Raw genomic sequence first — 143,885 nt, 5'->3', positions numbered from 1 at the left:
CAAATCCAGATTAAAATCCATTCAATCATGTGATAATTCTCTCGCAAGGGTCTTTTCCTGCATGACTTGGTAACGAAGACCAATTTTTAAGAGTCCTCGGGATTCAGAAGGAGGGGTGCAGCCGCAAAGACGAAGAAGAGGGGTGGAGGCCCTGATATGTAGGAAGGTTAGCCAGGGACAGACAGATTCACTGGAAACAAAGGGGGGGGGGGGATACGGGAAGGCTTCCTTGTGGGTCTCATATTTAAAACAGACCTTCGACGAACTGACAGAAGAAAGAATATTCTAGAACCTGAGAACTGCAAACGATAGAACACCCATGTGTAAACTGGTAGATAGAGGAGCAGTGGGGTCCCCTGCTCCTCAGATGACATCAGAATGATTGAGAAATTGGAAATGAGCTGGCCACGGAACAGTACTGGGGCAGCCAGTCCTTGACCCTGGGTTGGCGTGACCCGAGGGCAATCCACTGTAATACCACCTTGTCTGGTACCCTGACACTCGGCTGCCAGACAACAGCCTGACGATCACTCTGACCTACTTCAACCACCTATGACTTTAAGCTCCTTGAATATAGGGCAAAAAGAACGAGGAGGTGACTGGAACAAATCCAATCAATGACCGAAGCGCTGGCCCAGCCTGCTAATGGCTAACTGAAGGCATTTCCAAACACCCGGAGGAACGTGCCAGGGCCTCGGGTTTTCTTCCCGTTCTTAGAAATTACCCCCCACGCCCGTGGCATTTCGGTTTCCAAACCCCCAGGTCTGCCGCGGGGCTCGGTGGCCGGACCCCTGGCCGCGCCCGGAGCGGCGAGGAGCGGGTTAAGGGCGCCAAGATGGCCGGCTTGTTTTGCTCGCCCAGGCATCACGCGGAGGCTGCCCTTTGCCTCCCGGGGCCGCGGTCAAGGTTCCTCCGCCCTCGCTGGCACCCGGCCCGGCGGAGCCTCCTCCCCTGCGCCCCGGAGCCTCGCGAACCTTCCAGACCCGGGCATGGCGGGGCAGCAGCACGGCCTGCCCGGAGGTTCGGGGTCGCTGCTGGCCCTTCGGCTTCTCGGAGCGTCTGCGGCCCCGGCTGGTGACAAGGCTGAGTCCGTCCGTCTGTCCGTCCGTCCACCCGTCCCTCCGTCCCTCCCGCCGCTCTCCTTCCCCAGCAGGCCTCTCCCAGGGCCTTTCCCGCCGCGCAGCCGGTCGAGCCCGTGCGATGGGCGGAGCAACACTGTCCTCTAGTGGCCAACATGCCGAACAGCAAGGCGGGATCATCCGCATTGCCTTTGACCACCAGTGTTTGAGCATTGGGCTCAAACCGCTAGGAAGTGCTTTCTAGATGGGATCCCTGTGAGTTCGAGGCCAGCCTGGTCTACAAGAGCCAGGACGGACACCAAAAACTACAGAGAAACCCTGTCTCGAAAAAAAAAAAAGAGTGTGTGATACACTTCTCTAGGCAGTGCATCCAAACCCAGCTGTTGGTCTGGCCCCAAATCGGAGTTTGTAAGTTTATGGAGTTCCAGGGTGAATATAGCTGCTGCTGGTGGCTGATTCCAAACCGCCAGCTCTGCTCCCTTACCCAGGCTGGGATTCTTCTGTCCAGTCCAGTATACAACATGCCCTGCAGACAGAGCACACAGGATAAACTGTGATTCTAACCAAGTTCCCACCCATATGGCACTTAGCAGAGGGTATAGACTTGTTTAAACAATCAATCTAAGATTGCACTTGGAAACTTTAAATTTTAATGTGCATGTATTTCTGCATACCATATGTGTCCAGTGCACTCTGAGGCCAAGAGGACTTCGGATTCCCTGGAATTGGTGTTACAGATGGTTTTAAGCTACCATGTGGGTGCTGGGAAGAGAACCTTGGTCCTCTGGAAGAGCGGCCAGTGCTCTTCATTTCTGAGCCATATCTCCAGCCCCTTGAAAAAGTTTTAATACATTTATAAAAATATGGGGCTGGAGAGATGGCTCAGAGGTTAAGAGCACTGGCTGCTCTTCCAGAGGTCCTGAGTTCAATTCCCAGCAACCACATGGTGGCTCACAATCATCTGTACTGAGATTTGGTGCCCTCCTCTGGCGTGCGGGCATACATCGAGGCAGAATGTTGTATACATAATAAATAAGTAAATCTTTATAAAAATAAATATAAAGTGTTGCTATTTGTGACTACACACACACACACACACACACACAGAGAGAGAGAGAGAGAGAGAGAGAGAGAGAGAGAGAGAGAGAGAGAGAGAGAGAGAGAGAGAGAGAGAGAGAGAGAGAGAGAGAGAGAGAGAGAGTGCTTGCTTTAATCAGGACGGTTTTCAGGACTGGGCACCTTCCTCCTAACATGCTGATTCTGGGGACCAAACTCGGTTCAATCAAGCTTGTTAATCACATTCACCAGCTGAACCAGCCCCAGTTTTGAGATAGTTTCCAAATTCTTCTGAAGGGAAATATGAAGGCCTTCAAAGAAGACATATAAGTAGGGACCTGCAGATAGTCCCCAATTTATGATGATCCCACCTTTGAGGTGGTACAAAATATAACAAGCATTCAGTAGAAACGGCAGCTGAATTTTTAGTTCCGGGTTTCCCCCCCTGGACTAGCAATAAACACAATGCTCTTGCAGGACCTTCCTACAATCAATGGGAAGCAACCTGTGGTCTGTAGTGTGTTGGGTTGCTAAGTGGCCTGGCTCAAGGAAGCAAGTGCACTTTTTACACTCGCTGGCGCTCTCAGTTTATCGGGAATGGACTGGAGGTGAGGATGCTGTCACAACAGGGCTTTCTGAGGGAATCCTGAAGTGGAGTCCAGAAGGAGGGAGTACCAAAGCCCTGGGGAGAACCTAAGACAGTACTGGGAGTGGTAAGCAGAGCAAAGAGAGGACAAGAGCATCGCCACCCATGCAAAGGCTGAGGATGGGCAAGGTCCAGCCATCTGGTACCCAGGGACCTTCCTCTTCAGAAGGGGTCCTGGTTTCTGAGATCTTAGCCATGCCCAGGATGATACCTTGCCTTTAGGAACCCCAGCCAAGTGCTCATGGACCATGAACTTCTCATTCACCGAATCAGATTGGCTTAGGCCCCTCCTTGAAGCCTGAAAGAGAATCACATTTGGTAGAACGAGTTGTGTTGGGCAGCAGTAAGAGGGTCAATCTTGTACTCCATGCTTTGTCTGTGGCCGCTTCTCCAGTGAAGGTTGCAAAGCACCTGTTGTATGCTTGGTACTCATGTCACAGTGTGTGAGGAGGGCCACAAAGGATGAGCCCACCCTGTCCTTGTTCCAAGCACTTTAGAGGGCAGATAGGTGGGCTCATGTCCCACCCCTCCTGTTTATTCACCTCCCTAATGACCCTGGGGTTGGCCAGGTTGGCACATGACAACCATGGATGCTGTTGTAAGGATGCTTGTTGCTGGGCACCCATACCAACTTGGCAAAGAGGATGGGATAAGCACCAACCACTGCCTCTTTGTTGTTCACGCTTTGACAAAGAGGCTCTTCCCATTGGTCCTGTTACCCAGCACAGTCTCTTTCTTCATCAGCTCAGCCCACCAGCACACTGTTGTGGAGAGAGGAGAGTTCCTGTCTAGGGCCCCTACCACTCTCCAGTGTTGTGCAAAGTAAGGTCTTGGGGGGGAGGGGGTCAGTGGACTCCAGGCCAATTGAGATGGGGAGAACACATTAAAAAAAAATCCCTTTCCAATTCAAACGAGTTCAACTCAGCTCCTGATTCTGTGCTATATCCAGCAAGTAGCTTAAATCTCTCTGAGCCTCAGTTGCCCTATCTGGGAAGTGGGGAAGTGCAGCCCTCTGCCTCGTCGGAAGATTCTGAAGATTAGTAATAATAGCCATCACTTCTCTGGTACTGACACCATGCCAGGCACTCGGGGCTTCTCATGAGGTCATGTGTGGAAGTCCTGGCCTATGGCCAGCCAGCAGTCAAGCCCATCATGGGAGCCATGGGTGCAGTTTCACAATAGCACTGGTGCTCAGCACTCGTGGTTAACGTTTAATGGGTGGAAGTTTAGCAAGCCCTAGGCACACAGTAAGCGCTCAATAAATGACCTTCATTATAAGCCAGAGAATGGGGACCTGTGTGCGGAAGTCCCGTGACAAAGAATGTAGAGAGGTAGGCGGCCCGAGGTGATGCTTCACCCTTTTCTTTCTCCCCAGGAGGGCCCATGTGTGTTAGCCAGCTCCCCAGGCTGGGATGTCAGCTCTGACTCACTCTCCCCAGGGAGAAGCTTAATTAGCCTCCCAGCAGCCAGAAGCACCCCAGATGAAAGGTGCTGAATGTGAGTATAAGGTGTGACCCCATATTTATAACCAAGGCTCCCTAAGGTGAGGAAGCCCGGGGGCGGAGAGGCAGACCAGATCAGGGCCTTACCTTGTTTACGACAGAGGTTCTCAGGAAAGGGAGCTGGCTGGCTGCGGTGGCTGTGAGTCTGAGAAGTCTCCAGGGCTTGGGGGTGGGGCAGCAGAGGGCCTGAGGGTAGAAGGGGTTGGGGGGCTGAAAGGGATCAGGAGGCTGAGCTATGTTCCAGGTGTTGCCTCCTGTATAGGAGCTCCAAGACCAGGAGGCAGACTTGGGTAGGGTGGGCCAGGGTGGGTAAGGGCTCTGATTCGGGGCTGCCAGGTTTAAATCCCAGCTCCACCATGGCATTCTGTGTCCTGGAACCTGGATTCCCTCATTGACTGACAGTGCTTTATGGGGAGGCTCTGGTACCCACTATGCCCATAAGGAACATGTGTGCCATCCTAACCGAGTGCCTGTCCTATGCCATGCTGGGAATCCAACTCAACAGACAGGAGGGTCTGCTTGGCTGCACGGCAGACTCCAGGCACAAGAACGAGAGATAAAAAACCAATTGCCTAGCCATCTCTGCTCACCATGCTAGGGACAACGGTCACGTGTCATGTGTCAGATGCAGAGGTCACAAGCACGTGGCTTCTCCACATGATGCCCTGGACAAAAAAAAAAGACCAGCTGCTGAGGCAGGTAGAGCTGATGTGGGCAGATTCAGAGCCAGGGTTGAGGGGCTGGGTCTGCAGCACAGGAATCCTGATCCACATCTGGCAAAACAGATGCCGCCGTCCCCCCTCTGCCTCTGCTAAGGGATGCACCTATAGTAAGAACCGTCCTTGTCACCTAGGTCCTGCTGGGACTCCTGCAGCCCGGCCCAGTGAGACCAAGAATGACTTAACTACCATGTCCCTGCCTAGGGTCTGGGAATTCATTCGTTCATTCCTTGTCAGTCACTCTACTGGGCAACAAGGATGTAAAGATTGAACATAACAACACGTTCGTGGTCCCTGTGCTCTGGAGGACCTAACATAGAGCAAAGCTGAGGACATGATTCTGGGAGAGCATTTGCACAGCGTGTAAGAAAGCTGGGTTTGACCCTCGGGACTATAAAAAAGAAACAGCTAAGCATTAAAGTGTCAGAAGGACCAGAGCGGCACTGGCCGAAAGTCATCAGCAAGGCCATGGGAAGTACCCAAGCTGTGGGCAGCGGTAGCTAGAGCGTAGGGACAGGAGACTCAGATACATCCCACAACCCCACCCCCACCCTCCATTTATCTCAGCCTACCAAAGCAGGCTTCCTGCTAAGGCAGGTCAGTAACAAGAGTCTGGTACCTAGTCCTGCACCTGAATCTGGGAGGCGGGCAGCATCGCACAACCAAGGAATCAGAGAAGGGAAGAAGGTCCCCCCTTCTGCATCACCAGAGCCCCCCATGGCATCAATCCAGGAGACAGTATGGGGTACTGGGCTGAGACTTTCAGGAGACGTTCCTCAGGACAAAACACCGCCACCACCATTGTGCCATCCCCTGTCACAGAGAGCGTCCTAGATTCCAGGCATGTATTTCTTAAACCACTAAGATTTTGCCAAAGATGTTCCCAGGGCCACGGGGCTAGTGTGCAGAGGATTTGCACTGCGGTCTGACTGCCCCAGAATTTACCCACACTGTTCAGCACATCCCCCAATCAAGCCACCATTTGTTCTCCTAGAGAAGCCCACAACGGTCCCCTGTGTGCTGTGCAGGCTCCTAGGCAGGCTGCCCGCCAAGGAGTGAGGGATGGAGAGTCCCCACCCCAGTCGTGCTCCAGCCTCTTCCCCTCCCCTGCCTGGTCTCAGCCAGTACATCCACAGGAAATCCTCCCTGCCTCCAGGAAACTTAGGAGCTGAAGGGAGCTGTCTCCACCAGGTCCAAGTGGGTAGACGGGGCCTGGAGAAGGAAGGGAACTGGATGACAGTCCTAGGTCCTGGTGGTCCCTGGGTCTCAACTGGGAGCGAAATGATCCCTTCAAGCCCCATCACACCTCCGGCAGCTGTCCTGAGGAGCTGCCTTGGCAGAGAGCCAAGGGAGCAAGCTAGGTCTTGCTCCAGGTACCTTGACTGACCTGAGGAAGCCCCAGGTGCCCTTTAAGGAATCAGGCAGAGGGAAGGGGGTGCGTGGGAAGGTGGATGATTACCATCTTCCATTTCAGGGGTGGGGCGCGGCCACCTACCTGGGGAATATAGCCTTGTTGTCTGTCAGTGATGAGCCCCTGCCTGTCTCAGGCTCACCAAGGGTCAGACAGGGTAACAGCTAGGCCAAATAAAGCCAGGACGTGGTCTCTGAGAGCCCACTGACCTGAGCTCCGGGTTTCAGCCGAAACACTTCGCATGCATCAGCTCTGAAGCCAGTCTTGAAATTCACTCTGAGATGGGGAAACTGAGGGCCAGAGAGATTGGAGAAATGTGCCCACGGCTGTGTGGTCAGTCAGATGCCTTTGGTGCCTGATGCCAAAAGTTTTGTCTTTGATGCCCACTTAAAGCTTTTTCTGTTGAGCATGCCCAGCGTCAGAATCAGCAAGGGAGACACTGTGTGAAGGAGGGGGTGGATGCATGGACTTTTCCCCAGTACCCAGGCTGAGGAGTGTGAACGGCTGAGTGGACGGGCCAGTCACTGGATCGGTGGGTCACTGAGTGGATAAGCTGCTTCAGTGAGTGGGTGAGTGGACCAGTCCCTGGGTGAGGGAGTGCATCAGCGAATGCATGGGTGCATCCGGGAGAGGGCAAGTGAGTAATGGGCAAATGGACAGAGTATGGACCATGATAGGGTAAGTGACAAGTTGGAGCCGGGGACAAGTGGCAGGTGGCTAAATGGCCCAGCTGGAGACAGAAACAATGGCTGCTGTGTCCAAGGGCCTTCTGGAGAGATGCAGGAAGGAATGTGGCTTCTGAGAAACAGGGTGGCTCTTGGGGATGCTGGCTCATCAGGAAGAGCACCCCGAGATCTCCCTCCCTAGACAGAAGCCACCTTGATCTCCCTCCCTAGAAAGAAGCCTAAGAAGCCTTTGGAAAACCAGACTGGGGAGGCCCCAGGACACTGGCCACTCAGTGACTGCCTGGGCCAATCATTAATGGGTCTTTGAGAAATACATTGCTTAAGGGGGACCCTGAGATTGACCTCCTGACCCCAGGCAGGGAGGAAAAGAGGAAAGAGAGAGCCACTGGCTCTGCTGGAGGCAGAGGTGGGAACAGGATTGTCAATATGCTCTAATTCTGACCTTGGAAGGCAGGTGGGTGGACAGTTACTGCCCCAGCCCTGTTTACCTAAGAGAGGACATAGGTGGCATGGAAGTAGCCCAAGACGGAGGGGTCATTGTTACGAATAATCTTAACCTTCTGGGTTAAGATCCCACCTGGGATCTAGACCAGGGGGTGAGGTAGACTGGAGTGGCCCCAGGTGTGGTGCTATCCTGGCAAATATGGGTAAGGTGGAGGCTCTTGGTTAAATGTAGTTCTATGTATCAGAAACCTGGAGGGAAGAGATGATTAGGAGACTATGGGTTAACCCCAACAACTGCAGCAACAACAAAGGGAAAGTCACCTGGCTAACTCAAGGTTGACTGTGGAGTTAAAGAGCACACAGAGAAACCCCTCCATTCCCAGGTCTAGATCCAGGCAGCTCTCTGGAGGAAACCTAGGCAAGCAAGGGGCAGGTACTAGCCGGTGGGTCTCTGAAGACCACGTTCCTAATTCCTTTCCACCGTGAGACAAAGAACGGCAAGAGAATCCTAGAGAGGAGTGAAATTGCCTTCCGCCGACCCTTCTAGATGACCATCCTGCCCTGGGACAGAGGCTCATTAGCTTCTGTTCTTGAACGAAGACTTTCTGGTGTCTCGCCTTCTTTCTGGAAAAAACGCCACAGAGGACGGTTTAGGCTTGAGGCAAGGCAATCCTGCAGAGACTTCTGTAGGGCAGGATGCCTTAGGGCGTAGCAGGGCCCCTGGGAGGTGGCGTGCACCCTCTAGTGGCCACTTTCCACACAGGCGGAAGAGAATTCCTGTACCCACATTCCAGGTAAGGTGGTGGAGTAGAGGATCTGCCTCTGTGTGAGGAGGTGAGTCAGGCAAAGAATAGACTCTATTGAACAGTATAAAGAGCAGGGCACCCGGCACTACGGGAGTGTTAGAATAGCCAAGGCACAGGACCGCCGAAGGCATCTCTAACCATGCAGCTCGTCAGCAGGGAAAGATGAAGAAGCCTCACCAACAAGGTAAGTAAAGCCAGGCAGCCCTAATGGGAAAGAGACTCTCAGCCCTATGCACAGAACAAGCCCACGGTTCTCAGGAGTCTCACGCCAGTTGTGGTTTTTGGTGAGACCGCGGATCCTCAGGCATAATGGGTTAGCAGCGCGAAAATCTGTTTTGTCAGTCCCCATATCTTAAAGGGCCGTGGCTAGACACAATCTTGAAAGGGAACCTATTATTTAAAATTGGGCTACACTAGTTGCTAGGAGCTGATCACATCACCTGGAAATAACCGTGGAGTCTGTCAGTCCCAAGCCCGAGATCAGAGGCGGCTCAAACTCCAGAGCCATGAGTCTGCAGCCACGTTCACTGCCACAGCATTGGAGACCTCACGGTCCGGCAGACCCCTCAACATCCTCAGCCCCATCCTTCTCGCGGGTTGTTTATTATCAGTCTTCGAAGTTAGGGGCGCAAGTCTGCCTGTACCCTACTCAGAGCTGTGTCTGCTCCTCCTTTTGCAGAGCGCTCCGGTGACAGCCCTGATGGGCACTGTCGCCAGTCCTGGAGGTGCAAACTAGTCAGTCCCGGGAGAGTGGGAGAGCCCGCCCAACTCACAGTCTGCGAAGCTACGTGTGGCCTGCAAAGACTCCTGGTTCACAACCAAGGCAAAGTACTGAAGTGACTACGACTCTAGAGGACACCCAGCGTTTGTCAGACGCCTGCACATGGGCATAAATCACAGGAAGACAGGAGTCTTCAAGTACAGCTGGACCCGGGCACTGGCAGTCTCCAGTTATAGAGACTCCAGAACAAAGCTGCTCAACTACTTCCTTTGAATTGCTTCCATTCTCCATGGTTTATCTTTCTTCTTTTTACTATACTTCCAGCAGTATTTTGACTTTTATTCTTTTTCAATTTTTTTCTTTTATGTTTAGTATGTGTGTGTATGCACACATGTCATGGCAGAGGTCACAGGGCAACTCATGGTTTTTTTAAACCATGTGTGTTCTAGGGATCAGATTCAGGCTGTGAAGTTTAATGAGCACCTTTGCCTACTGAGCCATCTCAACAGCTGATTTTATCTTATTTTTTAAGCTTTTATTTTTTTTATTGTCCTTCTTATATTTATCTAGTTTTGTTTACATACTTTATCAATGAGTAGTTCTTATTTTATTGTTAAATTATATGTATTTATTTAGTGAGTATGAGTACTTTGCCTGTATATTACATCTGTGTGCCTGTGTGGTACCTACAGAGGTCAGAAGAGGGTATCAGACCCCTGGGACTAGAGCTAGAGGGTTGTGAGCTGTAGACGGGGGCTGCTTGTTCATTTCCTGACTGCCCAGACCTGAATAGTCACACAAAAACTATATTAATTACAGCACTGCTTGGTCAATAGCTTAGGCGTCTTTCTAGCTAGCTCTTACATCTTAAATTAACCCATTCCTATTAGTCTGTGTATTGCCACTAGGCCGTGGCTTACTGATGCTGGCATATTATTCCTTTGGCAGCTACATGGCATCTCTCTGACTCGATCTACTCTCTCTCTCTATTTCTTCCAGCCTGGCTATATTCTACCCTGCTATAGGCCGAAGGAACTTCTTTAATAACCAATGGTAATAAAACATCATAAGATACAGAGGGGAACCCCACGTCAGCGAGCCACCATATGGGATCTAGGAATCAAGCCCTGGTCCTCAGCAAGAGCAGGTGGTGCTCTTTACTACCGACCCATTGCTCCGGCCCCCTTGGAAGGTCTTTTTTTAATCTCTTGCTTTTTCCGCTCTCTCTTCATAACATTCTTCTCCACTCTTCCTCTTCCTTGCTTTTATTAACCCCTCTCTCTATCCCTGTCCTTTGTTACATTCATGGGATATTCCTCTTTAGCTTGATAGTGCACTCTCCATTATTTTGGCAGTCTGTGTGGTCATGGGTTGTATATTATTGGACTGCAATGGCTTTTAAATGTATTTCTTTATCTTGGTTTGGTGTCATTGTCATAGTTTAATCATCTCTGGGTGGTCCTGACCAAGGGTTCATGAATAGAGAGCTCTCTAAGGACATTCCTGAATACAACTGGAAGAAATACCCAAACCAACAGATGAACAAATCACAGCACAGAAAGCCAGGAGGTGGTGGAACATACCTTTAATCCCAGCACCCAGCACCCAGGAGGCAGAGGCAGGGGGATCTCTGGGTTTGAGGGCAGCCTGGTCTATAGAGTGAGTTCAAGGACAACCAGAGCGACACAGAGAAACCTTGCCTTGAAAAACCAAAGTAAACAAACAAATAAAATCACAACACAGAAACACGATAAACATGACAAAGCGACGTGAATTCCTCTCTAAAAAGGTCGTAACTCCTCAATTACTGAATACAAAGATACTAAAATGAGTGAACTTCTTGGTAGAGACTTACAATATCTAAAAAAATGATTAGTGATTCAAAGAGGACAACACAACCAAGCAGATGAATGAAGTAAAAAAATCTATTGCATCTGTGTGTACATGATTACACTTATACATCATACATGCACACAATAATAATAAATAAAATTTTAAAAATGAAAAGCTATACAGTTAAAATGACAACTCACTTACAAAAGTAAATGAAAGAATAGCATCAGGAAGGAGAGAGGCCCTAGCTGAGGGGATGTTCGTGTCAATGGCTCAGGGAGGGAGTCATCTCTCCTAAGGATGTGGTCCAAGAAGGTTAACCACACTCTGCTGGACAGCTCCACACCTCTTAGTATATGGGCAGCACAAACTGGCCTTGGTAGGTTTTATTTTTTAAGTTGGGAGAGTATGAAGAAGGAGATGCAGATCTTGGAGAAATTAAGGAGAGGAATAGAGAGTGAATATCATCAAAATACAGTATATGCATGTATTAAATTATCAAAGAATTAGAAAAAAAAATAACATTAGACTTCTCAGCAGAAACCCTCAGCCAGGAAAGCATGCAGTGGGATATTTCAAGACCTAAAAGTAAACAACAACCCACCAAGATTGTTGTTTCTAGTAAAGTTATGTTTAAAACTGACAGAGAAATAAGAACATTTCAAGACAAGCCCAAACAGAAATGAGTCATGAGTTTTAAGCCAACATGGCGGAATATATGTCAAGGAACCTTAAACACAGAGAAGGAATAAAGACAGCCTTGATTATGAAACACAAGAAAAAACAAATTCTGTGAGAGGAATACAGAGCTATAAAAGAACCCATCATGCCCAACACAGCAACAGGCAAAGCCCTGATATGGATAGGAGAGAAGGAAAAATGAGCCAACGATCCAGCCAATCAGAACACAGTTGACAAAATTCAAGCAATGCGCTAACCCCTGTCTATAGTAAACCTAAATGTAAATGACTTTAACTCTCCAGCTAAGAGATATGCAAATGATATTAGAGGTTTAAAAACAATAACAATTATAACAATATATAATATATATAACAATTATAGCAATAACAGATAACAATTCTGTTATCGCTAAGGAATACACTTCCCTGGCAGATGAAACAGTTGAAAGGATAGAAGTCAGTTTACCTAGTAAATGGAAGGCAAAAATGATGGCGGAGCCCTTCTGTTGCCTGACAGAGTTCCAGCAAACCTAATTAGTCTAAGAAGATAAAGAAGGCCACTACCTAGCAAGAAGAACTATCAACATCGGGGCTCCAAGTTTCACAAAAACAAACACTAGGTGGCATAAAAGTGCCGATAGAGCTTAATAACGTCAGGTGACCTTAATTCTTCATTCCCGCCAATAGTCATTCAGCCTAAAAGTTGATGAAGAAAATTCAGAATGAATCTGTGCCATTCATCAAATGGGCTTAGTGGACATTTATAGAACATCACATCTAATAGAGCATTTCTTTCAACAGACCATGGAACTGTCTCCAAAATGGAGCACATCTTATCTGCAAAGCCAGACTTTAGTAAATCCACAAGCATTGAAATGATTCCCAGAATAAGCCAATCTTTTCTTTAATAATGTATTTAATTTTATCTTATGTGCATTGGTGTGAAGGTGTCAGATCCCCTGGAACTGGAGTTACAGACAGTTGTAAGCTGCCGTTGGATTTGATGCCCACTTTTCAGGAGGGAATTCATATCTGGTGCTGTAAACCTAGTCAAAAGCTCTTGGCAGGGGAGATGCCCTGTATGGGTAGACAATGTTTCCACCAGAAGACATGGTTATTAAATGAAATTTTCAGCGCTAGGTGTGGGATTTTTCCGTACAAGTCATTGGTCAGTATATTGGTGGTGTTTGTGGTAAAATATCACGATGAAAGGCAACTTAAGGAAGAGTTTATTTTGGCTTCCAGTTCTGGAGGCTTGCTATCCATAATGGCAGGGAGGGTGTGGCAGCAGCAACAGAAAGCTAAGAGATCATATCTCACCGTACACTGGAAGCAGACAGAGCACATTGAAAACAGGACAAGGCTATAAACTCTCAAAGTTCCAGCCTCAATGACACACTTCCTCCAACAAGGCCCCTGTCCTAAAAGTTACACACACACACACACACACACACACACACACACACACCGAAATAGCACTAACGACAGAGGACCAAGTGTTTAAGTACATGAGCTTATGGGGACATTCTTCATTGAAACTACCAGTCAGGTAGGCTCCAGTGGACCTGAAAACAACACAGGTTATTGTGGTTGCTTTGGATTCTCACCAGAACTAGATTGCAAGACCATATTGCTGAAGCTGTAATACCTTTTGGTTGCAGGACACAGAGACATTAACCTGAAATTGACCTGTCCTGAAAACTTCCTGCTAGGTAACTTTGATAGTGCCAGGAATGCTATGCAGGCCACTGGGAAAGAAAAACCATCAGTGTCATTACCCGCACTGAACTCTGAGTGCTACCATACTCAACTGCCAGGCAAGATGTGCCCACTGGTACAATAATGGCATGAAAGCTATCAGGGTAGCCAACTGCTTTTGGATTGGACTTGAATCCTGCTCTACAAGGTGGGAATTCTGTGCCTGGTATTACAAGGCTGGTCAAAAGCTCATAGCTTAGATGCCGTAGACCTAAGGGAGGAACCTACTATTATTGTCTTGCTAAACAGACATATCAAATTACCTTCTAAATATTTATGTTTATATACACAGACCAGTTCCAGTGTCAACCTCGGTTAGAGAATCTTCTCTCGGCAGTGGTCAGTAGTTGGCACAAACTCGTTAATGGTCAAAGTCCTAAGACTAAGTGACTGTTGAGTGCTCAACCCTAAATGGGACATCTGTATCACACACACACACACACACACACACACACACACACATGCACATGCACATGTGTGCAACTTGGGACACGTCTTAGAAAAGGCAGTAGAAATAATGTAGAAAAGGCAGTAGAAAGAGTGAGAACATGAGGAAGTGTACCATGAAATTCTGTGTTCTGGACATGTCATGGCCATCAAACTCTTGAACTCACTGTAGTGTGCTAATCTGCACAAGACTTACACAAGCACAAGCCAGCAAAATCAGTCAACACTCCAACAGGCACACAAAGTGAAATCCATGGGGTGGGGGCGGAAAACCCTACAAGTGGTCATGGAAAGGAGAGAGGGGCTATATTGGAGATTCCCCAGGAGAAGTGCTAGCAGGGGGTAGAGTGGATAGGGACAAGATGTATTATCTACACATATGCAATTGTCACAGAGCAAATAAAAGATACCTTATTAAAATAATTAAGAAGGAGGGGAGGAAGGAAAGGAGAGACACAGAACTTACATCAAAAGGTGATCATGGCCGTGGTAGAACTCTGGACTTTTTAAAGCTTTCTTCTAATAATATAATCATGTAATCAGCCAAACAGTGGTGGTGCATGCTTCTAATCCCCATGCTCAAGAGGCAGAGGCAGGAAGATATCTAAGTTTGAGGCCAGCCTGGTCTACAGAGTGAGTTCCAGGACAGCCAGGGGTACACAGAGAAACCCTGTCTCAAAAAAAACTAAAACAACAACAAAATAATAATCATCATCAACAGGAGTTGGTTATGTCCTCACAGTGCTATTATTTCTGCAAACGAAAGGCAAGCTTGCTTCAGAGCAGGCAGAAATGCACAGAATTTGGGTTTTAACTCAGCTGTTATCTGAATTTCAGATGGCTTTCTAGGCACCCTGCTTCTGCCACTCTGAGTCTACAAGAGAAGCTCCCTCCAGCCACAGGGGAATCTTCCTCTCCTGTCACCTGTTCCCATGGTTACATATTATTGGAAATGAGGCAGGAAAATGGATCTCCTCTTTATGGCTAATGGGTCAAATATACAACTTTCTTTATTTGCCTGAATTGTCTCATTTACACATCAAACCAGCCCTGGATGGAAGGAGGCATCAATCTTTGCAATGACTTGTCCCAAAGTTAGCTGTCACTCACTTCCAGCCCTGTGCCTACCTAAGCTCCAACTAGGTCAAACCTAGATTAAGGCTCAGCAAATTTAAAACTATAACTATTTTATAAATGTATCTTGGGACTAGAGAGACGGCTCAGTGGTTAAGAGCACTGGCTGCTTTTCCAGAGGACCCAGGTTCAATTCCCAGCACCCACATGGCAGCTCATTGCTGCCTGTGACTCCAGTATCAGGGAATCCAACACCTTCACACAGGCATATGTTCAGGTGAAACACAAATGCACATGAAATAAAAATAAACAAATTTTTAAAATGTACTTCATACAAAAGATAAGAGATGTCTTCAAACAAATGTATTTTTTTGTGGGTTTTGTTCCTTGTTTGCTTGCTGGAGAAAGGGTCTCACTGTATATTCCTAGCTTGCCTGGAACTCACTATGTAAACAAGGCTGGCCTTGAACCCAGAGATTTCTCTACCTCAGTCTGAAGAATGCTGGAATTAAAGGCCTAGGAAATGTATTTTTAATAAGAACTAAAACTGGAAAATTCACAAATAAATGGAAATTTAAAAAATAACTTCCTCGCTAGGTGGTGGCAGTGCACACCTTTAATCCCAGCACTCAGGAGGCAGAGGTAGAGAGATCTCTGAGTTTGAGGCCAGCCTGATCTACAGAGTGCATTCCAGGCTAGCCAGGATACACAGAGAAACTTTGTCTCAAAAAGCCAAAACCAAAGCAAATTTAAAAAGCAAACAAAAAATTTTTTTAAAAAAACCAATGGATTCAAGAGGATTCAGAAGAAAAATTAGAAAATACTAGAGATGGAAGAAGAGAGACTATAAAAGAGAAAAAAATTATAAGATAGCAAGAGACTCACTGTTATAAATATAGCCACCAACACTAAAAATATATTCCCCCTTTGTCTCTAAAGATGCACTGGGATCAAAAGATAGTGAATAAAATAAAAGGCAAATTTATTACATGTATGGAGGCAGTTACATGATGCGATTCCCTACACCCCCAATGTGGTTCTGAAGCTTGTTATACCCCACTTCTATAGGGGAGGACAAGAATGGGGACATAGACAATCTTATAAATGACTTTAGGGGAATTCAAAGGCCTGGGACAAAGTCTGTTTGCCTAACAAAATGAGGATCATTTATAAGTGATTGTCTTTGGGATGGGACTAAACGGAAGACAAATGTGTGTGACAAGGGTCTGTGGAGGTATTGAGTCTGTCCTTTTGCAACTGGCATAGTTAATGGAAAACTAGAGAAAGGCTTTCGGGTAACTGTTTTCTCCCTTGGCGGTCTAGCACCCATCAGACAGGAGACAATGGGGGAAAGCCCTTCGGGCACCCGCTGCACCCAGAGCCCCTTCAGTTTACAAGAGTGAGCACACTGGGGTGCCACATTTTGAGGCGACAATCCCTGGACTCCCTCACTACATTAAAAACAAGAACAATCTCAACTCAAGAGCCCAGCTTTATAACCTAAGGGACTAGAAAGGAAACACTAAATACAGCCCCAGCCCAAAGCAGAAGGAAGGGAATGATGAAGACTGGTGCAGAGGGGAATTAGATGGAGAGAAGAAAGAAGAGGAGAGAGAGGAGGTAGGAGAGGGAGAAGGAAAAGAGGAAGAGGAAGAGAGACAGGGAGGGGAGAGAGGGGACAAGAGTGGAAGGGAGGGAAGAAGAAAGAGGAGGGGCTAGAGAGACTGAGCCACAGTTAAGAGCACTCGCTACTCTTGCAGAGGACCCAGGTTCAGTTTGCAGCACCCATATGGAGGCTCACAACCATCTATAACTCCAGTTGCAAGGGATCCAAAGCCCTTTCTGGCCTCTAGGGACACCAGAAACATAGGTGGTACATTTAAATACATGCAGACAAAATGACCAGACACAAAATAAATCTCTTTTTTAAAAAGAATGCTGAGCTACAGATGGCTCCCTGTCACATGCTTCCAGAGTTCAGAAGCTGGCAGGATAGCCTTCGTGGGACGATCAGAACAGTTGTTGCCTCGAGGAGATGGGGGAAAGAAATTGCTTGTGGGGAGGTAAGGAGAACTTCTGGGATAGGAGGTGTTGCTGGTGTCTTATACCTTGACTGAAGTCCAAATTATATTGGTAGACACATTTGTTAAAACTCAAAAAGGCATAGCTGAGGGGATGGCTCAGCAGGAAAGAACACTTGCTAAACAGGAATGAGGACCTGATTCTGAGTCCCCAGCCGTCACGTGAAAGCTGGCTGTCAGCATTCGCACCTGTGACCCTAACGCTGGGAAAATGGAGATGGGAGGATTGCTGGAGTTTGCTAGTCAGCCAGCAGAGTTGAAAAATGGAAAGCCGTGAGTTCTAGGTTCAGTGACACTCTGTCTCAAGGAAATAAAGCCAAGAGCAACGGAAGAAGACACCCAATGTCACCCTCTGGCTGCCACAAGGGCATCTGCACATGCATGCACACACTCATGCATAACATGCACACACACAGAGAGCATACAACCGGTATGTATATTCATTGCCTGTAAGTTTTACTTCAAAGAGCAATACCGAACACTGATAAGCCATCTGCACAAGGAGACCTTCTGGGGCTAGTACTGACGGGTCCGACCCCTCCCAGTATTTTCTCGCTGTATCTCGCTGTACCAGCGTGGTTCATGACCTTGGGTTCTGGCTGAGAGCTGCTCTTCCCATACTCTCCTTTGCCAGCTGGTCAGCCGGACAGTGACAAGGCCCAGAATCTGTGTCTGAGCCTGAGACATTGTCCCGGTGTGGCTTAGAATCTTACCCGCTCACCTCTTCACCTTATACCCACTGTTTCTCCCCTCTCCAGTTGGGGTTGCCTCCTCCGAACATACACACCACTCTTTCAGCTCTATCCAGGGCTACCCTAGCCCATGCTTCCTCTGGTACCTCTTTCTTCCCTTGCCCTCCCAGAACTTTAGGCAGTCGGGACTGCTTCTCCCGAACAGTAGACACCACGGGGCCTGACTCCCCGCCTGGTGTGTAACTGGAGAATAAGGATCGACTTTCCCTCACACTGGGCTCTAGCTGGGTTCCCCTTAGTGACCCTAAAAGTGGGCACTCTCCCCAACTCTGCACATCGCAAGCCTCCTATCTGGCTTACCCCTCTCCCGAATCCTTTCTGCCAGCCTGTCTCCCGTTCCAGGAGTCCTGGGATCCCAAGCTGAAGGAGAACCCATTAAAGGCTCCATTTCCCACCTCTAAGCCCCTCAGCTCCGCCCATGGCAGTTTTCACCCACAGGCTTGAAGACAAGCATGGGAGAGGGGAGCTGTTGTCAAAGCTCTGTCTCAGCAGGTGGATGGGGTTGGGGCTCCCTTGCCTGGCCCACCCCAACTGATCTTGTAACCCATTCTGACTTAGCAAACTGTGTCCTAAACTCAGAGTTCTGCAGGTAGAGACTTGACCTCTTCAGCCCCGAGGCTTGTCACAGTCCAAGCCTAAACCCTTCTCTGAAGTTCCCAGACCTTCCCTGGCAGCCCCAAACCCCTTCCTCCCACAAGCTCCATAGTGGTTTCTCCCCACCCTCCTTAAGATGGCTCTTGGGAGGATATTTTATTTTCCCAGACAAGCTCAGCAAGGCAACTTCTCCTCCTAAGAGGTTAACCTAATTGCTTTTCCCAGAAGAAAACCCTCAGAGGTTTCCCTTGTGGTGGAATAGGTGGTTTGAAAATTATATGTTCAGGGCACCATCCTGGTTACTATATTCAGTTCATGTTCCCAGACGGTGGCACTGGAGAGCCCAAGCGCCACCTGCTGGCCTGCAGTGGGATTCCCGAGGACAGGGTCCATCCGTGTCATTAAGAGCCAGGAGCACAGAACGCTCATCACGTACAGGCCTCTGTTGCCCCAGAAGCAAGGCCACACAGGTCAAGGGTTCCGCCTGCTGCTCATTTTTAACGTTTCTCACTTTCAAAGTCCCGTGACAACTGTGGCAGTCAATGTGCTGGAAGTCTCGAACTTAAAATGTTTGATTTCCAGGGCTGGAGAGTAAGCGAGACAAGGCTCACAAACAGGGAAGAATGATGTATAGCGTTTGAATACACAAGTCCAGGATCATGTAATACCCCGGAGTGCCTCCTATTGGCCTACTTGAACTGCAGGAGTCCTACACGAGCCCAGAAACATGGCATCTTCTCATCCAGTCTGTTATGCCCAAATCTGTGGGGTCCCCACAAAAGCCAACAAAGGAGACCGAGTCCCATATGTAAAAGCAAAGAGCCTTTATTTTAATCAAGTTTGCAAACTCTGTCTCTCTGCATCTCCAATGTATTGGAATAATCCTTATTGTGGGTGAAAAGAGATATTCTGTCTCTGTCTCTCTCTCTGTCTCTCTCTGTCTCTGTCTCTCTCTCTGTCTCTCTCTCTCTCTGTCTCTCTATCTCTCTCTCTTTCTCTCGGTCTTTCTCTCTCATACACACACACCACAGAGAAACAGACAGACAGACACACAGAAGCTTGTTCGAGAGAAAATACAGTCCAAGCCTGGCCTGATGACTCGCCAGCGCTCTCAGGGGCAGTGATGCTATTGGATCCCTTTGTCCAGTCAACCTGAGTCCTCACTCATAACATGGCTACCCTGCTCCCCTCCCAGGCCCCAGGGGACAGAGTTCACTCCACAGCCCCACACGCTGTATAACAGGGCCTATAGCAGGATGAAGGACAGCTAAGCTGGTGTGTAAGGATCAGCCCTAAGAACAGAGGGCCTGTGGGGGATGCTGCGGGTTCTACTGTAGCTCAGTTCCGCCCTTCAGAGGACTCAGAGCAGGATAGAGTGACTGCCCTGGCCGGGAAGGCTGGACTATTCCCACGTGCTCTAGCATGCCTGAGGGGAGCTGGCACAGCCACACCAGACACTAGAGCAAGTGCAAGGACAGCTGTCACTGTAAAGGACCAGAGGCAAGCACAGGCTCGGACAGGTAGAGAAAGACAGGAAGGCTGCCGCGGGCCTAGCACAGCTAGTCCTAGCCACTGGAAAACCTAAGGTTACTTGATCTCTGGGGTTTCAGGCCAGCCTGGGCGACACAGTAAGACCTTTCTTGTCTCGAAACTAAAGTGAAGGCTGGGCACGTAGCTCAGTTGGCAGAGTGCTTGCTTACCATGTTTGGAGCTCTGGGTTCAATCCCCAGCACCACAGAAACTAGGCATGTTGTGTAGTGAGGAGGCAAGCAGGCCTGCTTTTCATCACACCCGGATCCCACATGGCTAGCTTTACACCCGAAATAACAACACACAAATTGTATACATTTAAACACTGCCTGGCCCATTAGTTTCAGCCTCTTGTTGGCTAATTCTCATATTTTGCTTTAACCCATATTTAGTAATCTGTGTAGCACCATGAGGTGGTGTCTTACTGGGAAGGATTCAGCATGTCTGACCTGGTGGCTGGCTTCATGGCGGCTGACCCAGAGAGGAGAGGCATGGCCACTGCCTATGGCGACTGCCTGAAGCATCTGCCTGACTCTGCTTTCTTTCTCCCACAATTCTGTTCTGTCTACTCCACCCACCTATGTTCTGACCTATCAGGCCAAGCAGTTTTCTTTATTAATTAACCAATGAGAGTAACAAATAGACAGATGACACTCCTCCATCAATGTTGGCACATGCTTAGAATTCCAGCACTCGGGAGGTGGATATAGGACGATCAGAAATTCAAAGTCATCCTTGGCTACTCAGTGTGTTTGAGAATAGCATGAGCTACATGAGATTCTGTCTCAAAACATAAAATAAGCTCCTGAAAATCCCACTGTTCCTTTTAGCTGACGAGAACACAGAGAGAAGGCATCGCCAGTGAATCTACAAGCTGGCCTCTCCATTCGAGTTCTAACTACTGCGATAAGACGTCATCATAACCAAAAGACACCTGGGAGGAAAGGGTCTATGTCATCTCTCAACTCTCAGGTTACACTATCACCAAGTGGAGTCAGGGCAGGAACTCGAGGCAGGAACCTGGAGGCAGGAACTGAAGCAGAGAGGAGTACTGCTTACTGGCTTGCGTACCATGACCTGCTCAGCCTCCTTTCTACACCATCCGGGACAACATGTCTGGAGGTGGCACAACTCACAATGGGCCTCCCACATCAATCATTAATTAAGATGATACCCCCCCCCAGACTTGCCTACAGAGCCACCTTACAGAGGCAGTGTTCTCAGTTAAGATTTCCTCTCCCCAGCCGGGCAGTGGTGGCCTTTAATCCCAGCACTGGGGAAGCAGAGGCAGGTGGATCTCTGTGAGCTCGAGACCAGCCTGGTCTACAAGAGCTAGTTCCAGGACAGGCTCCAAAGCCAGAGAAACCCTGTCTCGGAAAAAAAAAAAAAAAAAAAAAAGATTTCCTCTCCCCAAAGAGATCTAGAGTTATATCAAGTTGAAAGACCAGCCAACACTGGGTTTTCCCCAAACATTGAACTAGACTTGATCTTGGACATCAGCCTCTAGAATCATGGCCAATATATACCTATTGTTTGTAAGCCATCCGGGGGAGGGTGCTTTGTTAAAGCAGCAGGAATTACCATCTTACCATCCAACCACATGCTCAGAAGTTTCCAGGAAGCCCAGGTTCTTGGCTGTAGCCTACCTGGCCTTGGAGATGCTCAGTAACTTGGCCTCAGGGACCTGGTTCTACCTCCCACCCTTCCCAAATCTGGATATGGTTTTCTGTTCTCTTTGCAGACCCATGGGGTCTTAACTGGTTAGCCTGCAACTCCTAGGCCCTTTTGTAAAGAGTCCTGAGCAAGTTCCTCCCCAAGGTGGCAGTTTGGGGAAAGGAACTAATTACAAGTTCTCTGTCAGACTGGAATTGGCTAGCACCATACCCAAACCTGGGCTCCCATTTTCAAAACAGCAATGACATAGTAACGCACTTGGAAGATCTGTCTAGGTGCCAGCCCAGTCCACAGCAGACCAAACCAGAGTCACTGTCCCCCAACGAAGCAGCGGGGGGCTTCTTTTTCTTCCACTGGGTCCAGCAGCCTGTCCACTAAGGACCTGATTATTCTCTATACAGCATCCTCCACCCTCCAGACATTGGCTCATGCTTCGGCATGTCCTAATGTCCCTTGCCAGGTGAACTCATGATTGAGTCTGGAGTCTTGGCTAGGAGGCTTCCTCCAAGTATTAATTGCCCAACATACCCTATTCAGGGTCTTTGCTGGGGCCCCATGTCTTTGGAGTATTGGATAGTAATGAGGGCGACCTTCCTGCTTCTGTGGTTTTTTCTCAGTTTCTAAGCTTTAAATGCTCAGCATGTCAAGTCTGTATTTTGGACCATGGTGCCAGCTACAGCATGGATGGCAAGCAGAGCATGGCCCTGAGCAATAGGATGCCCCTTACTCTTTGGTTGGCATCAACTCTAGCTTTTCTAGCAGGCTCTGTGCTGTGGTTCAGTTTGCTCTAACTGCAGAGAAAAACTGTGCACCAAAGAATCTATTACCACAGCCTTCCTCAAATGGAGTGCAGTGTCAGGGAGACCTGGGGTACACAAGTGTTCATCACAGAGAGCCCTCCCAGACTGGAGGCTTAGTCTCTAGCCAGTAAATTCCCCAAGGGCATGGGTTGTAGGAGGAGGCTTGCTCGTTTCTCAGCCACCCAGAATCTTGAAATAATCACATAGAAACTGTATTAATTAAATCACTGCTTGGCCTACTAGCTCTAGCTTCTTATTGACTATCTCTTACATCTTAATTCAACCCATTTCTACTAATCTGTGTATTGCCACGTGGCTGTGCCTTATTGGCAAGGTTCCATCCAGGGTCTGTCTCTGGCCAGGCTACATGGTGTCTTCCTGACTACACTTTCTTTCTCCCAGCATTCAGTTTAGTTTTCCCCACCTAGCTCTACTCTGCCCTATCCCAGGCCAATGCAGATTCTTTATTCATTAACCAATAAAATCAACACATATGCAGAAGGACTTGCTACATCAGGCATACTGTTCCTGTGCTCACTGGGTCCTGGAGACCCTTAAAGAAATGTACTCAGGCCAGGTGGTGGTGGTGCATGCCTTCAATTCCAGCACTTAGGAGGCAGAGGCAGGCGGAGCTCTGTGAGTTGGCAGCCAGTCTGGTCTACAGAGCAAGTTAAAGGACAGGTTCCAAAGCTACAGAGAAACCCTGTCTCAAGAAAAAAAAAAAAAAAACAAAACAAAAAGAAATGTACTCAGAAACACTACCCTAGAATATGGCACCTTGGCATTTGACAAACAGCAAAACCTGGAAAGACCATTTCTGACTTTCTCCCTGACTTACCTCTAGAGACACCAAGAAGCCTAGCAAGCAGGTCTTTCTAAGCCCCGCCTCCAGTGTATAGCCTGTCAATCATTCACCCTTCTGACCTTTGGTCATGGTCCTGTAACTGTCCACAGAGTCGCGCAGCTTTCCCGGTCTCTCTGACTCTTCATCTTGCAAGGGCTCACCTGAAGTCACCAGGGTCACCTGAAGTCACCAGGGTCACCTGAAAACAAGGTCAACACTCTGATGTTTTAGTCGCCCATTCTCTAAGTGCTCAATGAGATTTTCAGAGGCTACATGACATATAGCAGCACAGTAGACTGAATGCAAGAAGAAATACAAAAATCCAACGTTTATGTTCTAGGAAGCTCAATCGTAAGAGATTTGCTGAAAATTAAAGAGCACAGAGTGTGGCTCAGTGGTAGAACACTCGGCTAGCCTGTGCTATGCTCTGAGTTCTGTCTCAGCACTGGGGAACACAGCTGTGATGTTTTCGTTTGTTTTGGAAGACACGATTTCAAAAATATTGAAAATATTAAAATATTTACACTTGACCTTTTTCTTCTTTTTGGAGACAGTCTCACTACGTAGCCCTGGCTGGATGAAGACTTGCCGTATAGACTAGGCTGGCCTTGAGGTTGCTGTGATTCTTCTGCCTCGGCTTCTCACATGCTGGAGTTACAGATGCAGGACACCATACCAGACACATGGGTTTGTTCGCAAGGAAGGAGAGGATGTTTAACTTGTAATATTGCTTTTAAATTTTCTTAATTTTTATTTCTAGAATGATTTCCTATTGAGTTCCCTTAATATATTTTTTTAAATATTTATTTATTTATTTATTTATTTATTATGTATACAATATTCTGTCTGTGTGTATGCCTGCACGCCAGAAGAGGGCACCAGACCCCATTACAGATGGTTGTGAGCCACCATGTGGTTGCTGGGAATTGAACTCAGGACCCTTGGAAGAGCAGGCAATGCTCTTAACCTCTGAGCCATCTCTCCAGCCCAATATATTTTTAATGACTTATTTATGTATATGGGTATTTTGTATGCATGTGTGCATGCGTGCCACACTTGTGCCTGGTACCCAGGGAGGCGAGAAGAGGGTGTCAGACACCCTTGGAACTAGTGTTATAGACAATTGTGAGTTGCTAACTGGATGCTTGGAGTTGAATCCAGGTCCTCTAAAAGGATGCCCAGTGTTCTTAACCACAGGTCCATTTCTCTAGGCCCATCTCAATACTTTTGGGGGGGGGGTATAAAGAAATCTTTAAAAGGTTTCTATGTACGGTTCTGCTTACATAGATACATACATGTGCATGTAGTACCCAAGCAGTCCAGAAGAGGGTGCCAGATTCTCTGGAACTGGAATTAAAGATAATTGTGAGTTACCATGCAGATGCTAAGAATCAAACCTGGGTTTCCTCTAGGAAGAGCAGCCACTGGTGTTAACGACTGTACTGCCCTGTCTCTCCGGACTCCTCTAAAGGAGTCTTAAGACCAACACATTTGGGAGGCAGGAATTTATGTGGCAGGGTGTAGCGCAGGCCTGTACTACTACGTGACAGTACAGTACGGTACTCCTGTATTGCGGCGTCTGCACTATAGGACCATTCCCGAGCCAGGCAAAGGCCTGGAGATTTAAACACATAAAGACACACAGACAGAGACACAGGTCATCCTTGAAACAGTCATCCCCCAAGAATGCCCACTTTATTGTGTTCAGGGGCAGCTTATATAGGGATAGCCACACCCCCAGTCAAACCCACCAGAAACCACTCTCCTGCCATCAGGAACTCCCAAGGGTCTTGTGCTCAGAGCAGCTGCAGGCTGTCTCAGAGCAAAGGAAAACAAGTTGTTTACAAGAAATTCAGGATCTGGGGGTTCACTGCTCCCAACAGCAGGGGTGGACAAGCTCTGGGGGATGCTGTTGTAGGATATTTATACACGGTGTGAAGATGCATTGTTGTGACTTGTGTAAGAAAGAACTGAATGGCCAGCAGCTAGGCTGGAGGTATAGGCAGGACTTCCAGGGACAGAGGGGACTCTGGGAAGAAGAAAGGGGAGATGCCAGGAGGTGCAGAGCAAGTGAGATGTATAAGAGGAGAGGTAACGTGCCTTAAGTCATGTGGCAGAACTAGATTAATAGAAATTGGTTAATTGAAGTTGTAAGAGCTAGTTAGGAGCAAGCCTGAGCTACAGGCTGAGCTTTCCTAGTTAACAAGAAGTCTCTGTGTCATAATTTGCAAGGTGGCAGACAGAGGAAGACTTGTTACGGGATGCTTCTGAGAGCTGCACAAGATGAAGGAACTAAAACACCACATTGGAACGACTGCATTTGTTGGTACATATGCTAGGCATATTTAACCACAAAGGAAAAGGAAGATTACAGAAATGACAAGATTTAAAACTGATGCAGCTGGGAGCACAGCTCAGTGGTTGTGTGCTCGCCCAGCTTGTGTGAGTACCCAAGCTTAGTTCCCAGGGTTAGGGAGTGGGGGTCTCCTGCAGATACTTGCTCAAGAGGCTTAGAGAAGGCACTTTGTGGGGAGTGAGGCCTGGGAGAGAGAAATTCAGAGACAGTGGCCCAGTACGGATTTAAGCCAAGCCATACTCTGAACCCTTATTTGTTGAGTGGCTATAGAGAGAAATTCTTATTTGGATGCCCACCTCTACAAGTCTGCATTTATTTCTGTGGGGAAAATGAGATTTACATTTTTTTTATCTTTGCAGTGTTGAAAATTGGACCCATAGGCTCATACATGCTATAGAAATGCTCCACAACTAGACCATATGCATACAAGGAACTTCTGCAAAATAAGAAAACGGCCATTAAAAGAAAAATAACAGTGGGCGGTGGTGGCGCACGCCTTTAATCCCAGCACTCAGGAGGCAGAGGCAGGGGGATTCTCTGTGAGTTCGAGGCCAGCAAGTTGGTCTACTGAGCAAGTTCCAGAACAATCAGGGATACACAGTGAAACCCTATCTCGAAAGACAAAATAAAGGGGGGTGGGAGGCTGGGGATGTAGCTTGGTGTTTAAGCCTTTGTGTGGCAAGCACAAGAACCTGAATTCAACCCCTCACAAAGAAAAGGCAGTTAAGAATAGAAAAAGTCAGCCGGGCAGTGGTGGCGCACGCCTTTAATCCCAGCACTCGGGAGGCAGAGGCAGGCCAATCACTGTGAGTTCAAGGCCAGCCTGGTCTACAAGAGCTAGTTCCAGGACACACTCCCAAAAAACTACAGAGAAACCCTGTCTTGAAAAATCAAAAAAAAAAAAAAAAAGTTAGGGTGGGTGTGGGGTTGGAGAGATGGCTCAGCAGAGCACACACTACTCCTGCAAAAGATCTAGGTTTAGTTCCCAGCACCCATTGTGGCTTATAACCAACTGGAATGCCAGTTCCAGGGCATCTGGCACCTTCTTCTGGTGTCTATATGGCCTCTGACCTCCATATACGCGCTGTGGCATGCGTACTGCGGTGGTTTGGAAGAAAATGGCCCCCAAAGGGAGTGGCACTATTAGGAGGTGTGGCTTTGTTGGAAGAAGTGTGTCCCTGTATGGGTGTGCTCAAGCTCCACACACTGTGGCACTCAGTTCACTTCCTGTTGCCTGTAGGTCAAGATGTAGGACTTTCAGCTCCTTCTCCAGCACCATGTCTGCCTGTATGCCACCTGCCATGAAGAACAGTAAGCCACCCCAACTAAAAGTTTTCCTTTGTAAGAGTTATTGTGATTATGGTGCCTCTATATAGCAATAGAGACCCCAACTTAGACATATATGTACGCATGCATACACACACACACACACACAAATACATTCCTTGGAAAACTAAAATCAAATGACTGCAACCCCCAGAAGGAAACACTGAACATGTAGGGTGTGTCTCTTATGTTTATTCACCGATTTGTAAGCATGATATTGATATCAGATATATTTACTTCTACAGTACCCTTAGCAAGCTGAGTACACTGAACTGAAGATGGGACAGACCTCAAGAGCAAGAAGTGTCTCAAATGTATCCCATAGCCGGGCGGTAGTGGCACACACCTTTAATCCCAGCACTCGGGAGGCAGAGGCAGGCGGATTCTGTGAGTTCAAGGCCAGCCTGGTCTACAAAAGCAGAGAGACCTGTCTTGAAAAATCCCCCTTCCCCCCCCAAAAAAAAACAAAAAAATAACATATCCCATCTTCTTCTCTCCTTCTATCTCTCCCTCAAGGCATGGAAAACTGGAAGTCCTCTCCCCCAGAGCAAGTCGTAAATCCCAGGAAGGCCTACCCTCTGCCCTGTCTCTTCTGACACTAGACTATCAGATTCTTATTCCAAAGAAACCTTGTTTGATGCCTGTGGTAGAGCAGCGTGGACAAGAAGAAGAAACCACAGAGAGAGGCCTTTCTAACCCTCCCCCATTTATTATCAGTATGGTTTGAAACTTGAATGTCTCCAAAAGGGCTTAGACATTGAAGGCTTGATCACTAACCTGTCATGCTATTGGGAGGTGATAGGCCCTTTTGGATGTAGGGACTTGGGGAAGGAAATTAGGTCGTTAGGGCTGTGCCCTTGAAGAGAACATTGGGATTCTGACCCATTCTGCTCTTTCTCTGTTATCCGACCCTAAGGCAAGCCAGCACCATGCTGCTGCAGGCCCGAATACACCAAGACCTCTGGAGCCCACACAACCCTTCCTCATATTAAGTTGTGTATCTCAGGTGTCAGGTGGCTTGTCACTGGGACAGAAAGCTAACTGTGGCCCTTCTTATCCAACCATTTCCCCTACAATTTCCCTGAGCCTTCAAGTTTTTCTTCCTGAAGGCTCCCATGTCACATAAAAGTTTCACTAAGCCAGTCTGCTGTGCATTTTCTCTTGTTAAGTCTGCTGTGCATTCTCTCTTGTTAGCCTGCCTGTTGCGGTGGCATGTACTCTGTGATGCTGGGTTGTGAGAAAAGGCTTCACTCCTTTGTGTCCCAATAGAAGACACTTGGTTCTTGGAACTTGCTCCATAGATCAGGCTGGCCTTGAAGTCACAGAGATCCGCCTGCCTCTGCCTCCTGAGTGCTGGGATTATAGGCACCTGGATTAAACAAATCTTTAAAGAACGGGGGGGGGGGGGAGCCGGGCGGTGGTGGCGCACGCCTTTAATCCCAGCACTCGGGAGGCAGAGGCAGGCGGATCTCTGAGTTCAAGGCCAGCCTGGTCTACAAGAGCTAGTTCCAGGACAGGCTCTAGAAACTACAGGGAAACCTTGTCTCGAAAAACCAAAAAAAAAAAAAAAAAAAAAAAGTGGGGGGAGAATTTGGGAGAGGGCAGAGCAGAAAAAAAAGAACATGCTTGGGCAAAGGGGTCAGAGATGGCCTTACGGTCAGTCATAGAGTGGGGGATGAAGAGTCCTTGCTGATCCTAGAAAGAGTGAAGTTCTCGGGGTGTTTTGGAGCAAGGGGATGGTCATCTTGCTAGCCAGCCTTCTTCTGTGGAGACCTGACTGCCAATCAGGGACAGCTAGAGGGGCCTCTGAGCCCAGACCCACTAATGTCCAAATGGCCCCAGAATTCACCCTCTCTTCTCAGTGTTGAGTTTCTATATGAAACTTGCAGCTTAACAACCGTTAAAGACCACACATACACACATGCAACCACACACATACACAAACACAGACACATACACATATATGCAATCATACAAACACACATACATGCAACATGTAAAGAACTGCGAACACATTGCTGGTACATCTGCTCGCTCTCACACACAGGCTTCCTCCCTAGGCAGTCATAGGACCTGACCTACTTCCCCTTCCACACACACACACACCTCACAGAAACCATACCATTCTTGCTCAGGCCCTTCTTTAAGTCGCTGGCCTTTAGGCCAGAGACCCCAGATTCCTGAGTTGAAGAGCATTCTCCTCTCAGCCCTGGAGGACCAACCACAGGGCCAATCCCTTCCACACCCAGCTGAAACGGCTTAGTCCTTGATCCTCAAAGTTTGAGTCTGTCTTCCTCCAGTTCCTAAAGATCCAGACAGAAGCCTCAAAGCCCCTCAAAGCCCCGAGCCTGGGAGACCATCAGACCTTTGGCCACTGCCCTGGGGACTTCCTACCCTTGCCTTTGTGCCTTGCTCAGCTGAAAGTTCCCCAAATGTGCCCTGGCAGGAGCAAGAAGTGGCTGACTTCCCAGCTGCCACCCTTCCCTTCCCCCAAAGTCAGCACGATGCTGCTCTGGCTCCCAAAGTCCCAAGAGAACCTGGGTTTACATTCGTGGGCTTTTTTCTCTGTGATGGTATCCTAAATTACAGCACCCTGGGGGCAACTCAGAAAAGCAGCCCCACGGCCACCAGGACTTAGCTCTTAGCCAGCCAACCACAGCCTTTTACCTGCTCCCTGGACTTTCCCTGGGAACCAGCCGCTTGGTTTCCCAGAATTGATGCCAGTCTAGCGGCTCTGCTCACCCACCAGTCCCTCCTACTGGAGTCTATTCATGGCCGATGACGTGCTGTGCTCTGATGGTGACCCTGGTTAGAGAGCACGAAGCCCCCCCCCATATCATTAATGTGCTTAATTCCCACGAGGAGCCCCTCACAGACACATGATAGAATGATGGGTAGAAGCAGGCACAGGACCCCAAGAGGGGAACTAATTCTCTTATGGAGACACTTGATCCTGGAATTCACACCTTCAAACTAGAGGCACCCAAATCAAAGGGATCAAGGAAATGAGATGACGTGGAAATATCAAGAATGTCTGCATGTCGACTTCACTTCAATCAGAATCTACGTCCCCTTGAAGCTGGATGCATGGGTTTATGCCTGTAGCCAGCACCCAGGAGACTGAGGTAGAGGAATCTGTGAGCGGAAGGCCAGTCTAGGCTACAGAGCAACACCTCACCTGTACCAGACTTTCTTTGGGGCCACCAACCAGCCCCCAAATCAGGACACAGAGACTTATTATGAATGCTTGGCCTTATCTTAGCTCTTATTTTAATCTGTTTCTCTATCTATGTTTTGCCCCCGAGCTTTTTACCTTTCTTTTTTCTGTATATCTTACTTTCCTGCTGTCTCCATGTCGCTGGCTGGTGGCTGTCTGGCTTCTGTCCCTGGGTGTGTCCCTCATTCTCTCCCTTGTTCTCTTCTCCTTCTCTCTTCTCTTTTGCCTAGAGTCTAGATTTCTCCTCCTATTTATTCTTTCTCCCTGCCAGTCCTGTCTGTCCTTCTCCTGCCTAGCTATTGGCCGTTCAGCTTTTTATTAGACCAATCAGGTGCCTTAGGCAGGCAAGGTCAAACGAATGTAACACATCTTTATGTAATTAAACAAAGGCAGCATAAAAAGGTAACATACCTTTACACCGTTAAAGTGATATTCTGCAGCATAAACAAATGTAACACACCTTTGGCCAGTTAAAATAATATTCCACAACACCCATCTTTTTTTGTTTGTTTTTTAAGACAGGGTTTCTCTGTGTAGTCCTGGCTGTCTTGGAACTTGCTCTCTAGACCAGGCTGGCCTCAAACTCAGAGATCCAACTGCCTTTGCCTCTTTGGTGCTGGGATTAAAGGTGTGCGCCACCACTGCCTGGCTAACATCCTCTTTTAAAATAGAGATTATAAAATGAGCATATATGGCCATGTGTAAATAAGTGTAAAAACTTAAATTTAAAAAAAACCAACAAAGCCGGGCACTGGTGGTGCACGCCTTTAATCCCAGCACTCAGGAGGCAGAGGCAGGTGGATCTCTGTGAGTTCAAAGCCAGCCTTGTCTACATAGCGAATTCCAGGATAGTCAAGACTACCTAGAGAGAGCCTGTCTCAAAAGCACCAAAAATAAAACAAAAATAAAAATAATATTGATAAGCGTAAAGACAAAATGAGTGTAAAATGCTTAAGTCTTAGACCAACATAAAGTAAGCACTTACCAAATGCTAGTCACTCTTCTACTAATGTGCCTAGTTGCTTCTGCTGTCACTCTGTGGGATGGATATAACTCGCTCACAATCCTGTAACTCCATCAAGGAGTTAAGGTCGTCAAAGGAGGTAGAATGACCACTGGGCTTTCCCAGTCCTTCTATGAAATGATGTAATTTTCTATTTTGCCACTAGAGGACAGCATCTACCTATCTCTTATTTATTTGCCTCTTTCTTCCTTCCTTTCTTCATTTCTTCCTTCATTTTTGTTTGTTTCTTTGTATTTTTAGACAGGGTTTCACTATATAGCCCTGTTGGACCTGGAATTCACTAGGTAGCTCAGGCTGGCCTTGAACTTAAAAGAGATCCACCTCCCTCTGTCTTCCGAGCGCTGGAATTAAGGATGTGTACCACCATGCCCAGTTCTCTTTCTCATTTCAGAAAACTCTTCTAAAACAGCATTTCCTTCCCCAGTTCTGTGGAAGGTGAAGGGAAGCTGGCTGGCACTTAGCAGACTTGAATTTCTTGCTTTGCCTCAACATTTCTCTTATATGCACCCTCCCTCAAGAAATCTTTTGTGACTAGCTGTAACTTAAGATAAATTATAGCCTGTACAATTTTATATACAGCTTACTAAAATGCAGTCTATAAATACATCTCTTAAAAACTCAGTTTCCCCACTGCCTTGAATTATAAAGTTACAATTTTGTTTCTAAGTGTAGGGTCTCCCACGTGTGCCTGGTGAGTTTTCTGGTCCCTGAAGTGCCCACACACTGTGCACCGAGACATCCCCACATATCCCCAAATGCCTTTTCTACCCTTCCTGCTGGGATATCCATGGAGAAACATATGGAAGTTGAGGGGAGAGGGTGAGGGGGGTTCTTTTAGACCATCAGTGTTCCCATCTTAATGGGGCTATAGGAATGGCTTTCCAGCCTGTGCGACCAAACTGTTCCAGCACTTGGAAAGGACTCCTGGGCTAGAGAGGGGTTTCCAATGATAGTCGCTCCCCTAGTAGGACCCTGAGAATGGCCAGTGTATTCATTTGGGCGTCCACGTGGCATCCATCCCATCCCGTCTCGCTGACATGGAAAGAGACAGAGGGATGGGCAAGGAGCAAGCAAGAGTGAGCCACAAGCTTGTCCACCACAGCAGACAGCTGGACTGGACTGTGAATGGTATATATGGTGAGAAGCCAGCTGATCTCATATGTAGGTACACTGAGGCTCTCATATCCATCCCTGAAGTCTGCTGGTCCTCAGGCTGGGTGGGCTTCTGGGATACAAGAGAAGGCCCTGGACAGAGTTTGTGTACGGCAGGTGGAATTTTGCTAGAGCAAACAAGATGTGAAAGGTACAGGCAAGGTGGTGATGATGGCAGCTGGAGGCTGCCTAGCTAACTGTCCACCCTGTCCCAGAGCAGGAGTCCCTCATCCCCCATCCTCATGTGAGTGTGTGGTGTTTATTGGCCAGCATCCGTATCTGGAGATGCCCAGTGCTTGGGTGAGTATCAGAAAAAACAGACTGTTTCAGTTGCTTGCTGTTGTGGAATATTATTTTAAGATGTGTAACCTTTGTTTATGCTGTGGAACATTGTTTAATGATGCAAATCTGTGTTGCACTCTCTTATGTCGTGTTTGCTTAACTCTGTGAAGCTGTGTTACTTTGTCTGCCTGAAACACCTGATTGGTCTAATAGAGAGCTGAGCAGCCAGTAGGTAGGCAGGAGGAAGGATAGGCGGGAGTGGAAGGGAGAGAGAATTAATAGGAGAAAGCTAGAGAAGAGTAGAGGAGTAAGAGAAGGGGAGAAGGACTTTAGGGGCCAGCCACTCAGCTGGCCACGGAACAAGAAGTAAAGGAAGATATATAGAAAGGTAAAAGACCAGAGGCAAAAGATAGACAGGATAATTTAAGAAAAGCTGGCTAAAACCAAGTCAAGCTAAGGACAGGCATTCATAAGGAAGAATAAGCCTTAAGCCTCCTTGTGTTTATTTGGGAGCTGGGTGGCAGACCTCCCAAGAGCCAAAAGAGAAAAAAAAAAAAACAAAACAAAATGAAAGGAACAAACAAAAGACCAACTACAGTTTGCAGAGTGCTGACGTGTCCTACTGAACCATGTGGCCGGGATGGGGCTGCACACTTTAGGATTAGCACGGGGCTAAGTCTACAAGCAAGTCTTTCTGTTTGGGGGTGCCATATTACATACCCACAGTGGATGCCACCCTTCCCCAAACGTGTCTCTTTGTTAGCCATGGAACATTGGGGAAGCTGGTAGGCCACCATCTTGCCACCTTAGAGGGAAAGGCATTTGAGAATGGGGTCACACCAGAGACGTTAGATCCTGCCCAGTCGCTTGACTCCTTCCTGAGCGTTATGGGAAACTGACATTGCCCCTGGATGGTCAGCTATTTGAGCCAATAAATGATCCTGGCTTGGCCAGCTCGGGCTGCATTTTATGTCTCCTGCACTAAGGATCCTAACCAACAGTTATAGATACTGGGTTGGGCCATTAATGAGCTACTTTATCATTTTATATTGATCTTCTGTGAATCCAAAGACTCTAGCTAGCTCCCCCATCATCTCACCTGCTTTGGCTTCAAACTTTGTCACTGTGTAGCATGTGCTGGGCTTTCCAGGAGTCCTGGGCACTAGCTCTGCTACAGGCTACCTGTGGCCTAGAAACACAGTCCAGTTCTGTCAACAGAAAGGCCCAGGCTATGCCCTCAGGCCTTCCCACACAGGGATATCCCTTCCCTTCATGTTCATATCTGGCCAGTCACCAAGGCCAATGAAGCCTCTAATTCTCAACATGTGGGCTGGGAACCCTTTGAGGGTCAAACGACCCCTCCACAGGATGCACCAAAGACCATCGGAAAACACAGGTGTATACATTATAATTTGTAACAGTAGCAAAATTACAGTTATGAAGTAGCAATGAAAATAATTTTATGGCTGGGGGTCACCACAACATGGAGAACTGTATTGCAGGGTCACGGCATCAGGAAGGTTGAGAACCACTTTGCTAACCCGTCCTTCTGTATTCCTAGGTCATTCTTTCTGTAGCCATGGTTGGGCCCCTTCCTTTATCAAGTGAAAACTAACCTTCAGTAGTTTTCACCTGGCAGGTGTTCTCCTAGACCACCTAGAACATTCTGGGTGGGCAACAAGAGACCTCCGTTCTAATTCCCAAACGAGGTTCTAAATGAAGCACAAGCCCTGGATTTTTGCGTCCATGGACGTGTCCCACTTCCTTCTCCCATCTCCTGTGACATCGGGTAGGCCTTTGGGGTATGAGTTTTCGACATCCACCTAAGCTAGCCTGAGTTAGGAAGGGGCCTGTGCAGGCATGGTAAGGTGCAGAACAGGTGACCCCCATAACTTCCAGGCCAGGCCCGTCTAAACTGCGTCAAGACACCGTGAACTCGTTAAACTTAGAAGCTTGTTGGACAGTTTTCCACGTGGTTCTTCCAATCCCACTTTGCAGGGCTTGTTTTGATTTGTCGTTGTTTTACCAAGTTCCTGGGCTTAACGTTTTATGAAATATGTAATTTTACAAGATTTCTGCCATCACTGCTGCCCAAGTGCTTTTTAGACTCTGATTCTCTCATTTGTCACACTGGCTTTGTCACGACTGTGGGTGTCATGAGTTCCAATCACCAGGGAGTGTGTTGACCAAGGCAGCACTACCCGGGTAAGTTGTAACCAGTTGAGCACTGTCACAGTCAGTGCTCTAGAGGGGTGAGCCACCGACTGCTCTGCCCCACCATTCCCTCTGGGATCTCAAACATGGATGGTCTGAATTTTGGCAAGAATTGAGACATCTTTGCACTGTTCCTTCCATAGAAGCTGGTACCCAGGGACTGGAGAGAGAGTTCAGTTAAGGACACTGACTGCTCTTCCAGAGGATCAGGGATCAATCTCCAGCACCCATATGGCAGCTCACAACTGTTACTCCAGGATCCAGCACAGACATACAGACAGGCAAAACACCAATATAAACAAACAAACAAACAAACAAATAAATAAATAAATAAGAAAGAGGCTGGCATCCAAGCCTTTGCTCTCTTCAGAACTAAGCTGAGCCTGGAGGTTTATCTGCACCTGTCTCCTGAGCTGGGACTCTGCCAGTGTCCCTGTTTGTCATTTGTCTTGACCTCATGCTCTTCCCATTCCAGCCTCTGAGTACCTGGGACACTGGTATGTGCCGCTTTACTGGCTTCCTACATAAGCCATATATAGGAATATACATTCTAGTTATAAAGTCTCCCCAAGCCTTGGGGGTGCAGGTTGGGAATTGGGCTTTTGAAAGGATCTCTTGCTATGTAGCCCAGGCTGGCCTCAAATTGGCAAGCCTCCTGCTTCTGCCTCCTGAGCTGCAGAATTACAAGTGTGTGCTACCACATCTATCGCAAACCGTCTTTTAAAAATTACTTTCAGAAGTCAGCATCCCATGTATTAGTTTGAAAATCTCTCATGTTGGAAAAGTAGAACCCAAGGGGACTTCTAATTAGGACAGCATGAGTGGAAATGAAAGTTGCCAGAAAGCCATGAGAATGTGTGTGTTAAGCCTGGTTGGCAGCATATGCTGTAACCCCAGCATTTGGGAAACAGAGGCAGGAGTATCAGGAGATGTAGGCCATCCTCATAGTAAATTGAGGATAGCCTGTGCTGCATGAGATTCTATCTCAAAAAAAACAAAGTGCATAGTAAATTGTTGAAAGTAATTTGTAGCTTAAAAAATGCTCTAGGGGCTGGAGAGATGGCTCAGCAGCTAAGGATATTTGCTGGTCTTGCAGAAGATGAGTTCCCAGCACCCACATGGTGGCTCACAACTACTTGTAACTCCAGGTCCAAGGCCCTCTTCTGGCACACACACACACACACACACACACACACACACACACACACACGCGCGCGCGCTCGCGCGCACACACACACACACGTAAAACACTCATACATATAAAAGAAAATAATTTTTTTGTTAAAAAGAATGTTCTATACCAGTGGTTCTCAACCTGAGTCACAACCCCATGGGTTTGAATGACACTGTCACAGGGTCACTCAACAGATATCCTGCCTAGTAGATACTTACAACTCGTAACAGTAGCAAAATTACAACATTAGGGAGGTTGGGAACCACTGTATACTGTCACTGTGGATATAGTTAGTTTGTTGTTGTTGTTATTGTTGTTTATAAACACAGGTCTCAGTATGCACCTCTGGGTAGCCTGGAACTGGCTATGTAGACCAGGCTAGTCTTGAAAACCAGGCTGCCTCTGTCTCCTGAGATTTTAGACAGATCTTTCATAAAAATTGATATTAATTTTTAAAATTTCATTTCTTATTTAGGAGGGAGACCTCCTGTAGAGGTCAGGGTCCACTCCCCCCAAGCTGTTAGCAAATTCTGATCTGGTCTCAGAAGGCAAAAAGAAAGTGTAGTTGGTTCAACTACAACACAAGGCCTTCATATTTATTTTAATTATGTATTCACCTATGTATGATGGATGCTTATCAACAGGCCTCATTCGACATATTTCAGTATTTTTCTGAGTTAACTATGTTAACCTTTCATCAGGCTCAGAGCCCAACCCTGTCAGACTTGAAGCGCTTGTTCACGCACCTTCTTCTCGAGAGCCCTGTGTGTGACAGTAGCAGGTTGTCTGGGACCCTATTCTTTCTGGGTGGCCATGCTGTAAGCTCTGCCAGCGCTGTGTGGACGTACTGAAGGCATTTGGTGAGACTCAGTTTCAGGGCTGCCAAGATGGGAGACTGACACTTTCTGTCCCAAAGGCCATGTACTGAGGCCCTGTTACAGCCTGGGGCACTGTGAGGAATGAGGGGACCCTTAGGAAGTGGGGCCCTGTAGAAGGACGTCTGCTCCCTGGCTGTGGCGAGCACAGACATCCTTCAGAGTGGGCTCCCACCTTAACGTGATACTTAGCTACAGGCCCGGAGGTAATGGGATCACAAGTTCCACACTGAAAGCCTTGTAAATCATGAGTCAAACATTTCTCTTCTTCTAAAGTGATTGCTCTGTGTATCTCATCCCAACAGAAAGCTGGCTAACACACGCCATACTTACTAGCCAAGTGACCGATTCTTTGGGTGCTGGGTTTCTGCGCAGAGCAAAGCTTAGAGATGACCTAGCAAGGGAAACAGCACTGAGCCGGGTTAGGTGCTCAGAACAGACATTTGGGTTTGCTAAGGTGTGGAGAGTCAAGAGAGGTGCTGTTTTCACGGACTGGCCTCATGGGGCTGTCAACAGTCTCCAGAGAGGTAGGGTACAGGATGGATAAAGAGGCAAAGTTACAATGTGCCATCGAGACAGGCAGGAGAGAGAAGATACGAATGCTTCTCTCAGAGAGAGAACGAGCTGCCAGCTGGGTCACGGCAGGGAATTCCATCTACCAGGCATTTAGAGTAAGCTGGAATAGTGACCAAAAATGGGCAAGGATAAAATGCAAAAGATGCCCATGGGCAAGTGATGTAGGCCGGATGAAGTCAGGGCTGGACCATCTGGTACCAAAGCAGACAGCGTCTATTAAGAAATGGAGTTCAGGGCTGGAGAGATGGCTCAGTGGTTAAGAGCACTGACTGCTCTTCCAGAGGTCCTGAGTTCAATTCCCAGCAACCACATGGTGGCTCACAGCCATCTATAATGAGATCTGGCGCCCACTTCTGGCTTGCGGGTACACATGGAAGGAATGCTGTACACATAATAAATAAATAAATATTAAAAAAAAAAGAAATGGAGTTCACCGGGCAGTGGTGGCACACGCCTGTAATCCTAGTACTTGGGAGGCAGACACAGGCGGATCTCTGTGAGTTCCAGACCAGCCTGGTCTACAGAGCAAGTTCCAGGACAGCCAAAGCTGTTGCAGAGAACTGCCTCAGAAAACCAAAACAAAACAAAAAGAGTTCACCTTGAATGATTTGGAGCGCAATTGCCCCGAAGAGGGTTATCATGTGCCAGTTTACAAAGTCCAGAGTCATGTGATATTTAACAAACTCAAAATCGGAAACAAGCATACAGGACTTTGAATCTTTATTTATTGATTAACTGATGTATTGATTGTTTTTCAAGACACAGTTTCTCTGTGCAGCGGCCCTAGCTGTCCTGGAACTAGCTCTGGTCTCAAACTTACAGAGATGTGCCTGCCTCAAAAGCCTACTTCTATGGCGTTCTCTACAGAGACACACTCGTTGAGTATTTACTGAGCTTGTTACCATTCCGTGACAAACCAAAGCCGAGTGCACCAGAATGGCCTCCTGAACCAATCCCTACAATAGAGTTCTCTAGCTCAGCCTAGGAATTTTGACTTAGCTTTGGTCTCTTTAATTGAGGGGACACACCATGTTAAGGACTGTCATATTTAAAGATAGACAAAAACTTATATTTATTTACTTAGCACATGCAAGTGCATGTACCCACATCCATGTGTCACGAGAACAATTTTGGAGAGTTGGTTCTCTCCACCATGCGGGTCCAGGGACCAAACTCGGGTCTTCAGACCTTGGAGCAGGGGCGTTTACCCACTGAGCCAACTCACTGCCCCCACTGGCTCACTTTTAAGCAATTCTTCCAACTCAATGGACTCCTTAGAATGAAAATTAGATCCACACAGCCAACATGCACGCATACTAGTCTTCTTGGCTCTCCATTTGCCACAGTTGTGAGAGCGTCACTTAGTAGGTGAGGGAATGGCGGAGTGCCGGTTCACCATTTTTAAGAGGCACAGCTGTGGATTTTAAACCTGACTCCAGGCCCAATTCCCAAACACATCTACACAACTTTACCTGCTGAATTATCTTAACCATGGTCATTTTCACTGCTCTGTACTTTGAGTAGAAGCCTAAGGGAAGAGACAGGTAAGGAGAAAGGGGTAAGGCCTTCTAACAACACAGACAACTTAGATAATAAGTTGGAGCCTAGCATCATGTATTCTTACATACAGGTATGCGTACGCATGAGGGTGCGTGTACATCATCTGCGTTGTCAGTGAGTTCCTGTGATGCTCAAAAGAAATAAAATAGAACATACCAGGCTCAAAATCTAGAGGTGAGCGGGCAGAGGTATCCCACACCATTCTTGACCCCACCCTCACTTTTGGACGTCAGCAAAAGGAGCAAACGGAGTGGTGTCATGGGAGTGTTGTTTTAATAAGAGTCTGTGCCAAGCAACATCATAATCTCCAAGTCTGCCCTATCTTTAATAGGCAATATTCAAATAAAAAAAAAAAAAGTCTGCATTCATAAAACAGGCCAGCCATACTTTTGAGGAGACTTTTAAAAATGAGAAGCCATGAGTTATCTTCTTTGAAAAGCAGCCATTTCAAAAGATTTTCTTTAATATCATAAAATACTCTCACGGACAAGTGAGCTAGCAACACATGCACCAATGTGGCTTTGACAAGAGCCCACCTCCCCCCCCTACCCTCACCCCCCACCCCTGGACAAGAGAGAAATGAATACAGCAGACGGAACAGGTAGAAGGAAAAAAAATTCAGTAAAAAGAATGGAATATAACTTTGTGCTTGGTTATTTTCCTATGTCACAACAAAAACATTTCGGTGCAAATAGTTAATTTTTCCTCTTTTCCATTTAAGACTGGTGGAGAAAAAAATACTTTTTTTTCTATAATAAAATATGTAGTTTTTGGTTTTTTTTTAACTTTTTTTTTTAATGTAACTCTTTTTTTTCCTTTTTTGCAGAAAATAATTTTGTAAACTGTCTCACTTCGCCGGCAGGGAGGCTCCGTGCCGCCCGGGTTGCAGCTAGTCCCCCTGGTGGCTGAGCTGAAACCAAACCCGGACAGCCGGACTGGGCAGAGGAGGAGCAGGGTGGGGCGCACGCGCAGAGGGCCAAAGTGGGCGGGGCGGGGGGCAGGTTAGAGGTCACTCTCGCCGTACAGTGCGGTGGAGAAGGACATGTAGTCTAGAGCACCAGGCACAGAGTCTGGGCCTGCGTAGGGGGCCATTCTCGCGATGCAGTATTCGGCTTGGTCCGGTGGCAGCTCGCGGCGCAGCTCGTCCTCCGTGATGTAATTCTGTAGAGAAAGCACAGTCAGGGTCGCAAAGCTGGAAAGGAACACTGCACTGCCGCTATGACTAGGTAGTAAATTTGCCAATAATGTCAGGGACTTTCTCCTAGATCTCCCTGATCCGTACAAAACATGCATGCATACATATAACACAGACATCTATGTGCATGTACATAAATATGAGTATACGTGTGTGTGTGTGTGTGTGTGTGTGTGTGTGTGTGTGGTGTGTGTTTAAAACGTCATGTTTTTAGTATCCACTTCAACTTCCTTCCAAACCAATTCCACAGAGATTCTTCTCATTCATCCTACGGGTTTATAGTAACCACGTGCTGGCTTGGTATCAAAGGTTTTCTGGCTGAACACATGCATTCCTAAGAGCCCTCCACATCCTCTGCCAGTGTCTAACAAGGGGTGTCCAGCAGTTTAGGAAGCACAGCTACCGGCCGCTTTCGTAACTGGTCTCCAAGAGTGGGCCTTGTCACACAGCTCAGCCAGCTCCTAGCCTGGGCCTCTGAATCTCCTTTCCTTCCCCACTAGGTCAATCAACCTGGACGCTGCTGTTTATAGGAGTTGAGGGTTCTGGGATAACATTTCTCAACCCATGGGTTGCGACCCCTTTGGGGTCGAATGACCCTTTCACAGGGGTCGAATATTAGATATCATGTACATCAGATATTTACATCACGATAACAGAACAGTAGCAAAATTACAGTTATGAAGTAGCAACAAAAATATTTTTATAGTTGGGTGGGTCACCACAACATGGAGACCTGTATTATTAATGGGTTGCAGCATTAGGAAGATTGAGAACCACTGCTCTAATATTTACCAAAGACTTCATAAATCCAAGTTCTACAGCTGTGAGTCCCTTGGGACCCGATGTGAGGAAGAGTGGGGTCACTCTCTGTCCACTCCAGAAGTCAGGTGACCACTACCCCTTTCTGGACTGTTCTCTTCCTCTCCAAAATTAGGCATTTCGACTAGATGGTTTCTGGATCCTACAAGGTGGTATGGCTCACCCAACTACACACTCCAAAGCATTTACCTCCTTCGTTCAACATAAGTGGTTTTTGCGGACTTGCAGGGTTCCTTGCAAAGGTTTTCCTTAAGCCGATACCATTTCCTAACACCCTAGCTGAGCCCAAGGCGTTACAGAATGGGCAGAGATACACAGCAGTGAGGCCCCATGGGACCCTGGAAGGAATGACTGAGGTGCTCATATCGCATCCGTGTGCCTGACCAAAACAATGCCTGAGCCACAAGAGACCCACCTTATCTCCAGCCAGGATCTTGAAGGACGCCATGACCTGATCTGCTGTATCCGTGTCAGCTGTCTCTCGCGACATGAAGTCGATGAAGGCCTGGAACGTCACTACCCCCAAGCGGTTGGGGTCTACAATGCTCATGATGCGGGCAAATTCTGCCTCTCCCTGGAGGAAACAGCCAACCCACACCTGTCACCTAATGGCCTCCTGGAGCATCTCAGGTCGACCTCAAGCCCTGTGTAGCCTGTGGAGTACACAAAAGCCCTCTGATCTGGCTTGGGCTGCCCCAAGGGTGTGACAGAGACTCAGGACTTCCCACCCCCTACAGATCCTTGAGTTCCCTTTACAGAAGATAGTGGTGGTACTGATTATAGTGACAATAACATCAGCACAGGCTAATACCTATACAGCATGTACTACATGCCAGCTACTACCCTAAATGTTTTATAATTCATTTTATCATTACCACAACTAAATAAAATCATAGTATTTCCATCGTACAGAAATCTGAGACCAAGATAGGCTAGGTGATTTGCCCAAGGTCACAGGACTAAGAAGCAGGAAGCTAGGATTAGAACTCAGGCTGTTTCCCAATCACTCTGTATTTCCCAAGCACCAGTCATGTGCTCAGCACTCATGACCGTGTTATTTAACTCTTAGAACTACTAAGGGGGCTTCCCTCACTTCATCTGAGACTACAGATGTTGATAGCAAAGTGGGACTTACTGAGTACACATCTGGCCCAGCCCTTAACCTTGCCGGGCACCACATGCGTTCTGTATTTGGCCCAATAGACAGGAATTACCTGTCTATCCAGACAAGTGTCCTTGTCCTCCTCAGAAAGCTGGATGAAGTGGGGATACCCCAAGGTTAGAGAGAGGCCTGGGCCAACGACTGAGTGGTGGCAGGCCTGGATGGGGCTGTTACGGGGCAGAAATATATACCTCCGTGTCTCAAGTAGGGCAAAGTAGAACTATCATCCCTATAACGCCTTGGGGTCGGCCATCCAGGTGGTGTCCATCATGGGAATAAAAGAGTCCTTTCTCCAAAGTACCCTAAGATGTTGCAGATGAGAAGGCCAAGCCTCTCAGCCACACCCTGACCCCATGGGTCGTCTGGTTTTCAGGTGCCATCTTCCCCAAGGATGGGGACAAAGGGGGCTCCCCTGGGGAGGGCAGTGCTAACCTAAGGGCCTCAAGTCTACCATTACTAAGACTTAGCTTCTCCAGTTAGGTGACTGCCTCCCAGCCAGGGCCACAGAAAGCCTGGCAGGTAGAGGATGGGGTTTACGTTACCATGTTGTAACCCATGGAGATAAGGCAGGCGCGGAAATCATCTGTGTCCATCATGCCCGTCTTCTTCTGTGGGGCAGTGGCACCAAGACACAGGAGGGACAGACAGGCGGGAGGAAGAAGACAGCAGAAGGGAAGGGTGGAGTGTATGGTGGAGGTCAGGGAGAGCCACAGAGTATAGGAGGAACACGTCGAAGGAAGACAGAGCAAAGAAATGCAGAAGTCCAGTCCATGATGAGACGTGATGAGGGAGAAGAGGCGGATACCCAAGCAGGTTCCCAGGAAAGATACCGAGGACAGAAGTCAGAAGTCAGAGGAACCCAACAGGGGGCAGGCAGGGAGAGCAGAAGAGGATGAGCCCCATGGCCCACGGGAAGGGGGACAGGGAGATTCAGACAGAGAGAGAAGAAAAAAAGGAGAAATGCGTTATTTCTCGCCCCAGAGGCCACCCTTGAGTGTGCTCCATGCAGGAGGCAAGTACCTGGGGGTCGTTGCCAATATCATAACCCAAGCTGATGAGGCAGGCTTTGAACTCTTCAGGACCCAGCGTGCCGGAGTGATCCTGGGGCCGTGGTGCGCCAGGCAGCGAGCCATGCGGTGTCAGGGAAGAGGAGGCCGTGAGGGGGTGGGGTGGGGGTAGGGTGGGCCATGCCCCAGGGAGGAAGGTGGTGTGTGTAGGGAGACACGGGACAAAGGCATGCGGATGGAGAGGGTGGAGGGTAAAGGGTGGGGGAGAGGGGAAATAAAAGTGCACACAGTTAGACACACGGACAAGGTTCCAGAGGGGGCCCTGTCCCTGGCACACACAGTCCTGCTTGGGAAAGCAGGGCCAGAGGGGAACATGATGAGCCACAAGGGTGAGAAGCTCCCGGAAGTGCCCCAGGTTACCTGATGTCTCCCAGAACCCTACCCCCCCACCTCGCCAGGTTCCTGGAGGGCAGTGAAGCAGGCAGGGTGGTGGACAGCACCTGGCCTCATATCCCACCTCCCTGTGGATGTTCCCAAGCTCAGGGTACTGGGAATGTGCAGCCCATCCTGAAGCTGACATGAGGAGTCACGACAGCGTACTCTAATGTCCCCAATAGTAGGGCCCAAATGCAGCCTCGGTATGGGCAGTCTCTTTTTGCTCCTTTGTCCCAAGGCAGAGATAAGGGACAGGCCCCACAGCCGTAGGCACAGGGCTTTATTTGTGACTCTGGCAGCCTCATTCCTGAGGGTTGATTTCGCACAGGAGAGGAAGTCAAGGATGAAAGACCCTCTCACCCGCAGTAGCATTCACTCTAGGAATGCCGTGAAAGCGTGCACGGCAAGACAGGCCTTCCAAGGCCAGCTCGGAAAGCCTGTCTCTATGGGGTAGACTGAGTCAGGGCAGGCTGTTGTTAGTTCCTTGCTCTCTCTCCTCCTCACCTACTCAAGGACCAGGCTCATCCCCTGGGCAGTGCCCTCCAGGGCCCTGGGTTGGGGGATGGGGGCCACTCTAGGTGAGCAAGGAGTAGGGCTCTCACCCGGTCAAAGTGGTTGAAGGAGGCCCGGAACTCGTTCATCTGCTCCTGGCTGATGCCTTTGGCATCCCGGGTCAAGATCTGGTTCTCCACTTCATTGATGGTCCTGGCAATGGTGGTGAGCAGCTGCTCCCAGCCCACGCGGATATGCTAGGAGCAAGGGATGAACTTGTCAGGCCCAGGCTCCGGGCTGTCCAACTATTCCTCCTTCCAACTCAAAAAGTACGGGCTGGAGAGATGGCTCAGGGGTTAAGAACACTTGTTGCTGTTCCAGAAGATGTAGGTTTGATTGCCAGCTCCCAGAAGGCAGCTCACCACCATCTATAACTCTAGCTCCAGAAAATATATCCCCTTCTGGCCTCCTTGGGTACTGGGCACACACGTGGTGCACAGACATACACTCAGGCAAAATACACTTATTCATAATATTATCTGTGAAGGCCAAACAGTTAGCTTGACCATCTTTCTGGAGTCACAGTGTTACCAGTAGGAGGGACATCACATTCTACCAGGACAGAGGGCCTGAAGGGGCAGGAAGGGCAATAAGGTCTGGATTTGCCAAAAACTAATGAACAACAACAACAAAAATATAGAGCGATCCCCTCCCAACAGCTATCTCACAACTACACACAAGGGCACATACATCTATAAACAAACCTTTGATCTAAACCAATACAGCTGGCACCACAATGGCCTTCTGGTCAAAGCCAAGCCAAATACACCATGGTGGTCTCAGTGATCACACAGTAAAACTGCAGCCTGTGTAAGCACACCCTATAGCATGTGAACAATGAGGAAACGGCTGAACAGGGCAAGCTTCGTAACATATCCTACATGAAGGGATGAACAGCTAACATCATAGAGGAAGCGGGTACCTAAGTCAGTGATGTTTTGAGCCCACTAGCATCAAAATCACTGCAAGGTGCTTGGTAAAAACTGAGATTCATTAAGTGCTTCCTTAGAACAAATGAATTCTGGAACCAGGGACCAGATATGTACACTTGCCACAAGTTCTCTGGGGCATCAAGAAGGTGCTGAGGATTGAAGGTACAGAGTTTCAGGGATAGAAAGAGTGAGGATACTTCCTCCTCTACCCAGATTCCTTGGGAGATGCTGCCCCAAGTGGAGGACAGCAAGGGCCCCCAGCTTCTTCTCGGAGAAGCAGGACCCGGCCTGTTTACCTCCATGGTGTAGTTGGTGTGCTTATTATCGAAGATAAGTGCCTCCTGGATAAGCTGGTGGTCACACTCCAGCATGTCAATCTTTGGCTTATAGTTGACAATGCTCTTTTCGTACTGCCGCAGGTGGCTGAGCTGGTCCTCCAGGGTACCGTGCATCTCAATGGAGATCCTTCCAATCTCCTGTCCATCAGGAAGAAATAACATCAGACCCACTCAGAGGGCAGGGACAAGCCTCCCACGGCCACTTCTACTAGCATCCTAGCCCTAGAGAAGTTAGAACTAGCAACATTGAACATGAAAAGATATTTAGCATGGACGGTTCTCGGAAAGGAAGCTGCACCTTACGGTACTATATTAAGCCTTGGCACTAGGTGGAATATCTTCCATCAATCATGTACCTCTTAGTGCAAGGAAAGGGTTGGATCGCAGAGTCAATAGCTGACCTGGGCACTCATTTTGCTTGCTATTTAAACGCCTTCCAGAGAGCATTGCTCCCAGCCAGCTCCCTCCCAACCATCTCATGTTGAGCCAGAACCCCTCATATTTCTCAGTTCACCTGGCGTACCTCCTCTGCAGCTATTTTTGTTCCTGCTCTTTTGTCCCCTAGGATGGTTATGCAAGCCCTGCTGAGCCACCCAACCCCATGAGCGAGGTCTAATGTACACTTCTGCCAGCCACTGACTCATGCAAGTGGTTCTTGGCAAAAGAAGGTTTTATTCATTCAGTTCAGTCCCTTGTTAATATTTATCGAGTATTTAAAAGTAGAGTCTTAGGGGTTCAGGTACGTGTGTGTGTGTGTGTGTTTGTGTGTGTGTATGTGTGTGTATGCACATGTACACACTCACATAAACTTGACAAGGACTCTACACCCAAGATGTTCAGTGATCACTCATCACACACATCCCACAAAATGTTCTATACTTGTGCTAAGAGGCTTGCTTAGCTCTCTTACGAAGAAGAATCAGGCCCACTGCCTGGGGAGCACTAATGGAGACAAGGCAACCCAGAGGGGCTGAGTTGACCCAGGCATCTACTTGCTCTTCCTGAGGAACTTTCATAGGAGTTCCTTAGTAGTGTCCTACTTTGCCCCAATCAAACCATCAGCAACCCCTGCAATTGAACAATCATGTGCTCAGACCTCAGTCCTCCAGGGTCCTTCTCAGTAACCAGGTGACTTGACTGGCTGGAATGGTAACAGGAAAGGGTAAGACAGTCCCAGCTTGCTTCCCATGACAAGACTCACCTCCATCTTGGTCTGGATCCAGGGCCCAATGACATTGGCTTGGGCCCCAAACTGCTTGCGTAGCCTCTCATTGTGCTGCTGGCGGGCATGCTCCTCTGTTAGTGCCTGGTCCCTCCGGGGCACCAGCTGCCGTACCTGGGGTGGGCACAACCATAGGACTCTGTAGGTATGCCAGCCACATGTCCCATACTCCCAGGTGAGGAAATGAGGGCCCCATGAGGAAAAGGGGCAAGTCAGAATGCAGTAAGATCAAAGATGTCAACTTAGACCAGAAATTCATCCACTAACAAATGAAAACCAATGAGATACAGATAAAAATCCTGCCCTTAAGAAATGTACAATTGTTTACAGCCACTTTGGAAATCAGTATGGTGATTTCTCAGAAAATTAGGAAGCAATCTACCTTAAGACTCAGCAATACTGCTGTTGGGTATATACCCAAAAGATACCAAATCACACCACAAGGACATGTGCTCAACGATGTTCATAGCAGCATTATTTGTCACAGCCAGAACCTGGAAATAATCTAGATGCCCCTCAACCAAAGAATGGATAAGGAAAATGTGGTACATTTACACAATGGAGTATTACACAGCGGTAAAAAATAATGATATCTTAAAATTTGCAGGCAAATGGGTGGAACTAGAAAAAAACATATTGAGTGAGGTGACCCAGACCCAGAAAGACAAATATATGTACTCACTCATAAGTAGCTTTAAGACATAAAGCAAAGAAAAATCAGCCTACAAACAAGCCCCAGAGAAACCAGACAACAAAGAGGACCCTAAGAGAGACATACATGGATCTACATAGGAAGGTGAAAAAGACAAGATCTCCTGAGTAAATTGGGAGCATGGGGGTTACAGGAGAGAGTAGAAGGGAAAAGGGGAGGAAGGGGGGGGAGTGGAGAAAAATGTAGAAGGAAATAAAGAAGAAATATACAATGGCTCGGCCTATGCCCATTAGCCCTTCAACTCACATGGTCCCATTTGCCATTGATCTCCTGAGGCGTGATGGTTGTATAGGGGTTGGTGCCTGCCATGTTGACATGATAGGTCTGGACAATCTTGGACACTTCATTGTGGATGCCCAGGATGGCCAGGCGCTCTTTGTCAGCATCCGGGAGGGTGGCCTTGAACTGCTCATGGGCTGTGGTCAGTCCCTGGACAGACAATGGCGGGAGTCAGTCAGTGCTCTCCTCAGACAAGATAAGCAAAGGGAGCCCAAGAGGTCCCAAATAAAAGACTGAAGGCCCCAAAAGGCCAAGTCCTACACCTATTGAAGACATGGGAACACCAAACCAAGTTCCGATGGCAGATTTGGGATATGGTATATAATAAAGTCTACATTTTTGTGTGCACAAAAGAAAAGGTCAAAAGAACACATAAATAAATACATTTGTCTGCTGGGCAATAGTGGCGCATGACTTTAATCCTAGCACTTGGGAGGCAGAGGCAGGCAGATCTCTGCGTTTGAGGCTATCTTGGTCATCAGTACATGGTGAGACCCTACCTTTAAAAGGGAGTGGGTGGCTAGAGAGATGACTCAGCAGTTAAGAGCACTTGCTATTCTTACAGAGGACCAGGGTTCAGTTCCCAGCATACACACGACTGCCAGCAACCATCTGCAACTCCAGTTCCAGGGGAATCTGGGCACTGTATCCAAGTGGTACACATACACACATGCAGACAAAACACCCATATGTTGTTTCTAACATAAAAATAAAACAATCTTAAAAACGAAACAACTCAACCTTACATGCTAACTCTTCTCAATCTATGGAATCCTTGGGATACTGGTTCTCGGTTTATCCTAAAGAGGATCAGCCTCTCCGGGATGCCCACCTGGATCTCCTCAATGGTATGTACAATGAAGGTGTCCTGCAGGTCCTCCATGGCTCCCTCCATCCAGTTGTTGAAGGGTGCAGCCCGCTTGGCATATTCCAAGTACAGCTGGTCGATGGTCTCCAGCAGCTTTTCTGTTCTCTGGGAGTATCAAGTGGGGTGGACTGGTTAGCAGAGTGATATTCGAAAGCCAACCCCCCAGGCATCTTGGTCTACAAGCACCAGACTGGATGAGGCAGGAAGAACCAGTTCTTCAGTGGCTCTGGGTCTTGGCTGTCAATTGACAGATCATCACACATCACATTGGAATCATTTGTCCTGGTCCCAAGAGGGTCTGGGTTACAGAACAGGACAACTCTCACAAGGCTAGAGCTGGGCTCACAAGTTCACGGGGACAGGAGGAGGATCTCCATCAACGCAAAGTCCACACATTCTCAGTCAAAGTGAGTCTTCCTATTTAGGCCAGAGATGGGGATGGTCCAGGGAATCATGGGAACTTAAAAAGAGGAGAACGGAGGAGGAGGAGGAGGAGGAAGAGGAGGAAGAGGAGGAGGAGGAGGAGAAAGAGAAGGAGGAGGAGGAGGAGGAAGAGGAGGAGCAGGAAGTGACACACGGCACTGCAGGGTCCTCACCTCTAACGCTTCCCTCCGCTTCTGAGTGAGGGCCCCAAGATTGTCCCACTGGTCACAGATCTTTTGGCAACGGGCATTGACACTGGGTGAGTCATAGTAGTCCAGCTCACTGTAGAGTGGGGAGAGACAGACAGGGGTCAAGGGATGAGGGACACACAGGTTGAGGGGAGCAGGTATGGAGCCTGTCATTCCTGTTCCCGGGGATGTCAGGAGCACTAGCTGCGCTGAGGGTGCTCTCCTCCGCACACTTCCGACACCCTGCCCCATTCCCGCCTCCTTGGCTTTCAGGAAATCAGAGGCAGGAGACTAAAGGAGGCTGCTCCTCTCTGACAGCCCTTGTAGCAAATAAAGTTGGGGGTGAATCTAATGACCAATCACTGGAAGCTGCTGAGGCCCAAGAAAAAAAGCTCAGAGTCAAGGACTAAGGTTTGGGAGCCTGGCAAGGTTGCTCATGCCTATAATCTCAGCATTTTCCTAGGAGGCTGAGACAGGAGGATTGCCAAGTTTGAGGCTAACCTGAGCTACCCATTGAGTTCTAGGCTGGCAAGGTCAAGATGGTCCAGTGGGTGAAGCACTTGCTGTGTAAGCTTGAAGACCTGAGTTCAATTCCTGGAGCTCACAGTAAAAGAAGAGGGAGGACCAACTCCTTCCCGCTGTCCCCTGATCAGCATGTATGCACCACGGCATGCATATGCCTGTTCTCTCTCTCTCTCTCTCTCTCTCTCTCTCTCTCTCTCTCTCACACACACACACACACACACACACACACAATTAAAAACCAAACAGCACAAATCCCATTACTTTTACACTAATCTAAAAGGCTTGAGCACCACCCTCATCCTATCCTTGTAATAGGTGATGACCGAACATCTGCATGAGAACGGAATGGTTCTGGCTCTCCCACCAGGAAGAGTCCTTGCCTTCTGCATTGCCTGCCTCCTTGACCACGTGGGCACAACACTTTCCCCGTGCTCAAGCGTCATCTGTGTGTCCCCTTACTTCCTCATCTACCACAGCTGAGAAAGCGGACCCCGGCCTCACACTGAGACCCCAAAGGGAGGGAGACGGAAGCGGCCCCTACTTGAGTTCCTGGGCAATGGCCGCGATCTGCTCCACGCGGTCCTGGTGGGCAGCCAGGTCGCTCTCGAAAGCCTCGTGTTTCTTGAGCAGGGCCTTGATCTCCGACAAGGTGGCTGTCTCATAATCCTTCTGCCGCAGCATGGCTTCTTTGCCTTGGGTTGGGTGGTGGGGGGGGTAGGGGTGGGGGTGAGATGGGGACAGGACACGGATGAGCAAGAGCCAGGCAAGCGTGTTTGTTCTAGTCATCCAACTCTCAAGCCCCAGAAAGCTGCTTGTCGGGGTATTTCCCATGGAGAGGCTCACTGTACACCAATTTACAGTGTAAGGGAGTAGATGTATACTGGTGATCTGAAGGAATAATTGATTTTTGTGAGTTATTGTTTTTCTTTTTTTTTTAAAAAAACTATATGAGTGTTGATTCTTGTATATTGATATATTGAACATTGTATGAGAGTATGATACTACCTCTGTTTGAAACAATTGTTATATTGACATTGTTTACTATATTGCAATGTACATCTCTACCTCTGATATTATTTATGTAATGACATTGTTTACCATATTGCACTGTACATTTCTACCTCAGATATTATTTATGTAAGGACCCTGTTTACATTTGGAAATCATTGTCTTCATTTTTTTGCACAGTTGTCTATTCTATTAGTCATACAGTTACATAAGTGTTGAGAATTATATGTTGGTCATATTTATATTTAGGACAATCAGGTTTTTTAGACACATAGAGGTTGTATTTAGTATAGATAGCATAATCTTCAACCTCTTTGAAGAGCTGTAGAACATGGCCTTTAATCTAACCTACAGTTTTGTATTTATGAGACACAATCACTCCTGGCAACAATGCTCTACTCCCGAGAGAACGTTGAGCACCAAAGACACTCCACTGGGAGTTTGTCTTCTACTTGGCAGAACTGGCCTTGGGGCAAAGAAAAGCCCATACCTCCATTACTGACTAAAGTACGAAATATCCATAAGTGGATAAAACAGAATTGTCTTATCTTGCCAAGACAGGATAGGATAGTTCTACTAAAGGTTCCTTGCCATTGTATAATGGTATGTCAGGTTTTTTCAGGCCTCAGCCAAAGTTGGTTGCCTCAACATTGCTATCAAGACTTCGTGTGGTTGCCCAGGTAGTCAATTGTCTCTGTCTTCTGTTGCACATTTTGGAAGTTTCTCGTTTGTGCTTCCTGGTTGCTTTGGTAATTTTACTCTCCTTCTCAGATCTTTGATGGGGTTGAAGATTAGATAATGGTAGCTACCTTCTAGATTATTTAGACTTCCCAAAGTAGAGTGATTAGAAAAATTCTTCGTTATATACTTCTTGCCTGATATTGTTTACTTTTTGTAATTTTATATGATCTGTTCCCATTGTATATAGTTGTATTTGGTTTCTGAATCTGTCTTATTTAGACAAAAGGGGGAGATGTTGGGGCAGCTGGCCCAATCCCTGCGTTCAGGGGCATGGCTGCTCCAGCGGGGTAGCATTCCCCTTAAATAGGATCGGGGGGCCGGAAGGAGGCCCGTTTTGATTCTTCCCTGCGTACCTTCTGCTCCACTGGACCCTTGGATCTGTAAGTTCCCTTATTCTCCCCTTGTATTAAAGCTAATTAATTATAAAAGGACTATCGTGGTTATTTCCTAACCTCTCCGACTGCTGGCAGCTGCCACAATGTATAGCAAAGAATATCCAGCTATGGTGGGAGACTGGGAGGACCACTGCCCTTCGGGGAGCACTTCCAGGACATTTAAACTGGTTGTCTATGAAGGTTATGCAGGAATATGTAGAAATACATGAGGCCAGGCATTCACTTTCAAACAGTAGGAAACAGCAATACATGCTCTATGGAGTAACGGGGGGTGGGAGAGAGTAGAGGCAGAGGAGTACCTCACAGGAACTTTAGAATCTTAGATCGCTCTAGTTACGATGTAAAGTCTGAAAGCCCTGCCAGGGATCCCTTCCCAGCTATTCTCAGTGCAGTCGGTGCACCTGTGGCCTCTGCTGCTCACATTCACTGGTGCCTAGAGCCTTCTCTGCCATCAGTAATGTCCTCACCCCAGGGCAAGGGCAGTGCTAGTATTTTTGGCCCTACTCTCAGAGGAGGAAGGCAAGGATGAGAAACGACCTCCCTAAAAAGCTTCCAAGTTGCCTGAGGAAGGACCGTCGGGGTAGGGGAAGCTGAGCCTTGCTTACATGCACATCCTCTGTAACTAGGCCATCATAGGATGATCCCACCTTTGCGGTCCATAAAGGCTAGACTGTGAGGCTAAGAGCTATGGCCAATAGTAGAGCATTTCTTTCTTTTGGTATTGGGTTAGTTTTTTTGTTTTTTGTTGTTGTTTGTTTTCCCTTTAAAATAGTAACACAGTTAAGTTTAGATTTAATTTACAAATAAATGCATTTATCTATTCCCACATAAATATATTTCCTGCTCTAAAAATATTTAGTAGCACACACTTATTTAGTAGCACACACTATCAGAATTTCTATTTTGGCTTCATGGTCTTCCTAGGTATAGTGATCCTTCAAGATCTATAGGGGACTCATTTCAGGACCCTCTAAGAATACCTAAATCCCAAGATGCTCAAATTCCTTATATAAGATGGTACAGTATGTATATGTATGTGTATATATACACACACACATATACATGTAATCTCCATATATTCTCCCATATACTTTAAATCACTTCCGTTGCTTACAGTATAAATGCTACACAGCTAGTGTTTGTCCATAGCCTTCAAGGGAATATGACAGGAAAACAGTCTGTATGAGCTCAGCACAGACATAATCCCTTTCTGCTCTTAATATTTTGCTTCGAAGTTTGGTTTAACCCAGAGACACAGAACTCGTGGATATGAATAATTTCTTGGCCAGATTTTTCCAACAGAGCTTCTCATTGCTGTGTGGGACCCCAGCTCCTACCCACCCCAGCTTGCACTGTGGCAGATTTCCCACAGATAACCCTGTGCAAACAATGTCCATGTTTAGGGTTAATTCCTTAGAATGAAATTCCGGTTGGATGTAGTGACACACGCCTTTACTCCCAGCATTAGGGAGGCAGAGGCAGGTGGATCTCTGGGTTCAAAGCCAGCCTGGTCTACACTGAGAGTTCTAGGTCAGTCAAGGCTACATGATGAAACCCCTATTTCAAAACAAAACAAAAATAAAATAAATTAAGAAAAAAGTGAGCGAACCAGAGCCCTCCTCACCAATTCTCTTCACTCTGTACCTGCAAGTGCACTGACATCCCAAATCCACCCGCTTATCTGGTGTTTTCCTACCAAGCCAGGCCACTCCCAGATAGCTATAGACTGTGGTCTTCCCTGCTGCCAGTAATTCTCCTCCGCATCCTGTGCCCTCAGCACGTGATTCTCACAAACCTAGGAGCTGGTACTACTGTTCCCACTTTTTGTGAACATGGAAACTGTCTGGTGCCAGAGGACTATTAAACAAGATGACACAAACCAAAGCAAAAGAACCGAGTTATTGCTGGAGGCTGGGTGGGAGTCAGAAAGCAGAAACCAGGGAGGCGGGAGCCAGCTCACCATCTGTCCAGGCCTCGTGGATGGAGGCCTTCTGCCGGAACTTCTCTGCCAGGTGGTCCAACCTCTCTAGCCTCCGGATCTCATTCAGCAGCCACTCCTCGTAGCCCTTCTCTGCCTGCTCCAGGCAACCCCAGGCATTGTTGATATCCTGCAGAGATGGAGACACCGGCTCAGAGAACCTGGAGGGGCTGTAGCTTTCCAGGCAGAGATGTTTCCGATCTTAGGCCCCCCAGACATCACAGTCAAACATCCATCTCACTCTTCCAGCTCCTATTCGTATTAATTACCCTGCTTCTTAGATAGGGAATGGAGTCTGAGTTCACATGCAGTTATGGAGCCCTCCCGTTCGCTGACTAGCTTCCAGATGAATCCTAGCCAGCCTTAGAGGCCCAGGAATAAGTCAGGGAACCAAACTAAGAATAGAGCAAAAACAAAAACAAAAACAAAAAACAAACAAACAAACAAAAAAGCCCGTGGTGCATGCCTTTAATCCCAGCACTTGGGAGGTAGAGACTGTGAAAAATCTGGTCAAAGTCAATCTGGTCTACAGAGCAAGTTCCAGGACCAGCACCAAAGCTACAAAGAGAAACCCTCATCTCAAAATCAAAAATAAATTAAAGAAGGAGGAAGAGGAGGAGGAGGAGGAGGAGGAGGAGGAGGAGGAGGAGGAGGAGGAGGAGGAGGAGGAGGAGGATGATTTTGGCCTTTGGGCTCTGGAGAATAGCTTGGATGAGGGAATCAGCCATGATCATGAGAAGAAAGAAATGCACAATGCCCTTTGTATAAGGCATCCTACAGTTAGCACAGGGCACCCAGTTGGAATACCAAGAGCAGAACCAGTCTGAAAGCCAGCCTCCTGCCCCACATCAGGGGCACTTCCTTTACTTCTCAAGAGTATCTGTTAGCTAAGCAGTGACTCTAACAACCCAAAACCATCTGATTAAATCCTGAACTCTGAAGAACTGGTCTCCATATGTTTACATAACACCACAGGCCTTTGTCTTCCTTCGAGATCACCTTGTTCCTGCCTCCTCCCACTTGGCTTGTCCTCTCTGGTCCTGCCCAATATGCCTGGGTTTTTGTGTGTTTTGTTTGTTTTTGTTTTGTTACCCTTTGTTGGAAAGGATAAAAAGCGGTGCCTGATGAGTTTGCCCTGTATTCTCCTGGCTCATAAAGTCCTGGAGACGGAACGAGTGACAAGACAAAAAGGGACGTATCGGGAGAGCACCCAGAACACAGAAATTAATTGCATATTAGGGTTTTGTCCCTATTTTCTGGATAGGGCTTAGCGATACTTGCTGTGCGATCCACCTGCCTCGGTTTCCCAAGAGCTGGGATTATAGACTTGATTCACACCCAACTTGTTATAGGTATTTCTGTTTGAAAGAATCTTATATAAAACATGCTTTAAGAGTCCACTTAAAATTATATTTATACAGAAAGATTAGATTGGGCTTGGCAGCATAGGACTGTAATCCCAGCTACTTAGAATGTCAAGGCAGAATCTCAAGTTCAAGGCCTGCATGGCTGGAGTCCTAGATGAGCTGATCTCCAGGATGAGTTAGTTACCTCACAGAAAGAAATGAAAAGGGGGCTAGGGGTGTGGTCCTGTATCAGAGCACTTGTCTAGCATGCATGAGGACCTGGATTCAATAAAAGAATAAAAGCATCTTTCCAAATTAAAACAAAATTGATAGTTAGTAGTAAGAGTATAAATAACGTCTACTTTTTAATATTTATTTATATATTAAAAATACACTACAAAATTAATTTGTTATTTAAGATAACAAAAGTGGGTCTGTTTTGTTTGTTTTTCCTTAAGGTCATATAAAAGTGAAAACTAACATTATTGCTTGGTTCAGCATGACCAAACATTCTGTTTAAAACATTATTTTTTTAAGGGGCACGGGGAGTTTGAAATGCTGGGATGAGCAAGCCTGACCCAGAACAGTCAGGGGAGAAGGTGGCTATCCCTCTGTGCCTGTGCTTGAGTCTGGGTGACAAAGTGAAAGAAATGTGGGACATGGCATGTAGGTAGAAGAAAACCCACCTCCTCCAAGCAGCTTGGGGATGGAGGTGACCAGGCGGGCCCCAGACTTGCCCCTGGCACTCACCGAAACCATCCTGCCCTCGGAAGGCATGAAGGCGGGCCGGTTGCTGAGGCGCAGTTTGGTCTGCAGCGTGTTGAAGTTGATCTCCAGCTGGCACTTCTCCTGCACCTTAGGCGGCTTGTGCAGGCGCCGGTAGTCTCGGAAGTCCTCCAGCTTCTGCTGCATAGCATGCATGGTGTTCTCGGGTACACGATTCTCCAGCCATGGGATGGTGCGGCGGATCCACTCCAACAGCTATGGTGAAAGGGCAGAGGCAAGGCATGGACCAAGGATGCTGGAGGAAGGTATGCACAAAGGCCCTTCCCTCACAGGAAGAGGGCTGGCACACTCCCTTCCCAACTACCCACCGGGGCCTCACCATGCCACGTAGCAAGGTTTCCAGGTGCTCCCTCCAAGTTGACCAGGATATGGTCAACTCAGAGCCCACACCCCTCATCTTTTTAGCCCTGATAGGGACAAACCAAAGAACCACAGGCTGCTCTAAAAGCAAAGACACCTGAGCTCAAGTCTAGCTGGGCCTCGGTTTCTTCACCTATACAAAGCCGGGGTATAATAGAACAGGGACCTCTGGCCTCAGAAGAGGCTAGAATCTGGGACAGCCGAGATGTCTCTCCTGGAGCCGTGGTGAGATTAGGAAGATGGAGGGCTGCAAAGACGGATGACAGGAAGCACACGGAACACCTGCACATTGCCAGGCATGACCCACAGAGTGACTCACAGCAATAATCATAGAAAGACTACATGGTCGAGTGTTACCAGCACCCCCACGCTATGGAGGAGGCACCCAGGGCTCTGCTCTGCCAGGTCACGCAGCTTGCTATGGTGATTGGCTAGAACGATGACACAGGGATTAAAGCCTGGGCATCTGGCTCTCACTAAACTAGAAGGCAGAGCCACCAAGGGGCTAAGGGAACAGTTTAAAAGGCTGAATTCCTTCAGGGAAGAAACAAGCAGCAGCACCTTAACCCAAAGGACAGCGGGTCAGCTGGGTAACTTCGTGTCATCCTGTCCCCTGCTGGCCTCACTGTTAAGCCAGCCTGAGCCAGCTCTGAATCCTTCCCGGCACATGTCTTCTCCGAACCTGATACAGCCCTGTACTATCGAGTTCAGGCAAAACTAACAGAGCGGCAGTACACCAGGCTGCAAATGCCTCTGAGATCCCGGGCTCAACTCCCACTCAGTAAGTGAAAGAAAAAACAAGAGCCAGAGAGGTGGAGACACTTTCCCAGGCTCACAGTAATCCAAACACCACCTTCCCTGTCTTCACTGCCGCTCTCCCAGAGACCCAGAGCCAAGCTGCTCCGTGTTAACTGTGCCTGGAGCATATACTGCACCAGCCTGGGGCTGTGTCTACACAATGACTCTGTAGGTAGATAGATCCCGAGAGCTTTCTTCTCTCAGGGTGCAATGCAGGGCCTTGCTCGGGCCAATCTAGAAGAACACAGGGGTACCCACATCACTGGCCAGCTTCTCGTAGTCTTCCATAAGCTGTTCATTCTCTTGATTGACGGCCAAAACTTTGCAGATGCGGTTGGCTGCTGTTTCCGCCTGGCAACAAGATGGAAAAGTCATGACTAGCCCGCCCCAGCAACGTGGGCCCCTGGACACACCTGTGTCAACAAGCCCCTTCCACCTTGCTGCTCCATGTGGTTGGAAAGGGGCTCCTGGGGCTCTCTCTGAGTCACACTTCCCTGTCTTCTGCATCACACTCTTGGCCAGCCCTGGACAAGGGTTGATTCCCATCATGCATGCTGGGAAGAAATTAACCAAGTAACCAAGGCATTCAAAATCTCAGGTCCGGCGGAGAAAGGAAGAAATTCATGCCCATCCTGGAATTCCAGGGATCACAAGGCTTGGCCCCTCGAGCCGGATTTGATGGGATGGTGAAGATGCAAGACTTCGAGTCTGAAGGTGTGAGGAGGTGGGGCCTCTCAGGTTCCCTGAAGAAATCTCTCAAGGCTCCTAGTTTAAAGCCCTTTAGAGAAAAGCTAAGGACATGGGCGCGCGTGGAGGATAAGATCACACCGTGCACCAAGCACTGGGCCAGGATAGGCCAGAGAGAGTTCTCAGCAGTGAGAAGAATGAAGAGGGATGGAATGGTAACCAGCCACAAGGCCTAGCACCCCAAAGAGACCCAGCCTCTGGTGGCTAGTAAGGGTACTGTGTACCCAACATCAGCAGGGACCCTGTGTTCCCAAATCCACTTCACTTAGGTGACTTTGTTGTTAGGATCTCATTAGGTAGCCCTGGCTATCCGGAAACTCACTCCTGTTGTACTCCATGTTAAACTCATAGCGCCTCCCATGTGCTGGGTGTAGAGGTGTTCGCTCTCACACCTGGCCCACTTGAATGGTTCTGAAGCTGAGTTGTGTCCTTGGACACATGCCAACCCTACACCAAGGCGAAGGGAGTGTGAAGCTCTTTGGGGACCACAGGATAGAGAGGGGACAGTTTAGGGCAGAGAAGACGATGCCCATGAAGACAGATATGAACCCTGAGACCCTGGATACAGGTGACCTACAGATAATGAAGGATACCTGGTTTAAGGAAGAAGGCGGCACAACGTAAATCTGGTTGATGAACAAAGAGTTTCTGCTACCACAAAATGAGACAGACTGAGTGTAAAGAACTCCCCAAGAACTGGAAGGGATGACCATGATGTATGTGATTCTTCCAAGAATTTTTCAAAGAGGAAATGCCAACCAAACTGCATGCCTTGTGGAGGAGTGTGCTGGGATACGTAGGGAACGGGACAGAACAAAACTGTCCTAAAGGTCTCTCAAGTGAACAGCCAAGAGACTGTATCTACAGTGAGTACTGAACAGCCAGGACTCCAAGAGGAGAATGCGGGAATGGCCAGAGGGGGACCCAAGCACCCTCTGGATAGGGACTCTGGGTCCCAGCTCTCAGTTACCATCCCTGTCCTCAAACTCAACCTTGTCCTGGAGACGACATGGCCCCTTCTCAAACAGAAGTCCTGCTTGACTGCCACCTCGAGAACCACTGAGTAACTGTGGCGAATCCCCTGAGGCCCTGAAGAAATGGGTCACTTCCCATCTCTAAGAGGCAGGGTCCAAAAAGAACGCAGACTTACGAGGACCAACTCAGTATGCTTCATGAAGCTGACTGGGGTGATGATCACTTGCCATGGTATTACCAAAACTACTTTCACCGAAATTAAGGCAGAGGACCACAGACAACCAGGAGGTGGCGCGACTACAGACAAACAAGTCATTGCTAATAAACAATTTTTTTTTTTTATTAGCTGTAGGCTGTAGCTGGCTGTAGGCCAGCACCAGGAACGTAACCATTCTCCTGCCTCAGACCCCAGTGGTGCTGGGAGGACAGGTGTGCACCACTACACTCGCTTGCACTAACATTTCTAATGTAAACAAATCCCAACTTATACCCACTGTCATCCAGATGTGCCTAAAATCCCGGGCTCAGCAGCCATAAACTACTTGCTGGCCAAGTTGGTGGGCTGGGTGGGATATGAGTTCATACAATTTCAAGAGCTGTGTTTGCAAAGCTTTGAAGCCTTGCCACGGGCTGTAGATGGTTCCACAATCAAAGAAGAATCCTTTGGATGAAATCTGGGAAGAGTTCTCCATGGGACTCTCAAGGGCTTTTTGCAAGGATCGAAGGCCTGATCTTTTCAGGAGAGAGGACTCTATCAGCATGCCCAAAGGACCTGCCTTTGAGGACAGCAGACCCAAAGAGTACAAGAGTGCTTTCTTTATACAGGACCCACCTGTGAACACTTGTGGGTCACCTTGAGGGACAACAGTCCTTTGACCTTTGAGAAGAAGCTTCTTGAAAGACAGAGCCCTCTCCTCCCACAGGCTGCAACCCTGAATAAGCCCACTAGGGGCCTAGGGCAAACTCTCAAGTCTCAGTCACTACCAACCTAAGCCAGAGGTGAGACAAGCCAGCTTGGCTGGCCTTGCAGTCCCCACCCACAGAGTGAAGGGAATCAGTCGGGCTGCAGATGGCTAGAGCAGCCCTGCGGCAGCCATCCCAAGCACCTAGCTTCTCGGCTTCCCCTCCCCACAACTGCAGGGTGGGAGTTGAGGGGAAAAGCAACAGCAGCATAGAACATAAGCAATGCCCGCAAGGTGGCCGGAGTGTAGAAGCACCGGGGAGGGACTTGGACTAGGAGAGGAAAAAAAGTGGCCCTGAGAAAAAGAAAAAGGCAGAGATGGAAGCCACTCAGAAGAAAGCCCAGGCTGGGTTCTAGTTTGGGGTTTTCTGTGATGGGATGGGCTATTCTAAAACCCACACAAGAAGCAGGCTGCCCAAGTCTTTCTGAATGACAGACTGCATGAGCTAACACAAGCAAGCAGAGACACCAACAGGCCAAGAATACACTCCAGAGAAGGCCAGATGTGTATTCTTATGTTCTTTGTGACCACTTTCAACTGTACTGTTAGCATAACTAACACACATTTTTGTTTTTTATGCAGGATTTCTCTATGTAACCCTGGCTGTCCTGGAATTTTCTATGTAGACCAGGCTGCCCTTAAACCTGCCTCTCTGCTTCCTGAATGCTGGGATTAAATGCATGTATCACCACACCCGGCCACACAACATTTACATATACATATATATATATATATGTATATATATATAGCCATGAGTTATTATTCTTAGAGATTTAGCTATCTTGTGCCAAACTTCCACCCCGACAATCGAGTGCCAAGTCACCAGAGACAGGTCCATCTATAGAGAGGTTGTCATCATTTAGAATGTCAATAAATATCCAAACCAGGCAAAGGGCTCCACCACCCATAACCCATTGTTCATATGAATGCTACAAAGATCTCATTGTTGGTATTTTTAGTAAAAATTGCCTGAACCTAGTTAAAATTACCTTTCTTTACTCTCAGTGACTGCCACCTAGCTTACCCCCTACTCCCCTCAAGCCAGGCTTGCTAAGTCCAGCAGATCATGGCTTCTAGCCTCCAGAATACAGCTTCCCCAAGACAAGCAGACTGGGGTAGGTTTGGGGACACATGCCTGTCCCTCCACCTGTGCCTCGATTTCCCCATAGTGATCTGGCAATGCTGGCTTCCTCTGCTCTCACATCTCAAAGCTTCTGCCTTATTGATGATGACCTTCTTTGTCCCCACTGCTAGCAGTAACTTCCTAGTGACGGTTTCTTCACCCTTCCCTAATGGCACCAGAGCCTCTCCTGGGGGCCTGTTACCCCACCCTAAACCTCCAAGCTCCAAACTGCGGCTCAAAAGCAGCCTGCAGCTCCACAGCTGCCTCCTCTGGACAGAGCTGCAGCAGAGCTAGCCCCGCTGACTGCTGCCTCCTTGTCAGTTTGCCTTTCCAGACAGGCCCAGCCTCTGTGGATGGGAACACACTTTCTGTCATAAGGTTTGCACGAGTGGAACGAGAGACTGATGGGCAGGTAGGGTGGGTGCAGACAGCTCCACCTGCCCCTAAACATCCAGAAACATCTGCACCAGATCAAGTTGACCCCCTTAGGAGGCCGACTCCTAGAAATAGCTCCCAAGAGGTCTCCGAAGCACCAGCTGCATAAACAAAGGCTTGATGGTCTCCACCCATTCTAAACCCGGGCAGAGGAGAGCAAGGAAATCAGAACCCAAACTAGCCTGCCAAACAGAAGTTGGTGCTCACCCAATGCAGACAGTCCCTTGACAGTTGTGCCCACCATATCCCTGCATGTCCCCACAGGCACTCACACGTGCCTATTAGCTGGGACCTTTCCATTTCTATCATGTATGACTGGCCAGAGAAAGGTGTAGAGACAGGGTGGGCCATGGATATGGCTGGGCTCTAGAACATGTTTGTCGTGGGTACTGCCCACAGAGGCAGTCAAGAGTGTGAGATGCAGAAAGACTCCTTCATCTCCTTGCCCCCCGAACCAGAGGCACACATCTAGGGCCGATCACTCTAGGTGGATGCCGTGGAAGTGGCTGGGGACAGCGCTGGATCAAGCAGGACACCCCACACTGTCAACGCTCCTATCCTGGGATGTGGACACAAGCATGAAATGGTTGCAACAGGGGTGAGAAACAGGGAAGAGGGCACAGGGGAGGGAGGATTTCAGAGGGAGAGCCACACAAATCCCACACTCTCCCTACTACACACAGGATACGTACACCACATCATATCTCTTCCACGCCATGCACGTGTGCATGCACATGCGTGTATGTGTCTAAGTAACGCACGCACACACACACACCTCCCGAGCATTATCAGCCAGGTCACAGAGAAGGAACCAAAGACAGGCAAGGCCAGTGTCAGTAGGCATGAAGCCCAGGGCAGAATCCCTAAAGGCAAAGGGCATGAAAAAGAGGAAAAATCAGTCAGATAGAGGGGAGAGGCCACCTCAGACAGCCTGTCCAGTGCTCTCTATGTTGTTAGTAGGCTGAGCACAAATGCCCAACCAAGGCAAGCAGAGGAGCTGCCAATACCCTGGCTAAGAGGTCAGGGACAGGGTTCAGGAGAGGTCGGCAGGAGAGCAGCAGAGGTGGGGGGGGTCAGAGGAAGGGGAGGAGTCAGAGACCAGCAGGAGAGCTGGGAAGCTGGAGGCTGGTCACCATGGAGAAAGGCAGGGGTGAAGCACCCACTTTATGGGTGCCAGGGTTGCTGCCAGCCCATCTAGTTGTCTTTGGGCATTTTTTTTTAAAGGTGCTTTTTCTTGAAGGTATTTATAAAAAAAAAAAAAAAAAAAGACTAGTTTGGCTAGAAGACATTTTTACTGCTGGACATGAAGCTCGGCAGTAAAATGCTTCCCTAGCAAGCATGAGGCCTTGGGTGTAATCCCCAGCACCACCACAAAACAAAAAGAGAGAGATAGAAAAGAAAAAGACACCTTTGCTGCTATCTGCACGGTAATTTTTATATAGTTTACATCTATCTACGAAAGGCCTGGCTGGCATATGGCATGCAGGACCCTGGCCTGAACATCAGGGAGAAAGCAGAAGACTTCTCCTGGCCCTGGTTCCTGCCTGAATTTGAGAAGATGGCCTGGTTCAGGCAGGAAGAAGGGAGGGTCAGAGGTGAAAGGGATTCTGGGTACTTAAGGGAATGGCTAAGGATCCAGGCTCTGACAGCTTGGCTGCCTTCCCCTTGGTGGGGTCCACTATGCCCAGTGTGCACAGAGACACAAAGGAAGGCCACCCAGAGGCTGGGCGTCTCTGGCATCTGCAAGTGTGCCTGCCAGGGTTCTGAGAATGTCCTGTCCCCCGTGGAGATGGGTGCATTAACTAACCCTCTCTCCTTCAGGGACTGCTGCTGGTGTCCAGCGGAGAGGACAAGATGGGCCAAAGGGCAGCAGGGAGAGCGGGCGAGGCCAAGGGCGAGCTCACCTTCTGCGCACCGAGAAGGCGTGGCAGTGACATGAAACATTAGGTCACATGGCCTTCCCCTCCGGCCTTAGCGTGCCTACACATCTGCACAGAGAAGGAGAAGAGGTTGAGAGGAGAAAGTAGAACAGCACGGAGCAAACCCGAACAGAAGCAGTGGACAGAGAACATGAGACAGAGGGGGGGTGGGCAGGAGTGGGGGGACAAGAGCAGAAGGGGACATGAGCAAGGGAGGGAGGGGCAGGGACAGAGCTTCTACCATGCACTTCAGATAGGTCACTCAGAGGCCATGAGGAACATGTGGCAGGCCTACGGACCAAAGGCGTGAAGGTTTCTGTGGGCACAGCCTTGTGCTTCTGGGAGAGACCTCCACTGCCCCAGCTAAGCCTGTGGTGAGCGACAGTTCCCAGTCTTCCAGTGCCCACAGTATGAACTGGGTCCTGGTGCATTATAGAGCATTCAACCTGGCTTTACCCTCTGCCTCCCAGAGCGATCTGGGTCAGGACAGCAGAAGGGGCTCACTGCCACTGACGTCCTCTCCCCTCCTCCTACAGGTCACACTCATGTCTAAGAACACAGTGTGCGGTGTCCACATGGGGGTCCCAGGCAGGACAGGGTTCAAGGGCTGAAGACGGACTTTTTAAATACTGCCTGAGAGTAGAAGCGGGCGTGGGGTGGGGGGCCGTGACAAGACCTTTGCAAAATGGGTAAGCGAAGAGAGGAAGTGCAGCACAGCCCGACGGAGGCCCTGGGGCTGTCAAGCCTGGAGCTCCTGCAGCTGGGACCCACTGGTCTCCCACACCCAGCCCTTCTGCCTGGGCCACGCAGCTGGTTCCAGAGGACCAGCACTTGCTAAATGTTCTTGGCCCTAAGACACGGTGAGCGACAGCAGGGTGGGGTGAGATAGGAGGCAAACAAGACCTCTTCATAAATGCAGCTAACTGTCCACAAGACCAGAACCAGGCCTTCCAGACACCTGCACCGGGACAGGGAGGGACGGAAGGAGGGAAGGGCAGGAGGGCGTGGCCGGGATCTGGCATGAGGTGTGCTGGGCATAGAAGGAGCAAGGGTCCCGGGTACCTTCTGGGCTCCAGAGAAGGCATGGTAGAAGCTAGACACATAAGTCATAATGGCTTTCTCATCCGGCCGGGCAGTCCCGACGATATCTGGAGAGAGAAAGAGAGAGCTGCAGTTTAAGGTACTGGACACACGGCACATCTCACATGGGGATGCAGAAACCTGCGGACTATAATGGACCAAAAGGCCCATCCTGAATCTAGTCAGCCTCCAGAGTCAATGTCCACTAACAGGAACACGGGACTCAGAGGAAGGAAAATGATACCCCAGGAGGCAAGCGAAGACCACAGGGAATGCCTACTGGTAGCTCTCCTCCAGCCACAAGATCAATGGCATCGATAAAAGGGGTTGAAGGAAGGAGGAAAGGGCTAAAGATGGAAATAACATAGAACTCACCAACCAAATGTATGCAAGGATACAGTCAACCTATGGACTAAAGCCAACCCACTCTCAGTGGCAATTTCAAACCAGAGGACTCTGGCTATGAGCACAAGACGAGATAAATTGGGAAGTCCTGTCATGTCATGTTTGCTAGATGTCAAACTGGTTTTTTGTTTTGTTTTGTTTGGTATGTGTGCGTGTGTGTGTGTGTGTGTGTGTGCGTGTGCGTGTGCGTTTGAGAGAGTCTCGCTTATGTAGTCTAGATTGGCCTCAGATTCATGATCGTGTTTCAATCTCCCCAGTGCTGAGATTATAGGCATGTGTTGCACATCTGGCCTGTGGAAATTATTTTGATTACATGCAAGAATACCCATCTTCTTTTCTTCCCTCCTCTGAGTTTTCAAGACATGGTTTCTCTGTGTAGCCTTGGCTGCCTTGGAACTCTCTCTGTAGACAAGGCTGGCCTCAAACTCAAGAGGATCGGCCTGCCTCTGCCTCCTGAGGGCTGGGACTGAAGGTGTGCACCACCACCACCCAGTTAATACCCATATCTTTAAGGCATGTACTTGGAAGAAGGTAGTGGTGACTGAGATTTGATTTTATGCAGTCCAACAAAGACAGCAAAGGGACAAAGAAGAGAAATGAGATGAATTATCAATAACCCTTCTGGAATGGAGGGCATTTATACCATCTCATACTTCTGTGCATGTTTGGAATGTTCCTGGTAACATTTTCTAATATAAAATGCCTGCTGGTAGGGTTGCCAGGAGCACAGGGCTGGGGGCAATCTTGCACATCTTCAGCTCCTCAACATGGAGCTGAGATACTGTAACACGGCACATGGGCATCAGGGTTGAGGAGAGCCCAAGGGACAGTAGCCATGGTTCCTGATTCTTTTAAGGGCAAGGGCGGAGGAGGAAGGCCTACCCTTCCTTCTCCAAAAGCTCACTCCATGCTGCCTGTATGCTACCAGCTAGTGCCTCTTCCTCCAAACCACACAGAATCCCTGGCAAGCAAGTGAGGCCCAAGTTGTTCAAGCTGAGGCCCAAGCAAACAGCCCCACCCCTTCCCGTCTCAGCTGCTGGGGGGCAGTGGGGAAGGACCTCACCTTCGGCATCCAGCATCTTAGGGATGTCCAAGAACTTCTCTGCCACATCAAAGGCCGTGTTCAGGTTTGTGAGTGGATCGTCCTAAAGGAGAAAAGGACGGAGTGATCACACAGAGAATCATGACACAGCCTATCCCAGCTGGGAGCGGGTAGGGGAGGGATGCCTTCCTACAGCTCTCCCCAGATTCTGGGTAACCAAGGCTGGCCTCAAGGCCAGGTAGGGGCCACTAGCTGGAGGTTTAAAACATTCTCTTCCCACCTCAAGCTTCAGTATATCGGGGAAATGGGGTGGAAAATTTGGGCCTCATGCCAGAGTTGGGGTAGAAAAAAACTGCTAAGAAATAATGCTGGAATCAGGGAACCATCAGTCCTAGCAGGACGCATGGGTAAAGAACGCAGACATGGTTTTCCCCATCCAAACTCAACAGCTGGCCTGTGTGCTCTTAACTCTGAAAAAGTAGTTAGAAGTTGAAGCTGAACCCTTCTGCTCATGGGAATGTGTTGAGTTCTTCTATGTAGCCATGGCTTTTTGATAATTCACATTTCTGCTATCCTCTCCAGAGAACTAAACGGGGAGAGGGGTGTGCAAGGCTGTGGGGGACCTGGCGTCCCTGCACCCTGGAGTGTACTTCAAACCCAAGGTCAGTGTAAAATGGTGCAGCTGAGTGCACAGTCCAGCAGGCAGCATGCCAGTCTCAAAAACGATATAGTTGCCATGGAGGAGGGCACAGAGGGTCCTCAAAAAATTAAACTCCCACCAGGCAGTGGTGGTGCACGCCTTTAATCCCAGCACTCCAGAGGCAGAGGCAGGCGAATCTCTGTGAGTTGAAGGTCAGCCTGGTCTACAGAGGGAGTTCCAGGACAGCCAAGGCTACACAGAGAAACCTTGTCTTGAAACAAAGCAAAGCAAAGCAAAAAAAAAAAAAAAAATTAAACTGCCATACCTAAGGCGTGGAGTTTCCCATGAAAGAGGGGGCAGAAGGATCATAAGGAGCCAGAGAGCTTGCTGTGCTACTGTCTCCTACAAAAGCCAGAAGTTCTCTCAAGAAGTCTTGCCACAGTGGCTGCCTGAACGTGACCTGAACAAAGGTGACATCGATAGACACGCTAAGGTGGAAAGGAGAAAAAGCCTCAACCTAGACAAAGGACCGCAGGCAACTATGGGATGCTGAGAGCTGGAGAAAGTCTTCCCCTGGGAAGAGCAAGCCAAGTGGTTATCTAATACCATGTGGTCAGCCCTGAAGACATATACACATAGCATAGCATTATATGGACTGGGCAGTTTATATTTATGTATTTAGGGTCTCTCTCTCTCTCTCTCTCTCTCTCTCTCTCTCACACACACACACACACACACACACACACACACACACACACACACAAAACCACCACCACCAACAATGACAACAACAATAAAGAAAAAGAGACCACTATTTAGGCTGGGACTCTCTTCTCCCTTAGAGCTTAGCTTGAGAATGGCAGCTCTAGCTCCAGACATGGGGCCAGGCCTCAGGCTCCTCCCTGTTAGCTGACGGGCTCTTGCGGGTGAGCAGAGAGTGGGAAAACTATCTGCTCTTTTCCTCCTTGCAAATCTTGGTCTTTTTTTTTTTTTTCCTTCTGGTAGCTTGCTCATCCATCTACACCCTAAAAGAGGCTGCCAGGGCAAGAACATCAGGGCTTTCTTGGTTCCTGGTTAGCAAGACGCTCTGGGACACAGGTGTCTGTGGAGAGTAGGAGGCTAGATTGAACACTGCCCTCAGGTATCCTGGGGGAAGGGGAGGAACAGGCGGAGGCCTATACACCGGCAGGTGGGCCGGTTCCCTTTCCATTCCATTCCAGACCAGTGTGTGGCTGAGAAGAGCTCACAACAATGGCTTCATGGCAGGTAGGAATGGTTCAGGACAGGCCTCAACCAAAGTCTAGGCCAGGGTCCTCTGAGCAGTTTGGACACCTACAGTCACCATGAGCCCAACCTCCTCACCCCCTCCACATACACTTCTCATTCAGGAAGATCACCAGGTCAACTAATACCCAAATATAAATGAAGGTGACGTAGCAGTAGACAACTTCAGCCCCAGGCTGAGGAAAGAGGATCACCGGAGACCAGGAGATGGAGACCAGAATGAGCAATAGAGTGAAACCCATTACCACCTCAAAAGCATAAATAAAACAGAGTGGCAACACAGGAAACCAAGCCTACAGTGCCTACCTACGAATATACAGCAGGTCAGGGACACTGGGACAAAATGTCTCTCAGGATACGAGATGTTCTACATCACCAGTAATTACTGTCACCATATAAAACCAGAAATAATGTAAAGGAGAACGGTCGCTCAGCATACCATTGCTCAAACACTACGGCCTCAGATCTGCTAGTTTTCTCGGTGGGCTGAGTACGTGCGCAGGAACCTGCGATATGCACACTGGGCAATGAACAGAAAAGGCATCTTTCTGCTCACTTCCAGACAGGGCTCAGCCTGGCTGGCCCAGGTCAACACCTTTCATGCTGGGCACTGGGCTCTGAGCAGTGGTCCTGTCCTGTCCTCCCTCAGCTTGTCTCCACCTGGTAGGAACCAGCCATCGGTCAGGAGGAGATGGTATGACATCAGGGGAGCATACGTACCTTCCGCAGCTTCCCATAGTCGATCAACTCAGGCCGGTGTCGGTGGATCAAGGCACAGAAACCAAGGCCGTCCTTCCAACTGTCCAGAGAGAAAGAGAGAGAGATGGGCAAGCTGATGACTTCTGATGTTCACTATGCAATCCTCTGGAGCACGATTTCAAAGAGAGATTTCTGCCTGCCACATTCCCAGGTATTGGGGTCATGCTTCTCGGCGTGGCTGGAAGTTGAAATGAACCTGACACATCTACTCTCCCCTTGCTAAGACCCAGGGCCATAGCCCATTGGTCCGGAAACCTGGGCTGGGCTTCCTCACATGATCTTTGAGAGGGCCTTACCAGTATCATAAATACGAGCAAGGGTGTACCAGGTAGTGGTCAAGCCCAATATGCTACAGGAGGGATGGCAGACTCAAAGAGACGGCACCTTTCCCCAGATTTTTTTTTCCCCTGACTCTTCCAACCAAAGGGTGCGGGGAGGTCCTGAGGAGGTCAGATGACCTCTGTGGGAGTCTCTGGCTCCAGCACTCACCTGATGTGGAAGTTCTGGATGTTGACATTTTTATATGGGGCTGTCTTCCTCTGACACCACAGGAGTAACCCTTCTTTAGCTGATGTCTCTGTGAAGGAGGAGGAGGGGAAGGGGGGAGTCAGTGGGCTGACCCAGGGGAGTGAGGACACTGCTCCTATGAGGGCCTCCAGGGCCTAAAGACCCCAAGTCTGTCGATAGAAGGAAGAAAGAAGTCCAGGCCATCACGTCTATTTGTTTGGCAAAGTTGGAAAGGTTATTTGAGAAATGGAGAAGCGGGGCTGGAGAGATGGCTCAGCAGTGAAGAGGTCCTGAGTTCAATTCCCAGTGGGGTGAACACGGAGGAACAGGAAGGAAGCATCCTGTCACCCAGGTTCACCCGAAGCCAGGCTTCTTCCTATCGACTGCACCGATTTCGCACTTGTGCCATCACTCTCTACGGAGCAGGTGGTTTAAACTAAGCCAGGCATCTGAGGGGATGCGGAATTCCCAACTCCAAGGTTGCTGACTGCACTGCCTCCTGGTGTTCAGATCTGGGAACTGCAGGTAGTGGCATTTAATAAAGAACCCGAGAGACCTCACGTATTTCTAACTCATACTATGGACTTTAAAATAAGGTTCAAGGGTCTCTACAAAGACTATAATTTTTCAAGTGCAATCAATTGGCTTGGGGAGCCAGGTATAGTAGTGTTTCCTTTAGTCCCAGCACTCTGGAGGCTGAGGCAGGTCAATCTCTGGGGGTTCAACGCCAGCCCAATCTACAAAGCGGGTTCCAGGCCAACCAGAGAGGCACATGGTGAAATCCCATCTCAAAATATTAAGTAAACAAATTATATATATACATATATATACATATATACATACACACACACACACACACACACACATTGGCATGGGGCTGGAGAGATGGCTCAGCAATTGAGAACATTTAGTGCTCTCACAGAGGCTCCTGGTTGGGTTCTTCACACCCATTTCAGAATAGCTCACAATCACCTGTAACACCAGCTCCAGGAGCCTATGTCTCTGGCATCTGAGGACACCAGCACTCACCTGGACATAACCACATACAGATATACATGCAAATACACAGTTAAAAATAAAATAAATCTTAATGGGACAGGAGCAATGGCTCAGTGGTTAAAGGTGCTTGTTGTTCTTCCAGGACTCGGGTTCAGCTCCTAGAACTCACACTGAGAAGCTCACAACTCTAATTCCAGTCTCAGGAGATCCAATGCCCTATTCTGGACTTGAGACATGAGGCACACACACAGTACACAGATATACATGCAGGTAAAAACACCCAGATACATAAAAGAAAAAATTTAAATATGCATACTTAAAAGCATTTTATCCCAATCTCATTGTTTAAGAACGCTGTTTTTGCATGCATGTATTATGTACACAGCAAATCACAAATAGTAACTGATAAGAGCACCATTATCAGACACAAAGCTCAAAAATGGCTGGAGTAAGCAATCAAGTACAGAGGAATTAGTCATGTATCAGGACGTCATGGGCCGATCTGAAAAATGGCCACCAGGGGGTGCTATGAGAACAGGGGTGGATATGGGTCAGCTCACTTGCCTATGATGAATCCTCTCCCACTGAGGACCCAGTGAGGCTTTAAGATACTCAACCACAGCAGCCTCGACCTTCTGGAAGTGAGGGATGCTGCTGGGTTAACATATTCTGGGGGAGTTCTAGATGAGCCTAGAGAGGAAGGCTAGGCGGGGAAGGAAAGGGAGAGGAACCGAACGCAGCGGAAACCCACCTTCCACAGAGATGTCCTGGATGGCAAAACGGAGGATGATGGTCCAGATCATGCCCAGGGTCATCTTCACATTCCCATCCACAATCTCTATAGAAACAGAGGCAGGACAGGTTAGGGGGACTGGAGCAACAGACACACGTTCTCGGCATCCCCATGCCGCCCCCCGTACCGCTTAGAAATCAAACATCACAAATCCCCCCGTTTCCAGAAGGGGGGGTTATTTATTTGTTTGTTTGTTTGTTTGTGCAGGAGACTGAACCCACTCACCTCAAACAGAGTTCACCATGTCTACACAGCTCTACGATCAGAAGCTGGTGAAAGTTAGCGGGACAGACCAGGACAGCCGCCAGAAGAGAAGCCTGTCTGAGCATGGCTCTCTTGGAGGGGTAGGTTCATCAGAAAGGATGCTCTACCTGAACCAGAGTCCTCCGGTCTGGCAGACAGGAGGGGACAGATCTCTAGGCTCTCACAGAGGTCCTAAGCAGAGGCGACCAATGACCTGGGGGTCTGTGGCCAATCACAGCTCTTAAAACAGTCACTCCTGTAGAGAGCCAGGGTGAAGGACAGGTCGTACAGTCCATTTTAAGAGCTGCCATCTTAACCAACCCTCTGATTGGTCAAATCTCAAAGTGTCCTAAGTTTTAAAAATAGATTTTTTTGTTTTTAAAACCCACTCAAGAAGACAGCTCAGACAACCTGCTAAATTTAGTCCTCGCACTTTCCAGACCTTATATGCTGCAATTCCATTACACTGTCCTCCCCTTTTATATAAAAATATAAATCAGGGCTGGAGAGATGGCTCAGGAGTTAGAGCAGTGGCCGCTCTTCTAGAGGGCCCAGATTCGATGCCCAGCACCCACGGCGGCTCACAGCCATCTGTAATTCAAGTTCCAGGGGCTCCAACACACTCTTCTGGCCTCCACAGGCCCCAGGCGAGCACGTGATGCAGACACACGTGTAGACGAGCACATACAAAATAAAAGCAAGTAGAAGTCCATCCCAGTCATCAGGCTCTGGCGCGGAATAGTTGGTTATTAATTAATTACTGGGAAGGACAGAAAAAGAGCAACTTCCCTTGAGGACTCAGTCCCGAGGAGTGGATAAAATATGCACGTAAGCAAGTGAATAGCTGTACGACATACATCAGTCTAAGCCACAGAGCTCTCTTGGTCTTGTGTGGGCGGAGAGGTGAGGTTCAGCCCCAGCTCTTTAATCTTCCCCAGTGCACAGCAGAGGGCAGTAAGCCGGCCCATGGCAAGATGCTCTCAGTGAAGAGCAAGGTACCCAAGCGATATCTTAGCACTCCCTTCTGCAATACTGCTGTGTTGGGTCTGCACTGGTGTGCTGGGCAAAAGAATGCCAGTGTTCACTTGGGACATGAGACACAATGTAACTGTTCCTGCTGAGAGCCGCAGACAGCAATGGGCCACGGGTCCATGTTAAGAGTCTTAGCAGCGGCAGACAGCTGTTTCCATGATCAGCACCCTCAGCCAGAGCTTCGCAGGAAATATTGCAGGTGAGGCATGAGGGTATGGAAAGCTGAGGTAGGGGAGGGTCCTGTACTCGGGCTCATGCTGGGACTACAGGAGTGCATTACCAAGCCCCATCTCATAATGGTTTACATTTTTAAAAATTTATTTATTATGTATACAGCATTCTGCCTCCATGTATGCCTGCAGACCAGAAGAGGGCGCCAGACCTCATTACAGATGGCTGTGAGCCACCATGTGGTTGCTGGGAATTGAACTCAGGACCTTTGGAAGAGCAGCCAGTGCTCTTAACCTCTGAGCCATCTCCCCAGCCCCATGGTTTACATTTTTAAAAGATGTTTTCATCTACAACCTCCAGGGCGTTGTTAACATCCATCCACACTGAAAAAGTTTAAATCGACAGGCACCGAACTCTAAGCTCTCACAGGTAAACAGGCGAGAAACGTGAACAAATTCAGAACATGCAATCCAGTATATCATTCTTCCAGATGTTAAATTAGTAAACTTTAAAAACAAATTCAAACAGATACACATTATTATTACACTGCCTCTAGAAGCAGAAACCGGCTTTTAAAAGGAAAAAAAACAAATCTTGCTGAGAAAGCTGGCAATGGGCACAGCGGTTCAGGTCTGGCAATGAAATTCTATCTCCGTGCCTGGCCAAAGACCTGCAGTGCAGAGTAAGGTTTCTGTCTAAATACCCCAGTTATTCAGTTATTGATCATGGAAACGATGTTCAAAGGACAAAGAGTGACTTAAGTCCCCCGAACCCCACCGCCCTTCTGCTCTAAGTCATATCTTCCCACCCCACCCAGGCCCGGGGCCAACAAGGCCCTCTTAGGCTGACAGCCTCATTGTTCCTTCTCCCAGAATATCCACATGGCTTGCGGGTCCCCTCCCCCAGGTCGGGTCACTGGAGCGTTCCTTAACCACCCTCTTGACTCTGCTCTCTACCTGACATCTGTAGGTATTTCTCGTTGTCTTCTGATAAACAAGGGTCAGGACTATTCCTGTCTTGCAACACTGCTCAGAGCCCACAGGCCTGGCACTGAGTAAGATATCTACGAATGAATGAATGCATGCATACATGAACGAACGAATGAGGCAGGCATGAATCACAGTGAGTGAGCAGAGGCACACAGGCCTGTCACAGGCCCTGGAGGACCTATCTGGGCCTGGCCACTCCCAAGGCAGGCCCAGGTAACAGCTCAGCCAGGCTCAGTGGGATGTTAACAGAGCCATTCAACACTGCATTCCTGAGGATTTAATGACTCAGGGGGAAACGATCCTTACCCTGAAATTTTATGGGCAGCATTTTGACTCTGAGGGGAAATTTTTTTAAGCTTATAAAAGTGATGACAGCGAGGTTCAGCCTTCCAGAACGAAGGCTCTCCTCCCTCTGCCCGACTCCGTGAGGACCAAACACTCTGCCTCCTTCTGGAACGAAGGCTCTCCTCCCTCTGCCCGACTCCATGAGGACCAAACACTCTGCCTCCTTCTGCCCGACTCCATGAGGACCAAACACTCTGCCTCCCCTGGGGACCTTTCAAAAACTAGTGAGACAGGTTTTTTTTTTTTGGGGGGGGGGGGTCCTCTCCCCTTTCCCCAGAACTTAGTGAATTCTAAGACACAGCGAAGAGACAAAACTAACCCTAGAGAAAAGGAAGGGGAGTGGGGTGTTCTCAGGTGAGGAAGGACAGCGGGGTGTGCTCAGGTGAGGTGAGGAAGGGCAGCGGGGTGTGCTCAGGTGAGGTGAGGAAGGGCAGCGGGGTGTGCTCAGGTGAGGAAGGACAGCGGGGTGTGCTCAGGTGAGGAAGGGCAGCAGGGTGTGCTCAGGTGAGGTGAGGAAGGGCAGCGGGGTATGCTCAGGTAAAGAATCCCTCACTCTCCTCTGTTATTCTCAGTCCTAGGTGCCAGGGGACACATCCCATGGGGTGGATGAGGGTGAGCCCTGATCGGGGCTCTGCTATGGAGGTGCAGTCTGGTTCCGAGTAACCTGACATTTCACCTCTCTGGCAGTTTTTCTGAGTCTCAGCAGCACCCTCACCCTAGAAGACAGCCTGTCAACCCCACTTCACCAGCCTGTCCAGAGGAGGTAATCCGTGACTGGCTGCTTCCTGGTGGGTTAGGTTCAGGCTAGCACAAGACATCCTCTTCCACCTCTCCCTTTGTAAAATGCTGCTTTTCCTGACTTCTTTTTTTTTTAAACCAGCCACAATGGCCCTGCATTCCCACTCAGGAACAGCAGCTAGTCGAATATAGGTGAGCCCATCTTTTTTTTTTTTTTTTTGGAAAAGCTCTTTCCAATTCTCTGCAGTCCCCACCCATCCCTATTGTTCACCCAAGTCCATTTCCCACACTCTCTCCTTCCCCACCCCAGTGCAGACTGAACAGGTGCCAGATCATCGAGCAGCGTTTTTCTTGGCTTTCCCTGCCTGAGAAAATTCTGCCAGGCTTCAGCCTTCCTTAGTAGAACAAGATGTCCTTTTCTTTTTATTAAGAGGCCAAGAATGTTTTTCCAGCCACAAAGTGAGTACCTGCCACAAACATGCGTGCTTTGAACACACCCCCCGGCATCAGCAGCCAGAAGCTGTGGCCACAGGCTGAAGAGAACGTAGCCTCCGCCCTTGAGATGCTCAAAACTGTGGAGTTGCCAGGATCCAGAGGTGTGGTTGCCACCTGAGCACCAACCCAAATAGGCAAGACAAGGGTCAGCCGACTTTCTCAATTCAGGGCCCGCCAAGTTTTGCCTTCACTGGCCACATGGTCTCTGCGGCAACCACTGAACTTCACTCATGATACCAAAAGCGGCACCGGATGACGGGCAAACAGACATGGTTTTGTGTTCAGCAGTTCACCAAAACCTTTGTCAACCAGACTCAACCTGACACATTACAGTTTGCCGCCCCTGTTAAAGCCGACAGATGAGCATAAAACCCTTCTATGTCTTAAAAAAAAAAAAAAGGGGGACTTTTCTCATTGCCTACAGATGGGTTCTTACAGATTTAGAGGGAGCAATAGTGCCCCACCCCGGTGCATTTCTCTGGTGTCACACAGAATTGGATTTGTACCGTGGAACGATCTTTGCACACTGCACATATGTAATTACTCTCGTTAGTTAATAAAGAAGCTAACTGGCCAGTAGCTGAACAGGATAAGGTTAGGTGGGACAGACAAACTGAGAATGCTGGGAGGAAGAAGGGCGGGGTCAGAGGACTTGCCAGACAGACACAAGAGGAAGCAGGACGTGTACAAAATGAGGTAACGAGCTATGAGCCACACGGTAAACTTAGGTAAGAAATATGGGTTAATTTAAGTCATAAGAGCTAGTTAGTAATAAGCCTGAGCTTTAGGCCAAGCATTTATATTGAGTCTCCGTGTTGGTTATTTGGGAACTGGCAGGCGGGAAAGAAAGGTCCGCCTACAGATTTGGGTTCTAGTTTGGCTACTCACAGAAGATGGGATCAGAGCAAGCAGCATGGTCATCTGGATGCATGTTTTTCTACGGTGGGGGTGAGCGTTAGAGATACTCCATCCTATGAGGTCACAGGTTAAAGCATTTCATCATGGCTTTCCCCATGACAAAAGAGCCCTCAAATACATAACTGTGGCTGTGTCTTGGCCAAGTGAGTAAGATGGTGTCTTTCAATTCCTGGAACCCTGCAGCAGGTGCCCAGTGAACATGTGCTGTGTTCATAGGTTATGTCATCAGAGGGCCCAGTTAGAATATTCCAGCTGCTCCTACGAGCCAGCACAACATACACCAGAAGACCTGCTCCATTCTAACTGTGAAGGGTACGCAAACAATAGATTCAGCTGCATTTTAAAAAAAGGCTTAGAGTGCTGGGAAAAGAACGAAAGAACCGGGGGGATGCTACTAAAAATGCTGCTTTTTTGAGCAGCAGGGTCTACCCAGGGCCCTGCCAGCCATGGGTCTGTCTGCACTGTACCACCCACAGAGCACCCCTGCAGGACACGGAGGGCAGTGAGGTGCTCAGCACTCTGGGTGCAACTGCACATCATAAGGACTGTAGTGAAAGAACGGGGAAGGGAAAGGGGCTAGCCCTGGTGTAGCCCTAGGAGGACAGTGCTGTCATTACAGCAGTCAGAGCAGAAGGAATCAAGGAAGCACTGGTCCCAGGGTATCAAGCCTCACCTTCAGCCCCGATGGACACCAGCTTGACTCCTTTGCTGGCTATGAAATCCAGGGCCTTGTTGACGTTGGAGATCTTGTGCACCCGCATCTTGCCTCTCTCTGGCTTGGCCAAGCGTTCGCCTGATCAAGAGGGAGGAAAATGAAAATGAGATACAATTGTCCAGGAGTCAGGGCCATCCTCACGCTTCCTCATCCAAAACGCTTCGTAAATGGGCACATGCATGATTCGCCTCTCAGATGTTCGGAGTTATCACCCAGGAATCAAAGATTAGTTAAGTCTACCTTGATTCTCAGAGAGAAACCTGCGTGCATTCACTCAAAAGTTATAGCTTTATTTTAAAAATATTTTTTAAAGTGTGTGTGTGTGTGTGTCTGTCTGTCTGTCTGTCTACATCATATATGTGCAGGTACCCAAAGAAACCAGAAGAGGGCACTAGATCCCCTGGAGCTGGAGTTACAAGGGCAACTGTGAGCCTCCCACTGTGGGTATTTGGTACCAAACCCAGGTCCTCTGGAAAAGCAGCAAGCCTCTGTCTCTCTAGCCCAACAATTATTTATTATGTTCCTAACAGATGCCAGAGATTGAGATGCTGGGCATATGAGAGCAAAGTTTCTTGCCTTTTATGTAATTGCAGTCTAGGTCTTAAACTGAAAGGCAGAAAAATAAACATATACAATGAGCAAATACCATCCTATGTGCTTACACCTTCTGAGCGACATCTGAAACAGGTGTATAGAAGCAGAAAGGAAAAAAAAATCAGTAGATGCGGACCAGAGGAACCCAAGAATGTTATACATGAAGCTTAATGAGCAAGTCTGGGAGTTCAGCAGACCAGAATTCCAAGGGAAACAAAGTCAAGACTGTAGTCAGGAGGCTCCACACAGGAGCAAGGCACATGAGTGGACTAGAGACATTCGTGTAACATTCTGGCCAAGACTGGTCTAGATGCTGCTGGTGGCTGGGAACTCTGTGGGAAGCTGGGCTTAAAGGGAACAGACTAATTAACTGGGTAAAGAAATCTCAAGACAACACCACATTCAAGCTGTGGCACAATTACGGACAGGTGCTCTTAGCAAGTTGACAATAGGAATTGAGGGCAAAGAGCAGAATGGAAAGATCTAGAAAACCTGAATTCTCACCCCCCAAAGAGCAAACTAAAAGTTGTGGACAGACAGGGTGTGGCTGCTAGAGATCACTAACATTAAAAAGAAGCCAAGGCAGCTTTGATCCAATCCAGCAGTTTCTTTCTCAATGGCCCTACCCAGCTACTCCTCTCTCCTCCGTGTCGGAACTAACAGCCTGTGACTAATAGAAATGTTTTGGGTTCTATTGACTTAGCAGAATACTAGTTTCCATCAATCCAAAGGCTTAGGATGTCATCAGGGAGCATCTTGGGCCTATAGAAAAAGGCTCCCCCGTCTTGTAAGTTTCTCTCTGACGTACCCACCAACGTGTTTTAAACTCGCCTTGATTTATGATTACCTTTGTTCTGTAAAATCTACAAAAACTTCATGGAACTGCTTCCACACCAGAACACTGGATTTGAGAGAAACCAAATCTGTGTTTCTGGGCCATGACCACTCCAAACAGCCTCAGAACAAACTATCCCTTAATTTCTTTAAAAAAAAAAAAAATCAAAAACTTTACATGGGATCAAGAGGAAAACACCTTGACAAGAAGGATGTCTTTGACATGTCAGGAACTGGCCAGACCCCATAATATAAAACTATAAATTCTTTCGAAAGAGTTTCCCTTCAGGGGAAGGCAGTGAGGAAGGAGGATGAATTAGAATAAAGCAAGGCATATGCATATATAATTATATATAATATGTGCATATATAATGAAACCTATTACGTTGTACAGTAACTTGAAATTAATAGTAATATAAAAGTAAGTCATAAGGGGAAAAAAAGTTTTCCTTTCAGAAGAGAGCTGCTCGGGTTCCCCACCCAAGAAGGCATTTTCCTAGGTTCAGCTTCCCAAGGCCCAGGGGCCACTGCAGTGTGGGACGTTGGGGGCTTCATCCATATGACACTGGCTTTGCAGCCGTGCAGAATTCAATAGTAACAGATCTCTGGTGGCTTCTACCCAGATTTCAAAGGAAGGCCTGTGAGGCTAGGAAACGGCTAACACGGTTGAATTACCTACAAAGAGCTCGGTGGGGGTGAAGCCGGAATGTGGAATGTCCAATCATGATAGCCTCAGGCAGTGGATGCAGCAACACAAGAGAAAAGCCATGTAGAAGGAAGGGCTACCCAGCCCACCACATCCACCATGCCTCCTCTCAGGACTGGACATGGCTGTGCGGGTTGTAATCCTTACTCTTCTGAGTTCTGGTCTTATTTTGGTACTATTCTCCCTTTCTATACCCTCTCATTTGTGCCACAATATGTTAGAGGCATGCAAATTTGATTTATTTATTTACTTCCTTATTACAGGGGTTCAGCACTAAGAGACTGCCTTGAATTTCAGTAGGGACTTCTGAACAACGCTGGAGTTGTTAAGATCATATGGACTCATGGAGACAGAGTGAATGTAGCCTTTTGGGGCCCAGGGGTGGAATGTGAGGGTTTAACGAGACGTATTTGGTGTCAAGTTGACAAGAGGTAGTTCGCCAAGTCTTGAGTGTTGACTGGAATGGATTAAGAGATACCAAGATTAGTCAAGTACACGCCTGGGTGTTCTCAGAGATCATTAGGGATCTGACCTGATCAACAGATCAATGCCCTGACAAATCCAGAAGACAATGGCATGATAGCAGAAGGTGGGGCTTTTGGAGGAAGTCCATCATTAGAAAAATGTTCTGGCCTCTTTGTGTACCCCCTTCTCTCGGCTGCTTGCTGCCAAGATGCCCACTGATCTGTTCCACCACGGCCTCCCTGCCACTGTGGGCTGAAACCTGTGAATTCAAGAGCCCAAATAAGTAATTCCTACCCCCTCCCCCAGGAGAAAATGGTTAAGGTTCCCACTGTGTACATTTTGCCCTACCCAGGTTTCATTTTAAAGGAAATGTGAAAAGCTGTTCTTAAAGAAGCGAGACTGTCGGAAGTCATGAAGTCATGCAAGGCACGAGAAACGGGACATGGGAACGAACGGGACGCGTCGTTGTCTGGGGAGATGTGGGAGCCTCCCAGTGTGGCAGAGGGCCTGAGGTCTGCTACCTTTTTGGGAATAGTTAGTTGGAGACAAAGCAGGTGCCAGCTCCCAAACGATCCGAAGGGCTTGGCAAAGGAATGTGGACTCAGGCTGGAAGCCCCGGGGAGGCACAAAGCCTCTGAGCAGGGAACAACGTGACCATATTTGGGCTGTCAGAGTGCTGGGTGTCAGAGGGGAGGGGAAGGGGCGGAGCCCAAACCTAAGGCCTGGGCGGTTTCCTCTAGGTGGGCGTCACCAGAGGCCCACAATACAAAACGTTAAAGGGGGGCACAAAGAATGGGGATGTCAAGGTGGAAAGAAGGGCAGAGGCAGAGAATCTGTGGTCCTAGGTTAGGCTTTAGGATGGCCAGATGTAGTCCCAGATACGGCTTTGGAACACCCAAGTGGACATGCACAACACTATGGTTTGTCTCCTAGTGGCTCAGGTCCTGGGAGTTTGACTCCAGCATGGTGATATTCCAAGTGGTAAGACTTTTAAAAAGACAGGGCTTAATAAGGTTATCAGAGTGATCCCTCCACAGAAATAGAGTAAGGGATGTGACATTTTGATTGATGCTTTTTCTGTATTTTATATACTATACAAAATTTTATATTTGTATAATTTTTGTCTTATATATTACATAATATGAGTGCTTTCATATGTATGTATGTATGTATGTGTGTGTGTGTATGTGCTTTGCCTGCATACATGTAAATGCATCATCATGTGCTTGCCTGGTGCCCACGGAGGCCAACTATGAACACGACAGAAGGCGACCAAATGTCAGGCTAGAACCCAGAGGGGGCCGCCCTGTCCCGGGCCAGGCCAGCTCACCTGAGATGACCTCTAGGAGCAGCATGAGCTTCAGGCCATCACGGAAGTCCTCCTCGATGTTCTCGATCTGTGTCCCTGCCTTCCGCAGGTGAGAGTTGCACCAGGCTGTGAATGTCTAACACGAAGGCAAGAAAAGCAGGTGGTCAGTCTCCTCATGAGCCATACCGTCTCTGTTGCCCTGACCACAGGCCTCAATGACTTCCAGTCCCGTCCCCGTCGTGTCCCCCCCTCCGCCCTCCCGGCTGTTCTGTGTAAGATCCTCAGCAGGCTCGCGACACCCTCACTTTATAAGCCACAAGAAGGGTCCAGGGAGGATGGCCACAGTCAGATCGTCACATCAACCAATCAGGTGGCTCTTCACAGAAATGCCAGGGAGGCATCCTTTAGGGCCTAAGGGTACATCAACCAATCAGGACGTTCTTCACAGAAATGCATGTGAGGCATCCTTTGAGACCTAAAGGTACTGGGTAGGGGATGGGAATGAATCAGCACATCCCTTAACAGGGTTTTTTTTTCCCCCAGCCTTCCTCAAAAGCATCATTTCTACCCCCACACAGAAGGGCCACCGTCTCATTCTTAGCAACATCCCTCTACAGTTTTAAGAAAGAGTAAAGCCAGAAGTTACCTGCAAAACCCACCGGCACCTCTGGCTAAGTCACTTCATAAAATCCTTTCCCACCTGGTAGCCAACCAGGGGGAAGGATTCCTTTTTTCTGGAGACAGAGTTCAGAGGCATGGTGTCTAGGTGAGGGTGGAGCACCCTCAGCTGTAAAACCTTGGAGAATCTCAGGACGGATGGAACAAAGTTGACGCAGGTGATCAACTTTGAAGCTATTTCTCTGTGAGATGGGGTGGGGAACAACTGGCCCCCCGCCAAAGGCAGGCCACCAGCCAAGGGGCCTTATGCTAATAACACCTCCCGATGACATGGTACAGACATGGGATGGGCTGACTCCACAAACACGGGAAACAGATGCGCGTACATTCCAGTTTCTCCTGTTCATTCAGAACTCGGCCAACTCTCAACCCATGGCATCACTACACGAGGCTCAGGAGTCTGGTCTGTCCACCTCACTGTAGGGGTCGCTCACCTCTTCCAGCCTATCCTGCAAACCCCATGGTTGAGTAGCATGCTTAGAAGGTCCTCATTTAGGGGAGGTCACTCACATCCCACCTTCCTCTTGCTTTGGGAACCTCCAAAGAGAAGAGGCAACAGATAGGCAGAGAAAGACCACCCAACTCGCTGTCAACGGAGACAACAAAATTCAGCTGTCTGGATTTATGAACAAAGCTGAAGAGCCTGTGATAGCAAGAAAAGGGACGGAGAGATGGGAGCAGTCAGAAGGACAGAGCTGGAGGAGCCTGGTGCTTCAGTTCTCAGACCTCACTGGTAACTAACTTACATACCCAGGGCAAACACCCATCACCGTGACAGGGAGAAGGGGCGTGTGCTGTACCAAATCTTTGGGGAAACCACATCAGATCAGGGTGGGCAAAGGAAAAACAAACCATTCCTCAGTCCTTTGTACCCTGCTTGGCTAACACCTGCTTTTTAGGACTGGGTACAGATGTCACCTCCTCCAGGAGATGGGTTGGGCGCAGAGACTGCAACACCACGTTCTACTGTTGCTTGGACTTGGTAACATGGCCACTGTTGGGCCACTGGTCAACTCGACACCCCAGACTGGCAGCTCCTGCAGGTCAAGTCAGTACTCAAGACTCACCTGCATGTCCTAGGGTGCCAATGGGTAGGCTCAGGGCTGCAGTACCGAGGAAAACAGAAGTCTAGGCCCTAGAGAGGGATCCCAAAGAGCCAACTTATCGCCTACGTGTGATACTAAGTGGTCAGGACAGACAGTGGGTAGGTGGCCATCTTCCCTGGTGCGTAGAGACCCTCTGGCATCAGAGGGCAGCTTGGGAGAAAGGACTGATGGGGTCGTCTGCCCTGGATACCCTGGAGGGGAGGGTGTACTCCTTAGCTTTTATTTTCATTTTGCTACCGTTTCTTTAGTTGGCATAAAAAAAAATACTGCAACCAAAGTACTCTTTTGTTAGCATAAAAAAAATCCTGCAAAGTGTGTTTAAATCTTTGGAGTAGGCACAATTACTCTGGTTCTACACAATCTCTCCCAACTGCCACCTGTCCATAGTTTGGCCCATAGCCACCACACAGCACATATCACTGTGGCTAGGGATGGGAGTGTCTTATCTCGTGATCAGTATTTCCTATCTCCCAACACCTAGTTCTTAAGCCTTTTCCAGGCCCACCCTCTAACTTTCAGTGCCTTGACCCTCAGCCAAAGGCTTCCTGAGGCTTTGAGGGAACCTGGTTAGCGCCAGCAATTGGAAGCTCAGGTTCCTGAAGGGCCCACCAGAGGGCCGTGAGTTCTCCCTGTTTGCTAACCTGGCCCCGAAGGCAGGCAGGGAGGAGCCGAGGGAGGAAGAGGCTGTTGTAAGAGGGCTGAGCTCGTGAAAGCAGCTAAGTACGGTAGAAAGCAGCTGGCCCCATTTCCTGGGGAAGCTGCGGGAGCCAAAACAACACCTGTGTTTGTTCAGGCCTCCAGGACAAAGCCCTGAGGCTAAGCCTACCAGAAGAGTCAATAAAAGCCCTGGTCCCCCGGGCCCCACAGCTTAGGGCCCTGAACCCCTCCGAAGTACTAAAGTACCCCTACAAGCAGTAGCCACACAGCTCAGGCATGAGGGACGTGGAGTAATTGAATGTTAAGAACACACTCTTCCCAAGGGCTGTTCTGAATCCACTGCTCTCTAGACTCCCAAAACTCCAGTTCCCTTAGCAGTAAAATGAGGATTGCAAGGCCCTTCCAAGTCCACGGGATTTAAAACACGATTTACAAAATGCCTGCCACTGTACCCACCCAAAGGCCCCAAAACAACAAAAACCCAAACATGGTGGCTGGCCTGGAAGGCCTGGCCCCACTATACATGATGTCTCTCCACAACCCTTCCCTGCCTCCAGCCACCAAACTATTCAAGGTCCCAACTTTCCAGGTGCTGCTCAGAGGAAACTTCAGGATGGGTGCTACAGGGTGCTGAAGGAATTGATACAGAGGAAGGTGATTTTGACGACAGCCCGGTGCGCCCCAGCAGAGAAGCCACAGACCACCATGAACCCTGGCCACCTTGTTCTCTCCTCAGGCTGCAAGTTCTCCACAGAATGACCATCTCCTTAGCACTGCCCCCATGATTCAGCTAGCAGCCAAAGGGACACCATTTCAGACACCCCCGGCCCCACACGACACCCAGCAGGGTAGGCAGGGCTGCACTCAGAAGCCTAACAGTCCAACTTCGTTCTAGCAAAGGGGCAAAGGACCACGTGCCTGCCTGCGTCCCAGGGAGCCCTACTTTATCTAACTTCCACTCCACCCCCAAAAGTCTTCACTCCCTTTCTGGAGCATCCCCTCTTCTCTCAGTCTAATATGGAAACCGAAGAGAGGATTCCCTTTCCCGCATCTCCTGCGGTCTCAGGAGCCATGCTTAGGCAAGGATTACACTGGGACCTACTGCAACAGGGCGAGCACGCCTCTCTGCCTCCACTGTACCTCTCCATGCCTGATCCTCTCCCCCATGCACACACATCCACATGTGTTCACGTGCACCCAGCTGCCAGCCTCTGCAGGTCTTGGGCAAGGAGGGAAAATGGGAGGAACCTGGGTCCCCTCACCCCTCCCTGACCTTGGTACCTAATGGTGGCCTGAGGTAAAGACTGTGTCCGTGCATCAGGGTTTCTCACGGTCACAAAGGGTGGGGGTACACAGGTTGGCAGGAGCGAGAAAGACACTTTGTCCCCAGGTCCCAGGGCCTGAGTCTTGCTTCCCTGGTTTCTACCATATTCTCATTTTGCCATTAACCACTACCGTGACAATATACCTTTACCATACCTTGAGAATGCCTCCTTTCTGGCTCAAAGATGTCTATAGCCCACAACTTTGAGTGTGGTTCTACCACACTCAAGGTTATATATAATCTTCTCCATGTACCTCAGTTTTCAGAACTGTACAATGGGGACAACAGTTATCTACCAGGCATGCATGATAATACTAACAAAGTAGTAATATTTGTATTAATAATGGCCCTATTATATTAATGTGTCTGAAATACAGCGGGCCTGATGTGGCCACTGCTGTTATCATTACTGCCTCTACTGTAGTTTATGTTAAGATTTCTGAGGATTCACACCCAGTGGAGATTGGGGTATAGGAGCTTATTTCCCATGGCACGAGCCCAGGACTGAGTTTTTAATGTGACAGTCACAGTCTTGACCTTAGTGGAAGGAGGGAAGCAAGCACAGAAAGGCCCCAGGCTTATGTGACATCACTCCACAGAGCAGGAATCAGTAGGACCACAGACAAGGTGGCCACAGAGATGTCCACCACAAACCCCACATCTATCACTGTGGGTGCGTGACCTGTCCCAGCTCCAACTCAGCCAACGGCAATACGAGGATACCCTGTGAACTGTCAACAGAAGATCTGACGAGAGGCCCCTTAAGACCAAGGGAGACTTGGTTTTAACCAAGTTAAAACAGGCATGGTGGCACATGGCTTTAACCCCAGCAACCCAAGGCAGAGGCAGGTGGATCTCCATGAGTTCAAGACCAGCCTTACATAGTAAGTTCCAGGACCACTAGGACTACATAGTGAGACCCTGTCTCAAAATGAAAACAACAACAAAAACAAAACAGAAAGGGGCACCTGGGTTGGCGCCACTCAGTAGTTTCTAAGCATCATTGTCGTCATGGCTGGAGAAAGCCACCGTCATTATAGTACAGCTGTAAGCACACTCCATCGATGACGTTAGATAGCATGCAATGTCCTCAATGTACAACTGAGGGCACATGGATCAGCCTACCCAACTGACACCAACGCTAACCCCCTCACAACTTCTGCTCCCCAGAATGACACAGATTTCTGGCTTGGGTATGGGCGGCATGCTGGAAGGGGTGCAGAAGCAAGGCTAAAATTTTAAGTGTAAATTTGGTCAAACCAGTGAGGCAAATTTCGTGGAATCCACTGAAAACCAGTCTCTGGAAAGTGACAGCACAAGCCAGATGGGTTCAGGAGAGCCCGTGTCAGCAGCACCGGCGGGAGAAAGGCAGTCTCTCCTAGCAGCATGGCAGTGAGCACCACTGTGAGAACGGAGGCACCTGTGGGCTGGCAGGTGATTGTCAGGAGATGGGAGACCACCCAGGAGGGAAGGAGACCAGAGACACACGGCAGGAGGAGCAGGACTCGGGAACTAGGTCTCTCTCTCCGACCAGGAGAGAAGACATGTTTGAGGAAGTCATCTCAACTTCTCCGAAGAAGCCGGCCTTGCAGCCCCAGGCAGAACAGGCCACAGGTGAGAGATGTGGACTCTGCGGCCGGATGAGGAGACAGCTGCACCCAGTGACGCTGTGCAGGCGACTTCGCTTCTCCAAGCCTCCATGGCCATATCTGGAAGATCATTGTGACAGCCAAGGCAGCTGCTCTCGTGAAGATAAGGGACAGAGAGCTTTAGGAAAGATCACAGCTCACTGGCTGAGGGGACCCGAGGGGGTCATGCTGTATGTCACAGAAGGGCACCGAGTATTTCTGTTTAAGGGGTTCACATAGCTCCCAGGCTGAGCTGAGCTGAGCTGAGCTGAGCTGAGCTGAGCAAGACTCTTTATGACTGTGATGCTACAGAAACCCAGGCAGCTCCTGAAAGTGTTAAGACCAGTGTGAAGGGGTCAGCCACGTCAAGACACGTGCTTCAGTATATAAGCAGAGTGTGTGTGTGTGTGTGTGTGTGTGTGTGTGTGTGTGTGTGTGTGTGTGTTGTGTGTTGGTTTTACAAGACAGGGTTTCTCTTCCTCTGTGTAGCTCTGGCTGCCCTGGAACTTGCTCTATAAACCAGGCTGGACTCAAACGCAGTACGATCTGCACTCAGGAAGATCTGCCTGCCTCTGCCTCCTAAGTGCTGGGATTCAAGCCGTGCGCTACCACTGCCTGGCATATAAACTGGGTCTCTTGACCTTGATACTTTAAGAATCTGGGGTTAGAATATTCCCCGTTGGAAGAGTAGCATGGTCTTAGACACCATCAGACCATCATGAACTCTACCTACTAGATGTCAATCACAGTCTATCCCAAGACAGATGTGGTGCATACCTTTAATTCCAGCATGTGGGAAGCAGAGGCAGGCAGATCTCTGTGAGTTCAAAGCCAGCCTGCTCTACAGAATGAATTCCAGGATAGCTAGGGCTACAGAGAGAAACCCTGTCTTAAAAACAACAACCACAACAAAAAGTCTACTTCAAACTGAGCTACCTAAGATACCCCTGTGGAAAATACCCCTGTGGAGAATCTGGTCTAACGGAGGCAAACATATATGCCAGAGATGACAGCAATTGTGCTTAGTAAGCATGCATGCACTTACTGTGAGCTGGACCCTCTCTCTTCTGAGTGCTTTGCCTTATTTAACTCAGTGGATCTTCACAGGGACACTCCAACAGGAAAAGAAGAAAGGACTTCCATGTGGAACCTCTCAATCTTCAACTATTGCTACAGTTGAAAAATAGAATACATGCCACAGGAACCCTGTCTGCCTCCGAAAAAAGCAAAAAGAGCCAACAGCCAAGTCTAAATTAAGTCTTACTAGGTATCTCTCTGCTCCCACGGTGGAAAACCATGGAACCTTTCTAAGTCTGCTAACAAAATAAATTATACACACACGCATGCAGCGCATACAATAAGCACATAGTCGATGTCTGTGCCTATCTCAGGCAACACTCCTGAAGAACCACTGATGACATCAGCCATCTTGAGAAGCTGGTAGCAAGAACTGAGGATGTGCCTGTCAAAAGTAGAGGGGGCACCCTGCGAGGAAGGGAGAAAGCTCCACAGGTAGAACTGATCAACAGCCCGTGTGTCGTGCCTTGTGAACTAAAACAGAGGGTAATGTCCTTGTGCTGGTTTGTCAGTCAATTTGACACAAGCTAGGATCATCTGGGAAGAGAAAAACCTCCATTGAGGAACTGCCTCTATCAGATTAGCCACTAGGCAAATCTACGGGGCATGTTCTTAACTATTGACTGATGGGTGGAAGGGAAGCTCACTGTGGGCAGTGCCACCCCCAGGCAGGTGGCCCTGGGAAGCATAAAAGAGGAAGTTGGGGGCTGGAGAAATGGCTGAGAGGTTAAGAGCACTGACTGTTCTTCCAGAGGTTCAATTCCCAGCAACCACATGGTAGCTCAAATCCATCTGTAATGAGATCTGGTGCCCTCTCTTGGCATGCAGGCATACATGGAAGGAATGTTGTCTTCCACGGCTCCTGCTTCCGCCCCGCCCCTGCGCTCCTGTTTGAGTGCCTACCCCAGTTTCCAAACAGGAAGTATAAGCAAAAATAAATCCGTTCTTCCCCATGACCCGGGGTCATGGTGCTTACCACAGCAATAGAGGGCCAACTAGGACAGCCACCCATTATCGTTGCAAATGAATACGTGCTAATTCCTGTCGGTAGAGCGTGTGCAAGGCAATGCCCAATACGACTGTGTGCAGGGCTGATTTGTTACAGCTCTAAAGGAAAGCAGCTTGCCAAAGCGAACCAGAACAAGGCTGAACTATACCCTAATTCGGAGACTCTATCCTGGGTATAAAATGCCAAATAAAGAAAGGCTGTAGAGGGCTGGAGAGATGGCTCAGTAGTTAAGAGCACTTGCTGTCCTTGCAGAGGACCCAGATCCAATTTCCAGCCCCCACATCTGTAACCCTAGTTAAGGGGATCCAGTGCCCTCTTCTGGCCTCCACGGGTACCAGGCAGGCATGTAGCACATGCAGGCAAAACACCTATACACATAAAATATCTTTTTAAAAAGTTTTTTTTTTAAAGAAAAGACTTTAAACATGAAAACATGTTCCTTAGCCTTAATGAAGCAAAGAAAATGAGGACACCCCCATACTGTATTAATAAGGTATATAGTTAAGTAAGTCACCATGTGTTCACTTAGAACAGAAGATGACTAGCACAATGGGCTTTGAAACTACATTATTATAAGAAAATGCTTATATATAATTAACAAAAAAGTCTGAAACAAGATTGTGCATGCTAACCGTTTATAAACACAGGTTTCAAACTGTGTACAGTCACACAAACATGACAAAAAGGCCAACTGTGTCCAAACGCAAACACACTTGTGCTCCAGGAACTGAAGTTCCCAGGACTCTGAGCTGCTCTTCTGGCCCCACGGCCTATAAATACAGTTGGTCTGTTACCCTCTCTGCCTTCTCCCCAGCTGGCCTCTTCTTTTGGATATTTGTTCCGCCAAGCAAAATCCAGGCTGTCCATGCTCAAGTGACCATCCAGAGAGGCCTCCGGTGACACCAGGACAGAGTAAACCATGCCCCACGGCCACTTGAGACTGGCTCAGCAGGGACAGAGCAGCGCCTGCCACCCGCCTAGGCTTTCACCTGCTGGCCACACCTTTCCTGGATACCTCTTCCTCTTGCAATCAAGGTTCCCAGCCCTGGTTGACTTCAGGGAAGTTTATTGTTCAAAGGACAGGAGTCAGTCAGGAAGCCTGGGCCTGCCCTGCTTCAGCTAGGCATGTGACCTCAGATAAGTTAACCTGTTGGCTCTGAAAGCCCATCATCGGATGCTTCAAAAACACAGCTAAAAGGAACATTGGGTGACAACCTTTTGTTCCTCCTCAGTTTCTTCCCAAATAAACTCCACAGGGATAGGTGGTTTAACCCCAAGGGACTCAAAACAAGGCCAGAGTTTCAGTCTATCTGACCCTCCCCAGCCTAGCAGGTAACTTTACTGGAGACTACAGCCTGGTAGCAGGCTGCACTGATGGTGTGTGCCTGCAGTCCCAGCACTCAGCAGGCTGGGGAAGGAGAATCATCAGCCTGAGGTTAGCTTGGACTATAATGAAAATGAGAAACCAAGGCTTGATGGAGGAATCTCCCTGGATGACGACGTGGGGGAACCTGGGACCAGTGGCTGGCTCCAGGGAAGAGGAGGAGAGGGTTTGGGAGGGAAGGGAAGGACATTTGCTTTTCATAGAATATCCCTTTGTTTTCCTTTGAATTTTACAACACATACTGCCATTATCTATTTTAAAAGCCATGCAAATGTAAAGAAAGTCTGTCTGAAGTGTGTAAATTTCAACATTATTGGCAGGCAGGCCTCTGGGGTGGGATAGAATAGACTTCCTCTTTCTCTGGGATGGGGTGGAAGGGTGTTGATGCTGCTACAGTATCGTTGACTGTTTCTATAATAGAGAGGGGAAACTGCCCCTTACATTTAAAAGAATGGAGGCTGGGGTGTAGTGACTCATGTTTACAACACCAGTACTTGAGAGCTGGAGGATCAGCACATGGTTATCCTCAGCCACACAGAAAGTAGGAGACCAGCCTGGACTATATGCCATCCTGCCTTATAAATCCATACATACACAGAGTAAGAATATGACAGCCCAGTGGTGGTGGCGGCGGCGACTGCCTTGAACCAGCAGCCAGGAGGCAGGGGCGGGCAGATCTCTGTTACTAGGCCAGCCTGGTCTGTTGTGGCATATGGCTTTAACTATGTAAAGATGTGTTACATTTGTTTATGCTGCATTAACGATGTAAAGATGTATTGCTTTGCCTGACTGGTCTAATAAAAAGCTGAAAGGCCAACAGCTAGGCAATAGAGATCCCGCTATAAGGCAGGGCTGACAGGCAGAATGAGGAAGAGAAGGGGGGGGGGGGAGTAGTAGGACATGCGGAAGGAAAGGTAAAAGCCCTGGGGCAATATGCAGATGAAGAGAAACAGGTTAATATAAGCTGTAAGAGCTAGTGGGACAAGCATAAGCTAAGGATGAGCATTTACAACTAATAATAAGTCTGTGCATCATGATTTGGGGACTGGAGGTTCAAGAAAGCCTGTTACAGATCTACAGAGATTTTTCAGAACAGCCAGGGCTAAACAGAGAAAAAAAACTGTTTCAAAAAACAAAACAAAGCATAATAATAATAATAGTAATAATAAAACAAAACAAAAACCAAAAAGAATGAGAGAGGCAGAAGGCTCTGAGAAAATCAAATCCCCTGGTAAAATCCTACAAGAAAAGGCATAACTAAAGAGAGGGACAGAGGACAATCCGACATCTGGAACAAAAGTTCCCCCATAGCTAAGTCTATAATGGTGAATTGTAGGGAGAATCAAAGTATGCCACATTGTCCCAGAACCCCCAAAGGAGCAGCTAAGCTTCTTGAAGGTGGAATGAAACTTTCTGTACAAACTGGCAATTCTAGGCAAACAAAATTTAAAAAAAAAAAAAACAAAAACCACTGGATCCTACAGCCTTCCAACCACAGCAAGCACCATGCTGACTGAGGTGCCAAGGGTACTGGTCAGAGCCAGATCCCAACTGGGCTGTAAAAGCATCAGGCCAGAGTCCCTGGTGTGCTTGGGTTTAAGTCCTGACTCCACCTGCCAGCTAACAAAGGGAGGGTGACTCCCCAGGGCCACCCTAGAGGTCCTCAGGGTTCACGCAATGCCAGTTTGGTCAGGGCCTGCGCTGTAGGTAGTAGTCCCTCTAAGCAGAGACCTACCCAAAAGAGACCTCAGATGCCTGGTGCGCTGGTAGTGTAAACAGGAGTGTCTGGTTAGCTTATCAAGGGCGGTGTGCCAGCCTTTCAAAGCAAGAGTCAGCTGCTTCACCCGCAGATAAAAAGGCAGAGCTCCACCGACCACCTCCACCCAGATCTGTTTACTTCCCGCCCACTTGGGAGCTGCTGTGAAGGAGACTCCAACCACCGGTTGCTCTCTAAGTCACCCCCACCCCATCCCCCACACCCATATATTCTCGTACTAATGTTGGGGTCAAGAAAAATCAGAATGCAGATGGCCAAACAGGCTAAGCTCTGAGGGCCTCTCACTAGTCCTGACTCTCAGCCTGAAGATCCATCCACACAGGTAGACCTACTGGTCAGTGCTCTGTCCACAACAGGCAGATACCTGAAAATGCCAACCAGCTGGTCCAAGTGACCTTACTTGATCCACCTGGGCCTAAGTGCCTGGCCTGACAGAGGGGATAAACAATGTCACTACTTCCAGGGCTGTTAGGATTAAGACAATGCATGCTAACCAGTCAGCAAATGCCCTCCCTGGTCATAGCCGGAGCCCAATAAATGTCCATTGTCACTTCCTCTTCCCTTTCTGTTTAATCAGTGTTAATCATTCACAGAACACTAAGTATTGGCAAGAGAGAGGTTCAGCTATTTCTCCCGCTCATGAGGAGACCCAAATCAGCCTGTAGCAGAAGGGGAGCTGTGTTTTCTGGTTTGTGTTCATCTACACAGCCCATTTCTGGAGACACGGTGCCAGAAACCAGAAGGGTCACCCACGTCAAAGTGGCTGTTGAACCTAAGGAGCGTTCCTTGCTTGTAAAGGGCCCACCATGAGGCCCTGGCATGCTCTTCCCTGCCCTGTGCAGATTGAACCTGTATGCCCTGGGAGAGTTCAGGACATTGGGACACAATCCCAGTAGAGAAACAGTCTGTCTTCTTAGCCCCTCGCTACTGAGAGTCAACTGCACCTACCAATCTGCCACTGTCATAACCCCCACCACTGTCCTGCTCCTAGAGAGTGGAAGAGTCCCCAGCAAATGCCGCAGCCACGGAAAGCTCTGTCCGTCACCAGCTTTATCATCCCAGACTTGCTTGGTCTCTCTGAGTCTTGATTCCAGCACTAGTAAGTTCCCTAGGACTATTGTGAGCTAGTGTGATGGGCTCAGTCTAGAGCTTGGTGTGTGTGTGTGTGTGTGTGTGTGTGTGTGTGTGTGTGTGTGTACAGTGTGTTCATTCCATCCCCTTCACAGGGACAAAGTATATTACTAAGTAAAGCTAGGCAAAAGGCTCAGAATGTAAAGACCAGCCTGGGAGTCTGAGGCAGGAGGATTATGAGGTAGAAGCCACCTTCTGGGCTACAGAGCAAGACCCGATCTCAGAAAGAAAGAAAGAAATATGGCTGGGTGTGGTGGCACGTGCCTTTAATAATCACAGCACTGAGGAGGCAGTCAAGCAGATTTCTGTGGGTTTGAGGCCAGCCTGGTCTACTTAGTATGTTCCAGCCTACCTAGAGATACACAGTGAGACCCTGTCTCCAAAATTAATTATTAATTAAACAGTGGTTACTTAGGGCTGGGGTGATAGCCAAAGAGTATGAAATTTATTTTTCTATGTTCTCAAATTGGTTGCACTTACCAATAAAGTACAGTGAAAAGTATTAAGTTATAAAATTCTACCCCCATGAAGGGTCTATTTAAATTTTTCTTAACCCAAAAAGTTAAATATTCTAGAATCCCACTAAATCTTTTATGCTAACATTGATCTTTTTTTGTCTCTGTCCACGTGACCCTTTGGAAGAAACCCGCCTCAGAAGCAGGCTGTGGCTCCTTCACGGCTGGCTGGCGAAAGGGACTGGGGCTCCCTATAGGGCTACCACCGACTACCCTGAGGCCTTCAAGCCAGCAGGAATGAGGATTTGAAGACTAGTGGAGCAAGCAGGCTTCCTCTCAGCAGAGTGGCACCCCATCCCAGCAGGCCAGTCGGGGAGCGGGGAAGCTCTTGTTCCCCAACTTACATCCCGAGTGAGTGCTTCTGGCCCTTGCTGAGCTGACAGCACACAGACCTCAGCCAGCTAAGACCCACAGGACTGGCCGGCACATTCCTTCCCCATAGAAGGAAAAGCCACCTACAAGTGAGCTCATTTGGTTTTTTATCTGGCACAGATTCTAAAACCTACAGGTCACCCAGTTCCACAGAGAACTCCCACAGATGACAAAGCCTGCTAATCTTCAACACGGGGCTCTGTGGTCTGGCTGGGTCTAGACCCTAACAAATCTCTTCCGTGGTGTTGAAAGACAGCATTGACGCTCTAATGGCTGCACCTGTGTGTGAGAGGATCCATCTACCCCTTCTGGGCTGACGGAAAAGCACTTGATTTATGGTGGGGGCTCAGAAAACAGAATCGGGTTAGCATCCATCTCTTCCTGGGTCATTTCTGTGGAATGCGCCGTGCTGACCAGGAATGAAGAGCTGGACTGGATTCCAAGCCCCTCTAAGGAATCTGCTCTCCGGGGTCAAGCCACAAAGCACAATTTGTTTGGTTTTAAGACAGAGTCTCATGTAACCCAAGCTTGGCCTAAAGCTCACCGTGTAACAGACTGACCATGAACTCCCACAGACAGGGAACGGTCCGTTTATGTGCTGTATTTTACCAGCTTACCACATCCTCAGCACAAATTCCCAGATTGCTTAAATGAAGAAACTGTCCGTGTCTTCCCTCTCTGTCGCTGGACCTTCTGCTCTGTCCTCTACCACAGTCCACACCCAGGCTTATCTAGAATATTTGGCACAGTGCCCATTAACTCCAACCTCCATGCAATGACTGGAGACAGCTGGGATCCTGTCTTGTCAACAGGTTTCGGGGATTGGGGGGGGGGGGTGTTCCTGGAGGTTACCAGCTCCACAGAGATGTATCTGTCTGTAACAGACACCAAGCACCCTCAAGAGCAGCCTGGGCCCAGAATCTGGGTTCACACAGACGAACCCAATGATGGAAAGGGAGAAGGAGGGATGGGAATATAGAAGGATGGAGGAGGCGGCTCAGTGGAATGGGCCTCCAACTGGAACTCACAGCAGAGTCACGGGAGCACTTGTTAGAATCCGGATGGCTGTGTCCTGCCACCAGAGCACCTGCCAGTGCTCTGGGAAGGTGGAGACATTTCATTTCTGCAGATGCTGCTGCTCTGAGAACCCCCCTGTCTAAAGATCTCACACTTGGTGGTTAAGATGCGAGTTGATGCACTCTTGGTCTGCCGCTTTACTGGCCTTGGGCTCTAAATCAATTCCCATCCTTTCTGAGCCCATTTCCAGGATACTTTTTTGCTGAGTGGTAGAGGACTTTCGAGCAGCTTGTCTATGCAAAACCCTAGCACAGCCAAAGAAATGTGAAGTACAAGAAGAAAGGAAAGGGTAAGGGTAGACAATGCAAAGAAACGAGACTGTGGGAACCATTCTGGGGCCATGGAATTGCCATAGAAATGGTTCTCGGAACCCTGGAGAAGTCATGGAGGATGCTGGATGACAAGGGCACTCTACAGCATGTCTAGAGAGTGGTCTTGCACCTCACGAGGGACTTCAAGGTGCACTCACCCTACAACCCAGCAACCCCCATCCAGGGCATTCTCCCATGGCTGAATACTGGGTTGCATTGCTGTCAGGGAAAGAGTGGAAGGGGTGTGAGAGGATCTGTTGTGGGGAGTGTTGTGTAGGAAATGTGACAGGCACACAATTGGTCATCTTGTATGGACCCACAACAACAGTGGGCCCTGAACAAAGAGCCTAATCACCTTAGTCCCCTTAACCTGAGGTCCAATCAAGTTCCTTTTTCTTGAGCACACACAGTACAGATCAGCACCTTTAAAGGTAGGCCAGAGTCGCATGGTGGTGATGCATACCTTTAATCCCAGCACTCGGGAGGCGAGGCAGGCAGATCTCTGAGTTTGAAGCCAGCCTGCTTACAGAGCAAGTTCCAGGACGACCAGGACTAAGAGAAACCCATCTCACCCCCCCCCCCAAAGTAGTCCAGAAGGCTGGGGCTGTAGCTCAGTGTTAGAACACTAACGAGCATGTGCAAGGCCCCGACCAGTTCCCAGAACTACAAACATGCATGTGTCTGCACACACAGAAAACAGCATAGATACTCCAAACCCCTGCAGTAAGGAGAAGCAGGGAACCCTCGCCTATGTTAGGCGGCGGGGCCTGTTACCATCACTGCACTCCCAGCCTGTCCAGGAGCCCAGCACAACAGACCTGCTGCCCTGGCAACTGGTCAACCCCTCAGCATGACCAGGAGCCCAGCACAACAGACCTGCTGCCCAGGCAACTGGTCAACCCCTTGGCATGATCAGCCAGACTCCAGGGACAGCGCAGACAGATCTGCAGCAGGCAGATGAGGCACAGGTAAGCTCTGTGGAAGTGTGTGAATGAAGATCTGGCAGACCATTCCTGACTATGCTGGGATCCTGAGACCTCCAGCTAGCGTCCAACCAGAGGCCTCATCTGGGCTTCGGTGTGGTCACTGCCCTCCTCTGAGATCAAAGAGACTCTACCACTCATTCCCCTAGGAGTGCTCCTGTGCTGCAGATTACGTCCCAGGCCTGCTTTCGGTCCAGCCTCCTCCAAACCTTGAGAGGGAAACAGTGTTACAGCCTCACTGAAGGGATAAGCAAAGAGAACAGCTTGGAGCCCCAAGAGGAGAGGAAGCAATCAATCAAGCTCTGTAACTATTCAATGACTTTGGCTATTAGAACCACCCAGCGAGCGGCTGGCTCTCTCAGTGTGTCTATCCGACTCATTAAGTCACCGCCGAGGCATGCATCATCTCAGCTGATCTGCTCCACAACCCTCCTTTAAAGGAGGAGACGAGACGGGGCGAGCAGCAGCAGCAACCCCAACAGCAGCCGAGGATGGCAGAACTGAGGTCTGCACTGTGGCTCACGGGACAGCTGAGGCTCTTCTAGGGAAGCCATCCAGTCGTAAAGACTCCGTTTGACTAGCCAGCTCTGCCTGCCACCTTGCAGGAAATCTAGAAAGGGATAGAGAACAACGTGGAGACTTTTTTAGTTTGTCCCCAGACAGTCTGGGACCGAGGAGGGCGGCTAAAGGGCAGCCCAGGACACAGACCCGAGACTCACCTCCAATGCTTAGATTAAGCCAAGAGAGGGGCCCTGGCCCTGTGGCTCCCTGGGGATGCAGAATGGGTTGGGTCAGGCAGGAGTCTCTTCTAAGGCTCAGTTTGGGGAAGGTAGAAAAGGGGTTTGAATTCTGGTCTCTTGGCTTCTGAACACAAAGCCCATTGAAAAAGACAATGAATCATTAAAGAGGCAGCCAAGCTGGTGGTGTGGATGCCAGGGTGTGAGCAGCCAGCTTGTTTGGGCTTGGGCTGGCCCCCTTACAGCAGCCTCTCTCAGCAGGCCGGTGCTATGGTCTCCCCCATCTCCCTCAGGGAGTTGGAGCTGACTCACTCATTCATTCACTTGCTCATTCATTTGTTCTGAGTACTGATACTGATACTGTCAGTAAATAAAACCAGTCCCTAGGTCACGGAACCTAGAGCTTGATAGGGGAGATAAACGGCAAGGGTATACAGGACTAGGGACTGTCATATGAGGTCATGGCTGGGTTCTGGCCTGACTCCTGCTCCAAAGACAGTGACTTAGAAGGAAGGTCTGCAAATGTGAGGCCCTGATAATAAAAGCTATTCATATTACATCAGCAATGAGAACCGAGCTGCACGCACATGCTGGGGTAAGCGGAGATGCCATCCAAGCGAGGAAGCAAAGCCAACGCTGTAGGTAGGGCAGCATCCTACCAAAAAACAAACAAATAAAAAATAAAACCATAGCCCCTGTGACTAACAGCAGAGGTGAGCATGGTGCCAGAGTCCCAGGAATCTGGGTGCCCATGGAATGTGAAGATTGCTTCCCCTCAGGACAATGGAAACCACTTAAGATATCTGGCCTGATTTCAGCTGAAATCAATGGAGGGGTGACAAAGTGGAAGTAAATTATAGGTGACAATGACATCTGCATCTTGGAAGGAGCCTCAGACTGTTGCAAGCAGGAGGGGCAACCTGAGACAAGAGGCGCTCAACCCCAGGTGGTGAAGGCAGAGAGGTAGGTGGAGCCCAGAGACCCCCTAGGAGGGAGGGGAGAGTTCAGAGACCGACCGTCCCACCCCTACCCCACCAGGTGCAGACCTGAGCTGAGTCCACAGGGAATGATGGGAAGACAATCACCCTAGCGGTGGCTCCTGCTGCTCACCACCACTCAGGCAAACTACCCTGGCGTGGCGAGTCTCCAGAGTCCACCAGCAGAGCAGGAATGTAGAGAACTTAGAGAGCATCTTCTCCAAGGCACTGGGCCACCAAGCCAGCATGGCTAGCTGCCACACCTGTACAGATTCCCGTCTGAGCAGGGGAGCCAGCTTTGCCCAGGCTTCTACAAGGCTCTCCAGGCCAATCAAGATGGTCAAGGGACACTATCTATCCATGCGACTTCCTCAACAGCCTCGGTATGCATTGTGGCCCTGCCTACTGAGCCTGTGCCACCTAAAACATGCCTTTCCAATCTTTCTACATTCCGACACCTGTTGATGCTCAACAGATCTGGGAAGATGCCCAAGGCCCACCAGGCTCACCTGGTCCTAGTTTTCAGAAGGAACACCTGGAGCTCCACCTTGCTATCTGTCCCCTCAGTTGGTCTTTAGAGGCCCCTAAGACAACCTGAGTTTGTCACCCCTTCCCATCATCCTCCTTCCATCCCCTACTTCTTCAAGCATGAAAGCAACACTTGCTGCAAAATGGACACACAGCATCAGAAGACCTGAGTTCTAATTCTGGGTCCACCACTGGGGACAAGCTTCCCATCTACAACACCCCCCACTTCCCGAGGAGTCATACCTGCTTCTTATCAAGGGGCTACGTCTGGTGAAGATTGGTTATTCAGGGAGAGTGAGCTGAAGGGAAAAAATAAGTCACACTTCTCAAATTGGCCCCATTACCTCAAACGCTGTCAGAAATCCCACCCTGACCAATGCCACTCTAGTTCAGGAGTCCTAGGGTGGGGCCCACAAATTGGCATTGTAACAGGTACTCCAGGCAAATCCTGTAATCGGGCAAGCTTGGGCAACTGTGGGCTAAAGAAACGCACAGGAAGTTGAGGGCCCTGGCCTCTGCAAAGACGGAAGCACAGCTCGGTTCCTCCCACTGCACTCACACCCCGTCTACGCAAGCTCACCAGGTACAAGGCAGCGGCCCGGGTGGCCTACCTAGTTCTAACAGCATCCACACAGGACACGCAAACCTCTCTCCGCTGATGAGGACATCAGGGGCCAGGAAGAAGGTCCAGGGAGTAAAGCGCTTGCTGCACAAGGTTTCCCGGAGCCGTGTAAAAAAGCCTGGCGTAGTGATACATGACAGCAACCGCAGTGCTGAGGGAGCAGAGACCAGTGGCACCTTCAAGCTCCCTGGCCAGCCAGTCTAGCTGAATTACAGTGAGCTCCAGGTTCAGTCTGAGCAACTAAAGACAACAATGGACATCAAGGCCATGTGCACACGTGCAACCACATGAACTCATACGCCAAAAAAAGAAACAGGGGTAGGGGGAGCAACTGAGGCTCCAAGACGGCTAGTAAGAGGCCTACTCTCGCCCTGCGACTGCTGAGGATCCACTCTCTTGCAGGAGGAAAGCAGCAGAGGTGGCCCCCAGCAGAACTCAGGTCGCCCACCCACTCCCCCGAGCCTGGACAAGGTCCCACACAGGAGTGGAAAGAGTCATCCTGCAGGAGATAGGGACACCGGTTGCGTGTAGATGGAGAAGCGGCTCTGGAACTTGCCATCCAGAAAGAAAAGTACAGCCCACCTATGAAACAGTCACACAGTAACCAGAGAGGCTGGGATGCTGGAGCCGGAGAGAAGGAAGGACGTGCAAGATCAGGGAGCCCAGTGTGCTGGAACGGAGCCCAAAGCACCCTGGACCCCTTCTCGGACTCACACATAATCCCAGTCTAGAGCACACAGCCAGCACCATGCCAATGTTTAGTAACTCCTCTCTGTCCAGGGAGGAAGCAGATTCCATCTGCTGGAGAGTGCCCACCACCTGGCGCCCCTTCTTCTCAGGCAGGCCTAGAACAGACCAAAGAGAGGCAGAGGAGAAGCACAGGGGGCTGAAAGTCCACCTTCCGGCAGAGCGTGGGGGGGCAGGCTTCCCCCCCCACACCCCTGCGAGTGGAGGGGACCTATCAACGACAGCTGGCCCTTATTTACTGGGCACTTTATACCAAAGGTTACACTTACTCTTCACAGCAAATTTATTAAGAGGCAGGATGCTTTGATCCCCATTTTAAAGATGGAAACACTGATGTTCAGGAGGGTTAATGAGCAAAGAGGTAGCCCAGGGGTGAAGAGATGTCTCAGCCAGCGAGGTGCTTGCTGCCCGACATGACAGCCTGAGGTCCAGCCCTGAGACCTCAGGTAGAAGGAAACAACTCCTACGAGTTGTCCTCTGACCTCACACGCATACACATACATGCTAAGTGTAGTACTGAAAAAGAAAAAGAAAAGAAGAGTTGGCCCCAAGCCCCAAACTAGAGTCCTAAACACCAGATCCCTAATTTCCTCTGCCTTCTTGCCATTGGTGGGTGTCCTCAGGACAGAGGCTGCTGCATTCCTATGGTTGGACTTAACAGCTTTATAATTTTCTGGTGCTTCTGAGGATGAATTCAGCGGAAACCATGGCGGAATTCTGAATCATCTTTCTGAGATACTGGGCAGTTAACAGTGAGCGTGGCTCCCACCAGAGAGCAGTGCATTCCCAAGGGGGTGGGGGACTGGGCTGGAGAGATGGCTCAGCAGTTAAGAGCCCATAATTCTTGAAGAGAACCCAAGTTTAGTGTCTAGCATCCATGTTAGATAGCTCACAACTACCCGCAAGTTCACCTCCAGGAGATCCAAGGCCCTCCTCTGGCTTCCTTGGCCACCAGCACCCACAAACAACACACACACACAAACACTTAAAATAAATCTTAGATCAGAGAGATGGCTCAGTAGTTACAAGTGCATGGTGTTCTTGCAGAGGACCTGAGTTCAATTCCCAGTGCAGATACCAGACAGCTCACAACTGTCTGGAACTCCAGCTCGTGAAGATCCAGCACTCTTTGGGCACATACACAGACAAACATACGAACACATAAATAATAATAAACTTTAAAAGCAAGGCGGGAGGGGGGGACAACCAGTGCTCTCTTAGTATGCCATTTACTAAGCTAGAGAGAATGCTGGGGAAGTTAGCTACGTAACTGGTGTCTTGGCAGGGTATTTCCAACTTCCCAAGGTTTTATTGGGAACATGGCCTCAATACAAGTCAAGAATCATCTGTGCAGGGTACTGGACCTGCCACTACTAGCCCCTGAGAAAGAATTAAAAATGGCCCCACTCTCAGGGAGCTCCAATTTAACTGGCAGGCCCACTATCAATGAGGGCTTCATAAGCAGCATAGAGCACCCCAGAGGGGACCGCATGCAAGGGGTGGGGTCAGGAATAAACACAGTGGCTTGGAGTGGAGCCTACACTAGCAGCAGGCAGAGGCCCTTTTGCCTAGCTCCACTGAAAGGGCTTGTATCTGGCTAAAATACAGGGGCCAACCACCTGCTGGCTACAGCAGCCTGAGAGAGAGCAGGAACCAGGACAGAGGATCCTGCTGTTAAAGAAACAGATGGTGCTGAGCTCCAGGGGAAGCTCGGAAGTTTTGCATTAGTGTCTCTGGAACTCCCTGGCCAAAAATGTGTCATACTCTAACCCTTGAGAGAAAAAGCTGGGGGGTGAGGACAACAGCGAACTGGGGGGGGGGGCACTAATCCCTGGGGTGCCTAAGAGGGTGCAATTCTCTTCCCCGACTCTGAGGCTAGAAGGGGTGGGGAAGAAAGGAGAGAGTGGGGACCTGGCCCCAAAGGCCTCTTCTCTCAATAGGAAATACTGAAACTTCAAATTAGCCCTGTATATGTTTCCAGACTTGAGAGCTGTGTGGCAGCCAGCACTAGACATAGTGCATCCTTGGGGAACCAGCTGGCTAGCCGACTGGCCTTTACAGACAGCTACTGTGGCAAGCCCAGTCAGGAGGAGAAGAGAATGGAGTATCTCTAAGGCCTTCTGCTGAGTTGCCAACCCCACCTGGGGGGCTCGAAGTGCCTCACAGACACACACAGAGGTGCCAAGACCTAACTATGCACCAAATTCCATAGCAATGTTTTTGTTTTTGTTTTGTTTTGGGAGGAAGAAGGGAGTTCAAGATAGGGTTTCTTTGTTGTAGCCCTCGCTGTCCTAGAAATCACTCTGGAGACCAAGCTGGCCTCGAACTCACAGAAATCTGGCTACCTCTGCCTTCCAAGTGCTGGGATTAAAGAAAGGTGTGCGCCACCACCGCCCAGTTTCATAGTACTATTATTCTTATTAGCCAAGGTGTGGAAGTAACCTAAACGTCTGTCTACACATAAACAGATAAAATGTGCTAAAACAAAAATGGAATATTATTCAGTCTTAAAAAGGAGATTCTGACACCAGCTACTACTTGAACAACCTGAAGTGAAAGAAGCCCATCACAAAAGGGCAAGCATAAGATGCGCCCACTTCTATGGGTACCTAGTAGAATAAGAGTGATTGATTTCACAGAAGATCAGCATGGCTGCCAGAGACTGGGGCTGTGCTGTTTTAATGAGTACAAAGTTTCAGTTTTACAGGGTGAAAAAAAAGTCCTGGAAATGATGGTAATCACGGCTGCACAACAATGTAAGTGTTTAATGTCACTCAATTGCAAACTTAATGTGGCTAAAACTGGCAAATATACACACATACACACATATGCTTACTACAGTACAGGGTTTAATTTTATGCATATAGTTAAACATGAAATCTCCATGTGGCATAAAAAAAAAAAAAATAGTGTTGTGGCCGAAAAGCTAGCTCAGTGGCTAAAAGCACTGTCTGCTCTTGCAGTGGGCGTGGACTAGGTTCCCAGCACCTCATGGAGGCTCACAACTGTAACTCCAGTCCCAAGAGATCTGACCTCTCTTCTGACCTTCTCAGGTGTTGTTATACACATGATGCACAGATATACTTACAGGAAGAAAAACAAAAAAAAAAAAAAAACAAAAACACTCATACACATGAAATAAAAATAAATCAATCTTGCTGGGCATGATTCACGCCCTTAATTCCAGCATCCATGTTGGACACGGAGGCAGAGGCAAGAGAACTCTGTGAGTCTAAAGCCAATCTGGACTACATATCAAATTCCAGGACAGCCAGGGTTATATAGAGATCCTGTCTCAAAAAACAAACAAAAACAAACAAACAAAAACAGACACTGATATTTATATACCAAAATCATTTCAAATAAATATACTGGGACTGGACAGTGGTGGTGTGTGCCTTTGATCCCAGCACTCAGGACACAGAGACAAGAAGATCTCTGAGTTGGAGGCCAGTTTGGTCTACAGAGGGAGTTCCAACGAAGGCTATACAGTCTCAGGCCCTTCTCTGCCCTCTGCCCTGGAAGACAGGCAGAAGGGAAGTGCCTCTCCCACTGCTAGGGGAGAAGCAAACTGGAGGCCCCTCCCCAGGTCCTGACTCCAGGGTGACTCAGGCCTCAGTTTCTCCAGAAGGAAGTGAGCCACTCAAGTCTGCCTTTTTCCCCTCCTAGGAAGACACGAGGGGATGAATGATTCAACCCAGATTCCACTTCATGCCGACTGCACTGGTGATACACACATCCCACACACCATCCTCCATGACAGGAAGTCGCAACGACAGGACACGGTCTTCAATCTCTATCCCCAGTTCCCGACATCCTACACTCAGCTCCCAACTTAAGTACACTGGGAGAGATATAAGCAAGGTCTGAGCCCACCCCCACTTCACTCTGGTTCGGTGTTGCCCTGTTTCCTCATCAGTCACTTAAAGAAAGGCGTGAGGCAGAGTAAGTGCCGAGAGCTTCGGGGCCTCTGGAAGAGCTGGGCTGAGAAAGGACAAGAGAAGACAGGATGTGGCCTTGGAACTGGGCAAGCTTGAAGAATACAGACTCACGGCTGGCACCCCTCCAGAGGCACCGGTTCCAACTGGAACACCTGAATCACCCCTTCCCCCAGAGCCACGCCATCCCATCACACAGTGTTTTCTGAGCCTCCACAGGCTACTGTTGGGGACAGTGGTGAGCAAACTCAGCCTGTGAGATCTGCACAGCCTGGCAAACTTCTCTGTGGACCTATAAGACCCGCCACCCCATCTCTTGTCCCCAGAGCCTGTGCTTGGGGGCAGGCAGGGTTGGGGGCATGTATGGGTAATATGAACAACAAAGCAAAGGGGAGCCACATGGAACCATACGGGGAACAAAGGAAATGGACATGGTTTGACTCCCGAGTCTGCCACTAGCTTGCTGTGTAACTTTGGAAGAGCTTGGTCGGTTGTCTGGGCCTCTGTTTTTCTACTGGCGGCGGGGACAGACTTTGGGGTCCCCTCTGACAGTCCACAAAGGCATCACGGGAGGAAAGCTTGCTGAAGCCACCCCTCAATCTGCAGCTTCCGGTGGCCCTGCTTGGACTCAGCAGCGGCTGACCCACCCGGGGCCTGCAGACTGCAGACAAACGAGCTGACAGGCAGCCAACTTTGGAGAGTGCTGAGGCACGAGGGACGAGGCTCCGGCCTGGCAGAGACCAGCTGCTGGAGGCAAACATCCTGTTTTAACAGCAGAGATGAAATGGTGTGGCCATCTTCTCAGAGTTGGAACCAGCTGGCTGAGATGGGATTAGGGGACAAGAAGGTGGCTACGTGCATTGTCCTTGTGCCTCAAGGCCTGGTGCTGGGAATCGGTAACCCTGCCTCCCCCACCCCCCCCCCCCAGCTCTGCCAGATTTTAACCATAAACACAGCCTTTTTTTTTTTTTTTCTAAAGGAAGGGCTTAACACAAACCAGATGCTTGGGGACTTTTCTCCCCAGCCCCCTCCCTGGCACTAAAATTAAACGCTCAGTATGGCCTCTGCCAAAATTCACTAGAAGGTCCAGCCTTAAAGAGCCAGAGCCTCCAGTTCTCGCCCTTGCACACTCTCAATAACATCCCCACCTAAACAAACGCTGAGCGTGGTGGCCCCTGAGAGTCTGACACCCATGCAGATGGGGACAAACCTGGAAAGGGAGAAGGCTGAAGAAGTACTGATCCCCCATCCCAGGTTGCCACTGGCACAAAGAGACAAACAGGGCAGCCCTGGGCATGGGAAGGCTGTCCTAGCCAGAGGGAGCAAGCCTGCACACCGGCTCTGTCCCAAAGAACTCTGTAGACGACAAGTCTCCTGGACTTAGCTCCCAGGGTCTAGAAAACAGGGTGAATGACAGCTATCTCACTTAATTCTGAGCTCACAAAGCCGGGACAGTCTGAACAGTCTACTTCATGCCAGCTAGCTTCATGCCAGCTAGGATCTGTTACCCTTTTAAGGTTTCCTGGATGATGGGCTCGCTGTACAGGGTCATCTAGTCTCTCCCCAAAATGTCTCCAACTCCCACCCTTGGGCTTGGGAACCACATCCCATGGAGCTCATCCCCAGCGGTCAGAGTTTACTTCAGGTCCCCAGCTCCAGTCAAAGGCAGCAGCAGAAAACTAGCTGAAGAGGTGGCAATTTCACAGGTAGGAAGTCCCTGACTTGCTTATAGAATTTAAATGCTACTTTTTAAATCCTAAACCTTCAACACAGCCATTTTCAATTCTGCATATTGTCTTTCCTATTTACTCTCGAAACCAACCCTATTATTATTACCCATTAATCAGCAATCCCTACTTTCAACCGTCCTCTGACATCTGTTCCTGTATAATCATCCTTATTATCTTTAAAGACTACAAAAAATATTCCACCACCAAGACAGCTCAGAACGGCTAGTCACACGCAGAAACCCGGTCCCCTAGATGCTCTTATCCAATACACAGCACACAGGGACTGTTCCTAAGCACTCCTTTCTTTCAGCTGGCTGTGGTGCTCAGACCCAGTCTTGGGAAAAGAATGACAGGCCTAATGGTCACGCAAGCTTTGACTGACTTCCCTCACCCAAGTGCCCACACCCTAGAATGCTGCCTCCTGTGCTACCTTAGAAAGGGGTATGCCTGGTTAATCTGTTATTACCTTGTCCCCTTATAGTTTCACTTTTAAATATTTTTGTTACATACATACATACATACATACATACATACATACATACATACATACATATACATATATACACACACACACACAAACACAAACACACACACACACACACATACATATATTGGTGGGGGAAATGCATGCCCTGGTGTATAGCTGGAGGTCAGAGAACAGATTTCTAGTGTGGGTTTTCCCCTTCCATCAGGTGGGTCCCAGGAATTGAACTCAGGCTGTTAGGCTTGGCAGCAAGCAAGTGCCTTTACCTAGTGAGCTATTCTGACAATCCAGTTTCTCCCTTTTAAAACTAGTTCTTAGTTACGCTGTCTTAAGATTTTTGTCTCCTCTAGACTACTAAATGGAGGGCTCTAGGGTCATATAATCTGAGCCCCAAACCCCAGTTCCTTTCCAGTATCCCAGTCCATAACGATGCTGATGGGCCTGCCTGGTAGCCCCAGCCCTCAGCCACCCTTTTCAGATCTCTAAGTTCTGTGCTGGGGTCCTCATCTCTCCTGAGAAGGTCCCTGGTCACAGAGGCAGCCAAGGGGGTTCTTCTCATAACTCCCCAGCACACACCCTAGTCCCTCACAGTGCAGCATCGGGGATACCCTGGTAGACTGTATCCTACAAGTCTCCTGGGCTCCCCTCACCAGGGTTTGTCTACAGAGGCAGTTTGAGTCTGTGCCAGAAAACACAGCTGCAGGCTGACCCACCAGGTGAAATTACCCAGTCTCAGGACAATGAGGAAGCTAGAAGTTCAGTGCTAACCCAACCCTCTGCTGTCACACCACCATATAAAAGTCAGGACCAAGGCCAGATTTAATGGGAATAGAGGAGCATAAGTCACTAAGATAGTTTAGGGACCCAAGCAAGGTGGGATGTAGCATCAAAAAGCCCTCACTCCACAGAAAGCCAAACAGACCTGGGCAGTGAAGGATGTTGTGGGATATTTGTACACTGTGTGAAGATGTGTTTGTGTGATTGTTGCAATAAAAAACTGAATGGCCAATAGCTAAGCAGGAGGTATAGGTGCGATTTCTAGGGACAAAGAGAACTCTGGGAAGAAGGCAGAATCACCAACCAGATGCTACGGAAATGGCATGGGAAACAGGGAGAAATGAGGTAATGAGCCATGCAACAGAATGAAGATTTTTAAAAAATGGGTTACTTTAAGTTATAAGAGCTAGTGGGACAAGCTTAAGCTAAGGCCGCACTTTCATAATTAATAAAAAGTCTCTGTCATTATTTGGGAGCTGGCAGTGCAGAGGAAGACTTGCTACAGAGGGACATAGCCGAGTGGCAGGGGAGGAACAGCACAGGCTGGGAGGGAACCCTGGGAAAGTGTGGGTTTTCTGCGTGCCAGGTAAACAGGCCCAAGAATCCCCAGGATGAATGGAATCCTGATATGTGATATGTGATGTCCTTCTGTTTATGTGATGCTTTTATTGGTAATGAATAAAGCTATTTTGGCCAATGGCTTAGCAGAGTAAAGTCAGATGGGAAATTCAAACAGAGATATATAGAGAGAGAGTAGGCAGAGTCAGAAATGCCATGTAACTGCTGAAGGAGAAGGGCGCTGGAACCTCACATGTAGGCCACAGCCTCGTGGTGATATACAGATTAATAGAAAAGGGTTAATTTAAGGTTTAAGAGCTGGTTAGGAATATGCCTAAGCTATTGGCCAAGCAGTGTTGTAATTAGTACAGAAATGCGTTAATTTAAGATGTAAGGGCTAGTTAGGAATACGCCTAAGCTATTGGCCAAGCCGTGTTGTAATTGGTATAGTTTCTGTGTGGTTATTCGGGTCTGGGCAGCCAGGAAACGGAAGTGCAGTCTCCGTTTTACAGAATCCATCAGGGCAAGCTCCACTGGAGTCGCCACAATAGTGTTTTAAAGCGCCCTTGCAGACTGTCTACCAGCCCACCAGCTCCAGGCCCAACATGACTGACCATACAGGGGGTGATGACATTTCCTCTCCTTTCTTTCTCTCTTAGTAACAGGGGGTGGGGCTTGGGGCCCAGAGATGGGGGGGGGGAAGGGGGAAGGAACGTCATTCCCATTTGGGGGCAGCTAGAATTCAGGTTCCCAGTCACAAGAGAAGGCTCTACCAGAACGGATGTCCTGGCAGCAAAGGAAGTGAAGAATGAAGGTGTTGGGCTTAACTGCTCCCACAGCCACACTGCAGCAGCCATATTGCTCTGCCAAATTCTGTAGCTTCATCAAAAAAAAATACGTAGGATAATTGTTAGAAACACGCAGCTGGGCTCTGATGAGGGCATGTGGTTCCCAAGCCTGAACAGTACCCAGGAAGGCCACAGATCATCCTTTAAGGAGCAGAGTCCCGAAATGAAATTGCCCTCATGGGTGACAGAGGGTGCCTACCACATGAGCAGCGGTACACCTACAGAAAAGCCAAGGTCACTGAGGACGGGTGACTGTGTAGTTAGGGATAAGACGGGGGTCGGGAGGGCTTCCTTACACTACAGAGGAACTTCTTCATCGGCCACCTCAAAAGCCACTGCCTCCTCAAGAGGACAGCTGTACTTCACGATCACCATGATCATGAGCAAACCCTCTGTTGTGCCGCTGTGTGCTGGGCACCCTGCGCAGAGAAGGCACAGGGCCTACCAAACAAGACAGAACAAATCAGTTCCCACTGGCCCACATGGCCACAACCTACAGACAGGACAAGGCTCCAATGGCAGTGACTTTACACAGATGCTACCAACAGTGGCGGAGACAATGCAGAGGCATCATTGTCATCACTGGTCCTAAGAAATAGCCCCACCCCACCCCTGGTACGGGTCTCTCAGGTGCAGCCCACGATTCTGATCATCCACAGCCACTAGAAGCTGGCAGTAAGTTCCAGGATGTGTGTCCCATGGCCTGCACAGGATACAGGACATCAAGCATCCTCTACATCCATCTCTGAGAAAGCTGACAGTTCCACATGTGGTACAGGGGTGTGGACAATGGTAAGATACCATCATTCGTGTATTTCCCTCTTCCTCCTTCAGGGAACACAGTCCTGGCCTCTGAGCCAGAGTTGCAGACAACAGGAACCTTTTGGGTGTCAGTGCCTAGGCACTGAACAGGCCTCAGCCACCCAGGTGAGTCACTGTGTGTAAAATACCAAGTCCCAGCACGAGCACCCAGGTAGGCATTTGATACCATCTAAGTAGATTTTATAGTTTACTTTCATTATTTTTTTAAATTCCATGTATATTCTTGTGTCTGTGTATGGCCATCTGAGTGTTTCCATGGAGGCCAAAGGAGAGCATGAGATTCCCTGCAGCTGGAGTTACGGGCAACGGTGAGACCCCCAGTGTGGGTGCTGGGAACCAAACCCAAGTTCTGTATAAGAGCTCTATGTGCTCTTAACTCCTGAGCCATCTCTCCTGCCCCATGTTCTGTCAATTCTTAGTGCAAATCAAGACAAGGCCTCATTCCCTACTTGAGAATAAATGATTCCTCCAGTAGCCATTTCTTTCTTGTCCCAGCGTCTGGGGAACTCAGAAGACAATGGCTTGGGTAACAGCAGACTGAACAGAAGTAATGCTCTGGGTTGGGAGATCAAGAGCTCAGCCAGCATCCTGCCCCGGCCCAGGAGCTTCCTCCTGATGGGGGAGTAAAGGGTAGTGCGCAACCTGAGTCATGACACGTTAGCTCAGAGAAGTGAGGCGAGGAAGAAGGCAGGCTCAGGTTCCTTCCCACTTCCCTTCAGTTTTACCAACCCTCCTGCCTGTTCAGACAAGCCCCCAAGACAAGCAGGAACTTCTGTGGCCAGATCCCATGCTTGAACGCTTCTTCCACCAAGCTCATCAGCCCCTTGCCCACCACACCACGGTCTCATAGTGTGGTGGTCTCACCCTGCTGCGCCTGCTACTGAAGAAGTTACCAAAAGGTAACAGACAGTGGCAACTTTTTTTTCTTTTCTTTTTGTCGAGACAGGGTTTCTCTGTGGCTTTGGAGCCTGTCCTGGAACTAGCTCTTGCAGACCAGGCTGGCCTCGAACTCACAGAGATCCACCTGCCTCTGCCTCCCGAGTGCTGGGATTAAAGGCGTGCGCCACCATCGCCCAGCTTCGGGCAGTGGCAACTTACTCTCTCAGCACTGAGAGTTTCCTAAGCCATATTCCATGTAGCACTAAACAACTGCCCTGGCCTTCAGAACCTTCCAATGTAAGCCCAAAGTCCATGGATGGCACACTTTGGGATGGGGGAGCTCCCTGTTACACACCAGAAATGGGGTTGTCCCAAGTTCACAAGGCACCAAGTTTACTGCACTAGGTAGTGTGCGTACACTCCCCCAGGTTCTTGGGATGGAGGAACGATGATAATTCTTATTTTCTTGTCGCCAGACTGTGCCGGCCAATTTAGACTGTCAATCTGACATACCTGGGAAGAGGGAAGTTCAATTGAGGAACTGCTTTCATCAGACTGGTCTGTGGTAATGTCTGTGGGGGATTTCTTGGTTACTAATGGATGTGGGAAGGCCCAGCCCATTGAGCGTGATACCATCCCCTGGGAAGGTGGGCCCGGACCGTGAAAAGAAATGAAGCCTGGATGTGAGCCTGCAGGCAAGCCAGTAAACTGTGTTCCTCCATGGTCTCTGTTTCATTTCCTGCCTCCACGTTCCTACCAGCACTCAGGAGGCTGAGAAAGGAGGAGTGAAATTCAAGGCTGGTATTAAGTACATGAGACTCACACAGACAGACAGACAGACAGACAAACACACACACACACACACACACACACACACACACGAATCATTGCCTTCCATCAAGTTACATAGTTCTGAGAATGCCAAGAAAGGAATAGTCATTATCTACAATAACCAAAAGCTGGAAAAAAAATATGCCATCGTGGTGACATTATTGGACCAGTGTTTGCCAGCTGAGACCTGAGACAGCAGGCAAAGGTGACATGTTCAGGTCCAACCGACCATATCATCTCTTCCCTGAAACTCCTCTGCCCTGGTGCGTGAAGAGGCCAAAGCCAGTAGCATTGGTGAACATAAGCAGATGCAAAATGGCCTGCAAGAGACATCGCTGGCCTCCTCTCAGAACGCTGCAAAGGTGCAGTGGATACGTTCCCGTGCTCATAACAAAACAGACGCTCTGGTGCCCGGTATGCAAAGCAAACACTTCTTCTCTTAGTAAAGGCCTTAGAAAACCTGGGGACTCCTACACAGACTGTCCCCACGTGAGTCTCCAGGAAAGGCTGTGGAGCGCCCCCAAGGACCTGTGTTCTCAAGGTGAGGCCTCAAGGAACAGCATGGCTGGATTTCATGACCTCCACTTCCCACAGCGAAGCCTTCACACAAGTGCAGTTTAGCATCATGCCTTGCCTTCTACTGTGAGTTCATTCGAAAACCAAGAATACAGAAGAGGTTTCTGTGTGTTCCATGAACTCCTGACCGCACATCCAGTGCACCTCTCGCCTAGCAGCTCCTGCCCTCTGCGGCCAGTGTTCGTAAACAAATGAGCCGGTAGACTTCCTCATACTTGGGAATAAACAGTTTAATCCAGTTTCCCCTCCTGTTTTGGAGCCTAGAAGGCTCAGAACGAAGGCCAGTGCTGACTTACAGAATCAACCACTTTTAGTATTTGGCTGAGCGAAATAAGCTACACAGAAGGGCAGTGCCTGCTTGATCACATGTGAGAGATCTAAAGGGGACTCAGAAACAAAAGACTGGGGCAAGACTGAGTTCTAAGCCAGTCGAGAGAGAGAGAGAGAGAGAGAGAGAGAGAGAGAGAGAGAGAGAGAGAGAGAGAGAGAGAGCACATCAGACAGAGACAAATATACAAAATTTTTTAAAATTTAATTTTGGGGAGCTAAGCATGATAAAACATGCCTTTAATCTCAGCGCTCGAGAGAAAGAGGCAGATGGGTCTCTGTCAGTCTGAGGTAAGCCAGAGTTATACAGTGAGACCCTATTTCAAAATAAAAGAAAACAAAATAAAAATTCATTTTGGGCTGGTGAGATGGCTCAGCAGGTAAAGGTGTTTGCGGCATAAGAGTTGCCCTGGAACCAACAAAAAGGTAGAAGGAGAGAACCAAGTCCACAAAGCTGTTCTCAGACCTCCACACGTGGTGTGCGGCATTCACAACCCGCACCCCACATTATTTATTTATGTTATTTTCTCCCCTCACCTTTCTTCCTTGAGATATAATTGACAAGTAAAAACTAGGTTTGTGAGCTGGGTGGTGTTGGCACACGACTTTAAACCCAGCACTTGGGAAGCAGAGGCAGGAGGATCTCTAAATCCTAGGCCAGCCTGGTCTACAGAGTGAGTTCCAGGACAGCTAGAGCTACACAGAGAAACCCTGAAAAAAAATTAAAAATAAAAATAAATTATGTTGTGTGTTTTGGTTTGTTTTGCTGTAATTTACTTATTTATGTGTATGCTTGTGTGGGGGTGCACACAGCACCCACACAGCCATGTGCAAGGGCTAGAGGACATCAGGTGTCCTGCTCTGTTGCTCTGCCTTATTCTCTTTAAGACAGTTTCTCACTGAGCCTGCAGTTAGGCTGGAAGCTACCGAGCCTCAAGGATCTTCCACGGGTTTATAGTGCTGGTGATACAGGCATGCATGTGACCGTGCCCAGCTTTTTATGTGAGCTGTGGGGATTTGAACGCGGGTCCTCAAGATTGCACAGCAAGCACCCTTACCCACTGAGCCATCTCTACAACCTTCTTCCCTTTGGGAGATTTAAAAACAACTCTTTTAGATTTATTTATTTGTGCGTATGAGTGTTTTGCCTACATATATGTATATGCACCATGTGTATACCTGGTGCCCAAGGAGGTCAGAAAATGCTATCAGATTCTAATTCCAGATGGTTGTAAGCCAATATGTAGGTACTGGGACTTGAACTCAGGCCTTCTTCACCAGGGAGCCATTGCTGCAAGCCCACTGTGGGATTTTGTTAAACAGTATCCTATTTGTCTTGTTTGCATGTTTATGCATGTGTGTGGATACACACGCATCATGGCACGCATTTGGAGATTAGAGGTCAACGTGTGGGAATGAGTTCTCTCCTTCCATCATTTGAGTCCGGAACTGAGCTCAGGACCCCGGGCTTTGTAGCAGATAAGGTCTTAACCCATTGAGCCGTTGCTACCTAACCCCGTTACCCTTTTCAAAAGCTTTGAGACAGAGGTCATTTTGTAGCCCAGATTGGTCTGGAACTCATCTCTTGCCTTAAGCTTTTAGTGTTCTGAAACCACAAGTAAACAATCTCTTAATTTTTTTTCATGAGTATATGCAGTGTAGGGGGCACACGTGTGTAAACGTACAGGCGCCCACAGAGGCCAGCACTGTGAGGTTCTCCCTGGAGCTGGGGCTACAGATGGTTGGAAGCTGCCTCTGGTAGGTACCGGAAATAAAACTCGGATCTTCGCAAAAAGCAACAGCACGTGACTGTAACTGCTGAGCCATTCCATCGTCTCCTAAACCAACTTCTTCTAGCACTGATTTCTCAACGGCCTCACCCCTGCCCTACCAACGCTCCGGGTTCTCTGACTCTAAGGCCTCGTTGCTATGCAGAAGCTGGTTCATATGCCTCCCCCAAATGCTTCGGGGAAAGAGGCAGGCAGTACACGGCTATAAAAACAACCTCTAGCCTTGGTTCTCACTCTCTCTGGGGAAGAAACAGAGGTTGCAAGGATCTGTAAGGAAAATACGTTTCTGGTAAAATGCCAAATCGGAAAATACAAAAGCCAAGCTAAATTTCATATACACCATGATTACTGCTATCCAAATAAAATGGGGAAGATTAAATCACCATAGGCTTTCTGAAAACATAAGCGGTTTTGTTTAGGCGAAAGGGCTAGACGGCCCTTTTCCTGCTGAAGTCATTTATCTTCTCAAATGGGGGGAGGGGGCGAGCGGGTGAAGCCACTGAATCAAGAGCCAGGAAAGCACAGCTTTCTCATGTCATCTCACAGGCTGACATGCAAGGGGAGGGACAGTCACCCCTCCCCCGGCTATGGCAATAGTACAAGTGTCTGGCTCCCTCAAACCATGATCTTTCAGAGTCTTGCAGTCTATCTCCGACCAATGATTGACAGGTTCTTATCACTTCCTCACGACTGGGCACATAGCAGATGGGCTATCCATGCAGGAGTCATGGCCCCAGACTCTGGGTACCTAAAACTTTGTCAGCTTCCTCCTATCAGTTCAGTCCTACCGACCCCCACTGGGACAGGTAGTGACGGTCCCCTCATTAGCCCCTCAAAACTACCCACTACCTGCCAATAGATCTTCACATAGGGCTGGAGAGTTGGCTCAATGGGTAAGAGCACTTGTTATTCTTGCAAAGGACCCAGGTTCGAATCTCAGCACCCACATGGAATCTCACCACCTCTTCAAGCACCAGATCTCACATAACATCCACTTCTTAAAAAGTTGACACCTTTCATCCCAGCACTCGGGAGACAGAGGCAGGCGGATCTCTGTGAGTTCGAGGTCAGCCTGGTCTACAGAGCTAGCTCCAGGACAGCCAGTTCTGTTACACAGAGAAACCCTGTCTTGAAATACAAAACCAAACAATAAAGACGAGCCCTGTACCACTGCCCCCACTTTCTGCAGTTGTCCAAGCCCTGACTGTGAACCACGGACCTACCACAGCAGTGCCTGGTGCCCAATCCACTTCAGCAAAGGGGCTAGCAGAGGATGTCCCCTATGCAGAGGCCCAAGGTTTGGCCAAGGCGACAGGAGACGTCCTAGACTCAGAATTTTAGCACTGCCAGAATGAAGGGTTAGCAGCCACTTTGTCTGATGACAAAAGCATACATCCCAGGCAGGGTGTGGGGGGCGGGGAGGAGGGGCCTGAAGAGCAGGTAGAGGCATGAGTCTGCAGGTCAAGCTCTGGTCTGGCCTTAAAGAGGCAGCAGGGCAAGCAGGCCTGACTCATCATCACCTTACAGGTAGGATGAGCTCACTCCCTTCTAGGGCATCCTTGCACACAGCAGCGCGTTCCCATGGCAACGGGCCAGCGCCTCCTCCACAGCCTTCCTTGGAGTGCCTAAGCCCACAGTCACCCTCTCCAGCCTAAATTCTTAGAACAAAAAGTAAAGAGCCTTGAACGCACAGAGCTCTTTCCCTGCCCGTGGCCCGCAGAGCTTTCTCCCTGCCCGTGGCCCACCCCGGCTTCAGATAGAGCACTATTAGAAACCAGATTCAGCTCCCACAGAGACCTGCTTCTGCCTATGCCCATCCCTACACAGCCCCCCCTCCATTTAACTGATAGCCCGTGGCCTTCTCAAACCAGCTCAGCTTCCACCAAATATCCCTGTAATGTGGTCTCCACCCTGCGCCGTATGTGAGCCTCTGTACATGAGATCAGAGTCATCTATGGCTCTCTCAACATGTAAGGGTACAAGCTGAACAGCCACGGACTTGGAAGGTCTCAGAATGCGCCCAGCGACTGCTACTTCCCTGAAGATGGCCTTATCCCTCTACTGACTCGGGCAGGGCCTGGGACTACCCAATTCCCCCACCCGCAGCGTACACACACAGCCTCTAGGTCCCTTTTCCCTGCCCTTGGTCACACTTTACCAGGCCCAACGCCACACACCCTCACCACTCCAGCACGTCTGCCTGACCCACTACCGTCTTCCTTCTCCTCCTTTCTTCTTTTTTCTTGGGCTGGGGAGGACTGACTGATATTCTATAGCCCAGGCTATTCCAAAACTTTGTATAATCAAGGCTGGACTCAAACATGCAGTGAGCCTCCTGCCTTAGCCTCCCAGTCCTGGGATAATAGGTGCACAGCACCATGATCAGCTTTGCTTTGATTTTTGTTTTCTTTTCTTTTCCATCCCACGGGGACTTACTATGCAGACCAGGCTGGTCCCAAACTGGTTCTTCTTGCTTCAACCTCCCTAGTATTGGGATTATATATTATATGTGTCTAACATACTCTGAAATTTTATGGATTTACTTTGTTGCCTAATGCTGGGAACCCAGAGCCTCAAGCACGGTCAGTGAATGCTCTCAGACTGAGCTGTACCACCTGGAGTCCTCTAGGTTGGATTTTGACTCCAAGTATTGGAGTTTAGCTCCGCACCACCTTACTATGCCCTGCGGGTAGAGCAGAGTCTGCCTCTGGGCTCCACTGCCCATGACTCCTCAGAACATGTGACTCTCGCATTTAACTCTCAATGGCAGAGATGACACATCTGGCTGCTACCTGGATGGAACTACAGGCTCCCCGTGTCCCTATGTGTATCTGCAAGATGCTAACAGAGCAGAAAATTCCTGCTTTTTAGTAATAATTCTGTAAGTAGTATGGGTTGCAGATGTATACTTTATATTGTTTTTTTTTGGGGGGGGGGTTGATTTTTCAAGATAGGGTTTCTCTGTGTAGCCTTGGCTGTCCTGGAGCTTGCTCTGTAACCAGACTGGCCTTGAACTCAGAGAGATCCGCCTGCCTCGGCCTTCTGAGAGCTGGGATTAAAGATGTGTGCCACCAGCAACCACTTTATATTGTTCAACAATGACAGGATCATCCAAAGAGTCAGATCTCAAAATGTATCCCCGTCATGAACTGACATCTGTTAAATATGGGTGTCAAGCACATGAAATCTTTTTCAGTGATTATCTACACTTTACCATGTTTGGAATATCATTTTTTAAATGAGAATAAAATGGTGGGCTGAGGAGATAGCTCAACAGATAAGGAAGGATGTAAGCTACCAATCCTGAAGACCAGAGTTCAATCCCTAGGACCTACAGTAAAAGACAAGAAGAAACTCCTGCAAGTTGTCCTCTGACCACACATGCACCAAGTCACAAATAAAAGAAACAACATTAATTAAAAATAAATAAATACATAAAAGATCCGCAGCAAATGTGGGTGGAGCAGAAGAACTAGGTACGGCTGGTTGGAGTGCTTGCACTCCCAATATATGTGTGAGATTTGCATGTTCCTACTAACCACCCTTCAGACACTGCCGTGACACCCAGCCAGTGTACGCTGTTAGTTCAAACCCTCAGGTAACTGCCTGTACAAGGCAAAGTGATGCTCATTAGCACTGTGATAACCTCTCCTGTCCCTTAGTCTTTCCTTTCCGGCCACTCCATCAGGTCACCCGAGCTCACTGATCTCTGTGCACTCCAATCAGGACGCTGAGCCATTTCAGACACGTTCTGATGCTAATTCTCATCCCTCCTCCTGTGCCTACATGTAAATTTCCTGTAAGTTTTAATGACAATCCGTGCATGTAACAAACAGACATCGTGGATAAAGGCAGGGGTGGGAATCAGCCTCCTGGAAGATGACCCCTCCTTTAAATTCTAAATTTCTTGCTATCTTCACTCGATGCAGGAATGAACTAACTGATAGCATTTGTGACAGAATGCCATGCTGCTGTCCCAAAAGTAATGAAAAGAGAAAGAGAGGCTTTCAGCAAAGGGGGAGCAGAGAGGGCACCTGCTGAATCCCCACCTACTACACCTATGTTACAGGGGGCTGCTTGTTCACCCCGGCTGCCCAGAACCGAAGTAATCACACAGAAACTGTATTAATTAAATCACTGCTTGGCCCCATTAGCTCTAGCTTCTTATTGGCTAACTTTTACATATTAATTTAACCCATTTCTATTAACCTCTGTATTGCCACGTGGCTGCGGCTTACCAGCTAAAGTTCCATCTGTCTGGGGGTGTGGGAGCTACATGGCTTCTCTCTAACTCCTCCTCCTTTCTCCCAGCATTCCATTTAGTTCCTCCCCCACCCCCACCTAGCTGTGTTCCCCTATAGCTCTGCTATAGGTCCAAAGCAGTTCCTTTATTAACCAATGATAACCACAGCATACAGATGGGAATCCCACATCACCTATACCTGAATTCAGCCTCCACCCCAAACAGTGATGACAGGAAGCCAGGGGAGGAACTCTGAGGAGGCTTACATCCCCAGTGGGTACCATGGCAGGAATCCCTCCAACTGAAAGGCCACTTTTCTTCAAGGCTTCAAAGCCTCTGTTCTATCATTGCAGCTTTTCTGAGTGTTCACTAGATATCAGGTGTCATGCCAGCTTTGGGAATACAAACAAAGACTACCACACAGAGGCCTCTGTAAAAGAACCATGGTCTTAGCCAGCAGGGTGGCTCACACCTGTGATCCCTGCTGCCGAGCAGAATACTGTAAGTTTAAAGTCTGATGTTACCGGCCATCATAGTAAGCTACTAGCCAGCCTGGGCTATAGGACAAGGCCCACTCTCAAAAAGAAGGAAGAATCAAGGCCCTTAGATTCCAATCCTAGTTCTGTCATTTACTATAACTCTCTGGATCTCAGTTTCCCCCAGCTGTAAAATGGAGGAAGCAAGACCTTGGCATTGGTTCCTATGTGGAAAGAACTTGCCGGGGTGTTTTTCTGTAAAAAGAACAGAGCACAGCCCCAGCCTCACACCATGAGAAGGGTTTGCACCCACACCACCCAGCATGACGATTAAAATTACCATTCTTGCCAGGGATCACATGGCAATAAGGCTATCTCGAGCCCTGCCTGCCTACACTGTCAGGAGGCTTTTGTCATTGTGTAAACATGACGGTGCATGCACACAGACCTAAGCAGTACATACTAGGCTAAGTGGCCCTGTATACCTAGATTGGATGCTGTAGCCTATTGTCTCCAGGCGGATACTTATAGAACACATCACTGTACTGACTGGGAGGCAAGGGTAACACAATAGCAATCTACAGGTGCACTAGGAAGCCTGAGCAAGGGCTGACCGTGTGGCTCAGGTGGCAGTGTACTTGCCTGGCATGTACAAAGCCTCGGGTTTGATCCCAGCACAGCTTAAACTAGGTGATGCCCCATCCCAGCACCTGACGGAGGCTAGAGAATCAGAAGTACAAAGTCATCCTCATCTACACAGTGCGCTTGAGACCAGTGTGGGCTACGGAGGAGGAAGAGAAAGAGAGGAGGAAGCTGGGAAGAGGAGGAGGTGGAGGCAGCGGTGGCAACAAGATTGCCATCATCATCGTCATCATCACTGTCATTGTCATCAGCAAGAATCTGTCAACTTTATCATAATCTTATGGGCATGATACATGCAATCCACCAGGTTCCCAGAGACCCTGTCAACAGATAATAGTGGCAACAGTGGGTACCTAAACTTGTCTTGAAAAGAAGGAAGCAGGGAGGCGAGGCCATTGGAAAGACAGCCTCAGACTGGCTTCTGGTTATCTTTACATCGTGTGTTCACCTGCCTGGGTTTTCTGCAATGAACAGCCCAGCCCCGAGTCAGCCGCATCACAACAGAGGGAGAAGTTCCCAGAAGCCCAGCGACTGCTTTTCATCCAGACTCTCACAGGCCCAGGATGCTGTGGGCCAGGCTGGAGAGTGTGTTGGGGTCAGCTGGGGATTGAGGTTTTGGTTTCTGCACCACCTACCAGTTTCTGTTCACTTCAGTGTTGGGCGGTTGGGGCTTTAGTCTTACAGACCCAGCGTGGCTGTCAGTCTGCTCTAACAGCCTCAGGGAGTTCTCAGAGTTTCGATTTTGGCGCCTGTCCAAAGAGCCAAGTGTCCCCCTACTTTGTTATGGGGATAATTCAAGACGGCGTATAGGAAGCAGTCAGCAGGGACTCTGCAACAGAGCAATAACATGACCACAGCAGCTTCAGAGAGCAGAGGTCTGGAATACCCGGGTTTATCCAACCAACATACCAGGAGGGGCTTCTCTCGGGGCGGCCTACAGCGACAGGGCCAGCACGGGGTTCCTAGGAGCTAGAAGGGCTGCCTTGACAGAATATGCTGGTCAAGAGAGAAGCCCCTGGGACCTGGGGAAGTAGAGATGCAGCTCCATCTCCAAGGGGCTTCCCTCCCTGTCCCGGCAGCAGATGCTCATTCCCAGCAGAAAGAAGACAGCCAGGGCAGCAGGCAGTTCTGTGAGCTCTGAGCAAGGCCATCCTTGGGAGCCATGTTCAACCTCTCACAAAGAGTTGTCTAAGTTGGGGGCAACAACTTCATCAAAGCCTAAAATGTTTCCACTAAGACGGAATTAAATACTGGAGTACTGTTTCTCTAGGAGGAGGTTACAATGACTCACTGACAGAGCAGAGACTGGACTCAGTGGCAGTGAGTGTGAGCTGCAATCACCAGGACTGCCATCACCACGGCCACCTCCAACTGCTGAGTCCCTGCTCATGTGCAAACTCAGGAGCCAGGCCAGGACAACTGGAGTAGAGAAGCTTACCTGCCCAATCACTCCCTCCAGCTTGCAGAATGTACTTGAAATTGGCCACCCCCATAATGGCCAGATGCCTGGTAGTTTTATCTGTCTCAAGAGTACACTGTGTAAGAGCTGGGTGTGTCCACTCTCGGGTTCTTGAGCCCACTTGCAGGGATAGGAGAAGATGGGTCCCATGTACTCTTTAAGTCCTTAACAAAGCCAACCTTACAGGGAATGAAATCGTGGCAGAGTGCTCCTGGCCAAATCAGACTACCATTATGGACTTCGGTTTCTTCATCCACAGAACTTTCAAGGACCCCCTGACTTTGCCTTCTCTGATTTGCTTTCCTCAAACTGCTGCAGGGGAGAGAAAGGTGAGGAGAGCAGGCTCAGAAAGCCAACAAGGGAAGAACAAGACGCTGACACACACAGTACTTAGATTCACACAGAAAGCCTTGTTCTAGAGTCTGGCCAGGTTCTCGGACCCACTGAGCCCACAGGGCAGGTAGCCACCCTCATACAGGCAATGCCAGTCAAGGTAACATGCAGCACAGGGGTTAATTATGATAGCCTGCCTGGCAAAGGGAAGAGATAGTCCCCATTCTTCCTAGACCGTGCCTGCCTGGAGCACCCAGGCTGAGGGACAAAGTTAAGGACCATTGCTAACTCCAAATAAGGCATCACTTTGAAGTCCTGGGGCAGGCAACTGGCTTCCCACTCAAGGCCACACCCTAGCCAGGCATTTGCACAGTCAAAGAAGGCCAGGCACAGTGTCCAGGAGCACTGACTACTGGGTTGGGTCTGCCTAGAAGGGAAAGACATTCAAGACATTCAAAGGGCTCCATCCCCCTCCAGGTGGGGAGAAACACCTGAAAACTGATACAGATTGCGCAGGTAAGATTGCAAAATGGTTAGCAGCAGAGACAGGCTGAGAAGTCCAGAGGCCGACTTCAAGGTCAAATGAAGAAGTATTTGAATCTGCTGAGGAGGAGCCCACAGGGCTGGGAGATGGCTCAATGGTCGGGGGTGTTTTACTTCTCTTCAGACCTCAGTTCAATTCTCAGCACCAATGGCAGGCGGCTCAGAACCACCTGTAACTCCAGTCCCAGAGGATCTGATGCCCTCTTCCGCTACAACTATACTATACACTCACTCACACAGACACATCAATAAAAACAAACCTAAAAACAAAACAAAAAAAACAATGGCATACACCTTAATTCCAGCACTTGAGAGGCAGAGGCGAAAGGCGGGTGGCTCTCTCTGAATTTGAGGTCTGCCTGGTCACATGGAGAGTTCTAGGCAGCCAGAGTTACACAATGAGACCCTGTCACAACAACAAACAACAAACAGGGGGAAAAAAAGGAAAGAAGAAACAAAATCCTGGCATTGCCCAAGCCTTGGAGATGATGGAGATCCAGATGACTGGACCATGTGGTAATCCAGTCAAGGTCCTGAGAACCAGCCTCCAGCACTGAGTCCTGACCACCATTCTGGGATGCAGGCTCCTGGGTTATGAGCACATATGGTTGCTCCAGCACGACAAAGGTCACACACAGCACCAACTAAAGTCCCAGGGCATCCGGAGGCATTGGCATTCCTGTGCTCAGGGAATGGGACAGGACTCTGCCAAGCAGCTCTTGGAGCTAATAGTTCAAAAGAGACAGTGTCCCAAATGCTACTCTCCAAAGCCTCAACAGGGGGAAGGTGGCAAGAGAATCAAGGCCTTACTAGACACCATGTCCAGGCTAGCTGGAGGCCCCATGATAAGGTTGCTAAAGACAGCAGGTCTGCCCCTCGGAGAAAACACACACTACACCTGCCATGGAAGGAGAAGAAAAACCAAGACCTTACACTGACTTCCTGCGGGGCCCCCAGGTTCACACAAGAGGATCAGAAACTCCCTAAGATTTTCTGAAGCAGGGATCCCAGCCAAACGCAACCATTTCAGCCTCCAGGGAGAAAGGGCAGGGTACTGGGGGAGGGGCCGGCATGGTTAGTTCCTCAGGAGACAAATGTGTACTGTGCACAGCTGGACTATCCCCAGGGGAGCTGGAAGGTCAATGACAGCACCCTACCACCCTGTGACCGAACACAGCTGGAGCGGTGACTGGAGGCATCGAAGGGTCTGAGCTTATCTGAGGCTCTGACCAGTCCAATGATGAGGATGGCTCCCAGGTCCATCTGAATCTGGGGAGCAAACCAGAGCTCTGTCCTGAACCCAGGAACCAGCCTCAAAGCTGGAGTGGCATTGGTCACTCAGACCATGACACCCAAGGGTTTCCTGCAAGACGGTGTCCGCCCAGACCCCTAGCCAGAGGCAGTCAGTGTAGTAGCTACTACACACAAGCTTTTGTGCACCTTGTCTTCAGGGGGCAGGGCACCACTTAGCACGAAGGCTTCTGAGGACTCACACTTGCGATAGGACTCAGGAAACTCCTTCTACTGTCCAAGGCACCTCAGGTCACTGATCCTCCAAATGTCCTCAGAGCCAAGGGTTTCACAGTGACTCCCTGAGACAGTATAGCAAGGCTGCCAACAGCCTGCCAACACATCTGTTTCTTCCAGGTTTCTCACCAGCCCATCCTGGAGCCCAAGTGTCAACTGGGCAAGGCAAGAGCTAAGTGGCTGACAGGAGAGAAGAAGGGGGAACAAAGAAACCAGGCAGGGACAGGGGTGACATGCCTGTCACCCTGCCAGCTGTCCTCAGGCCTGGGAATGGGACTCACCAAGAGGGGTTTATCATGGCTCCTCACCTGTGCCCTCTTCCAACACTCTTTTGTTCATCTAAAATCCGCTCCAACAGGAGAGTCTGCCTCCCAGAATACAAACAATTAGCTTCCAGAGACCGCAAGTCACTGTGGTGAGGCATAAACTAGGAATTCATTTATAAGTTTGTACAGATATGCTTTATCAAGAGCTGTAATACGGGGCGGGAGAGATGGCACAGTGGTTAAGAGCACAGGCTGCTCTTCAGGAGGTCTTGAGTTCAATTCCCAGCACCCATGTGGTAGCTCAATGTGATCTGGTGCGCATGAGGACAAAGCACTCATGTACATAAAATGCATTTTTAAAAAGCTGTAATAATGCAGCCAGGGATGTAGCCCAGCAGCAGGTAGAGAGCCAGGGATTCAATCCCCAGAAAGGGAAATAGTAAGTACCTGGGTGTAGTGGTGGAAGCTGATTACTCCAGAGCTCAGAAACACGACAAAGGAGGAACAAACTCCACTGTACAGTAGGAAGACTCTTCTCAAGAGAAGTGGGGGGGGGGGGGCAAAGACATAGCTCAGTTGGTAGTGTACCATGCACAAACTCTGCTTTCAATTCCCATCGCTTCAGAAAACCAGGTTTGGAGAAACACACACACACACACACACACACACACACACACAATCCCAGTGCTTGGAGGGGGAAGAAAAAGATCAACAGTTCAAGGTCATTCTTGACTACATAACAAGTCTACAATACTTAAGACCCTAAGACCCTATCTTAAGGAAACCAATAAATAAGTAAATTAATAAAATCAGCTGGTATTTTGAAAAGACAATAACTAGGTGGTGTGGGTCCTCGAGACCCTGGCCTCAAAGTCCCAGGATGGCAGGCAGGACATGGGAGCAGATAACCACAAGACACGGATGCCAGATGCAAGAAGAAAAGACAACGTTGAGACTGACTTCTGTCCTCCCTCAAAGAGGCCACCACAAAGGCAGGAAGCTAGGTTTACCTGTCACCTGCAAGAAGTCATGAGACCTGGGCAAAGCCTCCAGGTCTCAACCAGAAATGGAATGCAGCACTCCAGTACAGATGTGTGTAAGCAGAGCAACATACATCAAAGTGGGGGCTACAGGCTCATCTCCAGGGTTTTTTGTTTTTTTTCATTTTTTGAGTTTTTTTTATATGTGCATTGGTGTTTTGCCATGGGTATCGGGTCCCCTGAAACTGGAGTTACAGACAATTGTGAGCTGCCATGTGGGTGCTGGGAATCGAACCCAGGTCCTCTGGAAGAGCAGTCAGTGATCTTAACCACTGAGCCATCTCTCCAGCCCCTATCTCCAGTTTTAAAACAGGCACAGCTACCTGGGTAGGGTTAATATGATCATACACATATTAACAAAAACATCCAACTTAGGATACAGGTCCATGCCAACAGGGAAGCCAATGAGATTCCAGAGAAGAATGCTGGGGCCTCAACTCAAATGTGCCATTTCCTTAAAACAGAACTCTAAAAGTCAGCAAGCTCTTTGTGAACCAGCTTCAAACACAGAAACTCTAGAAATACCTGCTCCACTCACCTGAGCCTTTCGGGTATCTCCAGAAACCCCAGACACCCTTCACCTCCCTTCAGCCTCACTGTGAAACACCGAGCATTTGGCCATAGTCGTGTGGACAACCCCCAGGAATACGGGTGTCTCCTGTGCTTCAGAGGGACTGGGACACAGCCCGGTCACAATCACTGGTCTAATATGTAGACTTAGGTCAGAGCTGCTCTTCAACCAGGAGCTTCTATGGAGAGAGGCCCAGGCTACAACCTTGCGTGCCAGACTGACCTTGCTGCTTGTACCAAGCAGCCTCTGTTTAGGGTGGTGCCAAACAGGCCCAGATGCAAACACCAAAGTAGCATTTTTTTAATTTTAAAAATAAATATATAAGGCCAGAGTAATGGTGCACACCTTTAATCCCAGCACTCAGAAAAGAGGCAGGAGGAGCCTCTTGAGTTCAAGGACATTCTGGTATACAGAGTCCCAGGACAGCCAGGGCTACACAGAGAAACCCTGTCTCAAAAATCCAATAATAATAACAACAATAATAAACAAATAGATGCATATCTTTATGTATATATACACACATACAAACATATATAAGATAAAGTTACATACATATTATACTAATCAGGCTATAAATTCACTGTTGCGGGGGCTGGAGAGATGGCTCAGAGGTTAAGAGCATTGCCTGCCCTTCCAAAGGTCCTGAGTTCAATTCCCAGCAACCACATGGTGGGCTCACAACCATCTGTAATGAGGTCTGGTGCCCTCTTCCGGCCTGCAGGCATACATGCAGACAGAATACTGTATACATAATAAATATATAAATAAATATTTTAAAAATTCTCTGTTGCTTAACTTCCTAAAAGTGCATTCCATTACACCTTAACTTATTGTGTGCACCTGTGCACATACATGGAGGTCATAGAACAACTTTCAGGAACTGGCTCCTCTCTTCCACCATGTGAGTTCCAGGTTTTGAACACGGGCTGTCAGGATCACAAGTAAGTCCATTAGCTTGCTGAGCTGTCTCACCAGCTCCATGCTGCTTAACTTAAATTTTAAAAGAAGAGAGAAGTGGGTGTCACTCGGGTCGAGTTCGCACAAGGTCCTAGATTCCATTCCCAGAACCAAAGAACAAAACAATTAAAGCGGGGAGGGTACATACAGAATGAAGGGGGTGGGTGAGCAAGCTCAGGGCCTTGTGTGTACAAATACACCTCTAGTCCTGGCCACAGTAACCCAAAGGGCAGGAAACAGGGATCAGGGCCTAGTTCCCGCCTCCAGGAAAACACATTCATGTGCTGCCTCCTCCTCATCCCAGCTCCCAGAGCTGAGTCTGGAAAAGCACTTTGGGTTCCTGGAAAGAAAGGCCCTTCGGAAATATCGGGAACTCGACTGGAAGGTGCCATTATTTATTATCTGGAGGATGTCTGTGGTGTTTGAAGGGAGCCACTCCACCTTCAAAGCCAAGACTATGGCCAAAAACAACAGAGGGGCTGCTGGCAGCCAGAGAAACACAAAGGTTCTCTCCACCCCCAAACCACGAGCTGTCCAGCCTCTCTGTGGAACACGAGACAGGACCTGGTCTTCACAGCCACTCCACACGCATGACAGGATGTCTCCTGTCTAACATGGAAAGACAAGCTACATTAAGAGATCTGCCTGAGGGAAGCCACTCACCTCCAGGTTCCTCCCCCTGTGGCATTTCACCTACAGTGGATTTGGGATATACAATGAGTTCCAGGTCAGCCTGAGCTACGGAACAAAAACCTGTCTCAAACAACTAAAATAAATAGCTCTTCAGACCCTACAAGCCCTGGCCTGGCAACACAATCCTGTGACCTGCAACCCTACTCCAGACGGCCCCACAGGTACCAACCACCAAGCAGAAGAAGCAAGGTAACATAAGAGGCACAGTCTGACTGCCTTTCCACCCAGAACGGACAGTCGGGGGCCTCTGGTTTAGACTGTTGGAGGCCCTAGGATATTCAATGCTGGGGCTCAAGAAGTGTCACTGTCGGCCAGCAGGTGCTACTTTTCTCAGCCTGGCCTAGACACTTCCAGTCCTGTCACGCTGACAGCCAGCCTAAGCCCCTACACCTTTCTGCGCAGTACTCTCAAGGCTTAAAGTATGACTCCTACCACCAGAGTAAAGCTAATGAGCCCTGCCACCTGGAACACAGCCTTCCTGCTCCCCCAGGGACATAAACAAAGGGCAGGAAGCAGAAAGGAGGGGACTGCTGAACCCCCAAGCAGGGGAAGCCACTCCCCAAAAGCTGAAATCAAGTCTAAGAGCAGTTTGAGAGCACAAAAAGTGGCCAATGGCACCTCCACGACCTTCCCAACTAAGAAAAGTAACTTCAGCAGTGCCGGTGTCAGCCAGACTCCCTCAGTCTAAGGACTTTGGTCAAAATTCACCCTAAACGTTCAAGTTGTGTCCAAGACCTAGGTAAAGTCACCTAGCTTTTCTGAGGCTCACTTTCTCTACCCTAAAATGGAGCTTAGCCCTCACAAGTTTGCTCATCACCACTGACGGTTAGAAATCACATCATGATTAATACACACGTATAAATGTGAAAAAGTATGAATCACAAAATAAGCACTCGATTATACAGCACCCTGAGTTATTACTCACTCGCATTTAAGACTCAAGTCTCAGTTAAAACATAAGGCCCTTCACAGCCAGGGGTGTGTCCCTACTTACAGTAAAATCAGAATTCCGAAGCTAATCTACCTCACCTTGTTCATAACAGTATACTGGTCAGCTCCCAGGCAGGTTAGTTCCCTGGGTCTCAATTTCCCTATAAATACAGGTACAATAACAGTGCCTTCCTCGATGACCAAGGTCATCTAAGTCATTGAACTTTTAATCATCATGAATCATTGGTCTTTTAGTTCCTTAGAGAACCTAAATACTTGTTGGTTGAGTGATGTAAAACAGACAGTTCTCCTGGCCAGTTTGCCTTCAAGAATCTTCTCTTCCCTCCCCAGGAGGTGGACAGTGTTTAGACTTCCCTCTTAGTACGTTGGGCTTCTGAAATGAACACCTGGGTCTTCATGTCCAGCCCTTTCTCTGTATGCCTGGGAGCAGGTCACTCTGTCTCTATAAGTACAGGTCATTCTAGGAAGAATGACCATCCCACATCTCCACTCCCTGCTGCAGGGAGTACTAACGAAGGCCACTGATGGAACACGTCTGACTTACAATCTGGCATGCAAGAATTCCTCCCTGTCCTCCACCCTGGACCTTTTGGGACACAAGCCTGGAGAGCACTGATCCCTCAGTGGAGAACAAATCACAGCTCCACAAGAGGCCCATGGTAGCCAAGGACCAAGAAGGCAGTTTCCAGGGGAACAGCATCCCTGGAAACGCATCTACGCCCAGTTCCCATCCTCACTGCCTTTTATTCTCCTCCTACCTCTGTAGTGGGCTAAGTCACCTACCCACTATTGCTAGGCAACTTCTCAGGGAAGTGCAGTTGCCTCTCCAGCCCATGCCTGCCTCTGACCCTAGGAAAGCTGCCCTGGCCTGCTGACCCTGGGGACGGCAGAAGGCAAGCAGCAACTAATCCAACAGGGTTTATGTTTGAACATCCCTAGGACTCTCACAAGTCAGGGACTTGGGAAGATAAGGAAAGCCACCTTTCTTCCCCAGCCCTGTTCTCAAGTTCTTATATGTCATATTCTCAAGATAGTTTCCAAGAATGGGCCAATCACACTCTACAGCAATGCTTCTCTTCCGGATGACTCTTCAGCTCTCCTACATGGTTCATGGCTCCAAATCCCAGCCCAGGAGCAGACAGCGAGCAAGGGGAAATGGGGGATAAGCTATGAGGATGGCAGGTGCCGTCTGAACTCCTGTGACAGTATTCACATTTGAGAGGTAGGATGACAGGCGACTGTCATCTTCTTCTTGTCATTAGTCTTGGCTTGGCTTTTTTCAAAATTGAGACCTAATTCTCATAACACCAGTGTCACCAATTTTGCAATGCACAACCCAGTAATTCTGAATGTACTCATAAGGCCATGCATCCATCACCACTGTCTAATTCCAGAACATGTCAACCCCTGGGGTTTTATTTGTATACTTCCATCTTTGCTTAATGTTCCTGAACAAAGCAAACACCAGAGGGAGATGGAACCACCAGCTTCAGATCCTAAAACCACTGCCACCCTGACCTTGAGATCCTGAAAAGGTCAGACAGTTCTCCCACCTGTAAAATGTGACAGCAGTAAGGACTAACTCACAGGGACACATACACACACAGGTCCTCAGGATAGCTACTGTAGACTGGACTCCTAGTGCTCCCCCACCAATTCCTGTGAAAGACCCCCCCCCAGTCAATGGAAGGGCATGAGACAAGGCCTGAGGAACTCTGTCCCCTCAACCTTCACATGTGGGAAGAAAGAATGGGAACAGATGGCAGATCTTGGTGGGGCACCGGGGCAGGAAAGTGGGCCTCCAGGAGGCTCTCATCCCTCTTCTCCCGGGTCTTCTCTGTCCCTGTCCTCTCAAGGCTCACTGCCTGGGTCAGGGCTGGGTTTGAGGGTGCAGAAACCTGAACTGATGGATAAGTAGGGCTGTACTGACCCATATGAACAGTACCAGCACACGGGGCTACAAGACTTCCTCTGCCTATGGCCTCTTGGCCGTGACTTCTCTGAGGAGTCGCAGACTAAAACTGTTCAAGCCACCTCTAGCAGAAAGACTGCAGGACCTGCCAAAATTTTATTCTGACAGGGTCTCACTACGCAGCCCTGGATGACCTGGAATTCAGCACATAGACCAGGCTGTCAGATGTTGCCTCTGTCTCCTAAGTGCTATGAATAAAGGCATGCACCCCACACCTGGTCCCGCCAGTATTCTTGTGAGTAAACAGGCCCAGCTCACAGGACCACTCCTGCAGAGATGTGTTGCCACTGGCCATATCAAGAGGTAAAAAAAACAGAGTCAATAGAGCAAGTGATCCCTGGCTGCATGTCAGACTGTGATATGTGTCTCTGAGGCTGACTGGCTGGGATGACCCCAGCTGTGCCTGGAGAGGTGTGAGCCTTAAGAGCCTGACCAGTGACCTGCTTAGACAGCCTGGCCGTCACTCTCGGACAGTGAAGGACCAGGGGCTGGGTGTGAAGCCGAGTTGAGGCAATGCTTGTCCGCCAGGCACCACAGCGTGAGCTGTTACACATTTATGTTCCCAGCACTTAGAATACGGAAGCAGGTCATTCTCCACTACACAGAAAATTCAAGGCCTGCCTGAGTTAGAAGAGACCCTGCCCCCCCCCCAAAAAGAAAAAGACAAAGAGGAGGAAAGAAAGAGAAAAGGTGGGTGAAGTCAAGTCCGAATAAGGAAGAACAACCAGAGGGTGTCCCCAGCACCTGACTCGGTGGCTTGCTCTGCCCCTCCCAGGCCCCTCACCTCATCCCTTCTGAGTGCTGCAGCACAAAGGTCACTTGGTTTCCCAGCAGAAACCCCTGTTTTTCACACACACACACACACACACACACACACACACACACACACACACACACAACACCTTCTCCACCCCAGGCTGTGCGCAGGCTCCGGGCCTACCCTAGCCACAAAGCCTGTCAGCCGCTCATTCCATCAGCTATTACTGACACGGCTTAGCAGTATGACTGCAGATCTTTCTGGTCTCCCAGTTGTCAGGACCCACCAGGCAGGTCACCCAGGGATTTCACTCAACAGTCTGCACCTGGGTTCCAGCAGTCATCTCAGCAATCCATGCATCAAGGACTAGACTCTTTCTAGCAGCCACACATCTGTGGCCAGGTCACAGAGCAGGCTGGGGCTATCCCACCCCAACTCTAGACCCACAGGAAATACCACAAGCCCTTAAGCCCAATTCCCGGTCTGTGGCCTCAGCACCAGGCCTTTTTAGAGCTGGTGGAAAGGTAGCAGCCACCTTGGAGCACCTCCCGAAGCCAGCCTCAAAGAAGATTCCTCCAGAAGACACTGACCACGTGCCCTTTGGGTGTCTACAGCCTCTTCTTCCTACAAGCCCACCTCCAGTGTCCCATTGTTCGACAATCTGGTTTTTTTTGGGCCACAGCCAGGCCTCCTCACACCTGCCTGGTCTAGGGCCAGCTGGCATCTGGGGCCTGGTGGCCCAACTCTTCCCTCCCCCACTTCTCCTTCAGGTTTTATCCATTGCTTAACCAATGGGGCACCTGTTCCCAGCTACACCAAGTGAGCTTGGGGAAGGTGCAGGAAGGTGTGAGGGCAGGGCAAATTCCTAGGCTAAATGGCTCTTAAGGGACGCTCATTCTCTGTGTGTCATTCTTCCTGCACTATAACACAGTAACACAAATTTGAAGTACTCTTCTTTTTTCCTGGTTAGTTTTTATTTGGGGGTTAGGGGGCCTTTGAGACAGGGTCTCACTATGTAGAACAAGCCAGCCTAGAATTCACTAAGTAGCTCCAAGATGGCACAGTTAGCCAATGAAAGAGCCAACGTTTGACACACGCACACACCCCACCACCACACCCAGTGCACATTTATCTCCAGAAGCTGGAACCAGGATGCAGGCCAGGAATTGGGTCTTTACCTAGAAACTGAGCATCCATGTCCTCAAGCAGCAGCCTCCTCCAAATCCTATCCCTGCTCAGCACCAGAAAACGCAGCAAAGAACAGGACAACCTGGATTCTCGACCCCCGCAGACCTGTCAGGGGTACGGCAGCCAAGAAGACAGACAAAGACGGCTCTGAGGGTGGAAGAGCTAATTCCCTGCTCTTTCTAATTCCACTTCCACCAGGTACCACCCTGATTTGGGGTGTTTCCCAGGTAAACCCATCCATTCAAGTTCTTACTTCCCCTTTGGAAGTCCTGGGTAAGCTCCCATGAGATGGCCCAGAGGCCCAGAAAACAGTGTGAATGAGGTGGCCTGTCTCTACCACTGGTGCAGCACTGGGTCTCATCCATAGCTATTCGCATCCGCCCGCCAAGGCAGCTGGGTTTCAACAGCTACTCACTCAACAAGTGTTGATGAGATGTCTCATTGGGAAAAGCCCTAGGGCTGACACCTGTGGGAATACACGGTCCCCAGAACCTCCACGGCTTCAGAAACGGGAAGAGAATACAGTTGAGGAGCAGGACCACCTCCTCACAACAAGTTAAAACCGCTAGTTTTTACAAATATGGAGTCCGAAGCTAGAAGGAGCTAGCCCAAGGTCACAGTGAGAGAGGACAGGTCCAGAACCTAACCCTAAGTCAATATTCTCTTTAGCCTGTTTGACACCTGTGCACAAACACTCACGGGTGTGGCAAGATCTCCATGAGGGAACACAGAGAGACCTGTGGTCATCATGAAAAGAACTTTCTCGGGAAAGAAAGAAGACTTCGGGCCTCCGCCTGGAAGTCAGGAAGAAGGCGATCAGAGCTGCATCTCTAGTCCACACTTTCTGGGCCATAGTCACATTTTGCATTTGGAGGTGTGGGGACCAGCCAAGAACTCTGCCCCAAAGCATTCTTTGAAGAGGGAAGAACCACAGCCACCCCACCCACTTCGGTTCCTTGAGTCAGGCCTCCTGCCTGCTCGGGCTTCTACCAGCATCCACCTCCACCAAGGAAGCAGTTCCCACCACCCATCATAGGAGCGGGTAAGAGCTGGAAGGAGGGGGAGGCTCGGTAGGGTAGAAATGCATCAGGTTCTATCTTACTCAGTGTCCCACTTCCAATGCCTAGAACTCAGTCTGGCTCACAGTCTGTGCTCACAGAGCCGGGGAGATGGCTCAGTCACTAAAGGGCTTTCTGCACCGGCATTAAGTACCTAAAGTCAACCTGTAGCACCCACATAAGAAGTTGAGTATGGTGGCCCATGCGTGTAACTGCAGGGGTAGCAGAGGCAGAGAGACAGGCACATCACTGGAGTCGGCTGGCCATCCAGACTAGCTGAGTTAGGAATTCCAGGTTCAGGGAGAGAAACGCTGTTTTCAAAAATGAAGTAGAGAGTTTGGCCAGGTGTGGAGACAAAGACATGTGGTATCTCTGTGAATTAGAGGCCAGCCTGTTCTACATGGCAGAGTTAAAGCCAGCCAGGGCAGGGCATACATAGAGAGACCCTATCTCAATAAATAAAGTGAGTGACTCAGAAAGATGCCAGACATTGGCCTCTAAGCACCACATAGGCACACCCACACACACACCGCACACAGAGAGCTCAGAAGCCAATGACTCCAACTGCACATACCACCTCAGTGGTCCCATATAACATCCTCCCCATTCCCAGGCAGAAGGAAGAAGAGCAAAACCTACTAGGTGCTGCTTTGCCTTAAGAAGTCCCTCTGTATATCCCAATCACTCCACTGAGAACTAGGCAGGGCCAAACTTCTGCAGCGGAGGAAACTGAAGTTCACAAAAGACAACACGGGAATGAATGACCTGGGGCCACAACCAGGGACCAGGTTTCCCAAGTCAAAAGCAGAGGGCCGTCGGCCAGGCTCCTATTACCAACCCAAGTAGGTGTGGATTCCCAGATACCAAAACCCTCTGAATTCTTCCCATCCTTCCTCCAGCTGCCTCCCAGTCCACCACACACCAGCCCCCAGCCCAAGCTACTTCTCCCTCACTGTGGTTTGCTCATCTTCTCAAGGGTCCAGCTCACAGAGCTGCTGGAATCTACGAGCTATAGCAGGTACGATGCTGGCACACACTAGCCAGCATCAACCTAATATGTGACACATGCCCAGAGATGACCAAATTACCTAGATGGTCTGTTTCCACCAGGTTGGAGTTCTGGGAAGCTATCATTTATTTTCTCTCCAACCTCAATGAACATGTTCACTCAGCCATTCGTTCTTTAATACTGAGTGAATATATAGGCCCAAGACTCAGGGCCTGGATGCCGGAAACTGAGTCCCATACCCTTGCTGGGCCTGGCTCTTCAACAGCTCCACCACTCCTGTCTCTTCTAGTACAAAGCTGAACTCCTAGGAGGGACTTCTATTCTCCACGGAAGATCCCAAGTTTTCCATCATTCTGATCCCACCCTTCCTGACCATCTTGAGAAAGTTTTTGGATTTTTTTTTTTTGTCTTGTTTTGGTTTTTGTTTCCTTTTTTGAAAGAGAAACAGGAGAGGGAGATTCCTTGTCCTCTCTGGGAGTCTCCAAATTGCTCATCCCGTTTTCTCCTCCAGCAACAGTCCCAGGAAATAGACTCAATGAGGGAAGCCGGGAAAGACCCTAAACCTTCAGCTCCAGAAGAGGGGGAGGGGGCTGGCAGGAAGAGGGCGGTGTCTTTAAGCAACCAATACATTACAAAGAAGTCAGTTCAAAGCCAAGGGACTCTCTTAAGTCGCGGTTGCTGTCGGAGACAGAGGCAGGGCCCCAGGTCGCCTGTTTAAGAAGCCCATTGTGGTGTGTTTTAAATTACCTCTGCTTGTCTGATGAAGTGAGTAAAGGGGCACCGTTTCAGGGCTTAGGATTCCTGAGTGAGCTAATACAGGATGCCTTTAGCTAAAGGGGAAAAAAAAACTTCAGTTGGCTCTCTAAACTCCCCCCCCTTTTAAGTTTAAAAAAGGGAATGAATGTTACCATTTTTGGACATGAGCATTCTCCCTCAAGCCCAGCCCTAACCGCACTATCCAGAGGGACGCGCCATCCTGTCCCCCCATACCCAGATCACGAAGGGGGGGGAGTATGAAATGGGGAGGGACTGGACGGGAATGGGAGGTGGGGTTCAGGGTACGTGGCTCAGGGAAAGGGCTCGCTGCGCATGCAGGAAGCCGCGGCACGGTTAATACCTCCCACCCCCCAAGAGTGGTTTCTGACCTCTTCCTGCCACTAGCCATTACACTCGGGACCCATCGCCAATTCCCCAGCCCAGAAGGGGCAGCAGATCCAGGACCTCGCTGACAACGTCTAGGATACAGCGCAGGGCTGAGCAGAGATCCTCAAAGAACGACCCCAAATATCTCCTGAGACCATCCCTCACCACGGAGCCCGTCAACAAGAGCCAAGCTACCCAAACTCGCGTTTCACTAGGAAACGAGCGAGTCGGTAAGGCAGAACGCAGATGCAAGGCTTGCAGCTACCAGCTCACTGAGTTAAGCAATAAAACGGTTCACCGTCCTGACCCCGCCCCCACAGGGCCCTGGGGAGCCCGCAAACGCCCCCCGATTTTCTCGGCCCCAGCAGCACTCCAGCACGTCCAGTTCCAGGCAGATGCCGAGGAAGCCGCCAAACCCTCCGGCACCCGCTCTGCTGTCTGCCGACTCGGCTAGGGGCGCAGAGTGCGGGGCAGCTTGCCCCAACGGTACAGAGAGCCCAGGGGCGGCCCAGGAAGCGCGCTGCCACCGCACGCCATATGGAGGCGCCAGGAAGAAGGGAAGGAAGGGGAAAATCGATCCCGAGTAAGCAGCCATAGAACCGAAGTCTCAGCCCCAGCCTCTCGAGCACCGCCCCCACGCCCTGCCCACGCCGGCATGGTTTCGGCAGCAACGGGGTGGCCTGGACCACCCGCTCCGAGGCGACCTGCCCGCAGGCGACGCCACCTCCCCGCGCTGCGGCTCGCTGTTCGCGGGCTACAGGGCAGGGGTGCTCCCCTCTTCCGCCCGGTGCCTGTAACCCAATACCCCACCTCGCAGTGGCCGCGTTGTCCCCGCCTCCGCTCTTGCGCGCCGGGAACTGGTTTCCAGCCGGGAGCCCAGGAGTGCGGCGGGCAGAGCGGATCAGGACTCGGAGATGCGGAGGGTGGGGATAAATGCTAACCTTCCTCTGCTGCTTCTCCCAGGCCGGATCCAGAAGCAGGTCCCGGTCCCAGTCCTCTTCGGGCTGCATGTAGTCGTTGGTCTGCTGGGAATCATAATGGTCCATGATGGTGCACGCGTGCTAGGGGCTGGATTTTTTTTCCTCCACCTTCTCTCCAGGCGACCGCAGCTGCTGCCCGGGTGTGGGGAGGGAGTCGGCAGGGTTGGGCTGGGTTGGGCTGGCGGGGCCGGGCTCGCTCCCCTGAGCCCGCTTCCGCCGCGGCTCTGCTAGCGGAGGCTGCTGCTGACGGTGGCGGCGGCTGGAGCTTGCGGACTGCCTTCCTGGGGAGCGCGCTCCGATCTAATCTCCACGCACACTGCGCTCGGTGAACACTCGCGCTGCCGGAGCAGAGGCGGGCGGGGGCGGGGAGAAGGGGCAGAGCCCTCCCGAGGTTCTCCATTGGCCAGGCCGAGTTGCCCAAACTTCCCCCCCAGCGCCTTTCATTGGGAATTCCTGGCATCCGTCAGGCGGGTCCCTATGCATATAGGTGGACTGGGCGGCCCCCTCTGGGCGCGGACGCCACCGCCCACTCCCTGGGTTCCCACTCCCCCGCGGCTCATGTGACACCACCTTAAGCTGAACCGGAGTGAAGCTCGGGAACACCTCCCGGAGCTCGGGGACCAAACAGCACTGAGCTCCGGAGCCGCGGGAGTCGCCGAGGATTGGCCCGGTTCCCTGCCGGCGGGAAGGCCTGGAACTTGGGAGCACCGGTGTTCCTGCCCCCTCCGGGCGTGCACGCCACCGCCCACTCCCTGGGTTCCCACTCCCCCGCGGCTCATGTGACACCACCTTAAGCTGAACCGGAGTGGAGCTCGGGGACCAAACGGCACTGAACTCCGGAGCCGCGGGAGTCGCCGAGGATTGGCCCGGTTCCCTGCGGGCGGGAAGGCCTGGAACTTGGGAGCACCGGTGTTCCTGCGGTGCCACGTCGAGCTCCGAACCCCGGTCCTGCAAGGGGAAACCCGAGTATTTCGTATTTCGCTTTCTCTTCTCGGGAAACCTAGGTCGGGACAAGTAGGTACCCTGGGAAGGCGGGGAGGGCCTACAGTAAAAAGGAATTTCCTGATTCTACCACCTCGCCCGCCCCTCCCCTTGGGACCAGGCTGATCCCTGTAGAGCCAGGTTTATGACCAGCCAATGGTTCTCAGGCCACTGAGCCTCCCCACCTCGCCAAGGGTCTCGAGGGCTCAGAGCAATGACCAGCTACGGGCTTCATGGGTGGCAGCTACGGCTGCCCGGCTTCCCAGGCTCCAGGCAGGTATGCCCGGGTGGACTGAAGCTACCTTCTGAAGGCCTCCTTTCCTATCCACTCCTCCAGCTTATCTACACCTTCCTCGAAATTAGGAAGGGCCCTGAAATGATCTGCCTATACCATGAATTCTTACAGATACAGATACCTGACGTGTGGAAACTGAGACTCAAGAAGCTGAGCTGGGCAAGACTTAGCAGACAGGGACTCAACAGGCCCATTCAGTATCTAACCTAGTGCCTGACAAAACCTTACTGTCCTTGGAGGAGGAAGAAACATTGCAACAAACAACTAAACTTAGTGCCTTGCACTACTCTCTGGGCTCAGTAAAGGAGGGTGGAAATGTGTTGGTCCAGTAGCGTTGCATCCTGGGAAGAGGTGGTCTCTTGAGGGATGCTGAGTTTGAAAAGCAGTAGCAAATAAGCCGGCGGATTGGCTGTGCGCTCTGATGTGGACAACAGAAACGTCCTTCTTGCATCCTTCATTTATACAGTCATCCCTTACTATTCAGGGGAGCTGATTCCCAGGTCCACTGCAGATACCAAAATCTGCAAATGCTTAAATCTCACATGTACTTAATGGCACAAGATTGATGTGTCACCTACATACATCCACTGTACATTTTAAATCATTCCCGAATAGAAATGCCATGTGACTACTTACACTGTTGAGGAAATCCTGACATGATTAGCCATCCCACCCTTGGGATACTTTTTTTCTGTGGTTAGTTCAATCCAAGATTCTAACTTGTAAAAATGGAAGCCAAGCTGTGTTTGTAGGGCCAGCTGGTTAATCTAGAAGCTGGTGTAGTCTAACGAATCACTCAGAGATGTTTACTGACAAGAAGAGGTCTGAATTAGAGTACTTGAGAGCCCACAATGGTCAGAGAGAGAGAGAGACAGAGAGACAGAGAAACCCTGCCTCTGGTTGGCAGAGTCCACAATGATGCTGGCATAAGTAGATAGCAGTGTTGGTCCTCAAGTCGCTAGTCAGCCACACATGCTCATGCTAGTGTTACCATCAGCACTGGGTCCTCTCTAAGCCCCTGGCCAAGGAAACAACTGTTTCTAAGCTAAAGACAGCAGATTTATGAACTATTTCATAAACACTTCAGGTTTGTGAACTATTTCATAAGCACTTCTAAACTGTGGCTCTAAACCGACCATAAAGGGCAACGATGGTGCTATATCTGTTCATTCACTCAATAAATTTTTTCTGAATGCCTTCTGTGTGTCAGGGAATATGCTAGACATCACATATAATAATGAAGATGAAAATATCCACACATCCTTCCTCATACAGCGCACCAGAGACTGGGAACCGAAGATGTGACCCTAATGAGACAGAAGCGGAGAGGTCTGACATTCTACAGAACCCAGGGGAGCACTGAACCCCATGGGGAAGAGAGCTCCAGGTGGAAATTGAGTAAGCTTTAAGGACTAAGAGTCAAATGAACGTGGGAGATTATTCCAGGGAGAGGGACCAGGGAAGGCGACACCAAGGGGCAGGAGACGCTATGGCATATAGCTGGATGCCTACCATCTCAAGGCAGCTAGACTGAAGCTACAAGGGAAATGAGGCTGTAGAGGAGCCCCACTGTGCTGGCTGCACACTGCAAGGCCAGTTGCAGAAATCCAGACTGTCATGGGAAAGATGCGCACAGATGCAATACCTGGGGACAAGCTGGAAGGCAAAGGAGTTTGGCTGTGCAGAGGAGAGATGTTCTCAGGATAATGGCACAGACCATGGGGTTTGCCTGTAACAAGTATTTAAGTTCTGTTTAACAGAAAAGAAACCAAAGCCCAGAGGGAGGTGGAAGCTTGTCCCAGTCATGTGATACCTAGATGCACGCATGCTTTCAATCTGGTGACTTTATCTTATTTTCTTGTAATTTATTTTATATGCATTGGTATTTTGCCTGCATGTATGTCTGAGTGAGGGTATCAGGTCCCCTAGAACCGAAGTTAGAGATAGTTGTTAGCTGCATGTGGGTTCTGGGAATTGAACCCAGGAATAGCAGTTAGTGCTCTTAACCACTGAGCCATCTCTCTAGCCCTTGATCTAATGACTTTCAGCCCTAGTTTTTTAGGGGTTTGTTTTTGTTTGATTTTTGTTTTTCGAGACAGGGTTTTTCTATGTAGCTCTGGCTGTCCTGGAACTCACTTTGCAGACCAGGCTGACCTCATACTCACAGAGATCCACCTGCCTCTGCCTCCGGAGAGTACCACCACAACCTGGCTATAACAACACATTCTTAAGCTGGTGACCTTGAACCCCCATGGTTCTGTCCCAAGAACTTCCTGACACCCCTCAGTCTTTTTCTTCCTTATGTTTTCAGCCCTCTCCTCTAAACTGGATCCGTCTTTCAGACTTCAAGTAACTCAAGTTTCGATTTTAAAGAAATCTTCCTTTGACTGCCGCTGCTCCGTTCCATTGTCGCTCTTTCTTCTGTGTTCATGACCTTAATTTATCCACCACTTAGTGCTTCTTAAGCTCACAGCTATGGCCACTCCACTGAAAGCCCAGACAAATGCACTTTCAGCTGTGAGATCCAGAGACCATTGTTTTAGGCCTTGTGCCCAGGCTTTTCTGGTATCTGATGTGACCCATTTCCCCTCACCTTGAAAACCTATCCCCCCCCGTACTTCCATGGTACAGGAAAGCTCCAAGCTCTCTGCTTCTGCTCTGTCTGGGTATTTGTAACATCCACCTTTTAGATCAGCGCATAACTCATTATAAAGTACATTAATCAAGTGTATCGATCTGTGCGTCTACATCCTTGTTAGCCAAGTGAAGATACAAAGAATTCCCAGAGCTGAGAATAAAGACATTCACCACCATACCTGACTTAGCTGTGTTATCTTCTTGTTTTGAGATAGTATCTCATGTAGCCCAGGCTGGTCTCTGATTTCCAATGTAGTTGAGGATGACCCTGAACTTTTTACCATGCCTGACATATGCACTACAGGGAACTGAACCCAGGGCCTTCTAAGTGCTAGGCTACATTCTATCAAACGAGTCGCATCCCCAGCCCTGTGTTGTGTGTGTGTGTGTATGTGTGTGTGTGTGTGTGTGTGGTGTATTTTTCCATTATAGGAGCGTATCCTCAGTAACCACTCCTTTATCCTCTCCACAGGCATTTTCACTGCTTGCTGGTTGGAACCACCATGACAAAAGCCACCATGAACGTGTTTGGGTGTGTGTTTGATGAACACATGCATTCATTTCTCTTGAATGTATACCTCAGTGTAACTGCCAGGTCACAGGGTTGGCATATGCTTTGCTGTAGTAAACATTGTCAAACAGTTTTTCAAATTGGCTGTAACAACTTACTCTCTAGCAGCAGGAGATGAGGATTTCAGTTGCTCCCCATCCTCCTACCACCTGGTATTGTTTAAAAAGAAAAAGTCATTATGGTCGGTGAACAGTGGGTTCTTTTTTGGTAAGTCTCTTCGTGTGCTGTTGACCATCTGAATGAACACCTACCTATTCCTGCACCATAGGTTCTAGCAGTGAATCATCCTCTCTTTGCCACTTGCATGCATATTTCACTAATTCCCCAATGTCAATCATTTAGTCTCATTCGTTCATTCATCCGCTCACCAGGTACTTATCTCTGCCTGGCACTGTGCTGGAGGTAAAGAGTGAAGAAAGGGGCGGGGTGGAGCAGGCTTTTCTTTGGGCCATGAACCAGCTCCCAAATCATGACACCGAGACTCTTACTAGTTATAAATACTTGGCCTTATCTTATGCTTGTCCCACTAGCTCTTAGAATTTATTGTAAGCTCTTTCTCTTCATCTCTGTTTTGCCTTAGGGCCTTTTACCTTTCTTTCTTTATGTCCTACTTTCCTGCTTCCTCTCTTTCTCCCTCATTCTCCCTTCTCTCTCAAGCCTAGATTCCACTTCCGACTTATTCTCTCTGCCTGCCAGCCCCTCCCATCCCTCCACCGCCTAGCTATTGGCCATTCCACTTTTTATTAGACCAATCAGGTGCCTTGGGCAGGCAAAGCAACCCATCTTTACATCCTTAAACAAACGCAGCATAAACAAATGTAACACATTTTTACATAGTTAAATAATCTACAACAGAAACAATGTAACACATCTTTATATCATTAAACAATGCAGCATAAACAAATGGAACACACCTTTACATAAAGTACTATTCCACAACAGCGGGTGAAGATGTTTCAGTCACTAAAGTGCTTGCTGTGGAAGGAAGAGGACTTGATCCTCAACATCCACGTAAAAGCTGGGCACAGTGGCACACGCCTGTGGAAGAGAGAGCAGGAGGATTCCAGGCAGTCTTGAACCAGCCATTCTAACTGGATGGGCAGACTTCAGATTCAGTAAGTGACCTTGTCTCAGAAAGTAAGGTGTGGCGTGAGGAAAATGCCTGACATCAACCTTTGGCTTCTAACACACACACAGTGAAGAAGCTGAGTGTGACGACACAAATCTATGATCCCAATGCTTGGGAGTCAAAGACAAGATCTTGAATTCAAGGCTTGACTTAGCATCATAACAACTGCCGTTTCAAATATAAAAATAAGACATAAAGCCGGGCATAGTGGTTCACACCTATAATCACAGCCCTTCGGAGGCAGAGGCTAGGGGATCTGTGAGTTTGAGGCCAGCCTGGTCTACACAGTAAGTTCCAGAACAGCTAGGGCTGTTACACAGAAAAACCCTGTCAAAATAAAAAAAAAACACAACAAAACCAAATAAATAAATAGATAAATAAATGTCAATGAAGCAAAAATGAGAATAGTGGAGCATGCCAGCAAGATAGATGTGACCTCGTCTCTCTTAAAATACACAGTACATGTTTAGGGACAATTCAGCAGATGATTATTTTCAGGGGACTTTTTGACTCTGAGTGGAAGATGTTTTGTTTGGCTTGCATAGAAATGAGAAGGTGAGAAAAGTCTATTTTACATGGCATTTCAGTTTATTTTGGTTTTATTTCTTGTTTTGGTTTTTCTGTTTTGTTTTTTGAGACAGGGTTTCTCTGTGTAACAGTCCTGGCTGTCCAGGAACTCGCTCTGTAGACCAGGTTGACCTCGAACACACAGAGATCTACCTGCCTCTGTCTCCCAAGTGCTGGGGTTAAAAGGTGTGCACCACCACTGCCCAGCTGGTTTGGGTTTGTGAGGGGAGTGTTTTGTTTTGCTTTGTTTTTGAGACAAGATCTTAATATAGAACACTAGCCAGGCCGGGCGGTGGTGGCGCACGCCTTTAATCCCAGTACTTGGGAGGCAGAGGCAGGCAGATCTCTGAGTTCGAGGCCAGCTTGGTCTACAAGAGCTAGTTCCAGGACAGGCTCTAGAAACTACAGGGAAACCCTGTCTCGAAACACCAAAAAAAAAAAAAAAAAAAAAAAAAAAAACTAGCTAGCCTAGAACTTAGAATGTAGACCAGGCTGACCTTGAACTCACAAAAAGCCACATGACCTGTGACTCCTGAGTACTGGGATTAAAGTTCCTTCATGCCTCAGCTGATATTTCAAATAAACATTTAAAAGAAAAAATTAATATAAATTTTATTTATTTAATATAATTTATTTATCTATTTATCCCTAGGTGGGCACAGTGGCACATACCCATAGTCTAACTACAGTGGAGATGGAGCCCACTTGAGACTGTGACGCAAAGCAAACAAGATAGAACAGGAGAGCTGGGGGTGTAGTTAGCTCAGCGGTGGAGGTATGCATAGCTTGTTTGAAGCCCTGGGTTCAAGCCCCATCACTCCCTGGAGTTCTGTGGGCAGAGAAACTGAGTGAGGAGAAACGGGCCAGTGAAGGGCAAAGGCGATGAGGAACCTGAGGAACCACACCGACCCCTCCCAGAGGCTCCGCTGTTACTGCTATCTGCATCCTTTGGATGACTCTGGCTACAAAAACAAAGGAACGGGGTGTGGAAGAGTTCTTGCCATCACACACACTAGTGTGTGGGGACTGAAACTCAAGAAATTTGCTCATGGGGTAGCAAAGAAGAGAACGCTGAAGTGGCTTCTCCACTAGGTGAGCCTTTTCGCTGTGGACCGGCTCAAGAAAGATCGCTCTACCTCCCACTTTGTGGCAGCCTCCCCCATTACCCACTCTCAGGACAGCTGCTTCAGTGAGTCACCGGGAGCCACAGGTGCCCCTTTGTTGAGAGAGCCTCGCTCTACCTGGAGGAACAAAGCTCCCTGGAAAAGAAGGGACCGTAGAAATGCCTGAGAATTCTGGGAATGCCCAGCACACACCCACTCCATGCCGGGTAGCTAGTTACAGGCAGGCACAACCTGAGAGGAAACGGACCGGACTCCTGTTTGTAGAAGCAATCTCAAATCCGTGTTTTTCCTTTGTGCGTGTTAGGCAAGCACTCTTCCCCTAAGCTACAGCCCTGGCCCTTGGCCTAACGTTTGAAGTGACACAATGACAGAATGCCAACCCAGGGCCTGGTAGAAAGCAGGCCTCTACAATAAGCCTTCCTTCTTGTCCCATTAGGACAGAGCCCGGTACAACACAGACAAGTAGGTTCTGTGAGCTACTGGAAGCTGTCAGATGGTGGTGGCCCACACCTTTACTCCCAGCAAAGGCAGGTGGAGAGGAGTTCGAGGCCAGCCTGGTCTACACAGCAAGTTACATAGAGAAACCCTGTCTCAAGCCTCCCTCCTCCAAAAAAGAAAAAAAAAAAAGAAATAAAAGAAAAAAAAGATACTGGAAACCTTTATTCACTGTAAGACCCCTTAGTCCAGCAGTCTAGGATTTCCCTCTTTGTATCCTGGGTTCTCTCCCTCACAGGGTGAGGATGATGGATTCCTTACGACTCTTTTCCTAAGAACACAGAGGCATAGAAGTCATTTGAACACAGAATGAGTACAAATCCTTAATCTGAACCTCCAAACTTTGCTTGTTTGGCTATTTTTACTTACTTATTTTTTTTTTTTAAGGGCCCAGGCTGGTCTTGAACTCTACATAGCTAAAGATGACACTGAACTCTGGTGCTCTTTGCCTTCACATTCCAAGTGCCAGCAATTATTTTTAAATTTTAATTAATTGACTGTTACGTGTATTGTCTAGATGTGCACCTGGTGTCCAAGGAGGCAGGAAACGGCACCGGATCCCTCTTGGGCCTGGAGTTTACAGATGGCCGTGAGCTGCCATGTGGGTGCTGGTAATTGAACCCAGGTCCTCTAGAAGAGTACTCAGTGCTCTTAACTTCTGAGCCATCTCTCCAGCCCCCAGGTGCGGGATTCCAGGGATGCATCACCATGCCCAGTGAAGTTCAAAATATGAAACGCTCCCTGAATCCAAACTTTTAGAGCACCAGCACACAAGTGGAAAATTCCACACCTCCACGAGCATGCTGCATTGCCGTCAACATGCAGACATACTGAAAATATTGTGTAAAATACCATTAGGCTGTGTATTTGCAAATAAAATTAATTTTGTATTAAGACTTTCAACTCCATTCCTGAGAATACCACATTATGTGTATGCAAACATTCCCAAATCATGGGTGGGGACCCTGAAATCTGAAACACATCTAGTCCTAAATACTTTGAATAAAGGATATTCTACTTTAAGCCCCAGAAAGCTAAAAAAAAAAAAAAAAAAAAAAAACACAATGCATCTCCTAGTTAGCCTCAGCTGTCAACTTGACACACCCAGAGTTATCTGAAGTCTCAATGTGGAGAGGACATCAATCAGGCTGGTTTGTGGGGCATTTTCTTGATTGCTAATCGATGTGTGAGGGTCCAGCCCTCTGTGGGGAGTATCATCCCTAGCAAGGGGATGTGGGCTGTATAAGAAAGCTAGCTGAGGGGCTGGAGTGATAGCTCAGCAGTTAAGGGTGCTAGCTGCTCTATCAGAGGACCCAGGTTCAATTCCCAGCACCCACATGGCAGCTTACAACTGTTTGTAACTCCAGGGGATCCAACACCCTCACACAACAATTACAATTACACAGTCACACAACAGTCAATACCAGTGCACATTAAACAAACAAATATTTTTAAAAAGGAAGAAGGAAAGAAGGAAGGAAGAAAAAAGACAACTGAGTCAAAGCTAGGGAGAGCAAGCTCACAAGCAGTATTCTGTGGTCTCTGCTTCAGTTCTGGCCTCCAGGTTCCTGCCCTGATTTCCTTTCCTGATAAACTGCTACCCGGAGGTGTAAGATTAATTAAACCCTTCTGTCCCAAACTTGTTTTTTGATCCTGGTGCTTATCACAGTGACTGAAAGCAAGTGACAACACTTTGGATTCTTGGGTTTCTGGGTCAGAAAGGCGGAAGCTAGCTTTGTCCTCAGACCCAAAAACAAACTCCTGGTCTCCGAAACTCTCACAGCACAGCCCTTATAGCTGCCACATCTTTCTCTGCTTCTTGTGAGCCCTTCTCCACATTTTCCACCTCTTGTGTTCCTAGGAGGTATTTGCTGTAGGAAACAGGACTTTAG

At 49.0% G+C, this 143,885-nt stretch overlaps 1 protein-coding gene and 2 long non-coding RNA genes across 5 annotated transcripts; 2 read left to right on the top strand and 1 right to left on the bottom strand.

The window, feature by feature from the left end:
- Positions 1-4,067: 4,067 nt before the first annotated feature.
- Positions 4,068-9,709, top strand: LOC119819627. Its single transcript, XR_005286290.1, has 2 exons — positions 4,068-8,533; positions 9,029-9,709. It is a non-coding gene; the product is annotated as an uncharacterized LOC119819627 (long non-coding RNA).
- A 29,438-nt stretch (positions 9,710-39,147) lies between these two features.
- Positions 39,148-134,545, bottom strand: Actn1 (actinin alpha 1). Of its 3 annotated transcripts, XM_038336783.1 has the most exons (22): positions 134,156-134,545; positions 80,208-80,322; positions 76,237-76,356; positions 70,591-70,677; positions 68,823-68,910; positions 68,295-68,373; positions 65,672-65,753; positions 64,186-64,271; positions 57,221-57,313; positions 55,769-55,999; positions 53,655-53,802; positions 50,092-50,242; positions 49,011-49,119; positions 48,379-48,519; positions 47,514-47,696; positions 46,535-46,669; positions 45,292-45,471; positions 44,114-44,260; positions 43,090-43,170; positions 42,612-42,677; positions 41,323-41,481; positions 39,148-40,054 (listed from the first exon to the last, which is right to left on the bottom strand). In XM_038336783.1, the coding sequence occupies exons 1-22, from the start codon at positions 134,258-134,260 to the stop codon at positions 39,896-39,898; spliced, it is 2,745 nt and encodes a 914-aa protein (XP_038192711.1). In that variant the 5' UTR covers positions 134,261-134,545; the 3' UTR covers positions 39,148-39,895. The 3 variants fall into 3 exon arrangements, with proteins under 3 accessions (XP_038192711.1, XP_038192709.1, XP_038192710.1); XM_038336781.1 differs by lacking the exon at positions 42,612-42,677 and having other exon boundaries at positions 134,156-134,544; XM_038336782.1 differs by lacking the exon at positions 43,090-43,170 and having other exon boundaries at positions 134,156-134,544.
- A 365-nt stretch (positions 134,546-134,910) lies between these two features.
- Positions 134,911-138,758, top strand: LOC119818918. The gene is made up of 3 exons (XR_005286198.1): positions 134,911-135,208; positions 136,746-136,868; positions 138,580-138,758. It is a non-coding gene; the product is annotated as an uncharacterized LOC119818918 (long non-coding RNA).
- Positions 138,759-143,885: the final 5,127 nt, after the last annotated feature.

This window comes from Arvicola amphibius, chromosome 7, assembly GCF_903992535.2.
Source record: "Arvicola amphibius chromosome 7, mArvAmp1.2, whole genome shotgun sequence".
NCBI classification, from domain to species: domain Eukaryota; kingdom Metazoa; phylum Chordata; class Mammalia; order Rodentia; family Cricetidae; genus Arvicola; species Arvicola amphibius.
Note: the sequence above shows the minus strand (reverse complement) of the source record. Positions and strands in the feature narration are given on the sequence as shown.

Excerpts from the sequence above, each read along its gene's own strand:
- Actn1 (XM_038336783.1), bottom strand. The coding sequence starts at position 134,260 with ATGGACCATTATGATTCCCAGCAGACCAACGACTACATGCAGCCCGAA. Across the intron at positions 48,520-49,010 it reads AGCGGAGGGAAGCGTTAGAG|AGAACAGAAAAGCTGCTGGA; the intron begins GTGAGGACCCTG and ends TGATACTCCCAG. Across the intron at positions 46,670-47,513 it reads TCAATGGCAAATGGGACCAT|GTACGGCAGCTGGTGCCCCG; the intron begins GTGAGTTGAAGG and ends TGCCCACCCCAG.